At 40.8% G+C, this 119,627-nt stretch overlaps 1 protein-coding gene and 1 long non-coding RNA gene across 8 annotated transcripts; both read right to left on the bottom strand.

Moving 5' to 3' along the window:
• Positions 1 to 23,245: 23,245 nt before the first annotated feature.
• On the bottom strand, positions 23,246 to 27,093 carry LOC122466410. The gene is made up of 2 exons (XR_006291856.1): positions 26,426 to 27,093; positions 23,246 to 26,316 (listed from the first exon to the last, which is right to left on the bottom strand). It is a non-coding gene; the product is annotated as an uncharacterized LOC122466410 (long non-coding RNA).
• A 7,195-nt stretch (positions 27,094 to 34,288) lies between these two features.
• On the bottom strand, positions 34,289 to 114,502 carry ARHGAP5 (Rho GTPase activating protein 5). Of its 7 annotated transcripts, XM_043548396.1 has the most exons (9): positions 114,113 to 114,463; positions 110,911 to 110,982; positions 108,937 to 109,027; positions 100,975 to 104,874; positions 88,710 to 88,857; positions 56,189 to 56,266; positions 55,535 to 55,666; positions 52,223 to 52,328; positions 34,289 to 38,115 (listed from the first exon to the last, which is right to left on the bottom strand). In XM_043548396.1, the coding sequence occupies exons 4-9, from the start codon at positions 104,698 to 104,700 to the stop codon at positions 37,785 to 37,787; spliced, it is 4,521 nt and encodes a 1,506-aa protein (XP_043404331.1). In that variant the 5' UTR covers positions 104,701 to 104,874; positions 108,937 to 109,027; positions 110,911 to 110,982; positions 114,113 to 114,463; the 3' UTR covers positions 34,289 to 37,784. The 7 variants fall into 7 exon arrangements, 6 of the variants coding, with proteins under 6 accessions (XP_043404331.1, XP_037756503.1, XP_037756504.1 ...); XM_037900575.2 differs by lacking the exon at positions 110,911 to 110,982 and having other exon boundaries at positions 114,113 to 114,502; XM_037900576.2 differs by lacking the exon at positions 110,911 to 110,982 and having other exon boundaries at positions 88,710 to 88,854.
• Between the last annotated feature and the right edge of the window lie 5,125 nt (positions 114,503 to 119,627).

Here is a 119,627-nt window from a genome sequence, read left to right as displayed (position 1 = left end):
GAATCCTCAGCATCCTCTGAATGCAGGTTTAAGAATCTTGGTACCCCTTCCCTCATATATCACATCCTTCCCTCTCTCTTTCCTGTCCTGCTGTTTGTGCTTTGTCTAATCAATTCCAAGCTGGCTTTATTAAGAAGAGAGAGCAAATAATATACAACTTCTTACAGTGCTAGTATATAAATTGATGCTATTGACTGGATGCTGAATTCAGTTTTGGTCACAGTCTGACAAAGAAATACAGAAACAGAAAAGGTTCAAAGAAAGTTCAAGAATAAACAAGTATGAATGGGCATGGGGCATATGAGGAGGAATTAAAAACCAGGATTATTTAATTTGGAAAGGAAATGGGCAATATGACATCACAGAAATACACAAAATAATAAAAGGTACAAAAAGTTCTAAGTGAACGATCCTACTTGTCCTATTTAAAGAAACCAAGGGACACTATGTAATTAAAAGGAAACATTTAATCTGGGCAATTTATAATTAACCTCTGCCACAGAATTCAGAAGCAAAGATCCTTATGACTATGAACAGCAGCTGTATTTACACTACTAGGATAAATGGTAATGTAATGTTTCTATGGTGCTTTGAGATCTTGTGATGAAAGGAGCTATATAAAGTAATATCATTAAGAAAAATACAAGAAATATAAATCCTCATGCTTTGTAACAAACAACTGTGTGCTCATATCAGGAACATGTTTCTACTGAGGTAGAGTATTGCACAATTGACTGAGTGCATAATGGAGATTTTCAGAGTCTAATAAAATTGGAGAGTAAAGCCTGGATTAAACTATTGTTCTGGTCCAGTATGACAGTTCCTGTTTGCACTTATGAAAACTGAAGGCATTTAGTTTTTCAGAAGATGGGAGTTTAGTTTAGATTTCACTGTTTCACATTCTCTGTTTACTGTTTTGGATTGTTATTGGCAAGACTCTGAAATAGCCGTCTGCTTCAAAACAAATTAAGTCCTAAGGAGTTTTAAAGCTCTTTAAAAATAAACAGGGACAGGGGAAAATGGTTGAGGCAGGATTAAGTGGAGAGAAATCCTGTGTAAAACATAACTGTCCCAGAAGAAAGGTAGATGAGTTGGAGGTGAGAAAGAGAGAGAAATTAACACACATTCAGAAAAAGAGAGTGATGTTAAAAGGATATAAAGCCATGTAATATGTGGAAAGATTAAAGTACAGGATGAGGGTCAGGAGATCTGGGTTCTATTTCTAGCTTTCCTATACATTTCTTTTATTATCTTCAAAAGGTAATACAAATTCTCTGTGCCACTGATTCATCATCTGTAAAATGGGCATGTCAGTAGTGCCAAACCTCCGAGTGATGCTGAAAGACTTAATTTGTTAGTGTTTTTAAGCATCTGGAGTTCCTTGGATGCAGAGTTCCATACAGAAATGCAAGATATTATCGATAGTCTGCTTTAGTTAATACACACCAAAATTGGATTGTTTATAATGAAAATACAGAGAAGTGTGATATCGCTTTAAAGATAATATCCTGGCAACCAGGGATCAGCTGGAAAAGTCTGGTATGTTAAACAATATGTCTGAAACCCTCAAGTAGAGAGATTCTTCTGAAGAAAGAATTCAAGGTGGTTTCTTCTGACCATGTTCTTACCCCAATCAGGTATGAGGATCTAAATTTACTGTTTGTTGATTTGGTTTTTCTATTGTTTAATAAAAATTTAAAACTTAAACTGACAACGTGGGGTCCAGTTGAATTTCTGCCATGAGCACCATAAATCCACTTCACGCACATCTCAAATCAAAGACCCATCTGTCTTTGGCTGTTAAGTACAATTTGAAAAACTGAATCAGACAGCTCAGGTTGGTCATATAGAAATCAATTACGCAACTTGCGTGAAGAATTAAAAACTAACCAGATATTCTCCCAAGCTGTCCAATACCACCACAGCAGACTCTCAGGACTAGACTCTCCCACATATACTCAGATTGAGTAGTATTTTCTTCTGTAAGAAATCCCATTGATTTCCAAGGATGAAAGGATCTGCTCTTCACACAGCAGGTCTGATTGCAACTTCTTTTCCAGGATAAGCAGTTAAAATACCCACAAACTTTATCTACTATCAGTACTCAGCAACTAAAAATATTTTAAAGGATCATTTCCAAGTGCTTCATTTCCAGAAATACTACACTACAGTGCTTAAAGTAGTAGTAGCTGGGGGAATTCACTTAATGCTGCAGAATAAGTCTGATCTCGAGAGCTGAAAGGGGAAGTAGTAAAATGCAGCTAATCCCTTTATGTAATGACTTCTAAGATATGCTCTTCAGGAAACGTACCTTTACCGAGCCATGGTCCACATGTGGGACCAAGGCAAGCAAATAAAACAGCAGAAGGATCCAAGGTTAATTGCTTTCAGATTATACACATTTCTAGAAAGAAGAAATATATTAGATCATCTGGTCCCTGACCCTGCCAGTGGTCTCTGCAATATGTTAACTAGTTTTACATCCAGTGTCTCAAATGAATGAGGTTCCACCACTTTCCTTGGAAGACTATTCCAGAGTCCTCTAGATCTCAGTTGCACTGTCTCACTTTATCAGATAAGAATAGCCATACTGGGTCAGAACAATGGTCCATCTAGCCCAGTGTCCTGTCTCAGAGAGTGGCCAGTGCCAGATGCTTCCGAGAGAATAAACAGAATAGGCCAAACTTGGGTGATCCATACCCAGTCATCCAGTTCCAGCTTCTGGCAAGTGGAGGTTTAGGGACGCCTGAAGCAAGGGGTTGCCTTACTGACCATCTTGGCAAATAACCATTGATGGACCTATCCTCCATGAATTTATTTCTCTTCTAAACCCACTTATACTTTTGGCCTTCACAACGTCTCAAGGCAACGAGTTCCACAGGCTGCCTGTGAGTTGTGTGAAGAATTCCTTACATCTGTTTTAAACTTGCTGCCTATTAATTTCATTGTGTGACTCCTAGTTCTTGTGTTTATGTGAAGGGGTGAATAACACTTCCCTATGCACTTTCTTCATATCATTCATGATTTTATAGACCTCTATCACATATCCCCTTAGTTGTCTCTTTTCTAAACTGAACAGTCCCAGTTATTTTAACTTCTCCTCATATGAAAGCTGTTCCATACACCTAATCATTTTAGTTGCTCTTCCCTGTACCTTTTCCAATTCTAATGTCTTTTTTGATGTGAGGCAACTGGAACTGCACACAGTATTCAAGGTGTGAGCATACCATGGATTTATTTTTTATACACACACACACAAAAAAGATATATAGTGGTATTACGATATTTTTCTGTTTTATTATGGCTTTCCAAATAATTCCAAACTTTGTTATCTTTTTTGACTCCCACCGCACATTGAGCAGATGCTTTCAGGGAACAATCCAGGATTATTCCAAAGTCTTTTTCTTGAGTGGTAACACCTAATTTAGACCTATCTCCTCTGTAAAAATGGTTCATCATTTTGTAGGGATTATTTATCCCAATTTGCATTACTTTGCACTTATCAATATAGAATGTCATCTGCCATTTTGTCATGTAGTCACCCAGTTTAGTGAGATCCCTTTGTAACTCTTCACAGTCTGCTTTTGACATAACTATCTTGACAAATTTTTGTAATGTCTGCAAGTTTTGCCACCTCACTATTCACCACTTTTTCCAGATCTTTTATGAATATGTTGAACACCATATGTCCCAATACCAACCCTTGGGGGACACTGCTATTTGCCTATCTCCACTGTAAAAACTGATCATTTATTCCTACCCTTTGATTCCTATCTTTTCACCAGTTACTGACTCATGAGAGGACCTTCCCTCTTATCCCATGACTCCTTACTTTGCTTACGAGCCTTTGGCGAGCGACCTTGTCAAAGGCTTTCTGTAAGTCCACATACACCATAACCACTGGTTCACCCTTGTACACATGTTTGTTGACACCCTCAAAGGATTCTAATAGATTGGTGAGGCATGGTTTCCCTTTATAAAAGCCATGCAGACACTTCCCCAACACATCATCTTTATCTATTGTGACAAAGTTCCTGCTCTACCTTGATGGGTCTTGTGCTTATTGGCGGATTTGCTCACCTTGGAGCTTCACGGCAGCCCTCAGCTTGACTGTGAATTCACAGTCCAGGTCGACTCCTCCTGTGTCTGACCAGGAGTTGGGAGGATTTGGGGGGAACCCGGGACCGCCCTCTACTCCGGGTTCCAGCCCAGGGCCCTGTGGAATGCAGCTGTCTAGAGTGCCTTCTGGAACAGCTGTGCGACAGCTACAACTCCCTGGGCCACTTCCCCATGGCCTCCTCCCAACACCTTCTTTATCCTCGCCATAGGACCTTCTTCCTGGTGTCTGATAATGCTTGTACATCTCAGTCCTCCAACAGTCCGCGTTCTCACTCTCAGCTCCAAGTGCCTCTTGCTCCCAGCTCCTCACACGGACACCACAAACTGAAGTGAGCTCCTTTTTAAAACCCAGGTGCCCTGATTAGCCTTCCTTAATTGATTCTAGCAGCTTCTTGATTGGCTGCAGGTGTTCTAATCAGCCTATCTTAATTGTCTCCAGAAGGTTCCTGATTGTTCTGGAACCTTCCCTGTTACCTTACCCAGGGAAAAGGGACCTACTTAGCCTGGGGCTAATATATCTGCCTTCTATTACTCTTCTATAGCCATCTGGCCTGATCCTGTCACACTATGCGTCTGATAATTCAGTTCTTTCCTATAGTTTTGAACAATTTGCCTGGTACTGACGTTAGGTTCACTAACCTGTAATTGCCAGGATCACCTCTGCACCTGTTTTTTAAAAAATCAGCATTACATTAGCTATCTGTCAGTCATCTGGTACAGAGGATGATTTAAGCAATAGGTAGTATACCACAATTAGTAGTTCTGCAATTTCATATTTAAGTTCCTTCAGAACTGTTGGGTCAACACCATCTGGTCCTGGAGACTTATTACATTTTAATTTATCAATTTGTTCCAAAACCTCCTCTACAGACACTTCAATCTGGGACAATTCCTCAGCTCTGTCACCTAAAAACAATGGCTTGGGTGTGGAGATCTCTGCAGTCAAGATGTCAAGTTTCCTTCCCCACTCTGAACTCTAGGGTACAGATGTGGGGACCTGCGTGAAAGACCCCCTAAGCTTATTCTTACCAGCTTAGGTTAAAAACTTCCTCCAGGTACAAACTTTGCCTTGTCCTTGAACCGTATGCTGCCACCACCAAGAATTTAAACAAAGAACAGGGAAAGAGCCCACTTGGAGACATCTTCCCTCAAAATATCCCCCCAAGCCCTACACCTCCTTTCCTGGGGAGGGCTTGATAAGAATCTTCACCAATTTGTACAGGTGAACACAGACCCAAAACCTTGGATCTTAAGAACAATGAAAAATCAATCAGGTTCTTAAAAGAAGAATTTTAATTAAACAAAAGGTAAAAGAATCACCTCTGTAAAATCAGGATGGTAAATACCTTACAGGGTAATCAGATTCGAAACACAGAGAATCCCTCCAGGCAAAACCTTAAGTTACAAAAAGACACAAACAGGAATATACGTTCCATCCAGCACAGCTTATTTTACCAGCCATTAAACAAAAGGAAATCTAACGCATTTGTAGCTAGATTACTTACTAATTTAACAGGAGTTGTGAGGCTACATTCCTGATCTGTTCCCGGCAAAAGCAACACACAGACAGATGAAACCCTTTGTCCCCGCCACTCCAGATCTGAAAGAATCTTGTCCCCTCATTGGTCATTTTGGGTCAGGTGCCAGTGGGGTTACTTTAGCTTCTTAATCCTTTACAGGTGAAAGGATTTTGCCTCTGGCCAGGAGGGATTTTATAGCACTGTATACAGAAAGGTGGTTACCCTTCCCTTTATATTTATGACACAAGACACAGATGCAAAAAATTAATTTAGTTTCTCCACAACAGCCTTGTCTTCTTTGAGTGCTCCTTTAGCACCTTGATCATCCAGTAGCTCCACTGACTGTTCAACAGAGTCTCTGCTTCTGAGGTACTTAAAAAAATAGCTGTTCGTTTTTGTGGCCTCAGCTAGTTGCTCTTCAAATGCTTTCTTGACCTGCCTTCTTATACTTTTACACTTGACTTGCCAGAGTTTATGTTCCCTTCTATTTTCCTGGCTTTGACTTCCAAATTTTAAGGGATGCTTTTTTGACTTTAATTCCCTTTTTTACTCTGCGGTTTAGCCATAGTGGCATTTTTTTTAATCCTCTTACTGTTTTCTTTTTATTTGGAGTATAAATTTAGTTTGAGCCTCTATGCAGTTTGCAGGCATTGCACACTTGTAACTGTTTCTTTTAATTTCTGTTTAACTAGCTACCTCATTTTTGAATAGGTCCCCTTTTTGAAGTTAAATGTTATTGTGGTGGGTTTCTGTCATAAATATAAAGGGAAGGGTAACCACCTTTCTGTATACAGTGCTATAAAATCCCTCCTGGCCAGAAGCAAAGTCCTTTTACCTGTAAAGGGTTAAGAAGCTCAGGTAACCTGGTTGGCACTAGACCCAAAATGACCAATGAGGGGACAAGATACTTTCAAATCTGGAGGGCGGGGGGGAGAAAGGTTTTTGTCTGTCTGTGTGATACCTTTCCCAGGAACAGATCAAGGATGCAAGCCCTCCAACTCCTGTAAAGTTAGTAAGTAATCTAGCTAGAAAATGCGTTAGGTTTTCTTTGTTTTGGCTTCTGAAATTCGCTCTGCTGGAAGAAATGTGTATTCCTGTTTTTGTGTCTTTTTGTATCTTAAGGTTTTGACTAGAGGGATTCTCTATGTTTTGAATCTGACTGCCTGAGATGAAGTTTCTTGACACCTTAAATAACTGCTTCTTGGAGCAGCTAGTCCTGGAACCCACAAGAGGAAAGGCAATTCTTGATTTAGTCCTAAGCGGAGCACAGGATCTGGTCCAAGAAGTGATTATAGCTGGACTGTTTGGTAATAGTGATCATAATGTAATTAAATTTAACATCTCTGTGGCAGGGAAAACACCACAGCAGCCCAACACTGTAGCATTTAATTTCAGAAAGAGGGACTACACAAAAATGAGGAAGTTACTTAGTCAGAAATTAAAAGGTACAGTGCCAAAAGTGAAATCCCTGCAAGCTGCATGGAAGCTTTTTAAAGACACCATAATAGAAGCTCGATTTAAATGTATACCCCAAATTTAAAAACATACTAAGCGAACAAAAGAGTGCCACCATGGCTAAACAACAAAATAAAAGAAGCAGTGAGAGGCAAAAAGGCATCCTATCAAAAGTGGAAGTTAAATCCTAGTGAGGAAAATAGAAAGGAGCATAAACTCTGGCAAATGAAGTGTAAAAATATAATTAGAAGGGCCAAAAAAGGATTTGAAAAACAGCTAGGCAAAGACTCAAAAAGTAATAGCAAAAAAAATGTTCAGTACATCAGAAGCAGGAAGCCTGCTAAACAACCAGTGGGGCCATTGGACGATCAAGATGCTAAAGGCAAACACAAGGATAATAAGGCCATCGCGGAGAAACTAAATGAATTATTTGCATCAGTCTTCATGGCTGAGGACGACAGGGAGATTCCCAGACCTGAGCCATTCTTTGTAGGTGACAAATCTGAGGAACTGTCCCAGACTGATGTGTCATTAGAGGAAGTTTTGGAACAAATTGATAAACACCAATAAGTCACTAAACACCAATAAGTCCCCAGGACCAGATGGTATTCACCCAAGAATTCTGAAGGAACTCAAAAGAGAAATTGCAGAACTACTAACTGTAGTCCGTAACCTGTCATTTAAATCAGCTTCTGTACCAAATGACTGGAGGATAGCTAATGTGACACCAATTTTTAAAAAGGGCTCCAGAGATGATCCCGGCAATTACAGGCCGCTAAGCGTGACTTCAGTACAGGGCAAACTGGTTGAAACTATAGTAAAGAATAAATTGTTGGACACATAGATGAACATAATTTGTTAGGGAAGAGTCCACATGGCTTTCGTAAAGAGAAATCATGCCTCACCAATCTAACAGAATTCTTTGAGGGAGGTCAATAAGCATGTGGACAAGGGGGATCTAGTGGATATAGTGTACTTAGATTTTCAGAAAGCCTTTGACAAGGTCCCTCACCAAAGACTCTTAAGCAAAGTAAGCTATCATGAGGAAAGAGGAAAGGTCCGCTCATGGATGGGTAACTGGTTAAATGATAGAAAACAAGAGGAGGAATAAATGGTCAGTTTTCAGAATGGAGAGAGGTAAATAGTGGTGTCCCCCGGGGGTCTGTACTGGGACCAGTCCTATTCAACATATTCATAAAAGATCTAGAAATGGGGATGAACAATGAGGTGGCAAAATTTGCAGATGATACAAAACTACTCAAGATAATTAAGGCCCAGGCAGACTGTGAAGAGCTATAAAATGATCTCACAAAACTGGGTGACTGGGCAACAAAATGGCAGATGAAATTCAATGCTGATAAATGCAAAGTAATGCACATTGGAAAATATAATCCCAATTATACATATAAAATGACGGGGTCTAACTTAGCTGTTGCCACTCAAGAAAGAGATCTTAGAATCACAGAAGATTAGGGTTGGAAGAGACCTCAGGAGGTCATCTAGTCCAACCCCCGGCTCAAAGCAGGACCAACCCCAACTAAACCATCCCAGCCAAGGCTTTGTCAAGATGGGCCTTAAATACATCTATGGATGGAGATTCCACCACCTCCGCAGGTAGCCCATTCCCGTGCTTCACCACCCTCTAGTGAAATAGTTTTTTCTAATATCCAACCTAGACCTCCCCCACTGCAACTTGAGACCATTTTTCCTCATTCTGTCATCTGTCACCACTGAGAACAGCCTAGCTCCATCCTCATTGGAACCCCCCTTCAGGTAGGGGAAGGCTGCTATCAAATCTCCCATCACTCTTCTCTTCTGCAGAGTAAACAAGCCCAGTTCCCTCAGCCTCTCCTCATAAGTCATGTGCCCCAGCCCCCTAATCATTTTCGTTGCCCTCCGCTGGACTCTCTCCAATTTGTCCACATCCTTCCTGTAGTAGGGGGGCCCAAAACTGGACACAATATTCCAGATGTGGCCTCACCAGTGCCTAATAGAGGGGAATATTCACTTCCCTCAATCTGCTGGCAATGCTCCTACTAATGAAGCCCAATATGCCATTAGTCTTCTTGTCAACAAGGGTACACTGTGGAATAGGAAAACTAGGCTTCATAAAGTTTAAACTAGTTCAACTGACTCTTTGAATCAATCTCTGCTGGTGATTTAATTTCCCAAAATTATTTGGGTAGAAATTGAGTTCCTCTCATACTGACACATCTAAGCTATTCTCTTTACACAATAAGAAATCAACTTTGCCACTTTTTTTTGGTTGAATGAGATCTTGTCTGGGTCTTGATTGGGATATTGGGAGGAAGCGCGAGCAGGAGAGCACGAAAGGGGAGGACTCCTGCGTCATACTAAGAAAGTAGGACAAACAGCAAGTTATCTCAAGTGCCTATACACAAATGCAAGAAGCCTGTGAAACAAGCAGGGAGAACTGGAAGTCCTGGCACAGTCAAAGAATTATGATGTGATTGGACTAACAGAGACTTGGTGGGATAACTCACATGACTGGAGTACTGTCATGGATGGATATAAACTATTCAGGAAGGACAGGCAGGGCAGAAAAAGTGGGGGAGTTGCATTGTATGTAAGAGAGTAGTATGACTGCTCAGAGCTCCAGTATGAAACCGCAGAAAAACCCGAGTGTTTCTGGATTAAGTTTAGAAGCATGAGCAACAAGGGTGATGTTGTGGTGGGAGTCTGCTATAGACCACCGGACCAGGGGGATGAGGTGGACGAGGCTTTCTTCCGGCAACTAACGGAAGTTACTAGATTGCGGGCCCTGGTTCTCATGGGAGACTTCAACCACCCTGATATCTGCTGGGAGAGCAATACAGCGGTGCACAGACAATCCAGGAAGTTTTTGGAAAGGGTAGGGGACAATCTTCTGGTGCAAGTGCTGGGGGAACCAATTAGGGGCAGAGCTCTTCTTGACCTGCTGCTCACAAACCGGGAAGAATTAGTAGGGGAAGCAAAAGTGGATGGGAACCTGGGAGGCAGTGACCATGAGATGGTTGAGTTCAGGATCCTGACACAGGGAAAAAAGGAGAGCAGCAGAATACAGACCCTGGACTTCAGAAAAGCAGACTTTGACAACCTCAGGGAACTGATGGGCAGGATCTCCTGGGAGAATAACATGAGGGGGAAAGGAGTCCAGGAGAGCTGGCTGTATTTTAAAGAATCCTTATTGAGGTTACAGGGACAAACCATCCCAATGTGTAGAAAGAATAGTAAATATGGCAGGCAACCAGCTTGGCTTAACAGTGAAATCCTTGCTGATCTTGAACACAAAAAAGAAGCTTACAAGAAGTGGAAGATTGGACAAATGACCAGGGAAGAGTAGAAAAATATTGCTCAGGCATGCAGGAATGAAATCAGGAAGGCCAAACCACACCTGGAGTTGCAGCTAGCAAGAGATCTTAAGAGTAACAAGAAGGGTTTCTTCAGGTATGTTAGCAACAAGAAGAAAGTCAAGCAAAGTGTGGGCCCCTTACTGAATGAGGAGGCAATCTAGTGACAGAGGATGTGGAAAAAGCTAATGTACTCAATGCTTTTTTTGCCTCTGTCTTCACGAACAAGGTCAGCTCCCAGACTGCTGCACTGGGCAGCACAGCACGGGGAGGAGGTGACCAGCCCTCTGTGAAGAAAAAAGTGGTTTGGGACTATTTAGAAAAGCTGGACGTGCACAAGCCCATGGGGCCGGATGCGTTGAATCCGAGAGTGCTAAAGGAATTGGCGGATGTGATTACAGAGCCATTGGCCATTATCTTTGAAAACTCATGGCGATCGGGGGAAGTCCCGGAAGACTGGAAAAAGGCTAATGTAGTGCCAATCTTTAAAAAAGGGAAGAAGGAGGATCCTGGGAACTACAGGCCAGTCAGCCTCACCTCTGTCCCCGGAAAAATCATGGAGCATGTCCTCAAGGAATCAATTCTGAAGCACTTAGAGGAGAGGAAAGTGATCAGTAACAGTCAGCATGGATTCACCAAGGGAAAGTCATGCCTGACTAATCTAATTGCCTTCTGTGATGAGATAACTGGATCTGTGGATGAAGGGAAAGCAGTGGACGTGTTATTCCTTGACTTTAGCAAAGCTTTTGACATGGTCTACCACAGTATTCTTGCCAGCAAGTTAAAGAAGTATGGGTGGGATGGATGCACTACAAGTTGGGTAGAAAGTTGGCTAGATTGTCGGGCTCAACGGGTAGGGATCAATGGCTCCATGTCTAGTTGGCAGCCGGTATCTAGCAGAGTGCCCCAAGAGTCGGTCCTGGGGCCGGTTTTGTTCAATATCTTCATTAATGATCTGGAGGATGGTGTGGATTGCACCCTCAGCAAGTTTGCAGATGACACTAAACTGGGAGGAGAGGTAGATACGCTGGAGGGTAGGGATAGGATCAGAGGGCCCTAGATAAATTGGAGGATTGGGCCAAAAGAAATCTGATGAGGTTCAACAAGGACAAGTGCAGAGTCCTGCACTTAGGACGGAAGAATCCCATGCACTGCTACAGACTAGGGACCGAATGGCTAGGCAGCAGTTCTGCAGAGAAGGACCTAGGGGTGACAGTGGACGAGAAGCTGGATATGAGTCAACAGTGTGCCCTTGCTGCCAAGAAGGCCAATGGCATTTTGGGGTGTATAAGTAGGGGCATTGCCAGCAGATCGAGGGACGTGATCGTTCCTGTTTATTCGACAGTGGTGAGGCCTCATCGGAAGACTGTGTCCAGTTTTGGGCCCCACACTACAAGAAGGATGTGGAAAAATTGGAAAACGTCCAGCGGAGGGCAACAAAAATGATTAGGGGATTGGAACACATGACTTATGAGGAGAGGCTGAGGGAACTGGGATTGTTTAGTTTGCGGAAGAGAAGAATGAGGGGGGATTTGATAGCTGCTTTCAACTACCTGAAAGGGGGTTCCAAAGAGGAGGGATCTAGACTGTTCTCAGTGGTAGCAGATGACAGAACGAGGAGTAATGGTCTCAAGTTGCAGTGGGGGAGGTTTAGGTTGGATATTAGGAAAAACTTTTTCACTAGGAGGGTGGTGAAACACTGGAATGCGTTAGCTAGGGAGGTGGTGGAATCTCCTTCCTTAGAAGTTTTTAAGGTCAAGCTTGACAAAGCCCTGTCTGGGATGATTTAGTTGGGGATTGGTCCTGCTTTGAGCAGGGGTTTGGACTAGATGACCTCCTGAAGTCCCTTCCAACCCTGATATTCTATGATTCTATGATTGTTGTATACCCTTTTGTGCCACATATACTGTATGAACATGTCTGTTCAGTTTTGCTCATTCTGATCTAACAATGCTCAATCTTTTGGAATATGTAATAAAGAACTGGATGACTCATAATGGCAACAACATTTATCTTTTGTAAGAGCAGTGATATGACTGTAGGAGGAGCAGATGTGTGTGTCTATTAATAGCTAACAAATATGGGTCAAATCCTGCGTTAGTTAGATCTTACACAGAGAAAATTACCACTGACTTTAATGGAAAATTCAACCAAACAAAGACTGAAGGATTTGTTCCTATTTAAAATCTTATAATAAAGAATTGGATATGAAAACAAATTGAAGTGAATGTATTGTGTTCACAATATTGCGAGTAAAGCTACTGGAGTCCAGAAAACCCTTTATTATCTGTATATAAAAGTAATTAAACATTAAAACATTAACAAATATTAAAAATAAGACCTTTAGTAAACCCCTACAGAATACAAATTAAGTCTACCAGTATGCTTACCTAAACTCAGTATTATAAATATAAATGCAATAGAATCGTGCACAAAAGAACGATAAAAGAGAGTAACTACCTTAAAAAAAGAATTGGACAGAGGTGCAAACAGCAGAGTAAGATATACATGCACGTAAATGCAACATAGTAAGTTATCTAATATAAATAAGAACTGAAGCCCATTGGATCTGCATGCAGACAGCAAGCCAATTAGATAAATTTTGCCATACCTCCACCACAATGTTTTATCTTCTACTGCCAGCTCCAAGTCACAAAATCAAGACCAGGACAATAAAATTAAATTAACTTTTGATAAAATATAGGGTAAACACTACAGAGTCTTAATAAAATTCCAATATACTACTTTTTACCAGCTCACAATTCAGTATACAGTAAATAGCAGTTTTCCCTGCAGTCCATCTCTCCTAACATTTTAATTGCACAAAACTTGTCAGCTTGCAATTATCTGACAGAATTATCTGAGCATTATCTGACAGAAGTCCTCTAAACCCATCTTACCAATATTTCTTAAACACACACCCAGCTCAAAAACTTAAGTGAGCTAGACAAACTTCCATAAAACATGCAGAGCTTTCTTTCTTTCTTGACATTTGTCATAAAGATAAAGGGAAGGGTAACCACCTTTCTGTATACAGTGCTATAAAATCCCTCCTGGCCAGAGGCAAAATCCTTTCACCTGTAAAGGGTTAAGAAGCTAAGGTAACCTCGCTGGCACCTGACCCAAAATAACCAATGAGGGGACAAGATACTTTCAAATCTGGAGGGAGTGGGGAAGGTTTTTGTCTGTCTGTGTGATACCTTTGCTGGGAACAGATCAAGGATGCAAGCCCTCCAACTCCTGTAAAGTTAGTAAATAATCTAGCTAGAAAATGCGTTAGGTTTTTTTTGTTTTGGCTTGTAAATTCTGTGCTGGAGAGAATGTGTATTCCTGTTTTTGTGTCTTTTTGTAACTTAAGGTTTTGCCTAGAGGGATTCTCTGTGTTTTGAATCTGACTGCCTGTAAGATTATCTTCCATTCTGATCTTACAGAGTTGTTCTCTTATCTTTTTTTTTGTGTGTGTTCTTCTAATAAAGTTCTGATTTTTAAGAATCTGATTGGGTTTTTTGGGTCTTACAAATCCAAGGCTGGTTTGTGCTCATCTTGTTTATTCTCAAGCCTCCCCAGGAAAGGGGGTGTAAGGGCTTGGGGCGATACTTTGGGGAAATAGGAACTCTAAGTGGTCCTTTTCCCTGGTTCATTGTTAAAGCACTTGGTAGTGGCAGCGTTTTACCTAATCCAAGGGCAAAGACTTTGTGCCTTAGGTTAAAAACTTCCCCAAGCTGGTAGAAATAAACTTAGGGGGTCTTTCATGCGGGTCCCCACACCTGTACCCTAGAGTTCAGAGTGGGTAAGGAACCTTGACAGCATTAGATTGACCTATATTTTTAAGTGTAAATTTTGTTTGGGTTTTTTGGGGATGCTTATTTTTTCTTAAGTAAATTGGGCAGTTTTTCAAGTGGCAAGTTATATCTTAGGTATTTATACTTTCTTCCTGAAATTCTATTCCTGGCTCAGCTGTATCATTCTAAACTTCATCAGGTTTATTTTATATTGAAATAGCCTGTATGGCCAGTCCTGGGATAAAACAGTTTCTCAGATAATTGATAGACAATAAGTCACTTTGTTTGACAACCATTCTGAAACGTTCCACTGAAATCAACAAAGCCTATGTGCAAGTTGCATATTGTCTTATGACTTTCTCTAGGAGAGTTTTCTATAAAACTGGCTTAATATTATTAATAGCCACCATCATCTCTATTATTACAGCACCTAGAAGCCTCACTTATGGATTAGGACCCCACTGTGCTTGTCACCATACAAACACAGAACAAAAATATAGACCCTGCTCCAAAGAGCTGACAACCTTAACCAGCTCCAAATAAGATCAAAACGTGCAAATTTGATCGGTTTTCAGTTTTACTGTAACCTGAAAGCAAACATTGTGAAACTTTGTTCTTCTTGCCAGCTTTTGAACCACAGGCCTCTTCTTTAGGTCTATGTGGCTTCAAAGCTTGTCTCTCTCTCACCAACAGAAGTTGGGCCAAAAAAAGATATTACCTCTCCCACCTTGTCTCTCTAGAGATTAGCTTAAGCATTTTGGATGGCCCTACAAAATCATTTTTCAGGTCCCAGCCAGCCCTATCTCACTCCTATCCATTATAATCATAACTCTATCCACGGAGTTTGTTTTTCAGATTTTCTAGAGAATAAGAGAGGATTGTATGGGACACCTCCAATACTACTCATGGGGGAATTCTGCACCAAAATATTAAAAAAATTTGGAGTACAATATTTTAAAATTCTGCATATTTTATTTGTCAAAATAAAGCAATATAATCATGCTGGTTTCAATTATTTTGGTAATTTATTTAAACTACAATCCAATGGATGGAGAATGGGAGTGGGGAGCATTGGAGGAAATCCCCAAAGCCCCTTTGTCTAATAGAATGTAGCTAGGTTTGACCCTTTATTTCTAGTTATTAGTCAACAAATATATGCAACCATATGCTCAGTGTTACATTATAGGCAACTGAAAAGCAAGTGAGTGTTGGGGAATCAAACTCACAATTTATATTGGCTATTGACCATCTCCAGAAAGGAAACAAACAGTTCACGGAGCACATTTTGATAAGAATTTTTTTCAGTCCAAAAATTTAGACCAGTTCTAATCACTAAAGCACCATAAGCATTTATAAGCCTGTACTGTCCTTTACACCACTCTGGCAATGTAAAGGAGCCTTAAAACTTTTACACCCGTTTTATACTTCTGAGGGAATTCACAAAGACAACAGGAACAATTCACTAAGCAGGCAGGCTACTACATTCTGCTCTGCCTGAGGAGACAGATCCTGCCCCACACCTACCCCCTCAGAAACACCCTAAAACCCTGCCCCTCCATGCCGAACAAAAGGGACAGAAAATCTCACATACACACACCAGCCCAGCCCCCTTCTGGGGTGATTTACGTCTCTACCAGCTGCTCCGGGCACCTGAACCGACCTGCCTGAGCTGCTGGGGAGGAGTGCATGACTGCTCTTGTGGCTTCCCTTTGCTTTCCTATCAGAAGTTATTTTTCTGCGGGGAAGCAAAGACATGAATTCTGTGCATGCGCAGTGATGCGGAATTCCCCCAGGACAATTCAATACTTATCAGTTTCTTGTTATATAAAAAGAAGGGCTCTGTACCCAGCCTCCAGTAACAGACGAAGTGGAGCCCAATTACTTATACCAGTTTTTCAGTGGACAATTCTTCAAATAAGCCAGGGGGACATGACTCACTATCCCCCATCTACCAAAGCTTTGTATTTGCTTTCTGGTAAGTCTTTAGCTACATTAATTAATCACTATCCCCTTGAGGTGAGGTAAGTATTATCCCTCAGCAGAAAGGTGACTTGAATAAGGTTACAGGGAGAGTCAGTTTTAGAATTTAAGAGTCCATTGTTCTCAGTGTGATGCTTAGTTTGCTCAGTCAGGTTGGCTCTCACTATTTGGCTATATTCCTTGTGGTCAAAGTCACACTGGTTGTCCAGCAGAGGAGCTGGCACAGCAGTTGGGGGGGAACTTGCAATGAGCTAGCATAGTAAGCAGGACCCTCTCACCCACAACCACCACAGATTGCTCTGTGCTCCCTTATGGGGTGGGGGGAAATCAAATGATGGCCATGGCTCGGTAGTTTGTACCTTTACATATTTTAGCATGTTGGAAGACAAAATATTCTAAACATGTAAACATTTAATAAAGTTTGATATATAAACACAAATCAGCACCAGCACCAAGTCAAAGACTGTGACAACATCATCAAAAACATGAATTAACTGAAATTCATAGTATCTGTTATCCATTGTACTTTGGTAGTACCAAAAATCTTGTTCTAACGGGATATTCCATACTCAGAACTATCAGTAATGCTTTTCTTTACAATGAATTTTCTATAATATTTACTTTCATCAACATCAGCCTGTCTACTTATACTTTTTGAATCACTTCAGGTTCCTGAAGCGTAAGAGCTTTACCAAAGAAACAGAACAAATGGATTTCTAATTCACAAGGTTAGCCCCAAGCATATACAGCCATTATTTTTGCCATAATACAACTCCTCGGGTTAAAGGAAGATTTAATGCGTTGAGATACTGTGTCCATCATACAGGATTGGTGCATTGAAGTCTATATTTATATGCTCACTATCGATTTGCTATGCTCTAGAGTTTTGAAGTTAACTCAGACGCCTTAGGATGGCTTATTGTATCTTTAACTGAGGGATCAAAATATTATACAAACCCTAGAAAGAAAAATCTCCTTATCATGAAGAATAACATTTAATAAGGATTGTTGGTTTGTCATGAACAACGTCTAACTGCATTCCCAGAGACTCACCTAGTCACCACTGTAAACAGATATAAAAAGCCAGAGATATTTTGGTCAGCTAGGTGCCCTGTTCCCTAAAGAGTAGCCAAATAAAACAGTAGCGATAAACAAACGCTCTATTTCACAGGAACAATTATCTTTAACTACAAATATCAAGCCTCCCAAAACGTCTGAGGTGCTAGCAGAGGATAAAGTAGCTTTATTCCCATTTATATAGGGGAAATTGGCATGAAAAGGTTATGTAAATTATCTGGGGCGATAACGCCGAATATTGGAATAGATTTGGATGCTAGGAATTCTGGCTTCTGTGTTCTACCCACTAGACATGCTCTTGCCATGACTATGAATGTACCATCATTTTTTCTTTTAAAGTATCATTTTGGGGAAGGGGGGAAGAGAGGCCCCGATCAGATGCAAAAACCCACAAACAAACAAAAAAATGAAGATTAAAAGAATAATACTTGCCGGAATCTCAAGCTGAGATTTATGTTTGCCAATACTATTAACAATAAGGCAAACCTAGGGAGGGGATAAATTTGGAGTTTGGGATGTGTGTGCTCTCCTTCTCCACCCCCGCCCCTCCAGTTTACAAGCAGATAAGTGAATGAACCATACCAAGAGCAATTACCCTGTTCATTTAAGGGCTTGATCTTGTCCTATTTATTTCTACAGTTTATTACAGTGGGAGCAGGATTGAGTACTGGTGACTGAACCCTACCACTGATCATCTCATTAATTTGAATGAGTTCATTTTAAAGCCTAGATGGGACTATTAATCTTAAACAGCTAAAGGAGACTTCACAAGAACATACAAATCTGATTAAATACTAATCATTTACTCTAAAAAAACTAATGAAATGTCAGTATTTAAAAATAACACCTCCAAAAGTCCAAGAACATATTTTTTGGGGGGAAAAAACATCAGAAATTTATGTGGCTCTCTAGGGCGAGATCCAACTCCAGTTAAAGTTTATGAGAAAATGCCCACTGAATGAAATGGGAGGGGATCTGACCAGTAATGAATAAATCACATAAATTATGCCACACAAAACAATTTTTTTAGTCTAAGAATCAAAGTGGATGAATGGAATGCAGGGTATATAATAGTACATATTACATATCTATCTATCTATCTAGCATGCAGTAATTTTCAAGAATCCATACTTGAGAAATGTATTCAAATTGGCTTAAGTATGCATCTCATATCAGTTGAAAACTGGCTGCCTAACCATAAACAAAGGATAATGATAAATGGCACAGCACCAAACTGCAATAAGGGATCTGCTGTGGTATCATAGGGATGTGTATTAGCACAGTTTTATTCAACAGCTTTATTAATGAACTGAAAGGATGATGCAGGAAGAGAGCAGAATGCTGGTCAAATTCACAGGTGGTGCTAAATCTCATGAGCACCATTGAAAACAGAGAAAGGGATTTAGAGATGTTGAAATATTGGCAGAAAGGGGATTTTTAGCATGAAGAAACACAAGCTAATGCATTTGGGGGAAAGTAATCCAAAACAGAGAGCTTTAGTATGAGAGAGATATTTGGTAAACTCTTATAACCAAGGGAGATTTTGGGGAAGGTGAAAAAAAGAGTTGGCATGTGAACCCTGCAGGGTTCGATTCTCAAAGGTTTTTACACTGAACTCTCCAGGTTTGCTCACAGGGGTTGGCAGCAAGCCCACTCCCAGATAGTCACTGGGAGATCTGAATGATGAACTTGAACCTCCTAGGGGGAATATCTCATCATCCTCCCTACACAACACTTACACGTGGGGTTATGTTACCTGGCTGGCCCTCAGCTGACTAAAGTAGGTGTTTGCTGGCTCACTGCACATTTGTTGCAGTGGGAAAAGGACACAGACACATCCCATCCACCAGCAAGCCCTTTATGGACTGATGATAGCAGTCCAGCCCCCAGAAGAGTTAGCAAGGAGGAATTAAAAAAATAAGAGTACATACAAATACCTGACACTCACCCCTAGGCCCATGATGGAGTGGGTGAGGAGAGAAAACAAGGTAGACCTGGTGTACAAGTAGATCAAATGAATAAAGCGAGGGTCCTCCAAGATTTGTTGAATGGAGAAGAGTGGCTCCGCAAACCTGTTGTGACCAGGGCTAGGGGCAGAAGTTTGCTGTGTGCTCCACAGTCTCTGTGAGCGTAAGGGGTAGATGTTTATGGCAGGGTGGGAGGCTGAAGCAAATCGCCTGGCCGCTGAATACGCACAGCCAGACACCAGGGCGGTTAGAAGAGCACAGCAGGAAGCGCTGCGCATCAGAGAAGCTTTGAAAACCAGTTTCATGGCTGGCCAGGGTACCGTGTGACACTTCTGTTTGTTTCTCCTTGATGAAAACCCACCCCCTTGGTTGACTCTAATTCCCTGTAAGCCACCCGCCCTCCCTCCCTTCGATCACAGCTTGCTTGCAAAGGAAATAAAGTCACTATAGTTTAAAAAACATGTATTCTTTATTAATTGATTATAAAAATAGGGAGATAACTCACAAGGTAGCCCGGGTGGGATGTGGGAGGAGGGTAGGAGGGAAGGAAAAGGCCACTTTAAAACTTGTTGAATGCCAGCCTTCTGTTGCTTGGGCTGTCCACTGGGGTGGAGTGGTTGGGTGCCTGGAGCCTCCCCCTCCCGGTGTTCTTGGGCATCTGGGTGAGGAGGCTATGGAACTTGGGGAGGAGGGAGGGCGGTTAAGTAGGGGCTGCAGTGGCAGTCTGTGATCCTGCTGCCGTTGCTGAACCTCCACCAGACGCCGGAGCATGTCCGTTTGATCCCACAGTAGCCCCAGCGTTGCATCCTGCCTCCTCTGATCTTCCTGCCGCCACCTCTTATCTCGATCGTCCCTCCTGTCCTCACGTTCATTGGCTGCTTTCCTGTACTGTGCTACTGTGTCCCTCCATATATTCTGCTGAGCTCCGTCAGTGCTGGACAACTGCATGAGCTCAGAGAACATTTCATTGTGTGTGCGTTTTTTTTGCCACCTCATCTGAGATAGCCTTTAGGACGGAGGATGGAAAGATTTGCAGCTGCAGGACAAAAAAAAGGGAGTGAAGTATTTAAAAAGATACATTTTACAGAACAATGGCTATACTCTTTCACAGTGAACAACACTATTCACATTACATAGCACATGTGATTTCAGTATAAGGTTGCATTTTGCATCTTATATTGAGTGCCTGCGGCTTTGGTGTTAGAGATCACACACGCAGTGCAGGGCAACAGAATTCGGCTTGCAGGCGGCCATGGTAAGCCATAGTCTTTCAGCTTCTGCAACCTTCATAACAGCAGCACCCTCCTTTCCCATACCAAGCAAAGCCCATTGAGTTGGCCATTTAGTGCTGTGGTTTTTGTGTTAACGTGCAGCAGCAGAAACCAAACTAACTCCCCCACATCCAATTCTCTGGGATGATCACTTTCCCCCTCCCCCCACCACGTGGCTGTTATCAGGGAAGTTCACTGCTAGCCAAACGCGAACAGTTCAGTGCCATTGGCCCCACCACCACCGCTTGGCTAACTGCGGGGAGGATTTCTTTTCAGCCACAGGCGAACAGCCCAGTAGGAACGGCCACCTCTGAATGTCCCCTTAATAAAATTCCCGTATTTCAACCAGGTTACCATGAATGATATCACTCTCCTGAGGATAACACAGAGAGCTAAAGAACGGATATTGCTTGAATGCCAGCAAACACCGGGACCATACACTGCCAGGCTTTGTCATGCAATGATACCAGATTACTTGCAACTAGCATGGCGTGGTAAAGTGTCCTACCACGGAGGACGGAATAAGGCTGCTCTCCCCAGAAACCTTCTGCAAAGGCTTTTAGAGTGCCTCCAGGAGAGCTTCATAGAGATGTCCCAGGAGGATTTCCGTTCCATCCCCAGACACGTTAACAGACTTTTCCAGTAGCTGTACTGGCCACGAATGCATCCCAAGTCCTCAGGGCAAATTAATCATTAAAAAACACTTGCTTTTAAAACATGTATTATATTTAAAAAGGTACACTCACCAGAGGTCCCTTCTCCAGCTTGATTGGGTTGGGAGGGTATTTCAGTCAGGATGATAAAAAGATCCTGGCTGTCGGGGAGAATGGTGTGCTGTGTGCTCTCCTCAAGCTCGTCATCGTCGTCCTCCTCATCTTCCCTGTCTGCAAAATCCTCAGGCATGGCAGAGAGTACCCCATCGTCGGAGTCCACAGACAAGGGTGGGGTAATGGTGGTGGCCCCCCTAGAATTGCATGCAGCTCAGTGTAGGAGCGGCATGTCTGGGGCTCTGTCCCGGAGTGTCCGTTTGATTTTTTGGTACGCTTGTCTGAGCTCCTTAATTTTTACACGGCCCTGTGTTGCGTCCCTGCTGTAGCCTCTCTTTATCATTGCCTTGGAGATTTTTTGAAATGTTTTGGCATTTCGTCTTTTGGAACGTAGTTCTGATAGCACGGATTCGTCTCCCCATACAGCGATCAGATCCAGTACCTCCAATTCGGTCCATGCTGGAGCTTTTTCGATTCTGGGATTGCATGGTCACCTGTGCTGATGAGCGCGCCTGGCCAAACAGGAAATGAGATTCAAAAGTTCCCAGGGCTTTTCCTGTACACCTGGCCAGTGCATCGGAGTTCAGAGTGCTGTCCAGAGTGGTCACAATGATGCACTGTGGGATAGCTCCCGGAGGCCAATACCGTCGAATTGCGTCCACACTAACCCTAATTCGAAACAGCGATGTCAATTTCAGCGCTAATCCCCTCGTTGGGGAGGAGTACAGAAATCCATTTTAAGAACCCTTTATGTCGACAAAAATGGCTTTGTTGTGTGGACGGGTGTAGGGTTAATTTGATTTAACACTGCTAAATTCAACAAACTCGTAGTGTAGACCAGGCCTAAGAGGTAGGAGACCTAGGTTCAAGGCAGAGAGGGGATTTAAACCCAGAACTCTCACATCCTGAGTTACTGCTCTAACAACTAGCTTTTAAGGATGGGGTGGCAACAGCACCACCATTAGCCTTGTATGTGAGGTTAGGCATGCCTACCAGATCAGGCCTCACGGGTGAGCTAAGCAGGGTAACACCTAGTTTGAGGATCTCACTGGGGTTCAGCCTTGAGCTAGGTAGCTGAGTACATGCCCAGCAGCAGAAATTTAGGGACCTACAGTTCTTAGGTATCAACAGGATAGGCAGCAGCTGAGTGTTTGAGGATCTAAATTTTGGATTGAGGCACTTAAACTGGCAGATAGGCACCAAAATCCTTTTGTGAAAGCAGCACACAGTGCCTTATCTGTACCCTCCCCTCAGCATGGCTTCTCCATCCAACGTGATGGGCATGGAGACTTCTGTGTGTACAATGTAGTGAAAGAGTTCAAACTTGGAATCATTATGAGTTACTGGATGTCAGCTGAAAGGCACAACCAGCCAATCAGAATGTGGCTTTGAACAATCAGTACCTAGCCCTGCACCAATGAATTATTGGTTCATCTTAATATTCATGATATATTTTAGTTAAACATTTTCTTTCCAGTAGGTTCATTGTTTTTTAAAACAACAATAATATACCTAAGTATACAAGAATGGGGAAAACAAATCTGGTATTAGCTCATATTTCCAAGATGTAAAATGTAGAGTATATCATTTGTATAAGGAGAGTTTTTAATAAGAAAGACACTGTGTTGTATTGTGTAAACAAGCCTATTTCATTACAGAGGGATATTGCATGATACTAGAATTATAAATATATTAGTGTATTATAGGGGAAGCGTGTAGCAACTCCTGTCAAAGTTTTTATATAGACATCACAGTACATCTATACAATGGCTTTACCACTCAGGAGTAATGTGGCTTTTCCGAACTCATGTTAATAAAACCCTTAGTGTCACTCCACTCAATATTGCATAATATATTTATATCTAGATTATATTTTGAGCTGTATACACACACACACACTTTATACATTATTAAATGTTTTATACAAAAATCTAAATAACCAACCATTGCAAAAAGATGGTTCACATGTTATTTTTATGCATAAAGTGTTTCCACCTTTTAAAGATTTACTAAAAGTTAATTACTCTGTCATTTAAAGAATTACTCTTTCATGTATTTTGTAACATATCAACAATAAAGACTGAAGGAAGGAATATTGGCATTGCAGTTTGAAATCAGTACAACTATCAATGGCTACTCTTGATAAGAATTGCAATGAAGAAATCCATTGTAGTAGTGAGGACTCAGCTCCCTACAAACGTAAATGAGGGCTGTGGTGGAGAAAAGAAAAGAGAGGAAAAGAACCACGTGTTTAAAAAAAGCAAATCACGCACACTTTCAGACACTAGCATTTCTTTCATCAGTTGAAAAATTTGTTTTTTCTATGCCTAAAACTAAGGAAGGGTAATGTAATGTTTCCATAAGGAACTCAACAAACTTTATGGCAACATTACATTAAAACTTGAATTAGCACATACTAAATGCAGTCTTTATGATGGGATTCTTCAGAGAAGCAGCTTGCATTATTTATACCATAGCACTAATTTCATTACATACAAAACTAGAATGCTACAAGAAAAACTTCATCTTTTCATTTTAGAAGCAGAAGTTTTAAGGAGATGATTATATACTCTGGAAGGGATATTAAATTGACATTCTGTGCATATCCAAGTAGTGCAGAACAAGTAGTCAGTCAAGACATCTAACTTATTAACCTATCTAATGATGCATGTTCTTTTAAGTATTTGAATCATTTTGAAAGAAAATAAAATACTCTTTTTACTATGGAATTCATACCAGAAGGATGCAATATTTTAAAGAGAAGTATTACAGGATAATTGAGGACAATAGTATTGCTGCATTCAGCATGTGTCCATTGAATATGAACAGCATATTGTATTCTGCATCACTTAATTCAACAACAGTTTTGAAGAAATGCACTCTCCTTTGTTCAAGTTCACCCTGCCATTAATAGCTTCTTCATCATCTCTACCCAGTGAGACTGTGTCATCATACAACCCTGGCATGGTTAAGTAGCAGTATCTCAGGAACCACTAAAAGTAGAAATTAATGATTTTCTAGCTATTTGAAAGGTAGAATTCCAAACTTTCCGAAGTGTAAGTACTGATTCTAACTCTAGCAGTTCTTGTCAAAGCAGCTGTAAAATAAGATAGGACTCAAGGTGGAGGAGAGGGGAGGTGGATAAGATAGGAGTCAGAGTGATGTGAACTTACAGTCTGGTTTTTTGTAAGCTATAATTCTGGAATTTAACCACCTCTTTTTAATAGTAACCAGGATGGTATTTATAGCCCTGGTGGCTTTCAATATAATTGATCTTAAAGATGGCATGGATAGACTTGGTCGATAGCAAAGGTAGACCTAAAAGTTCAATCCAGGGGCATCTGGATAAAACTTTTCTATCAAAGCACATGGCATGCTCAGAGATGGCCCACTGATTCGATACAAAGGGGAGTAGTTGAGGACATGACTTTCATGGAACTTCCTCTCATTTTAGCTGCAGTGACAAAATTACGGGGTGCAGTCTGCAAACAAAAGAGTGAGATTCTGGAGTGAAAACCTGGCGGTAGTGCATGTTATTAACAGCTAGTTATTCAAATCACTAAGCATGTTGGGGCTGGTGAGAGTATTTATCCTGTAATGTTTAAACCTGTAACAGCTGTTTTACCACTAAACACATCCCTGGGATTAAAGGTGACATAGCCAACATTTGTCTCAATTACAGGTGAATAGATTTCAAGACTTGGTACTGGGAGCCAACAAGGACCCCAAACAGATGCCTCAGACACTTCAGAACCTTGACTATCACTGCTCTTAGGATAGCGCAGAGATCTGTAGGGGGGTGAGGGAATTTATTCAAGTTCAGGCCATAGTGGGCCTGCCGAAACTTTGGCCAATATCAGAAGATCAGATACTGATAAACTGCAGTCTGACATCGTCAATGATCTCCAGTTGTTTATCCGACATCATATTTTGCAGCAGATTATCAGGTTATCCAGATTCTTGTGGTGAGTCTTTAGTTAGGAGCCTATTAAGCAGGTGGTTTCGAACCACAGGCCCTAGGGAAGATCCCTGATAAATCCATCACTATTCAGGTCCTGCATTTGATGCAGGATGAGAAAGGGTGCAAAACTGTGGCCTTCTATGGTAACAACACTTCTTCCAGGTTTTGACCTGTAGGTGGAGGTAGTCACATACTTTTGATTGATCAGAAAAATGGAATGCCTTTTCTGGGATCTGAAACTTTATTTTCATAGTCACCTTTCACGGATCCCTGAGACATAGCCTGCGGATGCCCAGGGGTCTGCAGACCACAGGTTGAAAACCACTGCCATAGAGTATGTCTACATTACAAGCACTACAGTGGCACAGCTGCAGCTCCACTGCTGTAGTATAGACACTTGCTACAGTGATGGAAGGGGTTTTGTTGTAGCTGTAGTACATCCACCCACCCTCCTCAGAGACAGAATTCTTTCATTGACCTAGTGGTAGCTACACTGGGGCTTAGTTTGGCTTAACTATGTCTTTCAGGGATGCGAATTTTTCACACTCTGAGCAACGTAGCTAGGACGACCAAAGTTTTAGGTGTAGACCAGGCCTTAGTCTTGTCTCTGTGGTGGGTATGAAAGCTTGGAGGAGTGGTTGCTGGAAGACTAGCATCCATACTAGGGCAAAGTTAAGGGTGTATGACGATTGCTCCAATGGTGAGGTGTCTCTCTCTCTAAATGGAATAGAGGGTACGATGTCTTAACTATTGCTTTTGTGTTAGGTATGTTGTGTATAGACCAGTCTTAATTGACACACAATGTAGTATTTTGTGATTTAATATTATAGACTTGCAAACAAATCCTGTCTCTGGAGGAGAACTAAAAATGTCAGTTGCAGCTGAAAGGAAACATCAGTTAACTCAGGTGGAGAAAAATACAACATACTAGATGCCATGAAGGAAACATGTTCACGTCTGTGTATTTCCAGTAAGGAGTACTTGCCTCCAACACAGGATGGCAGTGTACAAGCTTCTTAGGAGTCACCAAAAGTCATGGATCCAGAGTTTTCTGTTAGCACCCACAACTGGAGAGAACAGAGAAGCAGAAACAAAGTATTTCAGCAGTAAATTCAAGCATAGCTTTCAAAAAAAAAGACAAAGACATTGATACACTTTAGAATAAAACGTGCTTACCCAAAGTCCCCATCTTCTCTGCAGCTCAAGTCTCATATTGTGGAGGGAAGCTGGAGCAGACTGTCTCCTATTTCTTCTCATCAAGAACATTCTCTGATGGCACTTAGAGTGGTAAAGCTATAAATAGTAAATAATGTTGACAGTTAATGTAGTAAGTGCCCCTAGCATTTCATTAGGCCAGGCAGACTAGATAAGCAGGGTGGTTTGCATTCTATGTCTGCTCAGCCATACTAGAAAGATTAAAGACCCATCTACCATATCTCCCTCCAGCTGATCATCTGTTGTTAAAAAATGGTTTGAATAAGTAGTCAAAACTCCCATTCCCTCTTAAATGGTTGTTTCCTTACTGATAATTCAACAAGCTTTTGATGTGATCCACAAAGCGACTTAAATACCTAAACTCCAGAGTTAGGTGCCTAAGTCCCCATATGCATCACTGAGATCCATAAAACTCCTGCTTGGCTGTCACCTAACCCTGTAAGCACCTAAATTCACTTGGTGCCTACCTTTCCACTGTAAAAGTTCCCTAGGTAGCTAAATTGTAGACCCTGGGGCAAGTAGACGAAGGTTTCTAACCATCAGAGGAGTGAAGTTTTGGAATAGCCTTCCAAGGGAAGCAGTGGGGGCAAAAGATCTATCTGGTTTTAAGATTAAACTTGATAAGTTTATGGAGGAGATGGTATGATGGGGTAACATGGTTTTGGTAATTAAATATTCATGGTAAATAGGCCCAATGGCCTGTGATGGGATATTAGATGGGGTGGGATCTGAGTCCCAGGAAAGAATTTTCTGTAGTATCTGGCTGGTGAATCTTGCCCATATGCTCAGGGTTTAGCTGATCACCATATTTGGGGTCAGGAAGGAATTTTCCTCCAGGGCAGATTGGAAGAGGCCCTGGAGGTTTTTCGCCTTCCTCTGTAGCATGGGGCACGGGTCACTTGCTGGAGGATTCTCTGCTCCTTGAAGTCTTTATACCACGATTTGAGGACTTCAATAGCTCAGACATAGGTGAGAGGTTTTTCGCAGGAGTGGGTGGGTGAAATTCTGTGGCCTGCGTTATGCAGGAGGTAAGACTAGATGATCATAATGGTCCCTTCTGACCTTAGTATCTATGAATCTAAGTACACTGCTGCCACCCTCTAGCTGTCCATCTCCTGCCTAAGCCCTATGCCCCAGAGCAATTCACAAACCAGGGAAAGATACATCTTCATCCACCTAGGTTGTATGCAGAGCCTGATCCACTTGGCGGCCCGTGAGCATGCCTAGCAGATCACGTCCTGTCCTATCACTTAAGTCACATGCAGGGCCCGATCCACTAGGCAGCCTTTGAGCACATCTACTGGAGTGGGTCCCAAAGGCACTCTCACTCTCTCTCCGACGCAAAGACTGTTGCGTGGGAGGGAGCACATGAGACAGAATGGTTCTGTAATCCAGTGGTAAGAGCATCCACCTGGGGAGGTGGGAGGCTGCAGGTCCAGTCCCCCTGCTCCAACCATTCTTTCATTATTTATCCACCGTGGAACAGTTTCAACAGGAGAAATTGAGGGAAGCCCACATCGGAATAGCTCAGTGGTTAGATCATTCCCCTGAGAGGTGGCAGACCCCTAATCAAATCCTCTCTACCTCTGGCAGAGAGAGGGGGAATTTAACCTCAGTTTCTCACATCCCAGGTGAGTGCCCTAACTACTAGGCTAAAAGTTATGAGGGGGAAGGCCCTCATCACCACCTCCTCCTCCAACCATCTGTGTAGTGTGAGGCAAGCATTGAACTCATTCCTGCAAGAAGTGACTTAGGCGCCGATCCATCTGACTCCAGGTGGGTGGTTCTGAGCAGACAGGCACCTCCCTGCAGCCTGGACTTAGGCACCCATCTCAGAGCGAAGAGGGGTTTAACACCCTCCCGCCCATCATCAGCATTTCCCATTGGCTAGGTTAGGTGGCACCCTTTCTAGCATGCTGGCTTTTGTGGATCCCATTTTTAGGCACCTATCTCTCCCTATTCATTGTATAAGGAGCTTAAGTGCCAAACTTGGATTTGTGGATGGCAGAATTGTTCCTGTGATTTTCTAGGCACTGTGACACTCAGCATTGTAATGCCTAATGCCAAAATCCCTTTGCGGATCCCACCCTTTGAGCTTATTTCTTAGGATATGTCTACACCGCAATGTAAGCCCAGGCTTAACAGAACTCAAGTTAGTAGACTCTGGGTTTGTTAACCTAGGGCTTGAGCGTCTACACTCATTTGTAACCCCAGGTTAGGGATTGTTGACGCCTGGGTCCCAACCTGGGGCTTCGGTGTCTACGCTATATTATGCGGGCTTGCATCCAGCCACGCATATCTGAAACTTCTAGTGCCCTCCCAAAATGTGGCCACTCCAGCCCTTTGCTGGTGGTGCAGTGAGAAAACTTGACTGTCCAGACAAAAAGTTTACTAGGAGGCTTGTGGAATGTTTTTAGTGGACTCCCAGAGCATGAGTCTAGTGCTGCTGTATTTACACTGTAAAGCAATAAGGCTTGAACCCTGAGTCCTGGCTTGGCTCAGGCTTGGACCTTCCCTCCCCATGGAGTCCTGCAGCACTGGGTTAGTGCAATTTGTGTTTAGACAGAAGTGCGGTTTAGGCTTGAGTCTGATTTGACCCCTGGGCTTACCTTGCAGTGTACACATACCCTTTGATGCTTATGTGATTACATATTCAACACATCTCATAGAAGACCTTCCTCCCCACCTACAATTTTGGTATTACATGGCATACCCTTCTTCAGACAAGTGACAGCTTGCATATATACTTTATCTAAATTAGTCAGGACCACCTTTGGTATCAATGGTTAGTAGAAGAAAATTAAACATTCCAGTGTAGATTCCTTAACCGTTGCAACAACAGAAGAATCAAACTCTCTTGTAGAAACCATTAGCTATTCATTTCTTTTAAGTTTCTAAAATAAAAGTTAACACCCAGGACTCTGCACAATTATCGCATAATTTTAAAGCTAACACATTATAACTATGAGCATTCAGCAAGAATTTATTCATATTTTCTAATCAGTTAAATAACAGAAACAAGGAAAGGATTGCCTATAGAGTCACCCGAGCCCAGCACCTTCTCAACAACCTTAGAAAAGAGAGAGAGAGAGAGAGAGAGAGTGTGTGTGTGTGTGTGTGGGGGAAATATAGCCTTCTGGGCACACTGCAAAGCCTAACAAACATATGTTCTGGCAATCCAAGCGTGCGGACCCTGTTTCAAAACTGAATCCTCCTCCTCGGAGCATGTCCTGACAGCAGATCCCTCTCATCCATAGAATGGCAGCTCCAGCTCAAGCATCTTTGCTGTGGCAGTATGAGGAGACGACAAGATATCGCAGGTATATCAGGTCCCAACCCATTTAGGGCTCTATAGGTTAAACACCTTTCATTTCCACCAGAATTTTTCTGGAAGCCAGTGCAGAACACTGGTCTACTGTGCTTCCCAGCATCCTGCAGTAGGCTCAGCTTCTAAATGGTCCTGAGTGCATTACAGCGATCTAATATTGAGTTGACAAAGAATTCATTGGAAAGAAAAGGTTACACTACTCTGGTCAAGAGTTGGTAGAAAAAGTACTCTTGGCCACAGCCCTATCTGAGCATCCAAGAGTAGCACAGAATCTAAAAGCACCCTGTGATTTTGAAAGTGCTGTTGTACTCTCTCATTAAGCTCAATATCATCAGTGCACTAAATACACGGCAACCCATGTCTCCTCGCTAACAATCTCATATACCCTATGAACAAGAAAGGTGATAGTACAGACCCCTTCAGCAGCTACAAAAGAGCACTCTTGGGACAGAGAAACCATTGACCACAACTCCCCTTTGGGGTCCTCAGAAAGATAATAGCCACTCAAAAGCAGTGCCATCCATCCCTGCTCCTGTCTGTAAATGAGTCGACAAAATCTCATAGCCAACTGTATCAAAAGCTGCTGACAAATTTATAAGAATCATACACACTTAATCTTTGTTCAATGCTTGGATATAATAAACTAATGCAACCAGGGGGGTTTCTACCCCCTGTTCGGGCCTATGACCTGTTTGACTCCAAGGAAATCTCAATGACCTTCCTTAAAAATGGGAGATGGGACATAGGCTGGTAGCCAGAATGTGAACATCAAGAGTTGGTTTCATGAGCATGAATCTCTCAATAGCTTATTTAAGAGGTGCTGGGATCCTGTTCTCATCCACCCACAGAAAAACATTCACAATCTTGACAAATAATGGACCCATTACTTCTTCACTGGCCTTCACTAGCCAGAAAGGATAAGACTGCAACTCACACATTGTCAGAAAGCAGCAGAAAGCAGAGTAATACTGGCTGCAACTCAAGCAAAGAGGACGAGCTCATGTCCTTCTCCACATATGGTTGAGTTTCCATAGCAATGGGTACCTCAGTCCAAATCTGAACTTCGTCTGCAAAGTAACATGAAAGCTCTCCACAAGGGAAAATTCTATCTGCAACCAAGTGGACACAGCGAGGATTCAATCACTCAGCACAGTTCTGCTGTGCGAGATGTTTGAGAAGCTATAGCAGAATTGAAGAAAGGCAGTTTTTCACTATCTTTAAATATTCCATATACTGCAATCAAATTAAGGATAAGATAGGGTTAGTGTAAGCATGTAGGTTGCCCCACACTAATACAAAAGAGCCTTCTGGGTTGATTAGGTTCCTTATTACACTGGTGCTGGAATCACCAAGACTGACTGGTAACTTAGAATTCCATGGCTGCCATGATCATCATTCTACTGTCCCAGGTAGTTGTAAGCTCCATTCATGAGGCTGGATATGCTTTGGATCAAGTGTTTGGACTTGGGGTGGAAGGCAGAGGAATTGATATTACCACCTTTCTATCCAGGACTGCCCATTATCTTTGAAGTTAGGGCACATCAGTCCCAATGGGATGACTGATGTTTTGACATTTTGCCCTCAGAAGTTGATGACCCATTTGAGTTTCTGAGCAGCTAAAAGGGATAAAGTTGTTCTTCTGTGTTTTCTCTACTGATAATTTGGTAGGAATTTACAACAATCTCTTGTCTTCCACTATTGATACGAAGGCTCCTCACTACCAGCTTTGTCCTCACAGGTCACCTTGATTATAGATTACCTGAGACAGATGAAGTAAGAGGGAAAATGGCTAGCGAATGTGGGGCAGAAGTCCATGCTCATGTTGGTCTTTGGGAAGGCCAAGCTGTCACTGTTGGGGGCTCAGATAAACTCCAAGAACAGACCTGCTTTCCCTCATGGAGGACTCTTCCTCACAGTGCCCTACTTTTTCACCAATTCATCTCCCTCCACAAAACCAGTCCAATCACACCTTCAAAACACAAGATATAGCTCCACAAATTTAAAAAGCAAAACTCCCTGCAGATAAATTTCACTAATGCCTCACAATCCTGAGGGATGAAGGCAGTCGTGGTTGATATATGCCTTCCCTTCAGTTCCCCATCTGTAAAATGGGGACAATGGTGCTTTCCACCATCATAGAGGTGTTACGAGGATTAACACTGCAGATTGTGAGGTGCTCAGATGCTATGGTGATGGGAGTCATAAGTACCTAAGGGTATTGCTACACAGAAGACAGGAGGGTGCTTCCCAGCAAGAGTACCTAGAGACACGCTAGCTCTCCTTGAGCTAGCACATTAAAAATAGCCATGTGGCAGAAGCAGCACAAGCTAGCCGTTTTGAGTACAATCCCACCCAACACAAGTACCTGTTCAAGCAGTTCACCTGAGCCACTGCGCTCAAACTGCTAATTTTAGCACACTAGCTCAAGGAGAGGTAGTGCATGGCTGTCTAGCAGTACTAGGAAGCATCCTCCCAGCTGCTCTGTAGACATAACCCTAAAACAGATTCCTTCTTGGTAGGACTGGATTTAGGGTCAAGCTGCAAGTAGAAAAGTAACACTAGCCCTAATCTCAATCTGTCCTAATTTGAAAGCTAATACATTATCACTATAGGCATTCAGTAAGAATTTAAATTCATCATATTTTCTAATCATCGTTACTGAAAAAAACAGTAATGGATCTAGCTATTATGCAATATAATCAGGCAGTATTTAAAAGCCTGTTGTGTACAGTCCAAAGGAACTATAATGGTGGAAAAATGTCAATGAACCTCAATTCAACACCAAAAAGATCAAAGTATATATGCAGTACATCCATCTAGGAATGAAGACAGGTAACAAGGATTAGCTGTAGTAAAGCTCCTATACATTTCTGAAAAGAGCTTGTGGATAAGGAAAGGTAGCATTCACTTTGACAAACAAGGTAGTGGACCAAATTCATCCTTGCTATAGTCCACTGAAGCCCAATGGAGTTACCAACAGGGATAAATTGACCCCAAGTGAGCACAAATTTTACCCCTAAAGTCCGAACACTTTATTATAGTTAAGTTTCAGCACAGGAAATGATGAAGCTAAAGGGAAGTGTACAGAATCTAGTGAATCACTTAAATAACCTAGTGAAAATCTTGAGAATCTTGCATATGGCAAAATATAATGAAAGATTAAAATATGATGCAGGCAAAGGACATTCATCTTTGACAGAATAATGTTCAGATAACATTTGCTGATCTAAGAAAACATATAGGGTTAATCTGGATTTGAAGGCAGCCAGAAAGTTTTCGTAGTGATTACTAATCATAATCCATCCATAATCCATACATCATAAACCAGTGGTTTTCAACTGGGGGTCTGCAGACTATATCTAAGGGGTCCGTGAAAAGTGACTATGAAATTAAAGTTTCAGATCCCAGAAAAGGCCTTCCATTTTTCTGATCAATCAAAATTATGTGAATGCCCCCATCTACAGGTCAAAACCTGGAAGCACTGTCATTATCATAGAAGCCCACAGTTTAGCACCCTTTCTCGCACTGTATCAAATGCCGTGCTGAACACATGCAACATTCATAGCTCAATTCTGTTCAGTCAGTTTTCAGTCTAAGACTTTTATGGTAGGTGTTCACAGACCACAGGTTGAATTTCCAAAGGGGTTTGCACCTCCATTCCAAATTTTTTAGGGGTCTGCAGATGAAAACGGGTTGAAAACCACTGTCATAAGCTATATTGCTCATTGCACTCTGACAGACATTGAAATAGCAAATACCTCCTGAACGGCCACATGTGCAAGAATTAAAACAGTGTAAGTATCAAGTTTGAAAATTAGAGGATGTATTCCTGTCTAGGAATAGCAGAACAGCAATCCATGGAAAATTGACCAATATTATATAAATTAGAGAATCTAAAAATAGCCTCAAAATATGCATAGATAATTTTAGTTGAGGATTAGTGTTCCAAGCAAGGATAAAAAAAATATAATTCTTCATTTTTAAACAGTTTCTCGGCACGCCAATATCAAGAAAAATGTTTTCATAATCATAACCAATTTCCTGTTGAACAGCTCAAATCAGGTTAAAAAAAAATCGAGACACTATCTGAGACACGGAATTTAACGTCTGTTGAACAAAGTCCTCCGTTCGTAAAGGATAAAAATATTTTACAGGTTTTGTCATTTTCAGGGGGTCTATGCTTCTTCAGTGTATGTGTATATACATCTTCATGGAGCAATATATTCCTAAAGATGACTCAATTATTGCATGCATCAATACAAGGGGAGAAGTTATCCCTTATTGGAATGCTTTTATACTTAAATATTCAAGAAACCAAACAGCTTTTCAAGTTTTATAAGAAATGTAAGAGATAGAAGAAAACTACTGAATTATAAAACATTTGGCGTAGTCAGTTTGTAAAGACGGACTGCTAAATTTCACCTTGGCATTTAATTGAAAGATATTGGGTGATTTTGCCTTTAAAATTTTAATAGGCAACTAAACTGAACATTGTACACAGTAAGCATCTTAATGTTTTATTCATTGAATTCTTTATACAGAATAAGTTTCACTGATATTTAATTCACTGCAGTATTCTGTTGGTGGTGCAACACAGGATTACATTAATTATAAACAAAGAACAAAGATCTGACTTTTTAAAATTATAATTTTTATATATATATATAAAAATTATAATATATATATATTCATTCCAGTTGACAAATAGCATCACAAATACCGTATAAAAACTGAAATCACCATGGAAGCTAAGGCCTACATTTTTTTTAAATCTCCAGTTAAGTTTCCCTCTGTATATATTTACCAGAGATATTAGGAACAAAATTCCAGTACCTTGAAAATAAACAAGTCTATGGTAATTTCTAGCAACCACTATTCAAGAAATGCAGAAAACATACAAGAAAAAAATGTTTCTCTTCATTGAAGTCAGAAATATGTCACTTATACACACTACGTATGCTCAAAATCCATAAAGTTGTATATATAATGAATTTTAAAATAATCTGTAAAACATTAATTAACAAAATGCCACTTTTCAAACTCAATGTGTGGGATTTAAAAAATATTCAAAGAATAATCTACTGAAAGAACACATTTAAAAGCAATACATTTTAGTAGCAAAATTTGCCTATAACAAAATACATAAAATACTAATCCGAGTTAAAGTGTCAATGTGAGATGCTCAAGACAACATAACATGTTTTCATGTTTATCAAGATACTGCTCTTATGATTATTGTAAAAATGCTCAATTTAAAAAAATTTAAAGCAATGCTTTTCATGGTTTGAACTTTCATTAGAACAATTATAAGACAATTCCATTAGCCAAACTACGGAGAATCAGTATGGAATGACATTATTCCTTGCTTTATAGCAGTACTAAAGATTACCTATAAACTTCACTTTAAAATAGCAATGGTATAATTTTCTAGTATCTTTATTTTCAGTTACTATATATATAGCCATATAGTATTTTAATATTAATCTAAAGACTACACAAAAAATACTGACAATGTCAGCAAGTAGGAGTGTCATACCAAGCTTTTTTTTTTAAATGAACCTTTCAGTAAGAGCTAAAGACAATTTCTAACCAGGCCAAATATAAGAGCAGCATCTTAACAACTCATTATGGAATAAGTGATGCAGTCATAATAGAATACATAAAAACAGATGATACTGCAAATATTTTTGGATCTATAATAAGCTTAACTTGAAATGGAGTTGTGGAAATGTATTTGTAACATAAAAAATACATAATTTTGTAATCAAAGATGAATTTAACATCATGGCCAACTAAACTTATACTTCCACACAGGAAGCAGAAAGTTAAAAATGAAATTCACAACACAAAGACTGAAAATTGTTTTACCAGCTAGAACTTTTAAATATAGTTTTCTTTTTAGCCTACTTCCATTAGAAATAGCCAGGTTTGTTTCCTGTACAGTTTGATGCTTTGTCTATACCATATATAGTAGAAAAATAAATTCTTTAGCAACCTAGAAACAGTTTATAAAACTCTTGAAGTTTAATTTTTCTTTGCTAAACATGCCAATGTTAGACTGACACCTATAAATAAAAGCTATGTAGACAACAGATGTAATGTAGAACAAGTTAAGAATACTACAATTTACAGGACAGACTTTATTATTGTACTTTATCAATTCCTGTGTGCTTTGCAACAGGAATAGGGCTTTTCGTTCTTGTTTTCTTAGAAAAGATAATTACTTGCAAGAATATAACACAAATATCAAGATAATTTATCATATGTATGTACTTCAACAGCAGCCTTGTTTATGGTATCATCTTAATCTAGAATGATAATCCAAGTCATAATTAGAAGTACAATACCTAGGACATAATTGGGAAAGGCAATTTTTATTTTAGGAAAATGGAGTAAATCAAAAACTCTTAAGAGCCTTAATTCTCAAAATCATCTATTTACTATAATACATAGAAGACGATTGCAAAATCTCATTATGAATGAAGATTACAACGGTGACCACCATAAAGCTTTTTTAAACTACACATAACATATCCTAGCAGCTGAGTGAACCAAATTTATTTTTTTTCCCCTTTCCAGACCCCCCCCCCCAAAAGCTATAATTTGAGCACGAAAGAAAAAAACTGTTAAAAGTCTCACAAATATTTTTTACTTATGGCCTCCTCTCAATTCTGCTACAATGTGTAGTCTTCTAAAACGGTTACCACCAATTAAATGTTTAAAAAAAATAAAAATTAAAAAAAGCAGCACTCTTTTAAAGCAAAATTGGTACCAACATGAAAGAAAAAAAAGTTATAATTAAAAATGGTGCAAAATGTCAGTAATTTTGAATTTTTAGTACAACATACCACAGAAAAAATATGAATACAAATTTGTGATTTTATATATACACTCCAAAGAGGTTAATTGTCAGTACCCAAAGTATTTATTGCTATATATTAGCAATGCATTTTTGTATATCTTTCAAGGGCCACATAAAAATAGATTTAAAGAACAGATTAAATTGAAGTCCTAGATTAAAACATTGTTTGGTTTACAGAATTTTACTACAACAAATTTCATGTTTATGTATGAAAAGTTAATAACCTTATATGAAAATGTCATGAACTATTTTCTACACACTAGATGTGTTCCCAAGTGGGAAAAATTAAAATATCTAAAATATATTAGATTAAGTTTACAAGACCATCAATGATCTTTTAAACATGCAGCTGTTTACAGAATTAACAGTATTACAAAATGTTTAATTCAGTAATGGAACATAAGGAAATAACTAGGAGACATCAAAATTTTTGCACAATATTTGAAATTCACTTTTACAACAAGCATGTCCTTGGCATTGTGCTGTAAGAAATAATAAGCAAGTTTACCCACCCCTCAACAAACTGTTCCACAGGTTTACCTAGAAGTAAAGATGGAAGGTGCAGGATTGTAATATTTTCAACAGTGCATTTTGCATTTTTTCAAAAACCATCCCAAGCATACTATAGCATAAGTAGCCAGGAGGTTACGAAATAAACTACAGCTGGGCCTCAGTTGTCTACACAGAATGCTTGAATGTGAATAACGCTGACAAAAATAGCACATTAAATAACAAAAACAGCCATAAAGCAGGCTGTAAGCACTGAATGTCTCAAAAATGTGATATTTTAAATCATTAAATTTCTATAGAAAAATTTTATTCACAATATATTGTGACAAACTGCCACAGGAATGATATAGTGATTGCAATAAGGTTTCATGCAGCAGCAGCTTTGTACTTTATAGCTATTTTTGTTTTTAAAAATTAAATCTCTCCAGTCATGCTTATCCCATGGTTTTGATCTGCAGTGTGTATGAATGAGGAAATACAGTATGGGTTATAACAAAAATGTCCCATCAGTTTGGATGTGAATTATTTTTCATAAATATGAAGTACATTACTGAATCCTGAAACATGCATGTCTAGCTTTATTTTCTGTCCAACGCCAGGCTGCCTGTGTCTTCTTCTATTTATATAATACCAAGAGGATCTGCTTGTAATTGTGGTTGTATCAGCTGAGGTTGCAATGGTGGTGGTAACTGAAGTGGTACCATGGGTTCCACCATCTGCACTGTGTTGGATGGTGGTGGCTGACATGCCACAGGGTTGGAGGTTTCTACTATCTCTCCATTGTAAAAGAAAAACTGGCACTGTTGAATGAAGGTCTCTATAACCGACTGGTGAATCTTGGTGGTAGACAGGAACTCTCGGTTTTCAAAATCAGGTCTCATCAGAGTTGGCCAGAAACAAATTGATAAATTATCAGCTGTCATAAGATTGGTTCTATTTTGCTGGCTAACCCTGAAATGAGAATACATTTTCAGAACACGTTCACAAAGAACAATTAAAAATTATATACAAACAGGTCTGATTTTAAATATTTTCATAAACATGATGTTAATTCAAAATAATATTTTTACAAATATCTATTAAAACAATAGCCCATATTCTTAGATTAGTTACACTGTTGCAAATCCAGAAATGAATAAATTATTTCAGACTTACACAGCTAACACATAAGACTTTGACTCAGTGTTTTACTATTCAAATTTGAATCATGGTGAAATTAAAATGCAAAAAGTTTTAAAACATTTTAAAGTAGTGACAATGAACCTATAGGTAGAGCCCAGCAACTCTCAGGGGATTTCCTGCCCTGCAAGATAAAATCCATTACTTCTGCATAATGTTTGACCTTTGCACTGGGGGGGGGGGGGGGGGCCTACGGCAAATTTTGGAGTGGCTATAGGCCATAAAAGACCTCCCCTAGCACCACCCCTGCCTATATGTCTGACTTTTAAATTATAAATTACTTTTTTTTGCCGATCTCAGTGTTCGGATTGGTCTTTGGTTTAATGCAGCTCTATAGCTGCTGAACAATCAAGCCCTCTAATGTTGTCTCAGTCCTAGGGATAGCCTTAGGGAAAATGCACCCCCGAGCAAACTTCTATTTTGGAGGCAGAGTAGGGCTGGACGGGCTCAGGCTGTCAGCCCCAACATGTGCGGGGCTAGGGCTTACAAGTGGAGCCCTGCCATGTGTGGGGGCTTACAGCTCATGAGCTCCACCTAAGAACCTTGCGACTCCCAGTTTGGGGACACCTATTCTAGAAGAAAAAGAAGACAGCATGCCTATAAAAAGAGGAACATATATTTAGTGATGTCTGGATATCAAAAGAAAAAAGCAAGTAAAGATTGAAATATTTCACTTGATTATATGCTTTTCATATTGGCCAGTGATAAAACAGTGTCTGAAATTAAGCTGTGCTATTAAGCAAATTCCCACTGTTATCAGTAGGTGTTCTGCTCACAACAAGATACACAGGTTGAAGTGCAACATGTCTCCCCGCACAGTTACTTTGAGGAATACACTGTTGAAAGCTAGATGATTCTGCCATGTCAACACTAGCTAATGTCAAAAGAAGAGTATAAATAGCAGTAAGATTAACTTTTATTTTTTAAAATGTTTAAATTTAATATAGCTGGGCAAAGCTGGATAAAATGAATTTTGCGAAATTCAATAGAAAAGTTTTCACCTATTCATTTTGAATGGTTTGAGCCCTCCCAATTTTATTTTTCACAGAATTTCGAAGTCCCATTTTTTTTTAAAAGTTTCTCTTGAGAAATCACCTCCCAATTTGATGTTTCAGTTTTATATTGTTGACAGCTTGCGCAAAAGCACCACAGCAGCTTGAGTTCCAGCTGACTTCATTTTTTAGGTCTGGTACTCAAGTTCAAGATGCTAAAAAGGTATTTTTAGCTTGGGTGGGGAATAGGGGAAATCTAAAATACAAACAGTTGAGGCCAGGTCATGCATTTTTCTTTTTGTTCTGCAAGATGGAAGCTGTTGAATGAAGGGACATAAATTAAGCTGGAAAGAATAAAAAGGTACCAATATGCTGCTTCAGTGATTATCCGGAGACTCAGAGTAATCCTCCACACTGAGGGAAAAAATTAACTGTATTGTACATTTCAGATATTTGTATAGATTGATAGTTATTGTACACCAGTGGCCTCCAACCTTTTTATGCCAAAGATCATTTTTTGAATTTAAGGGCAACCCAGGATCTACTCCGTCCCTTCCCCAAAGCTCAGGGGGAGGGGTGCAGGCTCTGGGCTGGGGCGGAGGAGTTCGCAATGTGGGAGGGGGCTCTGGGCTGAGCCTGGGGCAGTGGGTTGGGGTGTAGGAGGCGGTGAGGGGTGCAAGCTCTGGGAGGGTGTTTGGGTGCAGGAGGGGGCTCTGGGCTAGGGCAAAGTGTGGGGGTGCAGGAGGTGGTGCAGGGTGCTGGCTCTGGGAGGGGGTCAGGGCTGGGGCAGGGACTTGGGGTGCAGGTGGGCGTATGGAGTGCTGGCCCTGGGAGGGGACTCAAGGTTGAGATACGGCCTCCCAGCGGTCCCCGGTCGGCAGCACAGTGAGGCTAAGGCAGGCTCCCTGCTTGCCCCGGCCCCACGCCGCTCCCGGAAGTTCCCCGTTCCCCGCCAATGGGAGCTGCGGGAGCGGTGCTTGCAGGCAGGAACAGCATGCCGAGACCCCTGCCCCCTCCTCCCCCCTGGGGCCGTGGGGGCATGCTGGCCACTTCCGGGAGCGGTGTGGGGCCATGGCAGGCAGGGAGCCTGCCTTTGCAGCAGCCCTGGTGCGCTGCCAGAGCCAGAGATCGTGATCCACTGGGAGAGTCCCTAGGATCAACCAGTCGATTGCAATTGACGGGTTGGTGATCACTGTTGTACACTGTTGAATCATTATCCTGAAATCAAGGCTGTCTCCACAAAACAGGTCTATGTTAAGAGACTGTCCCTGTTGACACACAAACCTTCTATACAGGGGGGCAAAAATGAAGACTTTCTCTCCTACGAAGGGCCTTGTTTAACCTGCAACTTTGGAACAGCTCTCACTCACTTTCCATTGCTGATTTCCCTGACCATCACCTTTTCTCCTTCAACATAGCTCCCCTGCCTCCTTTTAGTCCCTGCCATATCCAACCCTTCTGAGATTGCCAGTCTACCCACATCAGTGACTTCTCTAAGTCCTCAGCCTCTCCTCTGTTATCTCAGTAGATAACACTACACTTCCCTTGACTCCCCCCATTGCAAGGTTTGCCTAATCAAGCACAAGCCATGGCTCAGCCCCTGTCCGATAGCTGTTGCTTATTTTAATAAGCATGATTGTTTCACTGTTAACTTGTCCTCCCCTTCCTCACTGGTCTGCTTTATTCACCTGTTGTCTTTCACCATATGTAAGGTCTTTGGGAGTTTTTTAAAATTACACACATATAGCACCTGGCACAATACAGGCCAGATCCCTGATTGTTAATCTGTGCATATATAACCAACATGAATTTGTAGTGACAGGGCAAGAAATAGGCAGTTTTTAACAACTTTTGTCGGTATTTTATTGATTAGGTTAACTATTGATATTGCTCTGTATATCCTACTGTCTTTTGGATCTTTATACATTTTTTTCAAAAACATATGGTTATACACGCTTCCAAACAGGAATAGGGGATTTTGCCCTTTCAGGGGAGTGACAGAATTTGTAAGCACTCAAGGTATAAAAAAGTCCAAAAAAGATGCATAGGTATTAAAACGGTAAAGTAACAAAGAACAGTACCATAACTAATGCCAATCAATATGGTTTTCTTAAAAAGTTATCTAGTTAAATAAATATGTGTGGTTTTTGTTTTTTAAAGAGATTATACATTTGGTTGACAAAGGCAACTGTGTTGACATAATAGACTTCTGTAAGGCATCTGACTTAATATCACATGATATTTGGATTAACCAATCAGCACTATACAAAAATCAACATAGTACACATTATGTGGACTAAACACTGGGACATCCCAAAAAAGAACTGTAAATAGGGAATCATCACACAACATATTTTCTAGGGTCCTGCATGGATCTGTTCTTGGCCCAATGATATTCAATATCTTTATCAATGATCTGGAAGAAAATATAACATTGCTAGTAAAGTTTTCACATGACAAAATAGATGGAGTGGTAAATTTTAAGGAGAAGTCAGTTCTACTGAGTAATCAGAATTGCTTGGTAAGTTGGACTCATTTGAACCATTTTAATATACTCAGAAATACAAGGTCATACATCTATGAACAACGAACTTACAGAACGGGGAGGGGAGCCCTGAATTTTGGAAAGGAGTGCAACGCTATGCATAAGAGAGCTAATCCCATTACTGGATGTATAAGCAGGGGAATATCAAACAGGACTAGGGAGAAGGTATTATCTCTGCATAAAGCATTGATAAGACAAATACTGTGTCCAGTTCTGGTGTTCACAATTTTAAAAAAATGTTGACAAACTGAAAAGACTTCAGAAAAGAGGTACAAGAATGATCTGAGGTCTGGGAAACCTGTCTTCCTGTGAGAAAGTTAAGTGATGACGACTTCACAGTCTGCATGTATCTACATGGGAAGAATATGTCTTACAGTAGAGGGGTCTTTAATTTAACAGTCAAAGACAGAATTTCCAATTACTGGAAACTGAAACTAGAGATTCAGACTAGAAATATGGTGTAGAATTTTAACAGTGAGGGTAATAAACCATTGAAACAGTTTACCTAGGAACTATTTACCTATGCTGGATTCTCTGTTATTAGAATTCTTTCAATTCAGTTTAGCTCTCTTTCTACAAGATATGCTCTAGCTCAACCAGAAGTTATGTGCTTGATGCAAGAACTACTGATAAAATGTTATGGCCTCTGTTATTCAGGAGGTCAGATTATGTGAACATAATGGTCCTTTCTGGCCTTACAATCTATGAAACTCACTGGCAAGCTTGTCCCTTGTACCCTGTACTTTATCCAGCAGCAGCAATTTGTTTTATAACAGAAGTTCCTGAGAATGAATTAAGCGTTATATAAAATTTTAAATGATTTTAATGCTTTATCATCAGCTCTTGAGTGGAAACGTTAATGAAATGACATTTTTAAAGTAACAGCTGGCTTTGTAGCCAATACACACACACACTCACACACGGTTTGAAATGAGAGTTCCTTGTGATTTAGATGTGATCACGAGAGAGCTCTTGCTTCTTTAAAGTTTTCAAGTTGCAACTGAATTTCTGCTGTGCCTTTGTTTCTTCAGTTTAAATGTTCCTAAGAAAATGTAGGATTCTGTCCTACTTTGAAATACAGCTGCGTATATTTATTAACAAGAACAACAACTGTTTTCTTGTTTTCAACATATAAAATGAGAATTTCCATCTTGGTGCCAGATCTTTGATATCCTGCACTCCTGCCAGGTGTGTGATCTGAGGTAAGTAGAACACCTATTTACTAGGCTAAATATTTCACTACTGTTTCAGCTTTACTGAAAATCAAACTGGTTTTAGATAAGGAATCTTTACCTTTAAAATAGAAAAAAACCACCTGCATTTAGCTGCCTCCAGACATAAGTCTGCATCTTGTGCCGCAATTACAGATTTCAAGGTTTTAGATTTGTTGTTTATCTGGAAATGTGCGTAGTTTTATCTATTTTGGTTTTTAATATATGATTAAGGTTCACCAAGTTCATGATTTGTAGTGTGAAAATAATTGGTTAATAAATCTGATAGACAACTGGGACATTAATCAGGACTCAATGTATATACCAAATATTAAGACCATTGTACAAGAAAATATTTTCCCATTTGCAGTGGAAGAAGTAATTGCAAAGGGGAATATTTTGTGTTAATAAATGTAGTACCTTTATCAAGTAGTATAGGATGTATCAAATATTGTCTGTTTTGAACGTATTATGTCCAGAGATATTTACATACTCTTCCTGAATTAGGGCAATATACACATTCTCTTTCTTAAGAACAACTTCTTACATTTCAATGAGTAGTTAATGCTATCAATATTCCATGTACAGAATTTTAAAGAATTCAAAAGACAACAGGGAAGAGGTTGCATTTTGTTAAATGCTTGTATTCAAGGATTTTTTTAAAAAAAATTGGCTCTTCTACATATAATTGTTTCCTAGGCTACATCTCAGAGGAAAAGTAATAAATCAGTCTGTTGCCAACTGAATAATTAAATTAAACTTTTAAGAACACTTAAATGTAAACAGGCTAAAATGGTACACAATACCCTGCTGAGAGGAGTAGACTAGTTATTAAAAGGTCATGTTTTACGATAGAACAAATGCTCAGCCTTTAAAGTTATCACAGAACCTTCTCCCTTTTCTCCCTGAAGTAATTCAACATGCTGCCTAGACCTACTATCTGGAGCTCTGTCTTAAACTCCATCCTTGACCCTCTCCAGTGAGACTCCCAACTCTATATAATTCTCTGAAACTGCTCTCACTTATGTTGCTAATAACGTCTTCAGTGCTAAGTCTCAGAAACAGTATTCTATCCCCACCTCCTGTCAGGCTGCCTTTTACCCTGTTGACCATGCTCTCCCTGAAATCTTGTCTCCCTCAGCTTCCATGACTATTCTCTCTTAGCTCTTCTACCTCTCCAATTGCTACTTCAGTGTTTGGTTTGGAAGATTCTTCTCACTCCAAATAATGAGAGTTCTACTGGGCTTCTTCCTTAGCCCTCAACTCCTCTCTCTGTATGCAAAAGTGATCATATAGAGATAGGTTTGTTCTATCATCTATCTTCTCTGTGCTGACAACACTCAGATCTACTTCTCTACTCTGAACTTGTTCTGCTCCTGGTCCCAGCTAAAATCTCAGCCTGTCTTTTTGATATCCACGGGTCATCTTAAAGTCAACATGATCTTTTAATCATTGCTTCTAAATCCTCCTCATCCCTTCCTTTCTCAGTCACCATGACAAAACCTGCACTGTACCCTGACATGAGAAAGAACTTGAGAGTACCTTTAATTACCCAGCCTAGTCAAGGTATAAGATATCAATAGCTGGAAATATATGGACAATAAGGAAAAAGAATTTTCAGGGGCATGGTGTCTATCTCCATGAAAAAGATAAGTCATATTTCGTATAGACCCCCTTAATCAGTACACTCTCTGTAACTGATATGGAAAGTGTAGACTGCCCCACATTAAGATCATGACAGGTTAGATTGTGATAAATCATAGGAGATAGTCCATTTAACACAATTATTGAAGCTAAGCACATACCAGGGAACTAAAAAGGAAATTTTTAAAAATATCTTTTTTAACAAACAGTAACTGCCATTTTCATTCCCACATTAGTTTAAACACAAGGTAGCCTAGGAGTCTTTACATTTTCTACTCAGGAGCCTTTGAAGAAGTTTTGAAAATTGCAGAGTTTTTAAATAGAATGTTTGTTTCTTTAAAGCTCTTATGCTGCCAGTCTATTCCACTGGTTTCAGATGACCAGATGACCCATCGAGGTCCCTTCCAGTCCTACAGGTCTATGATTTTCAAATCCTTTTACCATCCATTACTGTGATCAAATTTAAGGCAATCTCTTGCAAGAGTTTGGTTCTGTATACTGCATTTTGATTTGGTTCCACTCTTTTAGAGCTGTTAACTTTAATATCCAACTTAGCAGGACTTTCTTTCCTAGTGCTCAGAAAGGTTTCTCTAGGGAGATACAGAAAGCTATTTTTGTGGTTTAATTAGTCGGGGAGCCAAATAGTTTTTTGAATGAATATCTTAAAAGGATTCAGCTGGGAGCTCAAAGAGCTGCAACATGTGACCTCTTATTTAGCATTTTATTTTTCAACATGTTACTGTTACAGTGAACTAAACATAATACTACCCTGTAATGTATTTTACTATAAAATACATTCCCAAATAAATCAATTATATAACTACATTAGAAGTCCACGAGAATGCAACATTAAAATTGTATAGCTAGCCATAATTAAGTCCAGAAATGCAATTATGGTTGAATATTCAACTGTACCTATGTCACCTTGAGCCTATGTATTATAAAATCTTTATACTATATTGTGTTATTTAAGAAATATTAGTCATTATGAGATTTTTCTGCTCTAGATGAAGTTAAGAAGAAGAATATATACAATAATCTAAGAATCAGGGTGTTTCTTAATAATCACTTGAAACAGCCTCATCCATTGCACAGATTTTTTAAAATTGGACAAAAAGTCACTATAATGCACTCTATAGTCACACCAGTTTAGTTTCAGTTGAGTTAATTCTAATTTATACCAGTGTAACTGTGATCACAATCAGACCCAAGGCTTTTCAGGGCATACTCTTGCATTGATGGGGTGAGAAATCAGATGACAAAACTGGTCTTTTCACTCTTCTTTCCATTATTCTGAACATTACATATTCGTACATACACACGAAGTCATAGTATGGGGAGTGCCCATCTGCTAGTCTAAAGATTAAAAACAATTCCTTATTTGTTAAAATCAAGGAAAAACCTTGACAGCATCAAATGCTCATGTAGACCAGATTTGAGGAGACAAATATAAGATTTCACTCCATAAGAAATATTTGTTTTCAAGCAGTTTTATTAAACAACACTTAAAGATGTTATGAAAAACCAGGAGCAAAATAGACATGATCCTAAGTACCCCAGTATTCACACCTTACAGGCTACTGCAATGTTTGTACAAAATATGTCTTGTAATGATTTCCCTCTGTATAACATTACTAGAATATATTTAAAGACAAAGACAGCCTACCCTAGGTAAAAGAGATAAACAGGTCTGTCCTAGACAAAGGAATATGATTTTAACTCAATTTACATATGAGCCATTGTGACAGGGCAGCGGTACAACCCCTTGAATGCCCTGCCAAAATGCTGGTTAAGCCCTGCTTTCTGGTAGGGAAGCCAGGTGCAGGGGCCCAGGCAGCCAGCAGAGAGCCCAGATGCAGGCCCTAACGAGGGTCAAGGACTTGAGCTAAGTAGCGGCAGCTGGGCTGAGGAAGGGAAGGGCTATAAAAGCCCTAGAGAAAGCTCAGTAAGGAAGCTAGCCTGGGAGGGGACAGGAGGCTACAGCTGTCTCCTCACCACAGGAAGGGAGCCTCATGGGCCAGGAGACCCTAGAACGGGTTAGAAAGGGGATAACTGTTGGGGGATAAAGAGGACTACACTGTAGCACTGTAAATAAAAGCACAAGGTTGAAACACTGGAACAAGGCATGAGAATTCTTATTTTGTCAGCCTAAGCACAGGGTACAGGGGAAAGGAGGAGGAAACCTGTGAGGACCCTGTGACAGCCATAAACAAAACTATCAAGCTAAACCTGCAGAGGCTGTCTTAAGCCTGAACTCTAGAGAGAATTAAAGTGGCTCCTGCCATGAAAGAGACAGGAGACTGAATCCCCAGGTGGCTTTCCTAACTTTATATTCCCAAAAAATTGGCTTTGTTCTCAAAGGACAGAGAAACTCCATCTCTATCTTTCACCTGTGAAGACAAGGGAAGTCAGCACCTTGAATTTCTGTAGAAGGTCCTAACTGAGAGACAGTCAGTCATGCTAGACAAAGAATAATTGGTGAGAGAAACCATCTTAGAGACCGTACCTTGCTAGATTAAGTTATAGACTTTTACGTTCATATCTTCACTTCTATTACTAACCATCTTTACCTTTATTTATTTTACTTAGCATTACTTAAACTATGTTCTTTTGTTAATAAACTTGTTTTATTTTTCATCTAACCCAACCCAGTGCTGTGTTTGAACTGAACTGTTAACTCCAGTTAAATTGGTAGGCTGCTGGGTATTGTCTCTTTAAAGGAGCAAACGTACCTTCTGATTTCTCTGAGTAGTCCAGGGGAGCACTGCAGACTTCAGGGCAGACAGTTCTGGGCAAATTTGAGATTGTAGGTGTGTTGGGGTCATCTTGCCAGGTGTAACCAAAACTTGTAGAAACCAGGGATGGAGCTATTGTGTTGTAAAGAGGCTGCTATGGTCAGAGAGCTGAACAAACGGTTACTTACCTGTAACTTGTTCTTATAAATGTGATGCAGACATGTATTCTACTTAGGTGTGTGTGCATGCACCCAGCACACTGGAGCTGGAAAACACTGCCTAGCAGTATTCATAGGGGCAGTGCTCATGTCCTGTGCCCTAGCCCCTCCCCATGCCATATAAAGGTGGTACCGCCCCAATCTCCTCAGTTCTTTCACACAGAACATCAGAAGTACAGACTCTGATGCAGACAGCATGGAGCAGGAGTCATGGAATACACATTTGCATCACATTTCAAGGAAAAACAGTTACAGGTAGGTAACCAACTTCAGCCACCTCTGAAGAGGACATTGGCACATACTTGCATATTGGACGACATGTGTGCATGCAACAATATGGCCTAGCAACTGCACACATATTCAGGCTGTAGTTGAGGGTTGAGACTGCAGCTCCAGACATAGGTGGGGAATTGCCTGGAATCACTCAGCTGGTGGAAATGCTCTTGAACTTGTAGAGTCCATCAGTATCCCAATGAACTTGATTCTTTGAGTTGGAACCAATGTTGACTTTCCACTGTTTAGGAGGAGACTGAGAAGACCAGGTAGGCATAGTGTAAAGTGAACCTGACAGAGAACTTCCTCTCTGGACTTCACCCTTAGTAACCAATCAGCCAGATATGGAAAGATATGAATACCCCTCTTCTTGAAGCATTCTGTTACCACAATCATGTATTTGGGAAATCCCAGGAAGCAGAAGATAGGCTGAAAGGCAGCAGACTGTACTGGTAGTGTTGGACAGCTACCACAAACATGAGGAACCTCCCATGGCTCGGAACAATTGATATGTGGAAATAAGCATCCCACAGGTCCACAGCAGCAAACCAGAAATTGTGATTTAAGGCGGAGAGGATAGTTGCTAGGGTGACCATACAGAATCTCACATATATTTGTTGAGATTGAAGAGGTCAAGGACAGATCTCTTCCCTCCCTTGGGTTTGGAAACCAGGAAGTATTAGGAGGAAAGCCCCCATCCCCAATGCTGCCGGGGAACGTCCTCTATAGTCCCCAGGGCCAACCGAGACTGAACCAGCTTGAGGGGCACATTCTCATGAGAGAAGTCCCTGAAAAGGCAATGGGTCGGGAGGAGGGATGGAAAGAAACGGTATGGCATAACCCAATCTGATGGTGCTTAGGACCCAGCTTTCCATGGTAATCGAGTCCAAGATATGATAAAAACAAGCTAGCCTGTGCCCAAAACAGATGGAAAGGAGAAAGAGAGATCATCACTGGGTTAGTCCTGGACACTAGAGTCAAAACAGGCGCTTGCTGGATGCTGGGGAGAAAGGGAAATGGGGGAATGGGAGAGCTGGCAGGTTAAACCCAGACCCAGAGAACCCTCTCTTCTGGGATCTGTGGCCCTTCCAGGAGTAGTCCTTCTTCCTTACAGGAAGGGAGAATTGTCCGAAAAAACGTTGCTGTGTTGACCGCAATAGTGGCATCTCTTTATGGCCAGAGTATATACTCCCAAAGAACAGGACTTAGCTATGGAGTTTTTAAAAAAGAGTGCAGGGTTTCATCATTTTTTTTCTGAAAATAAATCCCAACCATCGAATGGTAAGTCTCCAATGGTCTGCTACACCTCATGTGCAATGCCCAAATTCTGCAGCCATAAGGCCCTCCTCATGGTCACAGCCAATGCTGTAACTCTGGTTGCGGCATCTACCATCTCCAGAGCTAACTGCAACAGTCTTGGTCACCATACGGCCTTCTGCAATGAGTGCTATAAACTATTCCCTGGGAGGATTCTGGCAACTTATCCACAAACTATATACATGGCTGCCCAATTGACAAGAGTCATATTTAGAGACCAACACCAAATGTGAGATGGTTCCCAATGCACATTTGCATGGAAGAGAAAGTACAAATCTTCCTCCCCATTAAGTCCATCCTTTTGGACTCTTTGTCCTTAGGGATGGACTTATATCTTCCTTGCCATGCCCTGTAATTTGCTGCAGTTTCCACCAGAGAGTTAGGAGCCAGATGGGAGTAGAAACCCTCAAAACCTGGCATGCGAATGAAGTACCGCTTCTCTGAATGCTTTGCCATGGGAGGCAATGAAGCTGCAGTATTCCAGAGGGCTTCTACAGGCTCCAAAAGAGCCTCATTCATCAGAAGGGACAGTCTCCCTGAAGCTAATGATTGGAGAATACCCAAGGTAGTGGCCATATGCCTTAGGAGGTCCTGATAAGACTTAAAATCCTTAGGTCACTGAGGGAGAGAAAGGTTCCGGTACAGGACAGTCATCCAGGGAGGAGGTTTGGTGCATCAGCGACGGATCCTGTTCTTGCACCATAGGATCTAATCGCAATAACTCCGGAGGTCCAGGGGGAAACAAGCTCAGCAGTTGCTTGCAGCCGAGATGGCCTAGTAGTGGGAGCCATCAGTGGGACCAGGTATCTTGCTCTGATGTAGGTCAAGGAGTGGGACCTCAGGAGCAAAGAAGCATCCGAGGGCTTCCAAGGAGGCCACTGGGCATACAGTTGAGGCATTGTTGGCCAATAGGCACTGGGCCAAGAGCCCCTGTCCCAACTGCAGAACAGATGCCCATCTCCGTACTGATGGTGATCGAGGGGGATCTGTGATGCCAATCTGATGACGAAGGGTAGGATGACACAGACCTGGGGCTTCAGGAGTCCTGGAGCTTCTCTGGTGACAATGGAGCAAACAGACTCATCTAAAGTCCAATATGGGGGTGGCATCGGTGCTGAAGAGGAATGGGTGATCAGCAATGGCAGTACTGAATGAGAGAGAGAGTCCCATCCGGTACTAGGAGACGCACCAGTATCAATACTAAGGGCAGCACTGAAATTGACAAAGGAATCTGCTGCCATGATGATGGTGCTGAAGGATGCACCAACATCAGGGGCCATTCAGTACTGGGCCCAATGTTGGCCTCAACTCCACAGTCTGAGGCCCAGATGGTGCTCTGGTGATGACGAACCCAGGAGCTCTGCAACATGGCCACAAGATACCAAAGGCACAAGAAAGGACAAGGCTGTAGAGGCCATATCACCAGCCAACTCTTGAACCAGTGGAGAGTCTGGAACTGAGAGGCAAAGCAGGTCGATGCTGTTTGTTATGTTGCCAGCATTGAGACAGTTGCGTGGTGCCAACATCATTGGTACCAGACTCAATGAATGCCCCATGACCAGAACCAGAGTCAACAGCACAGGCTCTCTTAGTGGTACCAGGGAGCAGTTAGACGATACTGCTCCATCCTGTGTGCTGGTGGGAGTACACTGCTCCTTTCAGAATATCAGGAGAAGCCTCCTCAAGCCCTGGAATGGTCCAGATTCATTTTATGGGATCTCTTCCTCACCATACCAGAGGAGGAAAAACAACAACTGCTTTTTCTTCTTGGGGAAATGCCAGAGCCCAAGCATGGAGCAGAATCACTTGCCAGATCTGAAGGTGACTACCAATCTGGCACTGAAGCCCTCATCTAAGTGGACCTCCTTCAGGTGCTTGTCTCTCACCACCCGAGTCCTCACTGTGAATGACTTGCAGATGGTGCACCACTCTTTAATGTGTCCTTAATCAAGACACAAGCACCTTACGTGGGGATCACTGTTGGGGATGCCCCCCGCACCCACCCCACGACAGACAATGCTTAAACACACAGGGCAGCCAACAATTCGAACTAATACTATACTAACACTAAACTTAAACTAAGTGGTACTATATTCAAGAAAAAATTCTTAGAAACTGAGACCGAAAGCGGAAGGTGAAAAATACCACATGGAACTCCGACACTATCCACAAGTGGTCAGAACGTACGGAGGGAGTCGGGACAGCATTGCCCTTATATGGCCTGGGGAGAGGCTAAAAAGTCACGGAATATGAGTGTGCTCATAACAGGTACCGCTAGGCAAAGTTCTCTAGCTCCTGTGAATTGGGTATGCACACATTAAGTAAAATACACAGCTGCATCTACTTGGAGAACCAGGGCTCCACAGCACACAGACACTCATGATACTGCATGCTTGTCTGCAGACTGTAAGCCACAGCAACAGAGCATGTAAGGCACCAGGGTTACAAAGCAGGCAGTGACACAACCCTTTACTGATCTAGACTGCAGAACATGACAGTAGATTAAATATTTATTGCATTCTTATGTTATTTAGTTCATTGTATGGTTTTGTGCTGAATTTTAATTAAATAACTCCCAAATCTACAAGTGTTGCATGCAACTGTCTCTTCAACAGAGACATTTACTCAAGGTAGAGCAAGATTTCTTATATCCCACAAAATAGTGATAGTGTCAGATTATCCTACTTCAATAAATCACAGTTTATTTTTCAATTAATCACAAATTAATAAGATAGAGTAAGGCAAACCTATTACACAAACCATGAACTCTTTTCATTTCAAATTAACTTACGTTTCAAATCCACTTTCTTGCATTCCTTTTTTTTTGCCCTTAGTATCAGTTTGGTCATGCATTCAATATTTTTATTGACAGATGAGTGATAAGACCATATAAAATATTCAGTAATTATTAAATAGATTTTTAGTAGTGATAACAATACTAAACCTGTTTAGATGAGTTATTACAAATTTGAAGACATCGTAGTTCACAGGATGGAATTTCTTCACAATTTCTTTTAACTCATGCAGTCGTTCTGTCTTATCCAAGATCTCTGTAGAGATAATAGCAAAACACCAATTTTCCCTATATATTTAAAAGGAAACCTTTACAAATGGTGCTGCCAATTCGTCTCATGAGTTTGTATGGACAGAAAGCATCCATACTGGAAAGGAATGCCAAGGTGAGAAACAGTATTTGATAGTTACATGAAGAATTGTATCTAGACGAACTATTATATAGTTCTACTTCTCTATCATAGGTAGAACACAGTCGGTGCCTGATAAAATTATTTATCTGTGTTTAATGTTGGAAAATCATTTTAATAGCTCATTGTTGGCTTGTGAGATGATCATCAGTAACTCACTTATGAGTCAGATTTCCTGTCAGATTCCTCTCTGTTTTCACTGTTACTACCCAAAATATTTTATAAGACTTTTATTCAGAGACAGAAGATTCCCAAAATTTGGGGGAGAGGTTGTTCTAATACATGATTTATGCCCATGAACTGAAAATATGTTAAGCCCATCAACTAGTCCAACTGGTGAAATAACATGATTGAGCCTGGGACAGAGAATTTAAAAACCACTCAGTTTAAAAGAGAAAAAGGTAGAAACTAGCAAAAGCAGGCAAACATACAAATTTTAAAGAGCAAGTACGGACAACAGTCTAGAGAGTAAATTAACAGAGAAGCCTTCCACACACTATTAAAAGTGCAATGTACATAGGCTAATTTTTCTGTATGGATAGCAATCACAAGTTTATCCAAACCTTTGCAAACAGCAGCTGCAGAAATTATTTGAAATAAATTTGTAATTTTAGGGTGCGTTCTTGGTGTTTAGATATAAGGACTGGCACATAAGGAAAGATCATTCAATATAAAATAAAAGAAGTTTAAGGTAGCAGTAATAGAAAGAGGAATGGACCTAATCTCTCTCAGAGTAACAGCCGTGTTAGTCTGTATTCGCAAAAAGAAAAGGAGTACTTGTGGCACCTTAGAGACTAACCAATTTATTTGAGCATAAGCGAGCTGAAGTGAGCTGTAGCTCACGAAAGCTTATGCTCAAATAAATTGGTTAGTCTCTAAGGTGCCACAAGTACTCCTTTTCTTTTTGCTAATCTCTCTCGGAAGTGATATGACTAAGGTACCCTCTTTGTCTGATATTTGGGAAATATTTTGTGGCTCCCAGTGGAGCAACAGGACTGGCAGTTTCAGTACTGCTGCAAGTTGCAATTGCAGCAAAAGGACTGAAGCTCCATCTTGATTCTCTAGAAGACAGTTGGTTAGACAAAAATAATTACCCATAATTTCTTCAAAGGCTGATTGAATAAAAGTTTAAAGAACTGGAACATAAAGGATGCCATCATGCATTTCTCTGGGTAGCCCACCAAGATGTATATGTGAAAATTTCTTGAGTTTTAAAAATTGAGAGAGGGGTGGGGTCAACTGGCCAAATGATATTGCTAAAGGAAGTGATGCTGTTTTACAGCTTAAAAAGGACTGAAATGGAATTGTGTTTAGGGCCAGGAACTCAGTGTTTGTCATATGGAGGAAGAGACTTCTAGTATGTTTTCCTATTTAGATGGTGTTAGGATTATTACTTTCTTTAAAAAACAAAAAAAACAAAAAAAAACAACCAGTTCTTTTGATCCATCAATTTTACTGTTAGTGTACATACTATTTTTACCTTATTCTTCTGACTGGTAATGCTTTATTAAAAACAGGGAACAAATAGTCTCTAACCCAGCCTCAAAATAATGCTACAATTAAACAATATGTAGGCATCAGGTTTCCACTCTGTCCTGAACATGCAAACACTTTCTGTGGAGTTAATGCCATTTGGCATCTAGTTCATTAAAATGTTATCTACATGATTTTATTACTAAAAACAAATTTGAAATGCAGGGCCATACAACACAGCATTAAATCTGTTCCCAAATTGGGATTATTATTCTGCAACAATAAAATTTAATTTATAAACAGTCTTTACTTTTTTTTTTTTTAAACTGAAAAAGAAAATAATTATGAGTCTACTAGATGCCTGTGGGCGGGTGAGGGGGGAGAATGCCCCCAGACAGGAAAGGAAAGTGAAGTTCTTTTCCTTTTTCTCTTTTCTTTTTAAACCAAAGGAATAAAATAGAATAAAATACAATAAAATACTAGCCTGAGTTCTTTTAGGGAGAACAAAGGTAACAAAACAAACACTACTTATGCTAATGACACAGATAAGGAAGGGACAACTGCTCGTTCTGTCAGAGGCCAAAGGCAGTAGAGAAGGAAGTGAGGGGGGTTTGCCCATGCAGTGCTAAATAGCCTCAAGGCAGACCAAGAGGGAGGGAGAGCACATACGTGGGCTCAACGGGACACTGCTACCAAAAATTTCCCATTAGAGGTGCAGGGGCACACAGACACCTAAAGTGGAGCACCCATAGGAACACTACTCGAAGAAGAACAGCTTTTCCTGTAAATAAAGTATTTATGGATATCAACTAGATAAAACCAAAACATACAAAGATACATGTGTTAAAAGGTAGGTTAATCAAGCTGGTCTTCCGTACCAAGTTTCCAGATTTAGTGTGATGAATATACTGTCATGTTTTGGATAAGAAAACAATACTATTTCTGTCATAGTTCCACCCTGCAAAAATATGTAACATTGGCTTACGTTTATGGAATAGTTTGCTGCAATCCAATTCCCTGACCTAATCTGATTCAAAGAAAGAAGGCCTTCAAATGGGGGAGATCCATAAAAGTTATGCTTTTCAGCTGTAAGTGTATGAAACATACATGAAAGGTAAACAGATTTAACACTGTATAGTTTTTGGGTTTTTTTAATAAACGAATTTGGGAACATTCCCAAGTAAAATGAATATTAAATATTTTTAACTTATAAACCTTTTTGAACAAAGTATTTATTTCATGCATGCTTCTATTACTATTCTATAAATTTCATCTTCAACTTTACTACAGACTGGCACAAAGCTAATTCTTTCAATTAAATGACTTATCCAAATAAGACAAAGAATAAAATCACAATTTGGTCTGAGATATTAATTAAAGGTTTTACTTCTTTATGTAATAGTGCTCATTCATTTTAAAGAGTGTCATTTTAAAACTGCACAGACACACCAGAGAGCACCAATTTATTTTAAAAAATTCAGTTTCACAAGAGCTAGTCATGTCAAAATATAATGAAATTAAAACCTACAATAAGATAACCCACAGAACATAATCAAAGAGAGACTAGATTTACTACTTACTTGATGCTTCTACCAACTCTGGATGTAGAGAATATGGTATTAAAGGATCTGGCAGATCTGCAAAGAAAGCTTTAAGAGCCCCTGCCACAGCATTTACTGTCACTTCCATAGATTCTAGGTTGATATTGTGATCTGTGAGACACAATGAAACAGCAATTTATTAGTGTAAGCAAAACCAACAGCTGTCACTGCACATACCTTATTTTTAAAAAGTATCTATAATATAAAAAAGGGATATGTCTATGTGGGAACACTCAGGCAAATTAATCCAAATTAACTAAAGGTATCAATTTACAGTGGATTAGTTAAACTGCATTAAACCCATGTGGACAAACATTCAGAACTGAAGTGGGTTTAATTCAGTTTATCTTAATTCACTTCCAAAATCAGTGTTCCGCTTTAGGAGTGGTAAAGGGGATATGTTAAAATATACTGTTAGAAGTAGAAGAACTCAAGAACTAACGACATTCATTTGAGCAATCTAAAAGAAATTAGAAAACAAAGTACCTGAGCTCTTATGAATAATATTTAATTTATAACAGCAGGATGCTAGAGTGACCAATACTGAACCCCAATTCCCTTCCAAAAATAGCTATTAAGAATAATTCTGGAGAAAAGACTTATTGCTGTACCAGGAAAACCAGCTACAATTACCTTGATCAAACTGTTTCTGAATGTTGTCTTGATCAGTTTTATTCCCACTAACACGGTAAAGGCCTTCAGTGCATAGTCCTGGTTGGGGAAAGAAAAAAACTTTTTTAAACATAAAAATATATTTTACAGAGTAACAATGAGATGGACATACTGTACATAAGTATTCATTCATACATGAAAAGTAGAAATTAATGTGTTCTGCACATAAATTGATTCAAAATAATTTGCTGGATATTACATTTATATAGGAATTACCATATTGTTTCAGAACAACAGTCTATCTAGTCCAGTTTCTTGTCTCTGACAATGGCTACGTTTTAGTCACGGGTATTTTTAGTAAAAGTCATGGACAGGTCACAGGCAGTAAACAAAAATGCACAACCCATGACCTGTCCATGCATGACTTGGGTGCTCTGGAGGGTGGTGGCCTGGGGGCACCATGGGTGTTCAGGGGAGGGGTGTGGCCAAGGACCTTCACTGGCGCTGGGGAGGTCTAAGGGGCTGGCAGGCTCCCTACCCAGCTCCACACGGCTCCCCGGAAACGACATATCCCTCAGCTCCTAGGTGGAGGCATGGCCGGGGGGCTCTGCAGCTCCACCGCTCCCACTGGCTGGGAACCATAGCCCATGGGAGCCTGAGCAGCTCTGGCAGCCCCTGGGCCAACCACACCAGCCACCGCAGAAGTCACGGAGGTCACAGAATCTGTGATCTCTGTGACAGACTCGCAGCCTTAGCCATAATACATACCTGCATTAGACACGTGGAATAATCTCCCCACCATGAAAGAGATAAGGATTAGAGCTAATCATCAGAGATTTGCTTAAATCATGAAGTCCAAGGTTTAATATAATTTCTAAATGCACTGTCATTAACAAAAAACTTTGGATATTGATATGTAAATACATAACCCTTTTTTGAATCCTAATAAATTCTTTGGATCAACAACTTCCTGTGGCAATTACTTCCACAATTTAATCACATGCTGAGTGAAAAAAACTAGTTCCTTTTATTGGTTTTGAATTTTCTACCTTTTAATTTCAGTGAACATGCCCTGTTCTTAGTTAAAAAAGAGAACAGATGACTTTGAGATCTACCTTCTTTATATCATTTATTATTTTATATACTTTTATCATGCCCCCTCTTATTCATCTCCTTTCCAAGGCAAACAATCCCAATCTTTTGAGAGTTTTCCAGGCCTTTGATTATTCTCATCAATCTTCTCTGAACCTCTTCCAGCTCGGCCATACCCTTTTGAGTTGGGGTGACAAGTATTACAAAAGTATTCCAGCTGAGGCCGAAGCATTGATTGTATAAAAAGGACTATGTTTTCAATATTATCCTCCATTCCTTGGCTACCCTAACATCTTGTTGGCTTTCTGGCACACTGCACATTTCCATTGAGCTGTCACCAGTGATACCAAAGTTGCTTTCTTGGGTTGATAAACTTAATTTAAAATCCTCTAAGATGTAAAAGTAGTTTAATTTTTTTCCCTCTAATGTGCATAACTTTGCATTTGTTGATGGGAAATTTTGTTTGTCATCATATTGACTATTCACCTAGCTTTAGGTCTGTCTGTAGTTCCTTACAGTCTTCTCTGGCCCTGACTAATCTAAATAATTGTGTGTCATATGCAAGTTTTGCTATCTCACTACTCACTTCCCCCACCACCTTTCCCAGACCATTAATAAATATATTAAACCAACACCAGACCTTGTATGGAGAGACCTAGCTGTTAACCTTTTACCATGTTGAAAATTGATCGTTTAATCCTACTCTGCTTTGTCTCCTAGCCACTTTTTGATCCAAGACAGTACTTTGCCTTTCACCCTGTGCCTACTTAGTTTCTTCAGTAGCCTCTTGCACAGGACTTTGTCAAAGACTTTTTGGAATTCTACATATATATTATATTATGTCATCTAGTTTTTCTTCATCCACTGCTTTACTGATACATTCAAAGAATGAGATATGATTTTCCTTTGCAGAATCCATACTGATTAGACTTAGCAGATCAAGAGCTTCCAAACATTATTTTATTTTTAATTGTCAAATCACCAACCTACCACGTATAGATGTAAGGTTAACCATTCTATAATTCCTTGGATCACTACAATGGCCTTTTTATGGATGCAACATTTGCTACCTTTCAATCCACTAGAACAGTAAATGGTTTAATAAAAATGTATTGTTAGCAGCTCAGCTACCTCCTACTTGAGTGCCTTTAGAATTCCTGGATGTACCACCTGGGCTCGGTGCCGGATTCTATTTTAAATTACCATTTTGCTCCAGCACCTCTTCTCAGAGTATATAATCTTTGTTATCATGAAAAAGCATGCTCAGGCTAGGAATCTTCCCAACATTGTGGGTAGTGAATATTGATAAAAGGAAGTCACTTGGCTTCTCAGCAACATCCTTATCTTCCTTAATTACTCCCTTTAATCAGTGGTGATCCAGCAGATGCACAGATTCTTTCACAGGCTTCCTACTTTTGATACATTTAAAAAAAAAACAAACAAACTCCTGCTTGTTTTTGTACCTTTAGCTATTTGCTTTTCACACTCCACTTCAGCCTCTCTCATTTTCTTCCTTCTTAATGCCTGCTGTAATTTATGTTACTGTTCATTGACTTCACTATGGTCAGATAAATACATTTTGAATAATTTCTGTTTGGCTCAAATAGCCTCTCGAACTTTGCCAGTTAGCCATAACGGTTTCCTCCTTGCTTTCCTGGTTCCCTTTTTATTCAGCAGTATTCACATCTTTTGTGACTATTATTGTTCTTCTTAGTAGCATCCAAGTCACATCCAATGATTTTACTTCCTTTACTTTTAAATTTAGGGCCTTTTTGGCTACCCATCTCATTTTATTGAAATCTCTTTCTCTATAGTGTAGTGTCACTGTGACTTTTTGGTATGCTACCTGCTCTTCAGATACTGGACCTAATTAGATTACAGTCATTGTTATTTAGTGGGTCAGTTATGATCACCTCTTGAATTAACCTCTATGTTGCTTAAGACTAAGCCAAGAATAACCTCTGCTCCTGTGTGATCTAGAACAAGCTGTCTCAAGAAGCAATCACTTAAGCACTGAGAAATTGTTTCTCTGAAGACTGTTCCATTGTGCCATTTGACCAATTTGTATGTTATCATTAGATTTCACTGCCTCATTGATCTTTCAACATTATGCATTCAATTTCCTTTTCTTCATCTGGAGATCACTAGTACTGCCCAACTAATATATTTATAATTTTTTCAGATTGAAATTTGTGGCCATATAAGATTCAACTGTGTGGCCACTCAGAATTTTTATCTTGTTAGATTCTCTGAAATCCCTTATATACAACCTTACTCTCCCAACACTTCAGTCTAGCCGTCTTTCCTGTGCAGGTATTATCATATCCCCACTGGCTTTTATCCTCCCACCACATTTCTGTAATGCATGTTATATCAAGGTCCTCATCCATTACAAGGCATTCCGGTTTGCTTATTTTAGTATTTAATCTTCTTGAATTTGTATACAGACATTTACAGTTTTTATTCTGGATGAAGTGCCTGTCTTTATTTAACACCTTAATCTAACACCTTGCTGAGTTTGCAGAATTTACCTCTGTGTCCTTATTCTGTCTGCTCTAGTTCAGTTGTAATTTGCACCCTATCCTTTACTGGATTCGCAGATACCACTGTATTACCATCTTTATCAGATGACTCTGACTTGTGTGCTCCTCAGCTACGGTCGGCTTTCCCCATTTATAAGTTTAAATATTCCTCCAACATATTATTTATTTTACGTACCAAACTCTCCTGTGCTCATTCCACCTTCTGAGTCTGGGGCTTCTCCTCACTGGAGACAGGACTTTCTCTGCCTAGCTCTGTAGATAAAGCTATCCCAAACAAGGATCAAAGACTTCAACTCCTCCCACCCACTTGATTATTGATGATTAGTGTCCTCAAGCTGGCATTAAAGAACTTAGTACAATGCGTAACTCAAAAAGTCTAGGGGTATGTCTACACTACAGATGCTAGAGCGGTACAGCTACAACACTGCTGCTGAAGCACTGTAGCGTAGACACTTCCTACATTGAGGAAAGGAGTTTTTCCAATCTGTGTAGTTAATCCACCTCTCTGAGAGGTGTTAGCTAGACTGACAGAAGAATTTTTCTGTCAACATAGCCGTGTCAACACTAAGTCCATCCCAATACAGCATTGTATTGGGTTGGACTTAGTGTAGACACAGTTATGTTGACAGAAAAATTCTTCTGTCAGTCTAGCTAACATGGAGCACCATTTTTCAGGGAGCACAATTTTTCACAACCCTGAGCAATGTAGGTTGATATAATTTTTAAGCATATACCAGGACTAGCGATAGTTATACTGTTGGAAGAGTTGCTGTATGCGAGATCCTCTTTAAAAAAATAAATGAAGGAAGTCAGAAAGATATTTATAGATCAGTAATGTAAAACTGCATCTTCTTAATATGATTAACACAGTTCTAGTTAGTTACTACTGACATCTCTCAATCCATTCTCTCTTCCACACCATAAAATCAGGTATTTTCTGTAGACTGAAATCTTACACTGAACTGTGTAACTTGGCCTTTATTATAACCTAGTGGGAATCAGAGGCAATGAGGAGCAGACTATGAAGTAAAGAGCCTGAAGGCTTGGGGCAGGGACTGGAAGAGGCAGGAGAGCCTAAGGCAGCCTCCCCTCTTCTTCCTCCCACACATCCCTTATTTCCCTTCTACTCCAGCCTGTCCCCTTCTGTTCCTGTCCCCTAGCACCTCCCTCTTTTTCATTCTGCTCCTATCACTCAGTCTCCCTCTGTTTCTAGCTCCCCCAACTCTGCACCTCCTAGCCTGTCCTCCTCCTCTAATCTGTTCTCCCCTGCTCCTATTCCATTCCCCTCCAAGCATGAACACCATCTGATCCCATCCTTCTAAGTCTGCACCTGCACCAATTTCTTGTCCCCCCATCTCTGATCCTCAGGCCTCTGCTTTTGAGTTATGTTGTTCCTCCTCCTCCACACTCCCTGAACACCAGCAGGGGGAGTGCTGAGAGCACAGGAGAGTCTCTCCCTGTTCTCGTCACTGGCACCGCATCAATCCTCAGCTGTCAAGGGAAACAACTGAAAGAGAAGTTCATCTCAGCCCAGCGAGAATGTTTTGAGATTTTAGCTGCTTACAAATCTCTAAGGAACATGTGTTACAGTGATTTTCATAGATTTATAATTGGGGCAAATCTGAGTAGATTTTCTCAGTGATAGCACAAAGCACATCTGATGTCAGGGCTCATAGGTTCTGACTTTCTAAAGTGCAAGGGGATGCTCGACCCTGTCTCTGCCCCAGGCCCTACCCCTTCCCCAAGGCCCATTTCCCCACCCCGGCTTTTCCCACCAAGTTCCACCCCCTCCCCTGAGCCTGCCGTGTCTTTGCTCCTCCCCACTTCCTCCCAGCCTCCTGCACACCACAGAACAGCTGACTGCGGTGGGCAGGAGGGAAAGGCGCTGCTCCGCAGGCCTGCTGGTGGGCGGGAGGCATTGGGGGGGTTTGAGGGAGAGCTGAAAGGGGCTGCTGGTAGGTGCTCAGCACCCACCATTTTTTCCCCCATGGATGCTCCAGCCCCGGAGCACCCACAGAGTCAGCATCTATGTCGGGGCTAGTCCCACCAAATTTCAAGTTCCTACTTCAAAACATGGAGGATGGGATTTTCAAAAGCACCTAAGCGAGTTAGAAGCACAGCTACATTTGACTTTTGGTTTTGAAAATCTCACACAAAGGCACTGAAGCTTTTCCTTGAAACAGCTGTAAGAATTTAACATTGGCAAAACAACCTATTTTTCCCGAAACTTCTTCCAAGAAATGGCTGTACAGTTTTTGTTGAAACTTTAAAAACAAAATATGGCTCAAAGCAGCCACCTGGCATGGAAAATTTCAGATCAAAGAATTAAAGTTTGGCAAAGCAAATAAAAACAGGACCTGACAGAGAAAAGTGTTAGGCCACCTTGAAGTGAAAAGGGGAGTGATTAGGATGAGGAGTCTGGGGACTGGGACTTGGATGAGAAGACTGGAGGAAGACACTTGGACAAGGTGGGAAAGCAGGGTGGCGGAGACAAGATCCATGATGGAAGAGGTCAGCCAAGGACTGAGAATGGAGAATGGGATTGATTAGGCAAGGAGATGGACTGGGATACAAAGGAGGGCGGAGGGGGGGGAAATAGAGAGAACTGGCACAACAGGCTGCACGAGACATGAACAGAGAAGCCTGTGCCCAGTAGAGTACACTGTTCCAAGACATGGAATGGAACCCAGAATTCTTGAGTCACTCCCTTCATCTACTGTCAGCAAATATTTCCAAAAACCACTGGCAAAGTGCATGTTTTATGCCCTACAGGTGGATGGCCCTGTGGATGGAGGGGGGTACTATCAGTTATACAGTTGGCTCAAGTGGTAGAGGCCTGTGCTATGGACATGAAAGTTCCAGCCCTGATGATGACTCAGGTAATGGTCAATATGAGTCCCCAAAATGATGAAATTTGTTTTTCTGATTTGTTTTTTAAAAAGTTAGGAATTTACACACAAAAAGCTACGTTAAAAGAATGTTATGATTGCAAAGTCAATCTTTCAAGTGTTAGGAAAAGAATTAGATTAATTTGTCATTTGAGTGTGTATGCATGATACAATCCTTAATTATGTGATCAGAGCTTTTCCAGTATTTTCCAGACTATTTTAGTGCTGTACAAACATATAACCAAAAGGTAACCTCTGCTCCAAAGAGTTCACTATGCAAGTAATTTTTAGTAATCTAAGGTTGTTCTATAATTGCATACGACAGGTTTTCTTGAGTCTTTCCCGAAGCATCAGATATGTTGTCAGACCATACTGAACTAAATGAATCATTGGTCTCATCCTGTATGGCAATTCCTACATAAATGAAATAATTTGTGGGGAAAGAATCTAACCCATTTTATTTTTAAAGGGGAAAAAGAATAAAGCAAATCACTTATTCAAGTATGTTAAAGTTTCACATGAAATTAACCTATACAAATGATAAATTTAGAAGAGCAGACATCCTTAATCTAATCTTTTTAATTTGTAGAAAGGGTGGGATTTACAAACTACTAAAACGAGGTACCATTCATAAGTTTAAAAAAAACAAACCAGAACCAGACAACTTCAACGTTAAAGTGATCTAACTGCGCTAATGAAACAATTTATAGTGAACATTAAGAACTTTCAGTAGGCAGTAGTGTGTTTATTTAAAGTTGAAACTTTTCAAAAGTAAAAAACATGGAGAGCTTCATCTGATGTTGAATTAACAGTTCTACATTTGCAAATACTAAAAATTTTTATATTAACCAATCTCTAACAAGCCCTCTGGCACTACAGCAAGCATGGCTATTCACAGTCTTGTGTCCTAAAGTGTGTTCACACTGCTGACAACCGAATAAGATTTCTACTCATATGACACTACAAGCAGCAATTCACTTTCCCTGCAGATGTCCTAGATGAGGTGCCTATGCATTTATTTTATTAAAGGATGAGTAACTCAGATGTGAAGATTATTTAATTTGACTGCACCCAACTGTATCAGGTGTTTCCTGCTTCTGGGGGGGGGGGGGGCAGTATATCAGTCACGACAGTGAAAACAGATATTGACACCCACGTTTAGATTTATGCTCACATGATTTATATCTTCTTTACATAATTTCCACTCTGTTGACTCAGAAAAGATATCTTAATTAGTAGGTAGTTGAAATGTACAACATTATTGTATATTTCAAAACATGTGACATTTCAAGATCTTCTATGATACATAAAAAATTAATTTATTTCTTACTTGTTTTCTGTGATGCCCCACACTAGTACAAACTACTGATATGTTTCTGTCCTCTGTAACGCACATGTGGTATCCAATCAGGATACATGATTTTTCATGCTGGCCTCTGCCCCCTTCTGTATTTGTTCAGGCAGACTTCTCACTTTATTATTTCCAAACTCACATAATACAAGTTAATCTGTGATGTCTTTCCTAACCTTGTCACTCAGCCCAGGCCCCAAGTCCAATGAGGTGGGCATTTATAAATACATGGTCACTCCATGACAAACAATTAACAGGTAAGAAATCTCTATCACATAATGTTACTAGCGGTACCCCTAACCTATGGAGGGAAAGCTAAAGCCCAGGTAAAGTGACAAAGTCAGAAGCGGATAAAGGAGTGACAAATTGATCCTCTCCCCCGTGAACGGTAGCCTAGGTCGAACAAGAGACTACAGCTCAAAGCACTTACTGTCTTATGCCATAGCTGAAAAGGATCAAACGTATACAGAAAAATTGGAGAAGGTTCATGGAGTACCAAACAGCAGTCTGATACAATTTGTCCTCTGAGGTTTCTCCCTCTTCTTCCCAGGAGATGGGAATTATCTCAGCAGAGTGAGTCTGGAGTTAGGGCTCTAATCCACTGAGGACAAATTTAGAGGCTTGGTTTCCCTTCTTAAAATCCACATATAAGAAAGGGATTGGAATTCCCTAAATTCCTTGGTGAAATCAAGATAAATCTTAGTCCCCACCACACATCTAAGGAATGTGACAAAATTTCTATCTGTGTTTTGGGAGAGGAGCAGAGAAAGAAGTCTGCTTAAAGAAAAACTTGACACTATTTGGGGGGGAAAATGAGAGATAGGAGTAACCATTTTTCTTGATCAAAAATCTGGTAGGCTAAATCGCAAACAAGGACAGCAAGTTCACCCCTCTGCAGACAAAGGGGCTAGCCACCTAAATGGAAACTATCCAAGACTGAAGAGAGAGAGGCACTCCAAGTATTCAGAGGTATCTAAAAATAGGTATTTTTTGCTACACTAATCTGAGATTCCAGAGGGTCTGAAAACTAAAATGGGATGGGGATATCTTAGGTAAAATAAGTCACTGAGAAATCCACACATGGCCAGATGAAATCCATTATGAATCCTATCTACCTGACCCTGGAAGAAACAAAGGGAAGAGGCCTGGACCTGGAAGAAGCTAACTGTCAGACTGTTACCAACACTAGCCCATATGAAACCTAAAATTACCAGCAGTACAGTTTTCTGTTGGAGAATTTGAGAAATTCACATTAAGTGCATGGCTCAAACCATGTAGCAGGCAAACAAGGGCTGTTCTTCCAGTGGGACTGAAGAAGAATTATTAGGACTCTGACATGCTTGATCTATTTAGAATGCTTTGTTTACAAGGTGGGCCACTAGCCTTTAAATTGCACGACTGTGATGCAGAACAGATTTATCAAGCAAGGTTGGGTCTTCTGGGAAATGGAAGATTGAGACCTTGAGACAACTAGTGCACATCTGCAAATCACATTCTTGGCCAATCCAGAGCCACTAGGTCAGTGGGCCTATGCTGTTACTTGCCTTTTTGAGAAACTTCCAAATTAAAAGTGGGAGTAAACTAAAAAATTCCCATGTGTACATAAACACAGAAAATACATCTTAGCCCACACCTTGGATTCTGTATACTGGCTATAGCACTGTGGTATCCAGTTGAAGATTAACTCAACGACCTCTCAGTGTTGGCTGTTAAACAATAACACTTCCTTGCACAGCAACCATTCCTTCCTTGGATGGATCTATATTCTGTCAAACCAGTCATATTGGGTGTTCAACTGGGCAGGGAATATGGAGCACTTTTAAAGAGACTCCACATGCTTCTCTGCCCTTTAACAGAAGAGAGAGGACTCTCAGTAGATCTCTACTCCTGGCTTCCCCAGTCTCCTCAGTGGTTTGGGATGCTCTCCTTGACATCATGAGCCTGGGTTCTCTTTATAACCTTGGTCAACATGTCTAGGAATAGTGCCAACCCTCCTCCTCCACAGCTCCTTTTTCCCCTGCACAAAGGCTTGGATACCAAGGGAGCAAAGGACTAATCAAGGCTGCCTTCTACTGGATTTTTCCCATTTGGGAAAAAATTGAGTTTTTGTGTCAGATTTCTGAGACGAATGAGCCCAGTATGGGTGGATCTTGGGCTGGTATGGTCAGTACTTAACTGAGGACTTGCAGATATAGAGATCTGGGTCAGCCCAGATCTCTATATCTAGAATAAAAGGGAAAAAATGTCTCCGTGATTCCAAGATGGAGAAGACATGTATAAAGCAGGGAGGTTTTTCTCCTACCAGGTCTCTTAGAGAGCTGAGTACTGGACTTCACAAAAGAATTTTGAGAAATCAGAAGATCTGAGCTTTGAAAATAGAAACTTCCCCTGTGCCAAACTTCTGGGGCTCTGCTTGCTAAGATGAAAGCCTCCACAAAAACCAATAGCCTCAAGATAATTATAGACCTGAGCCTTGATGTTGAGACTATTCAGAGCTAGCAGACACCTAGTTAGATTTCTGCAATCTAGTTTGTGAAGCCGGGAACAGAGTATTCTGTCCAAATGGACCTCCATTAGCCTTCAGATGGCAGCTGTAGTTGTACAAGGGACAACAGGCTTATCTCCTCAGATGAGTATCTGTCTGATCAGTCCTTCATTCATGCAGTCATTGCCTCCAGTCACAGACTAGAAATCCTGAAATAAGGGGCCACTGCCGATTCCAAATTGGGGTGGGGCAGCCAGAGATCCTGAAACACTCAAACTGCATTTGTAAATCTTAGTGGTGATTCATAGGAAAAGAAAAGGCCTTGTCTAGAGTGAAGTAACCCACCTCTAACATTTTGATGCAGGGATGCACAGCGAGGACCTTTTCGTGATTTAGCCCTTGAAGGAATACTGAAAAGCTAAACCTCAACCTCCTGTCATTGTGAAGCATGCTGGTGTAAAGGAAGTGACATCCATGATGGCAAGGATGGTTGTTCTGAAAGTTAACATGCTGTGGAGTTTCTGGAGAAAGTTGCCTGTGTCATGGAGGAAACTGGCCCTGTGTGTAGTGAATGACTTGAGGATAGTTTCTATAAAATCTGATATTCCTTTAGTAAGAGTGTTGTAGCCAGATATGATGCATCTCGTAGTGTTCCCTTTTTTATCTTGGGAAGCATGTAGAAGTCCCTGGGGCAGGTTCATGGGGGATTAGGTTATAGTTTCTCTTGTAGTTGTTTGGCTTGATATCATTGATGTATCTCAATTATATTACTGATTTTGTGGTACATTTGTCCAGAAATTTTTCCTGAAGGTGGCCCATGAAGAGACTGGCATATTGTTTGGGAGAAGTATTTGAAGATATATTTAAATTCCTGTGTGAAGTGTGGTGTGGGGTCTTCTGAGTTTTATAAAGTACATTGTGTCAGTGAACTGTCGGTTGGTCTCATCGACGTACTCATCACGGTTGAGGACTACAATGGCACCCCCTTTGTCTGCTGGTTTGATCTCTGTCATAGCTGAATGTCAGGGACTGAGTAACTACCCTCTCAGTCGAGGAGAAATTGTGGTGGATATAATGTTTGTTAAGGATTTCACAGTCAATATTTTTTCTGATACAATCGATGTAATGATTCATTGTGTGGTCTTGTCCACTTGGGGGTGTCCAGCCAGAGGATTCCTTTTGCCTATGATTGTCCAGGATGTGGTAGTTCTGCGTAGTATCATCTTTGTTGTGAAAGAATTTTCTGAGGCAGAGTCAGTGAAACAATTCTTTTTGTTCACCACATTAGTATGATACCAGTTTCTGCAGTGGTGCAGGAGTTCAGTCCCTTGTCATGGTTACTCTAGAGCAGTGGTTCTCAAACTGTGGGGTGCATTGGAGGTGGGGTGCAACTGTGGTAAAACGTTGGGGGGGGGGCAGCCACACTTCCAGCCCCACTCCACCCCCACCTCCAACCCCAATCAGCCCCCAGTCCTGCTCCACCACCAGGCCCAGTTTCTACCTCCACTCCCTCTCCATCCCCAGACCAGCTCTGCCTCTATCCCCAGCTCCTTCCCCTTCCCCAGTTCTGCCCCCAGCTCTGCCTTCAACCTAATTTCCACTGCTGAGGAAGCGTTGGCTGTGCAGTAACGGAGGGGAGGCGCAGACAGATTCCATTACTGGGAAGAGGAGGCACAACTGAAAAAGTTTGAGAACCACTGCTCTAGAGGTGTTGTTCTGTTTGTGGAGTTATATTTGGTTCCACTTTTTGTTTTTGTGTTGGATGGCTTGTTACCCAGGGTTTTCAGAACCCTAAGCAGTGGTAACTTAACTGTTTCTCTCCAGGGAGTAACAAACAAATCAATGGGAACACTGTGCTTCCATCTCATAAATGATTGATACAAGCAAGCATGCTTTTATCTAAAACTACTATTGATTAGATATTAAGCACACACCTGCAACAGGCTGAGAATATCCCAGGTATAGTTACCCATAGTCTGAGATGAAAAGGAGTACTTGTGGCACCTTAGAGACTAACCAGTTTATTTGAGCATGAGCTTTCGTGAGCCACAGCTCACTTCATCGGATGCATAGCATATCGTGGAAACTGCAGAAGACATTATATACACACAGAGACCATGAAACAAAACTTCCTCCCACCTCACTCCCCCGCTGGCAACAGCTTATCTAAAGTGATCCTCAAGTAGAGCCATTTCCAGCACAAATCCAGGTTTTCTCACCCTTCTCCCCCCCCCCCCCCCCCCCCCCACACACACACATACAAATTCACTCTCCTGCTGGCAACAGCCCATCCCCCTTTGAAACCCCTCTTTATAATGCGCATGATAATCAAGGTGGGTCACCTCCAGCACTAATCCAGGTTTTCTCACCCCCCCCCAACACCCCCCCCTTTTTTTTCCAAAAACCACACACACAAACTCATTCTCCTGCTGGCAACAGCTCATCTTACAATGTGCACAGCAATAATCCAAGTTTAACCAGAGCGTCTTGGGGGGGGTTTTGCAGGAAAAAAAACAAGGGGAGACAGGCTACCTTGCATAATGACTTAGCCACTCCCACTCACGAAAGCTCATGCTCAAATAAACTGGTTAGTCTCTAAGGTGCCACAAGTACTCCTTTTCTTTTTACGAATACAGACTAACACGGCTGTTACTCTGAAATAGTCTGAGATGGTTTCAAGTAATCTCCAGCAGGGCTTCCAGGGACCCTCCTTCCATTGAGTTGATGGGGAGTTTAGAGGTCAGCTCCTTGCCCTGTGAAAAGCTCCCTCGAACTGCTCTGAGGTATTTACTTTTACCTAATCTTTTAGAGCTAATTATAACAAAGCATAAAATCTATAGCGACTCCTAGTGGGTCATCATCATAATCTCTACTGGATCACCAATTCTCCTAATTTCAACAAACTACTCACTATCTCAAAATATTTGTAGCTGTAAAAACAATATGTCAGGGGCAGCTAAAAACAAGGTCTCTATTCACTCACTCTCTTCCATAGCTGGTGTGTCACATTCTCCCATTCTGATTAGCAAACTGCAAGTATGCAGTTGTCTGACCTTGCCTCACAAAGGCCTAAAAGTATTCCTCGCTATGTGGCATTTGGTTTTCAGCTGGCAATGGCTGAACATACAAAATAACTGACTGCAGTACCATCAAGTTCTGGGGTGCAGGAATGTTGAATTCCAGGGTAACAGGCTGTCACCATGTTCTTTCGATAGTTGTTTTGGGGTTCCTGCATGATTTCCAGTAACTTACGTGATTATTTTTTCTTCCAGTGTGCGGGACAATGTATTGGATTTCGTTTGACATGATCCCTTCTGGAGTATGTGAGGTGCAGAAGATGGTTCCTCAGTTTTTCCAAAATACGTCTGCAGAGCTGTTCAGCGTATGTGGACATTTATGCAGCGTCTGTGGTAGTCAGAAGGTTGTAAAAGGTGAGTCCTCTGGGGATGATATTTTGTTTCTTGCCTTTGCTCAGGAATTAGATGTCACTGTTAAGTTTGGTTTCCTTCTTGTTGTCGTTGTGGAGTTTCCATTCAATAGGAGCAGGCAGATTATCAAGATCTCCTAGCCAAAAATCTCAAAAGACAAGGAGGAAGAACTGGTGTTCAGACTAAGTGATAAGAATTGGTTGATTGTACAGCAGATACCTGGCCTTTATTGTAATAGAGGCTCAGGCCTTTTGAAAAACAGGTAACAGGAACCAGTACATTTTTTTTACTAGTGGCCTGCAAGAGATGTGTTGCTTTTGCACACTAGAAAAACCCATCCTCTTGCATGTTCTTTTATTCTTCCTCAGTGTGCCTTTATTAATTTAAGGAGTCTGAAGTCTGTCTGAAGTATCTGTGCTACATAAGACAACAACTGGAGTTTCAGGAGGTCTGAATAATGAAAAGCACCTTGATGAATTAAGCATCTCATGAGAAAAAGTAGCTATTAGTCTGATGTAGATAAGAGAACCATGGTCTGCGAGGCCAAAATTGGAAAATTAGAATCAAAAAGGCATAATCCCTATATAACTTCCAAGCTACTTTTACCAACAAATAGAAGGCAACAAGTCAAGCACTCCTCAACTGGAAGGAAAAAAGAGTATCTTCCAAGACTCCACAATGAAACTTCTGTATAGGTAATTTGCAAACAAGGTTATCTTGTAGAAAGAATTATTTTGGGCTAGAAGCACAAGAATATCCTAGCTCATTTTACTTTATTTCTGTGAAGAGAGCTCTCAGCCTCATGTGGGCTGCTTCCACTAGATGTAAGTGGTCCAAAATGGAGGTCTAGATGTTACATACATTGGCAGGATTTCTGAGTTTCTGGATCTGTTTGTTTCTAGTGCCTCCTTTCCTACTGATGTGCACAGTGGTGGTGTGGTTGTTGCTTTCTATAAGCAGAACTTCTAACAGCATTCATGGAAGGACAATTTTATTGCACTTTCCAAATGATCTCATTGCCAAAACGCTTATGCTGAAACAAGAATCTTCAAGATCACTTCGGACTAAGGGAAGGCTTGGCTACACATTGAGTTGTTCCCGATTAATTTTTCTTGATTAACTCCATGTGTAGACACGTATTCCTGAATAACGTTAGAGAATTAAGTAGAATAAATCAGTGTGTGGACTAAGGGCTTGGCTACACTTGAGAGTTACAGCGCAATAAAGGAGCCCCAGGCGCACTAGCTCACTACCCGTCCACACTGGCAAGGCACATAGAGCGCTCTGACTCCGCGGCAACAGCACTGCTGGGACTCCACCTCGGTGAGTGGAATAACATTTGCTGCGCCCTCATTGGAGCACTGCGGCGCCAGTGTGAACGAGGTGTTGCTTTACTGCGCTCTGATCAGCCTCCGGAAATCCCCATAATCCCCTTAAGTCAAGTGGCCACTCTTGTCACTGTTTGGAATCACCTGTAGGAATGCGGAAATGCCCTTTGAAAGCGCTGTTTCTGACAGCCGGCTGCTTATCTGCTCCAAGACAAAGCAACCTTTAGTGTGAAATGCTGTTTGACAGAGAGGCGGGGGAGAGGGAGATCTGCTGCTGTCTGAACTTACAAGACAGCATGCTCACATGCTCTCCCCCCCCCCCCACATACACACAACACACTCCCTGTCACACTCCACTCCACCCCCCTCCATTTGAAAAGCACGTTGCAGCCACTTGCATGCTGGGATACCTGCCCATAATGCATCGCTCCCAATGCAGCTGAAAGTGCCGCAAATGTACCACGCCAGTGCACTTGAAGCTGTCAGTGTGGAGAGACTGCAGCGCTTTCCCTACTGCATTCTACAGAGGTTGGTTTAACTCAAAGCGCTCTACATCTGCAAGTGTAGCCATGCCCTAAGTGTTTTTCCATCTGAGCATCTCACAGAGAAATAGAGAAAACTACATACTGCACAAGGGGTATTTAGCCCTCAATCACCACTGAGAGGAGATTAGTCACAAAGCAAAGTCCTGAATAATAAAACAAAATGGGAGTCTTACAACTGGAGGTGAGGAATGAGAAAGGTGAAAGATTAAGCCTCAAATCTGAGGCTTACTTGTCTTGTTCTTTGAAACGATTGCTAAGAAAACTGGCGCTGAAAGTAAAATAATTCTGAATGTATATAATTGAATTATTTTGTAATTTTCTCCTTTTTCTATTTCTGCCATCAAAATTACCACTTCAGAGCAGTCCACGTGATTTCTGTACAATATGTCAATGCCTGCAACGGAAGAGAAAAGAAAATTGCCAGACCCTGACATATCAAGACAGCAAGCGTTCCTTACAAATTCAGAAAGGACCTGGAAGGAATGCTAAGAACCACTATACTAAGTCACTGGAAAAATCAACAGCAGTTTAGAACTCTAAGGAAAGCTTCATGTAATGTTGGTGTCAAACATCAAGAGTAAAATCTTGCTTGGGGGATGGGGGAAGAAACTGGCAAAATCCAACCACTCTACTTTAAAAACTTTGGATATCACACTGCTCTGAAAACAGATTTGCTTTAACATTTATTTTTGCTTACCTGTCATAAAACAGAAGCTTTAGTAAATGGAGTAAATGCTTGTTTTACGGCATGTTTTAAATATCAGTATCTTTGCAGAAGTTCCGGTTGTTTATTCTTACAGCAATTACTCACTGAATATACAACCTTAAGGAGGGAGTACAAATGGAAAGGGTGGATGGTGAAGCTATTTTCAGGGTGGATAAAAATCAATTATTTAAAAAAAAAACTGATTTTTTTTATTTAAATCTGATTTTTTAAATAATTTTTTCTGCAAAAAGCATTTTATCTAAAGATAGTTTTAAGATACATCATAGCTCAAAGATACCTCATCATGGAATAGGGATTATAAATTCTAATTCTGTAGTATTAGACAATATATTCATGTAATGTTTAAGAAAAAATTGGAAAATGAGTTCATATAGCTTATGGATTAGGGACCCAATCTTACGGGGTTCGAGGGGCTTCTGCAGAGATTAACCTAAATAATCTTTCTATCTACCCAATGAGACGCAGTGCTCAGTCTAGAAGATACCATAAGAGATGCTTCGTTTTGCAGTTCTCAAACTGTGGATTTGTGTCTCCAGAGATAACAGCAAAAATGTTTTAAAATAATTAAATAATATATAGAGGTGAGAAATAACAGACCTCAACCCTATTGTCCCTCTGCAAATTTGTGTACGCAGAGTCAATCCCTTACCTCTCTCTAAAAGTGCAAAGTTTCAAAAAGTTGGGGGCAGAATAGATCTGGACAAGGAGAAGAAGTCTGGAGATAAATGTGAGAAGGGAGGGATAGGCAGCAGAAACAAAAAAGTGAAACTGTTTGAGCAGCATATTCCAGAAGTCTTGAGGTCTTTCTGAGTGTAGCCTTCATTGATTTGAGATCTACCATACCATTCTCCCACTAGCAGGGAAAACCTATAATGGCAGCAGGCCATAAAACAGACCCAGTTTGGGAATATTTTAATGAAGTTCCTCTACCTGTGGGTAAGACAGGCATGCGTGCAAAATGCAAACAGTGCAACAAAGAAATGCAAGGCCATCCTTGCCTGAATGAAACATCATCATGAGAAGTGTTCCTTCTCAGGAGGAAGCTGCACTGATGAGGATGAAAGGAACATGTCTGAACATGCAGGATCTTCAGGTTGGTAAACTCTTTTATTTCATACTTCTTTCTTAAGGACTGCCTGTCTTCCTTCTGGACTATTCTAATTCTCATGTTTGAGCAAAAAAATATAGTTGTTATTCTATGGTACTATAATTTTAGATGCAGTTGTGATAAAAAAATAAATAGCTGAAATAGGCAGATCTTCCTTTTACAATTTCACCTTTAAAGGAGGACTGAGTGTCAGTGAATGCAATGAGTAATACTAAATGAGCAGTGTGGTAATAATACTTAAATAACTGCGTTGACTTATTTTGTTTAGGAGAATCCATCCTCAACATACAGAATTCTGAAGACTATCCACCTTCAAGATCACCATCATTTTCTATAGTTTCAGAGTTATCTGCCAATGATAATGTTTCAGTCACATCATGTATGTCACATAACCACAGTATATCACCTGTAGCAAAAAGGAAAAAAAAAAATCTCCATCATCCAGAAACAACCATAGATAAGTTTGTGATAAGAACCAGCAGACTACAAAAAGTGGTAATTGATGAAAAAATTGCCCTGTTTCTTTATGCAACAAACTCTCCTTTCCGTATAATTGAGAACCCACACTTCATTAACATGGCTCAGTCATCAAGACCAGAATACAGTCCACCCAACAGAGCAGATGTCACAGGTAAATTGCTGGATAAAGTGTATGAAAGAGAAACTGAGCAGTGTGCAAAAGGTCTAGAGCAGTGGTTCCCAAACTTTAACAGCCTGCAAACAAACCCCTTTCACTAAATTGTGAAATCTCATAAGCCCCCTCCTAAAAATGAGTATTTCCAGGGATTTACGTTTAAATTTCCTCCGCACTCCATGGGGCTCCTGCTGCTGGACCCCGCTGATCACCCCAGTCAACTGAGCTCCATTGAGCTTGGGCTGCAGGTCCCACTGACCGCCAGGGCTCGGACTGCCAGCCCCAACTGCCCGGCCCCACTCTCCTTGGGCTTGGGCTGCCAGCCCCGTGCAGAGCGCTGGGGTTCAGGCTGCCGGCTCCTCCGCTGACAGGGGTAGGGCTCGAGCTGCCAGCCCAAACTGCCCGGCCCCACTCTCCCTGGGGCTCAGGCTGTCTGCCCGGTAACCGGGTCCCACCTGATGCCTCCAATGCCCGGGGGCCTCTGGCCGCCATTAGTGAAATTATTCTGGCGAACCCCCTGTAACGTTCTGCGAACCCCCAGGGGTTCACGAACTCCAGTTTGGGAACCACTGGTCTAGAGGGTAAAATTGTTAACCTGAGTCTTGATGGGTAGAGCAATGTCCACAATGATCCTGTTGTACGTGCTTGTGTGACAACAGAAAAAGGGAATGTCTTCCTTACAGAAACAACTGATACATCAGGAAATGCACACACAGCAGCAGAATACTTACAAGAAGTAGCAGTAAAAGCTATAACAAACTGTGAAAAAAAATTCAAATGTCCAGTACACAGCTTGGTCACAGACAATGCTGCAAATGTATCCAAGATGAGATGAAATTATTTAGAAGAGAGTCCCAAACTAATAACATAGGTTGCAGTGCTCATTTGATGCACACTTCCTAGCCAAAGACTTCAGTGTTCCAGAAATAAAGGCTAATGTTGTTGAAAATGCAAAATACTTCTGTAACAACCACTTTGCAGCAGCTGCTCTGAAAAAAGTGGGAGGAACCAAGCTAACTCTCCCACAAGACGTGCGATGGAACTCAGTAGTGGACTGTTTTGAGCACTACAGCAAGAACTAGCTTAATCGGATGAGTTTGTGAACAAAATTGTGAAAAAATAGATGGCACTGTCACAGCCAAAGTTCTCAACACTCGGCTTAAGAGATGTGTTTAACACATGCTGAGTACCCCGAAGCCTGTTTATGTAGCCTTGAACAAAATGCAGGGAAATAGCTGTTTTATTGCTGATGCTGTTAAAATTTGGAAGAAACTGAGTGAGATCTTAAAAACAGAAATATGCAACGACAGAGTTAAATTACAAGCATTAAAAAAACAAATGGGATAAGCACTATCTCCAGCTCATTTTCTTGCAAATATTCTCAATACTCGGTACCAGGATCAAACCTTAACTGCTGAAGAAGAGGAGTTGGCTATGACATGGACATCCAGCAATCACCCCTCCATAATGCCAAGTATAATAAACTTCAGAGCTAAGGGTGAACCATTCAAGAAATATATGTTTGCTGATGACGTTTTAAAGAAAGTCACATTAGTGAACTGGTGGAAGTCACTTAAGCACTTGGATTCAGAGACTGTTGAAGTGATAATCTCACTTAACAGCAGTAGCTTCTTCTGCCAGTATAGAAAGAATATTTTCTTCTTTTGGACTAATTCATTCCAAATTGAGAAATCCTTTGGGACCTGAAAAAGCAGGAAAGCTTGTTTTTCTTTTCCAGATTATGAACAAACAGGAAAATGAAGTGAAGATGACTGAGTTAGCTGCAGAAGCCAATATTTTAAGTTTCTCATGTTGACGTGGCTGACGTAGTCTATTTAATTTTTGCTGTTTTTTTTTAAATATTTCATTTAACTATTTTAGTTAAAAACAAGTTTAACAAAAACAAATCTGATTTTAAAAAACTTAAATGTTTAACTAAATTCAAAAATTCATATGCTTGTTTTGATAAAATATTATATGTTTGCGGTTGAAGAAAAAAATCCAGAATACTTAACGTTGTTGTTTTAGTTAAATAAAGCAATGTAAATGGCTGTCTGGTGATGTTTGCCTCCTAATACAGCATGGCAAGAAAATCCTCCAAATAGTAAATGATTAACCTGTTGAATTAGAGATCACCTCCCAGTGACTCCATAAATATCTGCTTCAGTTACCTTTGGTAAATGAAATAAGCAAACAATCATTCATTTTCTGATACAGCTGTAAAACTAATCTGAAAAGTTTTCAAAATCAATCACTTTAAAAATGTATAATCTGTACCTTCTAAAAATGAAACCTACATCTATCTTTGAGTTGTGAAGAATATGTATTAAGATTATAACCACCAACAAGAATGCACTTTTATGTAGAAATCCATGATTAAATCGAGTCTTCCTGACTAGTGATTTAAACCATGATTTAAATCAACTTAATTTAAATCAAATCCACCCTGCCTATTTTCAATCTCTCTTCAGTCATTTCAAAAGCTCAGTGCTATACTAGGACTCCTCAACGCTAATACTAAATACGTTCTGTACTTGGAAGTTTGAACCTAAAGAGAGGAAGGAGGAAAACAGAATTAAACAAGAATAACGTATAATAGCTGACAACTATTGGTTAGTGGTATGCTAAACAGTGGGGTGGGGGGGGGGAGGAAAAGGTCATGGGCGTGCTCCCACACCTCTGAAAATGAAAGAAAGGCAGTTTTCCTACTAATGACAATTAGATTCACATATGGCCAAATGGCTTTCAGTATCTTAGCCTTCAGTTGTATGTATTTATATTATTTTAGTTCAATTATATAACTAAAACATGAAAGCCATGCAGCATGGGACCACTGAGACTGCCTCATAGGTAGATATGCCCATGACTCCTAATACTGTTACAGCTATGAAACCCAACAATTGTATAACACCTGCTGAATCAGACAAATCTTTTCCTTCCTCAACAATGAGAGAAATGATACAGCCTTGTGAGGGAGGGATAGCTCAGTGGTTTGAGCATTGGCCTGCTAAACCCAGAGCTGTGAGTTCAATCTTTGAAGAGGCTATTTAGGGATCTGGGAAAAAATTGGGGATTGGTCCTGCTTTGAGCAGGGAGTTGGACTAGATGACCTCCTAAGGTCCCTTCCAACCCTGATATTCCAGGATTAAAAGCACTGGACTGTTACTCAGAAAATTCTTGGTTAATTTTCCATGTCCACTGCAGATTTCCTGCGACCTTCAACACGTCAATCTCTCTACACCTAAAGACAGGTTTCAGAGTAGCAGCCATGTTAGTCCAGATTCACAAAAAGAAAAGGAGTACTAGTGGCACCTAAGAGACTAACCAATGTATTTGAGCATAAGCTTTCGTGAGCTACATCTGATGAAGTGAGCTGTAGCTCACGAAAGCTTATGCTCAAATACATTGGTTAGTCTCTAAGGTGCCACTAGTACTCCTTTTCTTTCTACACCTAAAAACTCACAATCTGTAAAATGGGTTAATCATACTTTTCTCCCACTCTTTGTCTTGTCTATATAAACAGTTAAGTTTCCTGGTCCAGAGGTTACATCTAGTGTAACCCAATGCCAATTAGGGCTGCTAGGCACTGATGTAATACAAAGAATATATAATAGTGTCATGATCCACACAGGAAGACTGGTGTATCCTGATACATCTGGGGCAGGAAGTCTTTCAGTTGGGGTGTGACAAGCGGGACTCTTAAGCAATGCCCAAGGTACAATGAAGCAAAATCACTTGCTTTCTGGCACATTTGGAGCAGTACATTGGAAATTCTGGATCAGCCTCAAACACGTTTAAAATAAAGATTTTAACTAAATACACAAAGGAGTATAATCCAAATAGTACTTGTTTTGTTAATATGCTTTTCCTAAATTTTTCAATGTTCCACCTACTTTTGTATTGACAATATAAAACTGCATTGCAGAATTTATGTGGGAGAAAATCTAACCAATTCTTGTAATTCTGTATTAGGAATGAAGTCCCATGCAGAGATTCAGAACAGACCACCCTGCCTGCTCAGAAACACAGACTGCCAGGAATATATTACCTCACCTTGCCATTTTCTGCACTGACTCCCCAGTGACACACAGACTGGTTCAAGACTATTGTCAAGATTTTCAGAGTCCTACGTGACAGAATGCTTCTCTGTCCACGACAACCTCCCATGACAGCGACACTGGTACAATGAAACTGTTGATCTATATGGCAAACTTATGACTGCAAGAACAGAACTTTCATGGGAGCCAAATCAAGACAATGGAACTCACTGCCAGATGAAATAAGAATAACCAGCATTAGCAGAATTCAGAGCTAAGTGCAAAACTCACTTAATCCAAGCTTTCCTGCAATAGTACTGTCAACTTTTAGCAACTACAAATGTTACGAAAATTTATTCATTTTTATGTAAAAGCTTCCTTTTAGTAGGAAGGTCTACTAAACCTTGCAGTCAATCTTCAGCCTACGTGCTGATCTGAGGAGAGAATCAGACCTGTCAGCCACTGGCAGTAAAGAAGTGGTCCTTTTCCTGGATAGGCCAATGGTTTGAAAACTTTCACATCTAAGAATACTGTAATTATAACTAGAAGTCAACGTGAACATTTGTAACAGTGAACTCTAACAGAGAAACTATGAATTTGCAGTTCTCTAATGAAGATCTTAAGAATTTTCTCCTCCACTTTAACAGCTACCAGTTTGTATAATAACAATGTTTTAGCCCAGGATAAACTAGATCTGATGAGATTCTCATATAAACACATAAGTTTTCCTATACAAAGGAAGGTTAATAAGTAGAGCATAATTTTAGCACACTGTGTAGTCAGACTGGGAGATAAAAATGTTAAGAACCGTACATACAATTTACCTATCTGTTTCCACCTTACAGAGATACTACAGTAGACTATACTTTTCTGCTAAATGCAGTTTCAGTTAAGCTAACATGCCCACTTTCCAGAACTTTGAGAGAGTGGGACGTCCTTGATTTTTCACCTATGTAGATAAAACTGCAGGATCCTAACATGTTAAGTCCCTTCCTTACCTCAGTAGAAGTGTGGCAATTATCCAAAAAGGGCCATATTTTTGGAATTTAATATACCCACCATATACACACCCACATCATATAGGATTTGAAAGTTTATTTTCTGTATGTTTAGATGAGATCTGATGTGGAGCTGCCAAGTGGTGCCAATAGGCGAGGTGAAACAATGGTACCCATAATAAGAAAGGGTCTTTTTTTTTCCACACAGTTCCAGAAACATTGCAACATGACTACTGACTATAGTTATTACCGATTACATTAATCTCAACACCTTAATGTGGTATTTATTGGTCAAAGCTCCCAAATGACAGCATATTAAGAGATTTTTAGTGGTTTTGAATGGTCAAGGGTTTCCCTCCCTGTCCCCCGAAAAAGATTAAACTGTTTAGCATGTGTCAAAAATAACAAATAACATTTTGCAACATATTAACATGAAATATTTGCACATTGCATATTCTTAATTGTTGAAGTATTTCACAAGTGATTATAACAGTTTTCTATATTTGCAACTGAACATTGCTGACCAGATCAGCCTCAAACTAAAGGTTATGCACCAGGAGCATGCGTTCTCATAGCTCGCATAGCATAGCTGGCAGATATAAATGTATGTAAATTCCGAACGTAATGCTTCTCGATTTGTAAGCTTTTGTTCATAAATGCATCCTCTAGTCTTCTTAAGGCATGCCTACACTACGGCAGGGATCGACACAATGAGATCGATCCACAGGCGGTCCACATAGCGGGCCTACTAAAACCCGCCAAATCGACTGCATATCACTCTCCAGTTGACCCCGTTCTCTACCCCTGACGAGAAGAGTAAGTTAAGTCGAGGGGAGATTTTCTCCTGTTGACCCCCTGCGGTGTAGACTCCGCGGTAACTCGACCTAAGGTACGTCAACTCCAGCTACGTTATTCATGTACCTGGAGTTGCGTAGCGTACGTTGACTTACTGCAGTAGTGCAGACATAGCCTTAGTACAAGGTTTTAATTTGTAACAGCCTGTGCATGCACTACTAGGATTTTGAAATATTCTAGAGACTAGCTCTTTAATTCTGTGTCACTTATGCACAGGTCAGTATTAGTGTTATGCATGACAATACACAGCTTCATAGTATGAATATGCAAAAGCTATTCATAATAGAGAAAGAAGTGGCCCAACAAGAAGTAGTGAAGACAAAGTTCACAAATGTTCACGATGTGATGGAGAGACTGCCGAGACTCATCAAGCCCTCGGATCGCTACCCCTTCCTGCTTCTCCACGTGGGCACCAATGATACTGCCAAGAATGACCTTAAGCGGATCACTGCAGACTACGTAGCTCTGGGAAAAAGAATAAAGGAGTTTGAGGCGCAAGTGGTGTTCTTGTCCATCCTCCCAGTGGAAGGAAAAGGCCTGTGTAGAGACCGTCGAATTGTGAAAGTCAACGAATGGCTACACAGGTGGTGTCGGAGAGAAGGCTTTGGATTCTTTGACCATGGGATGGTGTTCCAAGAAGGAGGAGTGCTAGGCTCCACCTAACAAAGAGAGGGAAGAGCATCTTCGCAAGCAGGCTGACTAACCTAGTGAGGAAGGCTTTAAACTAGGTTCACCGGGGGAAGGAGACCAAAGCCCTGAGGTAAGTGGGGACATGGGAGGAAGCACGAGCAGGAGAGTGCGAGAGGGCTCCTGCCTCATACTAAGAAAGCAGGACAAACAGCAAGTTATCTCAAGTGCCTATACACAAATGGAAGAAGCCTGTGAAACAAGCATGGAGAACTGGAAGTTCTGGCACAGTCAAGGAATTATGATGTCACTGGAAAAACAGAGACTTGGTGGGATAATTCACATGACTGGAGTACTGTCATGGATGGATATAAACTGTTCAGGAAGGACAGGCAGGGCAGAAAAGGTGGGGGAGTTGCATTGTATGTAAGGGAGCAGTATGACTGCTCAGAGCTCAAGTATGAAACTGCAGAAAAACCTGACAGTCTCTGGATTAAGTTTACAAGCGTGAGCAACAAGGGTGATGTCGTGGTGGGAGTCTGCTACAGACCACCAGACCAGGGGGATGAGGTGGACGAGGCTTTCTTCCGGCAACTCACAGAAGTTACTAGATGGCAGGCCCTGGTTCTCCTGGGAGACTTCAATCACCCTGATATCTGCTGGGAGAGCAATACAGCAGTGCACAGACAATCCAGGAAGTTTTTGGAAAGTGTAGGGGACAATTTCCTGGTGCAAGAGCTGGAGGAACCAACTAGGGGCAGAGCTCTTCTTGACCTGCTGCTCACAAACTGGGAAGAATTAGTAGGGGAAGCAAAAGTGGATGGGAACCTGGGCGGCAGTGACCATGAGATGGTCGAGTTCAGGATCCTGACACAGAGAAAAAAGGAGAGCAGCAGAATACGGACCCTGGACTTCAGAAAGGCAGACTTTGACTCCCTCAGGGAACTGCTGGGCAGGATCCCCTGGGAGAATAACATGAGGGGGAAAGGAGTCCAGTAGAGCTGGCTGTATTTTAAAGAATCCTTATTGAGGTTACAGGGACAAACCATCCCGATGTGTAGAAAGAATAGTAAACATGGCAGGCAACCAGCTTGCCTTAACACTGAAATCCTTGCTGATCTTAAACACAAAAAAGAAGCTTACAAGAAGTGGAAGATTGGACAAATGACCAGGGAAGAGTATAAAAATATTGCTTGGGGATGCAGGAGTGAAATCAAGAAAGCCAACTCACACCTGGAGTTTCAGCAAGCAAGAGATGTTAAGAGTAACAAGAAGGGTTTCTTCAGGTATGTTAGCAACAAGAAGAGAGTCAAGGAAAGTGTGGGCCCCTTACTGAATGAGGGAGGCAACCTAGTGACAGAGGATGTGGAAAAAGCTAATGTACTCAATGCTTTTTTTCCCTCTGTCTTCAAGAACAAGGTCAGCTCCCAGATTACTGCACTGGGCAGCACAGCAAGGGGAGGAGGTGACCAGCCCTCTGTGGAGAAAGAAGTGGTTCGAGACTATTTAGAAAAGCTGGACAAGCACAAGTCCACGGGGCCGGATGCGCTGCATCCGAGAGTGCTAAAGGAGTTGGCGGATGTGATCGCAGAGCCATTGGCCATTACCTTTGAAAACTCATGACGATCGGGGGAGGTCCCGGTCGACTGGAAAAAGGCTAATGTAGTGCCCATCTTTTAAAGAGGGAAGAAGGAGGATCCTGGGAACTACAGGTCAGTCAACCTCACCTCATACCCTGGAAAAATCATGGAGCAGGTCCTCAAGTAATCAATTCTGAAGCACTTAGAGGAGAGGAAAGTGATCACGAACAGTCAGAATGGATTCACCAAGGGCAAGTCATGCCTGACTAATCTAATTGCCTTCTATGATGACATAACTGGCTCTGTGGATGAGGGGAAAGCAGTGGATGTGTTGTTCCTTGACTTTAGCAAAGCTTTTGACACGGTTTCCCATAGTATTCTTGCCAGCAAGTTAAAGTAGTATGGATTGGATGAATGGCCTGTAAAGTGGATAGAAAGCTGGCTAGATCGTCTGGCTCAACATGTAGTGATCAATGGCTCAGTGTCTGACTGGCAGCCGGTATCAAGTGGAGTGCTCCAAGGGTCGGTCCTGGGGCCGGTTTTGTTCAATATCCTCATTAACGATCTGGAGGATGGCGTGGATTGCACGCTCAGCAAGTTTGCAGATGACACTAAGCTGGGAGGAGAGGTAGATACGCTGGAGGATAGGGATAGGATAGAGAGGGCCCTAGACAAAATTAGAGGATTGGGCCAAAAGAAATCTGTTGAGGTTCAACAAGGACAAGTGCAGAATCCTGCACTTAGGACGGAAGAATCCCATGCACCGCTACAGACTAAGGAACGAATGGCTAGGCAGCAGTTCAGCAGAAAAGGACCTAGGGGTTACAGTGAACAAGAAGCTGGATATGAGTCAACAGTGTGCCATTGTTGCCAAAAAGGCCAATGGCATTTTGGGATGTACATGTAGGGGCATTGCCAGCAGATCGAGGGATATGATCGTTCCCCTCTATTCAACATAGGTGAGGCCTCATCTGGAGGACTGTGTCCAGTTTTGGGCCCCACACTACAAGAAGGATGTGGAAAAATTGGAAAGAGTCCAGCGGAGAGCAATAAAAACGATTAGGGGATTGGAACACATGACTTATGAGGAGAGGCTGAGGGAACTGGGATTGTTTAGTCTGCAGAAAAGAAGAAAGAGGAGGGATTTGATATGTGCTTTCAACTACCTGAAAGGGGGTTCCAAAGAGGATGGATCTAGACTGTTCTCAGTGGTAGCAGATAACAGAACGAGGAGTAATGGTCTCAAGTTGCAGTGGGCGAGGTTTAGTTGGATATTAGGAAAAACCTTTTCACAAGGAGGGTGGTGAAGCACTGGAATGCGTTACCTAGGGAGGTGGTGGAATCTTCTTCCTTAGAAGTTTTTAAGGTCAGGCTTGACAAAGCCCTGGCTGGGATGATTTAGTTGGGGATTGGTCCTGCTTTGAGCAGGGGGTTGGACTAGATGACCTCCTGAGGTCCCTTCCAACCCTGATATTCTATGATTCTATAGTTCTCTGAACTGAAGAGGGATGCAAAGCATGTTACAGCTCTTACCAACCATGTCATTAACAATCTGACAAACCCATTGATCCTGAATCACATCTAGAAGTGAATATCAGCATATCTACCAGACTGCATGTAACATCAGATATACAAGAGACTCTACTAACAACAGCAGATGTTGGTGAAGAACAAGTGGAGAGATTGGTGAGAAGTACACTTGATTCTGATGGGACATCTAGCTTCTTCAGCTCAGTCAAGAAAATCTGTCATCAAAACATCTGCTGACGTGGCCAAGAAGACCAAATTTGAAGTCTGGCAAGGGAAGGAGAATCACAGTAGCTATCAGTCCAGAAATTGCTTCCAAAGAGCCCTGTCCTTAGCAAGACAAAGATGTTTCAATGGGAACTGTTCTTAGGCACATAATCCTGTTGGGTGATTATGTCAGACAGAGCTAAATTAGGGCATCAACTAGGAGTTTAAGCTGAAAGAATCCATGAGCTAAAAACCCACAAGAAAATAATCCACAGTGTACATAAGCGATGCCATGGCCATCATACCAATGATGGCTGGAGACAAACTCCACAATTTCGATGAATTGGCTGCTGAGCATTTTATGCGTGTCCTAAAAGGATTAATTCTGTAATCCAAGTCTTTGAAAGATATGACAATAGTATCTCTAAAAAATGCAGAAAGACAGCACAAGACAGGATATAAGGTTAAGCTGCAAGCAATAGCAAGTGATTGGTGGATGCTCTGTGCCTCCATGGACACCCTTTGACATTCAACAAGCAGTCACCTGTAAAATTCCCCAGTTAATATAGGGTTCCAAATGCACCTGAGAGTGAAGGAGCACACCCAATACAAAACCACTCCTTCCTGATGGACACTTTCCCTGTTATTAAGTAGCAAAGTCCACCACCAGCAAAAGTGCTGAAGAAGCCCAAGACTTATACAGTACAGTAACTCCTCACTTAATGTTGTAGTTATGTTCCTGAAAAATGTGACTAAGTGAAACAACGTTAAGCGAATCCAATTTCCCCATAAGAAGGAATGTAAATGGGGGGATTAGGTTCCAGTGAAATTTTTTTTGGCCATACAGTACAGTACTATAGTTGGGTGATGCCCCCGCCTTACCCCACACAGGCACAGCCCACTGGCACTGGAGACAATGAGGCAAGCAAGGAGGCTGAAGGTGCTGTAGGCTAGGAGAAGCACGTTGCGCAGCAGCAGCTTCCCTGACTCTGCAAGCACCAGGGGCAGGGGGCTCAACCCTCAGCCCGCCCACTCTACCCCTTTCCCCAAGCCCCCAACCTTAACCCGCCTCTTCTCCCCCGCACCTTCCCCCTTTACTCCACATGTTGCATCCTCACTCCTCCCCCCTCCCTCCTGCCTGCAGCAATCAGTTGGCTCGCGACAGTCAGGGGGCAGGAGGGTGGGGGAAGGAGCAAGGACTCAGCACGCAGCCTCCCCCCTTCCTCCTGCCCGCGGCAATCAGCTAGTTTGCAGCATTTGGGAGGCAAGGAAGGGAGGGGGAGCCTGCGCGCTGAGTCCTCGCTCCTCCCCCCTCCCTCCTGAATGCCACAAGCCAGCCGATTGCCATGGGCAGGAGGAGGGGGGAGGCGTTGATCCACAGGGTCTGCCGGAGGGCAGGAGGCACTGTGGGGACGCGGGGGGCGTAGGGGAGTGGATAGGGGGGCTGTCAGCTGTGGACAAAGTAGGCAGCCAAATGATGTTCTAGTGAAGCATTGCACAACTCTAAATGGAACATGTTCTGTAACTGAGCAGCGATGTAAGATTGAAACAACATTAAGCTAGAGGATGTTAAGTGGGGAGTTACTGTACTTAAGAGGAAGCAGACAGAAGGATGTTTCTGCATGCTGTATATGCCAATATGGGTTTTGGGCCTCTTGGTGTCAAAGGAACCGTAGTAATTAGGTCACATGACAGATGTTTTACTCCTTGCTGTTCATTCTTTTAAAAAATTGAACACAGATATATGGACTGTAACAGTCACCACTATCAGCACAACTGACAAGCTTCATTTCATATCTGTGCATGCAATTTGTGATGCACTCACTCCTGACTTCTGCAACGTACTTCCTGCTGTACACGCATTAACAGGATGTGACTGTCATCCCTATTTGGTATGGGGGGGCGGGGGGGAAGGGATCTGTGTTTAATGCTGTTAAAACAAATGTAGCTTATCACTTCAGAGTCCTGCCAAGCTGGGAAAGACTGACAGACAAGCTGCAATTTCTGCAGCAAGGAAGTTGGTAGGAGTGCTGTATGACCAGAGCGAAAAAGAAAAGGAGACCCACAGAGATCTGAATTGCTCGTGCCTCAATCTAGTCATCAAAAAGGACAAGTCACTGGCCAAACTCCCACTACGTGAGGACAGTTTTGAAAAGCATGTCAAAAGAGCACCATGGCAAACAAAGATTTGGATGTCTCTGTGCACTGGAGCCCCCTCCCACACTCCGAACCCCGCAACCCCAGCCCAGAGCCTGCGCCTACTCCCAAACCCAACCCCCTATCCCAGCCCAGATCTAGAACAAAGATCTGCTCCAGGGTCTGTAAGAGGAATGACAAAAGGAAGGACTATTGCCTGAGTGGGGAAAGGATAGATATTCCCCCCCCCCTTTTTTTTTTTTTACTGGGAGGAAATAGCTTTTGATCCAGGACATCCCCAAACACATTTCCTTTCAAAGCGGGTGGCAGTGAGACAGAACTAAGCCTTCTGGAACCCAATCCATAACATACTTCTGAAATTTAGGATGCTATCAGTAGAACAGATATGGCCAAATCAAATGCTGCTTCCTGTAGAATATCTGCAACCAACTGAATGCCCAATCCACATCAGCACTTTCTGAGTCTCCTCTTTTGAGAGGCCACCACAAGCCCAGAGACTGACTAAAATATATGATCCCTTCAAAGGCAGAAAAGGGATTGGTTAGTGAGGGCAGGTTACTGGCTGAGAACATAAAGATGGCAAGTCTTTTCCAGCTGATTGAAAGTGAGCTGTAGCTCACGAAAGCTTATGCTCAAATAAATTTCTTAGTCTCTAAGGCGCCACAAGTCCTCCTTTTCTTTTTGCGGATACAGACTAACACGGCTGCTACTCTGAAACCTGTCATAAAAGGAAGAGTAACCCACTTTCCAAATCATTAGAGCTTTCCCTTCCCTCCCCTCCCCGCCCAAAGCAGAAGTCATATTTTCATCCCCTATGTTTGATAACAATTATAGTTTGAATACTCCAGGTATTAGGATGTTATTTTTATCAATTTTTTTAAATTAACTTTTCTCAGAGAATTGAAAGTGCTCTCACAAAATTAAGCGTCCAATTTCTCATTTGACAGCTGAAAGACCTATGAATATGCAAGAGTTTATTTAGATAAGATTGCATATTACCTATCTGTAGACTTTCTAAAAATTAATTTTTCTAAAATATCTGTTGATAAAAAAGTTATTTTAATTTCAAAAAAGGAGTACTTGTGGCACCTTAGAGTAACAAATTAGGTGCCACAAGTACTCCTTTTCTTTTTGCAGATACAGACTAACACGGCTGCTACTCTGAAACCTTATTTTAACTTAGAACATTTTATTCCCATTTTTAAGAGAACATTTTTGATTTGGGCAATGGATTCACCACCACCAAACATATTCATTTGCCATACTCTGGTAACATTTGCAAGCCAACATCAAGTAGACTACTGTTATACAGTGCCTTCTCTCTCTCTCTTTTTTGGGGTGGGGGTCAAACACCAGCTCTTGCCTTCAGGCATGGAAGCCATGAAAGAAAAGTGTTAGAGACAGACAATTCAGTTTCTTAATTCTCTGATGCTACAAAAGGTCAAAGGCTGATCAGTTCATCTAATGTATGTACATCATAACAATGCCACGTATAACAGATGGAACTTCTCCATGGTGATGACTATTAGTCATATCACCTGTAGTAGCTCTCTTAGAAACATTACAATAGCACATACTAAACAGCATTTGTATTACTGATAAAAATATCCAGTTTCATTTTACTAGCAATAGATATACTTTGTCACCCTACGATCAATGGGATGCTACAGGGGGATAAGAATGCTGGCCAATATGAATCAGTAACATCTTAGTATGATACTTCCACCGGCCTAAAAAAAAATACAAAACAGATTAAGTATGTGTGTTATGTTGTATTACAGAATGTGCATGCATATACTGTCTTCAAATATTTTTCACTATTAGAGAATTCTCAGAAGTGTTAAACTGGACTACACAATCAAATTATTTTTCTTTCAATGTACTGCATGAACAGTAATTTCTACATGAAAAATGTTAAATATCATAAGAGAACTACTAAGAAGAGCATTATTTTGTCAATTTAAAAAGAAAATTTAAGTTGGTAGAAAGGATTTTATTGAACAAATTGCACTCATTAAAATCAAGAAATTGTTTTCGCCACCTGAAAAATGTGGACTGAGTTTTTTTAATATATGATTATGCAAAATATATTAGCGACAATCATGGTGCCATTGTGTTAAAGTTCTAAATAATTCTACTGACATTAAAAATGAAGCTAGCCACTTATTTAAAGAGCTGCAGTGGCTATATTTAAAAATTGTGTGTGTAAATACCCATAAAACCAGTCATTTTAAGCATATGATCTAAACATACTTGATATTCCTGAAGTGTATTTTTATCTTACAGTAAACAATCTTAAAATTATACTAATATGTACTTGTATGTCAACGTCAAATTATAAAACCAATTTCACAACTAAAGGAAAGACACACATTCCTCGCTGAAAAGGGTAAAAATCTTTCTTCCAACAATACTTCTATCCTACCTGTATCTTCAATAAATTCCACACATTTTTCAACAAACAGTGGTATAGGCTTCTCAGGTGTAACCAGATCCTGTAGGGGCATCCCAAAGTAATTACTTTCCCAGTTTCTACGGGTTGGAGGATTGAATGCCTTAGTTTTCTTTTTCTGCTACAACAAAACATACCACAGTTACTCCAAAAATATTATTAAGCAGTGTAATAAAACATTCACAATACAAACCCTCAATTAAGATCACATCTACAGTATGTGAGTTTTCCTTAACAGCAAAACTTAAGTAAAAAGATATTTAAAATAGTGTGCTTTAAGTAAAAAGCATTCAATCATTTCCATTCTGTTAGGTCATATCTGCACCAGAAAGCAAACAGGATGATTTAAAAAAAAAAGACAAGAACAAATATGAAGCCCCAGGAATCATAATATACTATTTGTCTAGAGTTGCAATGATGCTTTTTCTTCTGTATTTAAACTAATTAACATGTTAACATGAAACACCATTCAGAGTGAAATTATAATGATGCCATCTTTCACAACAAAACTACAGAAGTCAGTTATGATTATGCATACACAAAAAACAGATGTAATAAAGATTCACACTGACAACAAAAGAGGAAAGAATATTTCTGCCTCTTTTGAGAACCAAGTTGCTAGAACTCTGAATGACTCTTCAGTATGTTTTATACTAAGGATACTGCATTCTGCGCACCAGTTATTTCACAGACACACACACGCAGAATATCCCACAACAAATGTAAAATAAAAGTATAATGTAGCATCAGTTTGACATCTAGGACCCATTCATTGGTACTTATCATTAAAAGTTTTGCCATTCGGCTTGTGATTTTGGCTAAAAAAAAAAGTTTGTTCTGGGTGAAAACTAAAGAGAAAATGGCTGAATTTCACATCCAAGTCTTTTACTATTAGCATGTGCAGGAGCTTTCCACAATGAAATTCATGTTTCAGCTACTAAACTGATGAAAATAATCCTGATATCAAACATTTTATCTGTCAAAAATGTAGTACTACTGGACTGTTTGCAGCTACATATCCACTTATTTTTACATTTCACTTGTAAAATCAGCACCTAAATGTGGAAATTAAACTAGCAACCAGAAATAAAATTTTACATTTCATTTACAAGTTACAGACATACAAAAATGTCAAACTAAACTAAGATCAGGGTCAAGTATGTGTCAACACAAAAATGCAATTATGAGTCAACACTTATAAAATAGTGCAAGAGTAGTGAGTTGGGTGCCATCTAAAAACCACAAAAGCTTTTAAATTTGTTAAGCAACTTTTCAATAAAACATTATTTAAACTGCTAACCATAATTACAGTTCTGCTGATATGTCCACAAGATTATCACCTTAATTAATATTTAGAGTACAGCATATAATCCAAGATTTTATATTAGGAAAAAATTCCATACCAACTTATCATCTTGCAAGACACAAGGACCTATTAGGATATATGAAGACAGAATTTTTTGGAAGTTATTTCTTCTGAAATTTCACATAATTTCTTCAATCTCATGTTTACAAGAGGGTATTTTCCTTGGCGTGAAAGTAATTAAAAATGTATCTGTTTCCAGTCAAAGCAAACTGAAGTTGCACAGGATAAAACACTGCAGCATCCTCCCCAATAATGTGAAAAAAACAGACTTTAATAGAAACGTCTACTTTCTAAACTGGGTTGCATATAACAGATTATTAAAAGTGACTGCTTCCCCCCAAAGCTATTTGTAAGTTATTTATTACCCCTTTGCCTACTGCAATGCTGCTCCTTCTAAGGAGTCTTAGACCAACGTACACAAGAATAACATCCTCCCCACCTCACATGAGTGTTGTGAGGGATAAAATTAATTAATGATGGAGAAGCACTCACATACTACAGTGAGGATGGATACATGTGTTAAGTTCTTCTCTTGGTGTTTTCTTGAGGAGGCAAGGAGAAGGCCAGAAGCGGTGCTGGTGCATCTTCCCATTGGAGCAATTTGAGCAGGACAGGTAAGGCAACTGAGGCAAAGCCATGCCTGCACATGAGCACCATATTCTGTGCACAGCCACACCAGAGGCCTGTTGGCAGTGGGATAGGGCAAGAGAACAAAAAGCTAAGAGGGATAAAAAGCGTGCTTTTCCCAGGGTCAGTTCTCACCCTCATCAACTCCTTTCTTCAGAGATCCCTCTAAGTATGTGCTTCACTCATAGTTCAGACATAAGGGACTTAGGATGTTTGGCTTTGAAAAGACTTGACAGTGTGGGTACTTCCTGACCTTGAAGCTCCTGCAGGAGAAAGATCATGCTGCACTCAAATGAAAGCTGACCCACTGCCAATAAGATTAAAAGCTGCAGACACAGCAGTGTGAACCTCAACACTGAAATTTCCTTGTTTTTGAGTACCTGACTTTGCAACTGTAATATTTTCTTAAGGTATTTTTAAAGGTAACTTCCTAATTTTTTTTAAAAGCCTATTGAAAACAAAAAAACCCACAGGAATTACATGTGGAACCATGACTACCAGACAGCTCATTAGAAGAGTTGGAATCATGACAGCCAGAGCACAGATCACCCGAACTACTTGAGTTAACTGAGTAACTGATAGCGGTTAGCCACTGAGCAGAATAGAAACTATAAAGGGAAAAGACATTTTGCCAGTGCGTTTCACAGCTATTTGGAAGACAGCACAAGACTATTGAGATTCCAAGACCCTGGATTCAATTGAAAGTTCTGGAGGAGAACGTTTTCTAGGAGTTAAGACACACTTCTGCACTTCCCCTTCACAGATACTCCCTGCCCTTATCTGCCCAATTTCCCCTGTCAGACTCCTGCCCCACCCACTCCACCTTCCAAGCTCCTATCCACATGAACACTGCTCCTGTCCCTTCCCCGTTCCTATCCACATGCACTTGCCTCCTGCCCTCTTACCACCTGTTTTTAGCCTGTTCCTGTCTATTCCAGCTTGTCCCTGCCCTCCCTCTCTGCATTCATCAAGCAAGTTAAATTATTTCCTCCACTACTGCATGGTGCCTGGGTAAAATGGGTTTGTTCGGGGTGGGAGAGAGGGGTATTTAGTACACATGAAAGTTTTCCTGCTCCCCGTTTTTGTGCTCAGCAATACATAGCCAGCCCTGGGTAGCCAGGACAAGCTACTGCAGGAAAAGTCCTCAGTTTTGCCAACCCCCAAAAGTTCTAAAATCAGGAGTCAGACCCCAAAATAATCATGATTGGCCCAAAAAACAAATATTTTTTAAATACACCAAAAAGTACAAGAAAATTTTTTCATTTTTGAACTCCCCCTGGCGATCCTGAATGCGTGTATGGCAAAACAGTGTGGCCAACTCTCCCAATTCGTAAAGTAAGGTGATTTTGGCTCCTGCTGCAGGAACTCTCGAGGCTGCCTGATGATGTGGATCTTCCAACTTCTCTCCAAATCCCAAAATTTTAATGAATTCTGTGCTGTCCCCGGCATCATCTTGACCTGTCCCCCAGCCGATCAATGTATGCACCTCCCAGCCTTACATCTTCCTCTTGCTCATCAATGTACCTCTGCTCCTCCTGAGGTTCTTCACCCTTCCTCCTCGGGGGGATCCAGCTCTATCAATTTTTTCTCTCTCTCTCTCTCACACACACACACACGAAAGAGGGGAGGGGAGGTTGAAGGAGTAGAGAGGAGCAAATCCATTTGTCACGTATTCAAAAATATAAGGTTTTGGACTTTGGGTGACAAAAGTCCCCTGAAAAATACGTTTGCAGAAGACAAAAAACTGGTGGTGATATTAAAAGGTCCCCCCACCAAGTAGATTCATGGGTAGGAATACGACACACATATATTGTTTGTGACTTATAATACTGAAATATAAATATGAAATAGCTAAATGGTAAGATTAAGAGTTATATTTTAATAATTTATATTTATGAATAATTAATTAACTTAGATAAGGTAACACTTAAGTCAAGGCCTTATTGGCATGCGTGTGGTTTTGCCAATTCTCCTCCTCTCATATAGATTTGCTTAAAATGATGTTATTATTGACATGATAAAGGTGTCATGTTGTGCTGGAAGTTCTGAGATAAAAATACACAAACCTGTAATAATGAGAACCCCCTTCTCATGGGAAAATCCAGGGGAAGGATGACACTGAAACATGACGACATGGAAAATAAACAGCAAAAGTTGTGTAAACTGAAGCGTGTGCATGCGTATTACCTAAAACGCTTGCTTAATGTGCTTAAAATTGACTGAAGGTTAAAAAATATGTAATGAGGAAATGTATAAAAGGACCGAAATAAACAAGGCCCAAACTGGAGAAATAGCAGACCAGAGACTGAAGGAACAGACTGAGTGATTAGAGGAGTTGACAACCATCATGGAGTATAGGAGAACTTCTAGGTGCCCCAGAATATGGTAATTTGGGACCCATAACAATTCTGTCTTATTGTTTATTGGCTGTCAGAAATATATGTTCAGACAGTATAAGTGACAAGTCTGTCTGAAATTGTATAAATAAAGGCAGAAATTAAGCAAGCCTAAATTGGGTGGACTCAGTTTCCCACCTTAAATCCCAACAGGGTCCATTTAATATTTAGTTTCAAAATGGGCAAAAATCTTCAGCCACATTTACAGAAATATTTAAAAATAATGCTATTAGGTTTCAATCATGATTGAAGAAAGGGAAATTTAAGTGAATTATAAACAAGACATTTTAAACAAGTATTTGAATGTAAATGTTTTCCTGAAACATATGCCCCAAAGAGAGATCTGCCCTTCTGCTTACTACAATTTTAACTTCAACATCATCACTTACAGTAGTTTTCCGTAGATTTTGTCGCATGGAAGGATTGAGACATGCATGAATATCCTCCTGTAGCAGCCTGGTTTATAAATATCGTCATCCGCAACTCACTGGCAGCCGAAAAAAAACTTACTTTCAAGCTTTTTAGCCTTTGGGCAATTGTTATATATGCTTTCTATAAAAAGATTTAATTCTTGCAGATTCATAAAGGTTGAACTAATAGGGATATTCAAAATCCAACATCTATGGTCGTCCTGGAAGCACTATTAGGTGTTTTTCCATTTGCCACAATTTTAAATTCTGTGGACAAGTAAGTCATTGCTTGTCCTTTAGCTCATTGTCTCCAAATTATCCTATTCAATGTTCGCACACATGCAGTTATTGTGGCTTGGAAAGTGTCAATATATAATCAGGCTAGACATGCATCATGTAACTTTTGGGTCATCTTCTCTTTCATTTCCAAGCAATTCACTGTATACCTGTAGTTAAAAAGTTAAACTATACAGATTCTTTATTTTCATACTTTGCATCTCCACCAAATTCCTCCACATGCCCAGTGTATGCTCAGTCACAATACAGCTTCTCCAATTTCTTGATCAGGAAAAGCAAAAACCACTTTTCCCCATTCATAAAATAGCAATGTGCTCCTTTAGCAGTGTATTATATCCTAAACTGACCTTACTTTGGATCACCAACCTATTTGTACATGTCCTGGAGTTCAAAAGACCATAATTTTATAAAAGAACATGAGCGCTAACACATTTCTAAGTCTTTAACAGAAGATTTTCTCGATTTATGTATCACAATGCAATTTTTCCCAAATATTAGGTGGTAAACTTTAGAGAAGGTTACCTAGGCTACTTTGATTATGACTTCTTAGCAATACTTGTAGAACAGGCTGACTGCTGCAACATGAATCATTGTGTATTTAGCCTATAAAGGTAAGAGGCTGTGGTACTAGTGTCAAGTCTAAGGGGAATACACTGAACACCTCGAGATGATTAATAGTACCTGGATCAAGAACCAGGTGAAGAAAAACAAACCATCTTCAACATTTTACTTCTGAAATCAGTATTACAATTTACGAGCAGAACCTAAAGACCTTGTCTGGAATTAATTTCCATTTCAGGCATGAGTGTAGCTGCAACAGCGCAAACCCTTAGTACAGATGAGGAAAATGTCAGTTCACACTTGTGAAGTTTACCTGAATTTCCAGCAGGTGTGCGCCACCACTGGAAATTGTGACTGTCTACAGAAAGAGTCTACATCAGTGCAGCTACACTAGTGGTTAAAAATGGGGCTAATTCCTGGTACAAAGAAATTCAAAGATCTAACAACTCCACATTGAACCCCAGTCCCATTCTAGGTATAACTAAGGGTACATCTACACTACAGCTAGAGATATAATTTCCAATTCAGATAGACTACATGTGCTAGCTTTGACTCATCTAGCATGCTAGAAAATACCTCTGTAGAAATGGCAGTGTAAGCAGCAGCATAGACTAGCCGCCTGAGTTCAATCCCATCTGAAACCTAGGTAAGTACTCGGGCAGCTAGCCCACACCACTGCTGCCACTTCGCTACTATTTTTAGTGCACTAGCTCAATTAAACACTAGTGCATGTACATCTACCCGAGCTTGAAATTACACCTTGGGTCTAAGGGTTATGTCTAATTTCCAAGGTAATTCCTGGAACCTTTTGGATTCAAGCCTCTGAAGTCAAGTCATACATTGTCCCAGGAAAGGATGTGACAGGCCTGAGAGATCATGAATTAGTCAGACTTTAGGGAGAAAAGGATAATCTTCCATTGCTCTGAAGAGAAGGGATCACAAATTACTGTCACCCCAAGCTCCCCTTTAGAACCGACAACATTCTGATCCAAAGGACTCCAAAAGGTAAGAGAGAAGACAGACTGTCAAGAATCACATCTGAGGGGCCCAGAATTCAGACAGTCAGGATTCCACACCCCTTCTGACTCCAAGACCCTTCCAAACCCAATGAATGCTACTGCCTGTACACTAAACTCTTATCACTGGCTCTTCATACTGGGCTCAAAACAGTGCTCAGATTCTTCCCTTCTTTTTCTGATGGTCAGAGACAAAGGCATTAAGAATTCTCTCAGGCTTTGTCTACACTGGACTTTCATCAGTGAAACTTTTGTCGTTGAGGGGTGTGAAAAAAACCACACAGCCCGAACAACAAAAATTTTACCAACAAAAAACACCATCACGAAGAGCGCTTTGTTGGCAGGAGAGCTGCCGACAAAGCTATCACCGCTCACCGGTGGACATATTTTTTTTTTTTTTTTTTTTTTTTTGTCGGCGGGAGAGCTCTCTCCTACCAACAAAGAGCGGCTACACTGTGCACCTTTTAGGGTTCAGAGGAAAAAGGCCACAGGGGGAGGGGAAGGGACGAGAAGGGACTTCTGCATAACTACTTAAACACAGCCTCCAGTCAAGGCTAGAATCTTTGGATTTTGTGGACTGTTTCACTCTGAAGCAGCCCTGCATCCTGAGGGATTTAGGAGTCTCTGAAACAACAGGAATGAAAGAAACGGAAATAGTCCTATTAAGCTCAGCACTCTAGATTCTCTGTGTTAATGGTAGCTCCAGCCAATGCTCCTGCTTAACTTAATCCACAAAGCCAATACACTGATTGCAGAATCCTTTAGCAAAAGAACTTCTGAGGAACTTTCAGCATTTGGAGTACTGTTTTCTCTTGGATACTTTGTCTGAATACAATATCTGAGATCACTTGAATCCAGAGTTCTATGCAGAGCTGTTGCATTTGAGCAAATAAAAGGAGCAATGATAAACTTGTCCTAAACAAGGAAACATTTACATAATTTTACTTCTTCCTAAGTTAGAAATGTTAAATAGTACTGAGCACTTAAAGAGAAATGATGGTTCAGAGGCCTGCTCCCTTCAATAACAGGAAAGGAACACAGAACAGGAGCCACAGCCCCTTTCAGATACATGTGAAGGCATGTATACCAGCCCCACATACTGATTTCCAGATGGTTCTGTGACTAATAGGCACTCTTAAAAGTGGGGATCTGCAATGGCAATACTTGACAGAAAAGCAACCAAAAATCTAGCAACTCAAATAAAAAATAATAATAAAAAAAAGTGTTTTAATCTATAATCATTAGCCATGTACAAATCTGGACTCATTAACTATTTACACAGTTCCATGACATGCTGACCAAGACCATCTTAATCAAAGACATCAGCGATTTACAAAGACTCTTCTATTAGGACAAACATACACAGTACCAAGGAAAGGCCTGAAAAGTGCTTCCTTTAATTAAAACAAGCTGTTCTGGTCTCATCCTAAGCAAAAAAGCATCCATCTCCTAGCACAAATTAAATATAAAAGCCCCTCAACCTGACCAGCTTATTGGATTTTTATTTTCTCAACAAAACTCAGCTATATGCCTAGTTTCAACTATTAGAGAAAATCAAAATACTTACATTATACACCAATAACCCTAACTTTAAAGCAATAACATGGCAGCAGGGGTAGTTATAGATGTAGCTTTTTGCATTCAAATGTTTTCTGATTTCTTTATATACATATACATATATAAAGAAATATAAAAATATCTTACTGGCAAATAACTAGAGCAAGATTTTCTTTGCTAAAGACATTTCTAAATAGAGAAACAGCAGCCACACAAATGCTGACGCAATATACTTTTATCCTCTCATCCAATTTGTATACTCTACAGAAAAGTACTTTTATTTTTGGCACAGCACAAGAAAAAATTAGTTTGCATAAGTTTTGTTTATTGTCTGGGTATTTTGTTTTAAATACTTACTTCTACTTCCAATAATATATCAAGCTTTTTACATTAGACAAAAGAAAAGATGTGTATACATTGTCTTGGTTAGAGACTATGGAACAAAGAGCCAACTCTAAGTGTAAAAGTCTATACTGGAAAATTCTGCCTTCAGGTACATAATTACTTTGCTTCATAGCAGACAGAAGATTAAAAACTTAAAGATTTTCCACAACCTTCTACGTGAAGAGTCCTCTGCAGTTCTATACAAGAGACCCAGATTAAATACCAAGTCTTTCACTCCCTTAGCCAGAAAAGAAAGGAGAGTGTGTTTCAACAACAATCATTTAAACTGAGTAGCCAGAAGTTTCTAAGGGCATTTTATCTGGAATTTCTCAGTAACTATAGAATGGTAGGTGTTCATGGCACCAACAGAGAAAGAGAGGACAGCAGTCCATGCATGTTTGTTTCTTTAACATTCATTTTCTTTACATACTTATTGCAATCAAGCCAGGAGTTTCAATACAGTTTTATGAATATATGGGCCATAAATCTATCTGAAACATACCAGTACATTCCACAAAGTATTTCTTGCCTAATGATAACATAAAAATAATGAATTTTGTACCATATGTCATAGATGAAATAGTCACTAGCTGGGAAAGGTAGCCAACCGTCTTGTACCACCACCTACAGCTGAACAATTGAAACTGATTAACAAATTTAAGAAGCCTGTATATACACCCTTCTAACCATGAATCTATAACAGCAGTCCTTTCATGGTTGAAGGGGGAAAAACTAAAAAGCCTCAAAACAGAAGTCAATAACAGTTTTATATTGTTGGTACTAGGAGAAACTGGATGTTTGTCATATGTGCAACATATCTCTTCTATTCAGTGAGGAATAGATGTAGTATAAGAGTCTCATTCTGCAATTAAAAAATTCACTAAGTGCCAAAAGACTACATCTTTCTCCTGAGGACATTCTGCACCAAAAATTTAAAAATTCTGTGCACAATTTTAAAATTCTGCAAATTTTGTCAAAAAACGTGGAAGCGCCAGCATGGCATTAGGGAGCACAGGCCATTGGCTGACGGAGGTGGGAGATCACTGTGCAGCTCCCTCCACCCCCCCGGGACAGCAGTGAGGCTGCACCCAACCCAAACAGCGCAAGGACTGGGCCTGCCCCAGAAACATCCCAGGACCCTGTCCCTTCATGCCAGGTGCACCAGCTGTGGGCAGGCAGGCTCAGCAAGGCAGGATCCAAGTGTGGAGGGGCCTAGTGTGGGGGGATCCAGGTGTGGGCTGAGAGGATTCTGTGTGGGGCAATCTGGGTGCAAACAACTCAGTGGGAGACCCAGGTGCGGGGGGACATCTAATTGCACAGGTGCTTGTTGGGGGGGTTCTGGGTGCAATTGTAATGGGACTCTGCAGGGGGGGGCCTAGGTGAAGGTGATTGGGGATCAGCAGGGGGTCAGCGTGAGGGCAATAGAGCTCAGCACAGGGGCCTGGGTGTGGGGGACCTAGATGCTGGAGGAGTAGAGCTCAGTGGGGTGGGGATCCAGGTGCATCTGGTTGGGGCTTGTTGGGGTGGGGATCCAGGTGCAGGTGGCTCATTGTGGTGGTCCAGGTGCAGGGGGAATGGGGCTCATCAGGGGGGTTCGGGAGATAAGGGACCTGTACAGGGATCCCTCCTCCTGCAGCTGAGGAGCCATGGGTGCAAGGAGCGGGGGAAGGAGGGATGCGGCAAAGGGAAGGGAGTTTGCAAAGATTCCTGCAGCTGGGGGAAGAAATCTGGAGGGGGCTGGGAGGTTGACCCAGCCCCAGATGCTGTGCAGGGGAAGGGGAAGTTCTGTCCTCCACACCCTAGCCAGGACTAGCAGCTGAGCCCAGCGCAGGGTAGGAACCACCAGCTGGATATTCCCCAGTCCCACCTCCTGCCTCATAGTGATTTACCTCTCTGCCAGCTGCTCTGGGCACCCAAAACATACAGCTGGGGAGGGTCGCATGACTGCTCTTGTGGCTTCCCTTGACATTCTGATGGGGAAACAATTTTTCTGCAGGGAAGCAAAGAAATCTACAGGGGACAAATTCTGCGCATGCACACTGTTGCAGAATTCCCACAGGAATAATGACATCTAAAAAGTGTAGGAAAACAGAAAGGACTACACCCTTCCAAACTGAACTTCCACTCTGCCAGAGAATCCTCCAACACTTAGGTGATCCTGCTGGAGCTATATATGCCAGCTTCAGAGCAATTTTGTGCCAGTAACGCAGTACAGCAAAGGACATTTTCAACTCTACACAGCAAGACTGTTTGCACCCAAAGTAATAGGCACCCCTCAATTAGGTTTATTACAAAATTATTTAAAAGTTACTGAAGTTAGTTAAATAGCATAACTTCAAAGTGAGTATTTTTGTAACTACACAACTTTGTTGAAGATATTTCATGAATATGAAGGCTTTGTTTGTGCTAGTTTGGGAACCTCAAGAAATTGGCAGTGACTTCGTACTGAATACTGTATTTCAGAAAGTAGTCCATTTATAAAATGTGGATTTTAATTTTACATGAAAAAAATTTGTAAATGTTATTCAAGAACAGCAAATAAACCTTAAATTAATGGGAAATTCCGAGATTCTGCAAAAGGCAACATCCATAAGATCTACCAATTATATAGTGACCAAAACGACAACTAATTGACCAAATGTGTTTCTGATATCATACTAAGTGAAAACCAGGAGTACAATGACCAAAGCATTCCTGTGAGACTAAAGTGTGGCACAACTACCTTAGACACCGTAAGTTAAAAAAGTAGAGGTCATACAAGTACCACAAAGTTTTCATTCTTTTTATATAATTAGATATTTTAAACGAAGAAACTTAACCTACCAGAGAACAAAAATTAGAAAAGGGATCCTGAAAAATAGAAACCCTTCATGTGGTTGCACATGTGAAACAATCACACCATTGCTCTTACTAGTATTTTTTTTTTAAACAAAGATGCAATATCTGCACACAGATCTATTTAGCCTTGTGTGCAGAGTAACTGTGTATGTTTCTGAACATTGCAAATAAATATTAAAAAATTTTAAGTGCAGTTCTATGTAGAATGTATCTAAAAATAGTATTGTAGAATTCTATGTTTAGAGTCCCAGTTTCCACGCAAAATGTATATAATTTACAAGTAAAAAATTATTTTTCCTAAATGCTAACTCTGCAAACTCTACCTAGGATCCAAAATTCTAGCTGGTTTTATTCCCCCCTTTTCTTGCATTATCACTAAAAATAAAGGATCTGAGGACAAATGATGCCTTTTGGGACAACGTGCAACCCCACTGCCTTCCATGTGTTCGCAAAGGTGAACCTGTCTAGGACTTTGTAAACAACTGATGCATAAGGAGAAAAAACCCAGCTCATTCCCTCATATTAAACTGGCTGTTCAGTGCTAACGAGTAAAAACTTGCACAAAAGAAAGCAAATACAACTCTGAATACATACAAAGAGCAGATCTATTCATAAATAAAGTGCCACTTTTTAATCATAGAAATGAATTTTAATGCTTTATAAGTTAGGGCAGCCAAAGAACTGTTTCAAAAAAAAAAAAAAAAAAAAAAAAAGGGGGGGGGGGGAGTCTTAGCTTCATGGAACTCATCTATACACCATTTAACAAAATGGATTGAGTTAACTTACCTTCTTATCTTCTTTTATTTTGTGAGTTTTCTTCTTCATTTTTTTGTCATCTAACTCTTGATCTGAAGTGATAGCGGGGTTATCGATTCCACCTTTCCAGGTTTCAACTGGAGACAGAAGTGGATCTTCTTCACTTCCACGATGTCTTCCTTTTCTTTTTGTTTTAGATGTGGTAAAAGCCTCATCATCACTTGCATCTGAATGTGTTCTCCTGTAGTAAGATTTTGCTTTACTAAACAGTGTCTTGGATTTATATTTGTATTTTGATGGCCTTCTTTCCCCATGACTCTTTGATATTCTATCAGAAAATCCATTTTCTTCATCTCCTTGCGCATTTATAACAAATGAGTTTCGAATTTTAATAATACGATTCTGACTATCATCTGGAACTGCATAGATATCATCAGTGAAACCTCTGTGTTTAAAAACAGTGTCAATAGGTTCTGCATAATTATCGGATTGGTCTGAATCTTCTGGTGGTGCCAAAGGCACTCGAGAGGATTGTTTCCTTGGGTTTTTACCAATGCCAGCCTCAATTGTTTTTAGAAGGTTTGGATCCAGTTTTTTCACATTTGCCTTAGGTACAAGCGGCTTGGGTTTTATAGGAGGAGGTACTTTGTGGTTGCGTTCATGGTCATGACAGTTGAGTGGTGTGCTATGAACAGGATACTCATTTCCTTCCAAGTCTAATCGATATTTTGAACGATCGCTAGGTGTTGGGAGCAACTGCACATCATCTCCAATTGGGCTGTAGGGGGGTGGTGCTTCCGTATCATCTTCTGAATCTGGGTAGTAATTATACGCAAGAGAATTTCCTCTGGGAGACTGCAGGAAAACATCTTCACTCGTATGTGTTGATTCTCTGGTGCTATCAGACATATAGGAATTTTCAATCATGTTTTTCTTCTCTAATACATCACTGAAGAACAAGGTGAAAACCTCAGTCTGACGATGATACTGAGATAAAGAATATAAAGCTGTAAATTTAGCAGTAATCTCTGTTGCTATATGTTCTCCTTCAGTCATTAATTCCTTGATAGCTTCATTCTCAAAAAAATCTGCCTGGCTATCAGTTACAGCCACCAACTGGACAGGAATAGTGTCCTGTACTTCTGAAAGAAATGCCCGAAGCATTCCCATAGATGCCTTCCTTTTAGCAGAATAAACTAGTATATACCCATGAACTAGTTCATCTTTCCTTACACCAATTGAAGAATGGTATGATAATATGGTTATCTGTATCCGCCTCCTTTTTTCACCTATAATTTTATCAAGCATTAAAGAGTTATTCTGGCCAGCCTGAGCAGCACTACACGAGTGAGAGTCAAGGAAGGGTGAAAGAATAAGATCCACACTAAATGGATCTCCACACATGGCACACATCACAATTCTCAAGTCAGCTTCTGACAGATCTTTAATGGTGGGAACTGGGCTTACAACATCCAAATTGTGTTTAACTGCTTCCAGCACTCCCCTTAGAGCTTGCTTTATTTGAGCCTCATTAAATTTACGTGGATATGTACCAGCAGGCACATCTACAAAAGGACACTGCAACTTATTGGCTAATTGCTGACCTTGGTGTCTCAGAATAGGTAGGTTTTTGCTAATGCTGTCTCTCTGATTAGCCAATATTAACGTAAATGGAAGACTAGCCATATACTTGTCTCTCCTTATCTGAGATGCTTCAGCCCTTATTTTTCCAATGCATTCTCCAATAAAATTGAGGGATTCAATAGAGTTAAACACACAGAAAAATCCATGCGGTTTAAAGGCAGAGGTCCATAACTGACTTAAAAGGTAAGGTGACTTTGCATCAACTGGCCTAAGATCTAGTTCATATATTTTTCCATCTAAGGCATATTCATCATCAGTGGATTGTGTCCGAATCTCATTTGCCAACTCTTGCGCAAGACCATCTTTACCCAAAATGAAAAGATTAACTTTATCAATATTGGCTCTATCATGGTACAAATTTAAGCGACCATGGTCAAGCTGCAAAAGACTATTGGCAAGTAACTGCTCTACTTTAATGTCCATGCAATTTTGGCCACTGAGACAAGTTTCTTTTGTGGGATGATAAACAAATCCTATGTGTTTAAGAAGAAGAGATTCTCTATCAGGTGCAAGTTTCTGTAAAGCTTTGTATCTCGGCTCTTCACTCAGAACTGCATGAATTTCACTCATTTTATCTGAACTGGGTGTTGCATTAAGATCTAGGTCATAGAACAGTTCCGAATGTTCAAAAAGCATTTCCTGAAACTCCTCTTTGGCTTTTTCAACTATTTCCCTCTGATGCCTGCTATATACTTCTTTACTGTCTGCATCAGTGATATATTTGAACGCTTCATCCTCCATAACAAAGCACATAACTTCTTCCCATGGCTGCCCAGGTGAAATGAACTGTATTTTCTCAAGAGTTTTTTTGAACTTCTCCTTCATTTCAACCCTCCTCTTCTCAGATATAAGATGCTGTACATGGTTTTGATAGACTTTTTCAGCTTCTAATGTACTGAGAAGGTCAAATGGAATCCTCCTATCATTCACTTTGTCTATATGGTCGGTTTCATCCCAGGGTGTTTTTTCTAATACAATAAAACAAAGTTGGAAGTCTGGCCTTTTCTCCATTAACTTCAAGGCTTCTGACCAGTTCAGGTGTTCAATCTCATCAAGGTTTGACAGCAATGTGTTAAAAGCTCTTGGTAGTGTATTAATATATTCTTCTCTTCTTTTTCTTATATGTTCCTGTTTAAGCTGCTCTATGTGTTTTGAAAATGTATTTTTGGCCTTTTTTGTTCCTTCCAAATGTATGTACTCCTCGTAATCAGGATGATTTTTCAGTTTATTACTAACAGTTTTCCAAGTTGCATGATAGTCTCTCACAGTTTGCACAAGTTTTTCAAATTTATCTGTTGCAGTAACAACAAGTTGTCTCTGTGTCTTATAGGCATCCAGATACGGAATTATTTTAGGTTTGCCACGAGTTTTATCCATCATTTGTACCAGTGCAGTAAAACATGTCTCAACGTTGATATTGAATCTTGCTGATGTTTCCACTACCACAAGGTTCTTTTTATTTGAAGCAAACGCCTGAACCTCTCTTAGATAATGATCCACACATTCATCACATTTAGTTGCTGCTATTATTATAGGTTTTTTAGATTTTGAGAGCTGGATATAGAGATTATTCACAAATTTAAGTTGATCATCGAATTTCCTATTGCATCCTTGGCTAACATCAATGCATAATAAAAAGCCATCTATGCTCAGTTTCCCTTCAGGCATTTGTTTTTGCTCAAAGTCTTGCTCCAAGCCTAGCTGATCTGTGCAAATGTACATTAATTTTTCTGCTGACTGCAATTTGGAGGCAGCTGCCCGTTTTATATATGGTTGTAAATTCGTACTCCGATGAGGCAAGAAAGTCTGATCATCAATGAACTCAGTCTGTTCAATTACATGAATTTTGCATTCCGTTCCGTCCTCACCACTTTGTGTTACGTCACCCCAGTACAAAAAGTGATCATTATTAACAACTCGTCCTCCAAAGTCAATTGTGCTAAGCACAGAGGTATGCTCAGGATAATATTCATCTGCTTTCGAACGCACAAACCTATTGCACAAACATGACTTTCCAACTCCACAATTACCTTTGTCTTTTTCAGTTCCAGATAGTCCAACCACACTAATAGCATAGGATGGGGGACGAGGCTCTTTGTTTTTAGCCATCATAACTTTCTTCTCATCCTTCTGCACTCATCAAGATAACTGAATGTGATTTTCATTCTGAAAAAAACTCTTCAAATTAAAATTGTATATCCTCGTCTCCAGGATTAGTTTTCAGTTTTCCTTGTTTCCCCCATCACCATGAGAGCTTATATATTCAGGATTAGGTGAATCATCATCCTATAAGAGAAAAAAGTCATTTTTAAAAATGTTGACTATGGTTTCACTGAATATTTAAGATACAAAATCAATAAGCAAAAGTGAATCAATTTCAATTTACAAATATCATATTACAAATGCCCTTTTCAAGTTAGGAAGAAATTTTATAAATACTTTAAATAAAACATTTGTAGTTCAGACTGCACCCTTTTATATTATTTAAAGCACCAAAACTTAAACTTGCATCTGAAAAATTTGCAACTACTGTTGCTAAATTAACACTTTAAACTACTCTAAAAGATGAGAGAAAAATATATTTTGTGGGGTATTTTTCAGGTTGTTGGCTCTGTGCATTTGGCAGCACTTTACACATAATCAGTTCCATTGTTTCCTTTGTTTGTTTTGGTCTTTCACATACCACAAGGCAATGAAGTGAGCTGTAGCTCACGAAAGCTTATGCTCAAATAAATTGGTTAGTCTCTAAGGTGCCACAAGTACTCCTTTTCTTTTTGCGAATACAGACTAACACGGCTGCTACTCTGAAACCTAAAAAAAAAAACACTGAATTCTCACCTAGATAAAAACAATACAAAATATACTCCCTATGGAACTGATGCTGTACAAACTTATGCATCTCTCTAAACAGGTGAGTAGTTCAACTGAAGTTAATGGGACTATTCATATGAATAAAGTTACACGGATGGGTTTGGGTCTTATGTTTGTAAAATCCAAGTCCTACTAAACATAGGAGGAATCTGCATGATAGTCCTTGAATACTTATTTCAGTAAAGAAATGCTTAAAAACAGAGTATAAAAACAAAAGACTTGGTAGAGTAACTAAGGAGTACACACACACACACACTAAAAACTAATATTTGGTATTTTTTTTTTAAATGGACTAGATTTCATAGTTGACAGCAACCCATTTGAGCAGAACAAATCACTAAAAGTGTAGAAGAAAACAAAATGTTATCATCCAGAATTGGGATTTACAAAATAACCTTAATACTGAAATACACACAATCTTTATTTTTTACTTGGTACCACTCACGTTGCTTTCAAGAAAATTAAAGGTTTAGAATTTGTTGTAAACAGCAACAAAAACATTTTAAACAAACACCAAATATAATGGAGTTACTCCAGGTTCACAATGGTATCTCTGAAATAATAATATGGCACAAAGACTACCACTAACTTTTAGCTTTCTTAACAGATCATCTATTTAGTTTAGAAACTATGAAGTTATGGGGAGAGGGGAAAGAGTAGAGTACATTTCGATAGATAGTCTATCTAATTATGATCCGTTTTGACAGACTTCTGGGAAAATAAGGAGTATCAGATGACACTGAAGACTTGGTAGGACTACTGCTAGATTAGAGTACCACCCATACATTTGTACAGATGTATGGGCTCATAAAACAAACATGCAATTGTGCATGTATAAGCAACCAAAACACAAAGAAAAATTTTTAGGTGGGCTATATAGACCGAAATTCCAATTTTGTATCTCAATTTTGTAATCAGACTTAAATTATAATTTAGTCTTTATTTTTATTACCCTAAGAAATCCATCAACTACAGTGGATATGAATGATATGATTCCAAGAAAGCTTCTTTAGGGCTTGTTTACACAGGATGTTAGTACACTGCAAATTAATGTGCTGCAGATTTGCACCATGGCTTGCTGCACACTAATGTCTCATATAGACAAGCTCTTAGTTTTAACAAAAACAAAAACAAAAAAAGGTTGGCATAATACATTTCCAAAACCTGACAAAGTTTAGGTCAAGACTTAAAACGGATAGGCAAATATTAAAATGTATCTATATTTGAAGTCCTAAATTAAGATGAGGCAAATAAGAATGTATTGTAAATAGACCAAACTGATGTTAAATATTCAAGAAATTATTTTTCATGGCTTTATCTTGTAAAACAAATGTAACACTTCAACACAGCTTTCCATTTGACATCTAGATTAGAAAGAACTAAAACTGAGCTTCAAACTGATCAGAAGCAAAATGCTTTCATGTACCATCCGTTGTCATGATACTCACTTACTTAAAATTTAACAGTTTTCACCTACAGTGTTATCTCAGCTATGCTGCTATTACTAAAATGGGTAATTTTAAAACCAAATACATTTCATTAAAAACAAGGAATTTAAACTCAGCTTGATTTCTACATCACAGTGAGTTTTTTGGTCACAAGAGGCAAAACTATTATGCATTTTATTATGCTTGATATTATTTGCCAACAGTCTCTGACAGAAACATGTTCAAAAAGAGTAAAACAATGTAAGATATTTTAAGTTCCTTCTTCCTAGGTTTTTCCCTGTTCTTACAACCCGGAGAATGCAGGGCTAAAAACAAAATGGCTCTCTCAGCAAAACCATTTAGCAAAAATAAATTGGAACATTGTTTATAGATAATACTAGGTTTACTTGTCTTTTAAAGTAAAACACATTATAGTGGCATCATTCACAAGATAAGACTTAGACGCTGAGTCAACATTTTCATTATAAACTACTTTCTGTTCCTCACAGTCCAGTAAAAATTTGCTGTGGACTGAAAGTTGGAATGTAAAGTCTTGGCCAAGGAGGTCTGATTCATTTCAAAAGACACTATCATTTGAAATCCAGTTAGTTGAAAAAAATAGTAAACAATAATTTCAGTTACTATATCTACAAATTTAAGGTTTTATTTTCACATTCTCCTTTTCGATTTTTAAAAGTTTTATTTCCCTTGTGGCTGTGAGATGGCATAAACAGGACGAAATGAATGACAACACCAAAGACTGATACCAGCTGCAGACAGAATACTGTCAAATGAGAGGTAAACAAACATCATAGAAAAAAAAAATCTTCTAAGCTTTCAGTTATAACAAACTTGGAGTTACTCATAATTCTAGCATATAAATGTTTTCAGACATAATTGATTTTTCATTTAATGTATCCCCTTTAATATATAAACTGCACACTAAGTCTTTCCTTCTCCTCTCCTTTTAAGGAATCTGGGTTCAGAACATAATACCAACTTTCAAGTTGTACAACTGAGAAGACAGATAAGGAAGTTATTCTAAAAGATTAAAGACCTAAGAACAAGAGGAATTAAGAGCTATTTCAACTGGGAATAACAGAATGAAATTAAGGAAAGAAAAATAGTTTTGCTGAGTAGCGGTGAAAAGTTCCTGACAGGTGTATCAGACTGATGAAGATCTTTCATGGAAAGTGGTAAAAGATTGCATCAGTTGGAGCGTTGTAGCATTAACAAGATGGACAAAGGAAAAAATTGTAAGGAGGGTTGGCATTAGTAGGAACATGAACTACGTGACCCAGCAAGTCTTTTTCCATCTCATTCATATACAGATATAGCTATAGATATATAGATAGATATCGAACTAGAAAATAACACAAATAGACAATGAAATGCCTTTTAAATAAATACATGAGAAAGTAATAAACCTGTTAAAGAAATAAGCTGACTATACATTATGATTAGGCGTTTTACAGACCATTACTACCATATTGTTCCCTAAAGGGAAGGAAGATTTTCTTCTAAGTACACCAATATAACCCTACCTCTAAATGTTCCATGTTTACAAATTTTGTAAACTTACAAATGTGCATTTTCTATAAATTCATGGTAAGATATGAGTTATAAAGTCTTATTCTATTCAACATAAAATAATTACACTGATGTATCATTAAAGATCTGATTAAAAGATGAATTTCTAGAAACTTTCCCTAGGGTTTTTGATTGCTGTGAGTTCAGACCTTTGTTTTGTTTCATTTCTAAAATCCCCTACCTTCCAAGATTTTGGGGTTACTAAAGGATCACAGAGTTTCTATTTTTGGGTCCCTAAAAGAAGGGCTTTGTGAATTAAAGCATACTGAGGAAATGCATGACATCATTGCAAAAAGAGTTGCTTTGAATTGCCTATGTCTTGCCATGGGACTGAACGGGTTTTTAAATTTCAGAATGTAGTTATTAAGAAAAAAACAACCCATAACATATGTTGTGATCAGTATCTATTCACTTCTACTAATTTTTCAGAACATCATGAAGATCAAAAGCCTAAACTTACCCTGATAGAAGATGGTTAACTTCCAGAGATTTCCCTGCAGTGATGTCACACATTTAAACTATCTCCTTCAATGAGTCCTTCCTTGAGGGATCTGAAAATGAACATATGATCCATTAATACTTTCAAAGTTATAAAGACATAAGAAAACCAGCATTGGGATAAGGTACAAAACTTTATTTTATTCATCAGAAAGATTTACTTTAGTTTAAATCTATAAATACATGAATTACATTTGTTTCCGCATATATGTACCTTAAAAATACTTACAAGAAATATATGTTTAAAATACAGTTATATATTACATTACAAGCTACTAGGTATGTTTGTCATTAGGAAGTTACAGTGGGTTATAACAATTGGAGCAGAAAAATAAAAGCATCGCTATGGCTCAAGATGAAAAACCCTCAGCTTTTGGATATAAGTTTTTTTATTTTAATCCTCCCCAAAAATTGAATTTATACCAAGGGATGCTGCAATAAAGTAATAAGAGAGGAAAGGGTGTTACACTTTTACTGTGCTGTCCTTTGAAAAAAGGACATGAACAAAGGTTCATTTTTTCCTGTCTCTGGTGGTGGTTCAGTTCTTAATTAAATATTAGACTGGTTTTATTTTATTTTATTTTGGGGGTGGGGGAGGGTATACAATGAAACCTTGAGTCCTGGGAAACATTCACTAGGTTTTAGTGTTCAAGGCTGGGTATGAACTATATTGATGATGCATATACCAGAGCCATTGAACCACCAGTATTCATTTCATTACTTTCAGACATCTCAAGATGTTCCAGGATGTTAGTTACCAAGAGTTACCCTTAGGTGTTACTTATGACAGCCTTTGTAAAGTGAGTTGATAGTCTCAGTCCATTGCCTAGTGGACAAGGGTGCACACACCTCACTTCAAATCAACATTCATGCACATTAAACAAAGCTGTTTAGGAATGCTTGCACTACCTCTGACCATATTTAATCTTAAGTATCCAAGACTGCCAATTGGGCACCTTTCATAAGCATTAAAAAATTTAGTAAGAGTGACTATAATCAAACTGAATTATTTATTTAAAAAATTGAAAATGTGTAAATAACTTCAATAAATTATTTTAAACGGTAAAAACCCAGAAACACTGAACCAAGGAAGAAAACATTCAGGCTACATTTCAGGAAATAAGTGCAACACAGGAATAACTAACAAGAATAAATACAGAAACAAACTACCAAGAGAGGTGGCTTGCGCACTAACATTGCAGGTATTTCAAGATCAGAGAAGATATTAGGTTGAATGGAACAGTAAGTAGTAAAGCGAAATAGATAGCGGATGAGACTGGATGATCCAAATTTTTATTTGTTTCTGTTTTCTTTATTATATGAATTCTAAATATATCACATTACATTTTTAAAGAGCAATACAACCTAATTAATCCTATAAAGAAACTGCTATCCTCATTTTACAAACTGGGATGGACAGAAAAATTAAGTGCTTTGCCCAAAGTGGAACCCCCCCCCCCCCCAAAAGGCAAAACTCGGCTTAAAAAACAGGTGTTCCAAGTTCTCAGTCCCTTTCTCAATCCACTAGATTTTCCATTTCATCTCTGACTGACTAATATTACATTCAGTTTGAAAATCCCTAATTCTCTTAAGATTTAACATAACCTACAAATTATTTCCACTTTTAAAAACAAAACACCCCACAGAGCTCTCAGGATGGGACCTTGTATTCCAATTGTTCTAAGAGTAACTATATTTTGACTGTTAGCAATTTCACATAGTGCTCACCAAATAAATTTACCATTTGCTATTTTTAAATTTCTTTCTAAAATCCTAGGAAGCATTTTTATGACTATTACATTACTGTATTCAGATAAAAAGTTAACTACAAGTGGATGTTACATTCAGGAACCACCACAACATGTGTTGTCTTGAAATCTCAAACAACTGTTTTATGAAGACACACATGTTGGCAAACAGTAATGGTTCAAATTACCATCATTATGGAAGTCTGAACTTTTTTTCTCTAAATTAGGCTATTGGTCTTCTACAGAAGATTTTCAAATATCTGAAAGACAACTGTTAAATTTAGATACAATACCATTATTTAAACAGAAGCAAAAAGTAAAACAGTAACACAAAATTAGACTAGGCCTGATCTTGTAGTCATTGTGCAGGAGCAACTCCCACTAAAGATATTCATGCTGTTCAACAAAAGTTTCTCAGTGCAAAGACTGCAGGATCAGGCTCTCCATTTACAGATAACATTATAGTTACTCAAAGACCACAAAAGTGTTGCTGGAAGGAAGATTACCAAAGGGAATTATGGGGAATTCAAGACAGAACCTGCAAGATAATGGGATAAAGGAAGTGATAAAGAGGGAAAAAAAGAAAAGTCATAATTAAAGGAAGAAACTGTGAAACTGAACTAAAACCAGTTTGGCATGTGGAAGAAAAGAGAATAAATCCAGTCACTAAAAGGACAGAGAAAATAGTGGAGCAGAACTCAGCAACCCATATTTATTGTGCCACGTAAATCAAGTGTCCTTTTTGTTTAAGGAGGAATTATGATGGATGGCCTAGGCCACAGTAACTAAAAGTCAGGAGATCTGGGTTCTATTTCTAGTTCTGCCACTGGCTTTTATGACCTTGGGCAAATCAAACATCTTTGTCTCAGTTTCCCTCTCTGTAAAATGAAAATAATGCTTACTCACATTTGTAAAGTGTTTAGAGATCTATGCATAAAAAGCACTCTCCAAGTACCAAATATTATTAACTATTATAAAGAGATACTTAAGGCCAAATTTTACCTTTGAAAACATTTTGCAGTGCCTGGGATTTCTAAAAGTGTATCATCAGTAACAAATGTTATCTTCCAGCGCTAAAATAATTGCTCACTATAGTAGTAGTATAAAATTATTGTAGATTTACTCAGCATTTTCTCTAGTAACTGCCCATTTACAGTAGAACATCTCTATGCACCCCTCTATGTGACTAAATTCTGAAGTCACAAATTACTCATTCATTCCAGACATCCACTTAGACAAACTTTTATTCCTTCAATAAAGGTAAATTCACATTTAGAATCAACTCTGGAAGCTGCTTTCTAGAAAATTTAAAGAATATCCCACATATTAGTCTATTAAAAATAATAAATCTTTTAAAATTATATGTAAGGCATCCTCCAGGAGTGCCACTATATTTACCTTTAGTTAAGGAAGTACTTTTTGGTGGTCTGATAAGATTGCCAGCATCCTTTAATACCTTTATTAAAAGGAATGGAATTATTTTTAGTAGCATTATTCTTTAATAAAGATGCTCAGAAAACCCAAATATATTAATATGGTTATGTAAACTTCATAGAGAAATTTTTCTTGAAAGTAAAGACCTATGGGACAAAAAAATTTTTTTAGCTTTAACCTCAAAAAACAAATTCTGTTTGTTTATACCTGTGCTAACAATAGGATTTTAAGACCATTTGTTCTGAGCATAAAATATTTAATTGGATTAATTATGTTACCCATGCCACACCTTAGAAAAAATAAAGCCTAACACCACCAAAAGAAGAAACTTGGCTGTAAGTTTTTCATTTTATTGCGTTGTTCACAATTGCACTATTAAACCTATTTACATTCCAATCAAGCTTATAAAAGGTGTTTTAATAATTTGCATATTCAGTGTTTAGAATGTTATTTCCCCAGATTAAAAGCAACAAGCTAGTGATAACGTAACAAACTCTTAAAGTAGTGTTCTGACACTGTATGATGTACTATATGGCCGCTAAAAATATCACCACTATATTAACTGCACACTTACTATGTTATAGTAAAATTACTATATTTAAGTTGTAGCATATTACCATAAACAAAACCAATAGTTGCAGGAAAAGAATATAAGCGCCCATGTCAAAAATGTACCTGGATGCTCATTTATAAACCAACAAGTTTTAAATATGCACTGTTAATTCTTTTTTTTTTTTTAAAGCATAATTCTGGGATTATGGTAACTGTTGTCACAGCTGAAAACAGTTTTCATACCACAGAACCTTATAAGGTAGGACACCGTGACATCAACACAATAAAAAAATACCACCTATTAACTCCGCATTCATTTATGACATGGGTATTCCAGTATCAGTGCTGTAATTCATTTCAATAGTAGTGAAAGCCTTCCAAAGACACACAGTTAAAATGGACGTTCGATTGATCAGCAAATGCAGTGATCCATTTCAGTTTTATTCTGCAGTGCACACTTTTAAAAAAAATTCTGTCAATCTCTACTACCTAAGCAAAAAAAAATTAATTATCTGTGTGAATCTCAACTTAAGGACACACACACACACACACCTCTACGACTATTTTGTTTTAGACTTAAAATGTTTGACTCCCACTTATTAGGTAAATCCTTAGCACTGGATATACCAAAAGCCTCATATCCAGAGGGGGCAAAAAAGGGGGTTAGCTTCCCATTTTTTCTGTTCTTGATCCTAAATTTTTTAACAGATCCAGTGTTTCACCCTCCCTATATCATGCATCTGCAGCACCGTACTGTTATTTCTATATGTATCTCTGGAGCTTTCCTTGGGTGGAGAAAGTCTAAAGGTTACACCGGTGGAAGGGATATAAATGCTGTAAATTGCAACATCTTATCCTGGATCCCCTATTTCAAAGACTTAAAACCCACCTGGTGGAAAAACAGAAACGCACACACATCATTAAGGGAGCGAAGTTTGCTGAGATTTAATTTCAAGGAATTTTTGAGGCGTGAGAGAAGGGGGCGAGGGTGGGAGAACTGAGAACAGTTGAAATCCATTAGAGAAGAGGAAAAAAGAGAAAGGAAGAATTAGGAGGAGGAGGAAGGAAGGCGAGAGGACGAGGAAAGCTCCCCCCACAACCGTGACCAGCTGGCAGCCTCGTACGGCAGGCTCAGACCCTCCCATTGCTCAGGCCTTGCCCTTCACCTGTCTGGGACCAGGCAAGCTCACTCCTCTCCCGCCCTCCCCCGCGCGTAGGTGCCGGGCGGCGCTGGGGCAGCCGGCTCCGGTTCCGCCGCTCCCAGCGGGCAGCCGTCCCGGCTCTCCGAACTGGTTACACCCAGCGGCGGCGCCAGCTCCCCCTTCTCCGCCGGCCGGCCGCGGCCCCCGCAGCCCGGGGTGGGGAGCCGGGTGAGATCCCAGGGGGACGGATTCTTTCCCCTACCTCGCGCGGTCGGGATCCGGCTCCTCCGCGGCGGCGGGGGTAGCAGCATTCCCGGGACGCGCTCTCCTCGCCAGCGGCTTCTCCTCCCCGCCGGGCTTCCTGGACTCGCCGGCCCTCAGCGCTCTCAGCCGCCGCGGCCCCGTCCCACCTCCCCGGCGCTCTCGGCTCAGTAATGGCGGCCGCTGAGCCTCCCCGGCTCTCGCTTCGCTGACGGAGTCTCTCTCTCTCTCTCTCTCTCCCCCTAACTTTACCTCAGCAGCTTCCCTCCCGCTCCCGCCGCCGCGCGCTCCCGAGGCCCGGCTGCGCGTGCGCGGGAAGAAGCTCTGCTGCTCCCGCGAATTTCCTGGGAAGCTGGGCGGACGCGCGCCTTCCCGCACTCCCAGTGCGCGCATCCGTACGGGCGCGAGCTGCCGAGGCTGATTTACTCCCTCTTGGCTAAATGGCTAGTCCAGGGAACTGGCAGAGGTTGAGCCTCCGGTTCTAATCCCACCTCAAACCCTAATTAAGGGCTACGTGTGCGGCCCTGGACACCAGACACTTAAGCCCAGCTTTTTGAAAGTAGCTGTCCAAAACATTGAGCAGATGAAGATGGTCTTTTACAACAGGGGAACGCAACCTTTGCCCACACACCCCATACTCCCCTCTATAAAATGGGGTACTGACACTTGCCTACCTAGTAACATAGTTTGGGAAATTTAATTCACACAGGAAAAAAAGCAAGAATTAAAAGCGTGAGGGCACAACAATCAGTATTACAGCCTATGAAATTTCCTTAACACTTCCCCTTCTGAGACTGTTTTCAAGTGCTTATAACTTTGCCAAACTATAACTGTTTGGACTGAGAATTCCAGCCAACACCTGCTGCTCCTCAAAGTCATCTAAGAAGTCAGTGGACACACCGCCCCGAAGAACTCTGCCCAGAGACGTGATCTACAGCTGTGGGTCCTTTTTCGTCCTTGCCCGAACTTTCTCCTCTCTGCCCCCTTCTCCACTTTCCTTCTCCTGCTGTGATGGATGGCTGTCTTAGCCAGCATCAGGAGCAAGCTGACAAGGAAATCTTGCAACTTTCTGAGGCTACAGCTTGGGGGTGAGTGAATCAGGAGGTGCAGGGAGAAGTGTAGCTAGAACCTCACTGGGAGGTTCTGGAGGAAGGGCTGCAACCTGATGCATTCTGTGTAGATGTGCACCAGGTACACAAAAAGGACAGTTGTTAGGGGAGTTTGTGTCTGTGAGCCACACCAGGTACACAGCTGTGCTCAGGGTTCTATGAAGGAACTGCCAACCATAGGCAATGTATGGGGGATGCTGGGGCATGCAAGGTCAAGTACACCTCCCCCAGATTTGTGCTTGGCCTCCCAGGGGGAAGGAAAAGGGCTCTGTCCTTGTCTCGCTGCACCTGCCCCCTGGCACACTCAGGTCCTGTCACTGGCAACCAGGCCTGGTTGGGGACCAGCCACTTCTCACGTCCGCTGCTCCTGGTTGCTGCTCTGCGAGAGCCAGGGTGCAAAGGCACATTTCCGGATCCCTCAGCCCCTGTCCCCAGCAGGCGGGCCTGGGCAGTGGGCAACCTACTGCCTCTGCAGTTTGGCTCATGCAGGCAACCACTGCGCTTCATAGAGCAGTGACCCAGAGCAGCCAGCTTTAGCCGACATGAGAAGTGGCTCCTTCCTGGGCCCGGCTGCCAGGGAGAATGGTCAAATGTGCCAGGAGGCAGTGGGAGGAGGACAGAGCCTCCCTCTCCCCTGCAGCTAATTCTGGTGGGGCAGCGAAAGCATGGGGGCCTAGACTGGGCGCAGAGCAGGGAGGTCATTGGGCAGAGGAGATATGTGGGATGGTCACATGTCCTTCCCTTTAGATTGTGCCCCCCCAGCATAAGGAGGCACAAGTTGTCTATGCCATTGACTAATATCCCTGGCAAGCTGTGGGACCAGAATGGAGTGCAGACTGGCCCACTGAGGCTCCTCGCCCTCCTTCGGTGGCAACAAGTCCCACTACTCGGTGTTGGGGCAGGACACAAGGGCAAGGAAGTGGATGGTGTGAAGCACAAGTAATACAGATGTTTCCTGGGCCCAGTTCAGAGGCAAACCAGCTGAATATTGTGCATTCGGCTCTGGTTGCACGTTTGGGTCAGTCAGGGAGGCTCACAGGACAGGGACCCATTGATGAGTTCCAGAGGGCCAGGGTGGACAGCCTCATGCAGTGGTTAAAGACCATAGGGTCCTCTCAGACCCTCCTATTATCGTCCAGGAGGTCTCAGACTGGTGGTACCAGCCAGGACCAACCTCTAGTGCACCAAGGGAGATTCTACCACCTGCACACACAGATGGGGGTTATGTAGCAGGGGTTCTGAGAGGAGATCCTCCCCTTAGGTGGCTGCCACTTTCCTTGGTTGCAGAGACTAGCTTCCAGGTCCTGGTGGAAGACTGGCAGCTCAGAGGTCTGAGGGGGGACACTGGTCATACTGGAGTCCTCAGAGGTGGTGGAGGAAAGTATGCACCAGTGTGCTCCACCCTAGACTACCTGCACTGTAAAGGAGACTCTGCAGGACATGGAAATGGAAGGCAGGGACCTGGCTGCAGTTGCAGACCAAGCCCTGCCTTCCCTACCCCAGGGGGAGACTCAGCACATCCACAAAGACCTAGTGCAGCCTTGGTCAGAAAAACTGCAGGATTATCTTCTGGGGACCATCCAGGGTTCCCAGCAGCAGGCTCAGTGTGGTAAATTAGTTCCAGAGCATCTGATTGAGCACCAGTGCCCTCCCCCAAAAGGGAAAGGTACCGGAGCAGCCCTGTCCATCTCTGCAACCGGTGACCAACCTGGCCTTGTTATTGACCCAATTCTCCAGGGCAGTGATGAGCTGCCAAAATGTTAACAACCAGTTCCCTCCTCACCCCCCAAGGGGGTCATGGCCCACCCCTGCCCCCCCGGGACTCCTACCCCATCCACCCCCCTCCCCTGTCCCCAGAACCGGGCAGGAAGGTCTCGTGGGCCACCGTAGTTGGTGCCCACCATGCCCTACCCCTAAGAGCCAGAGGGACCTGCCGGGGGACGAAGTGGGTGCTTACCTGGGGCGGCTCCCAGGAAGCATCCAGCAGGTCCCTCTGGCTCCTGGAGGCGGGATAGCGTAGCTAGGAGGGGAGCAGTGGGAGCAGCTGCTCCCCCCACCGGTCACATCAAAAGTGGCGCCTTAGGCACCAACTCCCTGGGTGCTCTGGGACTGGAGCACCCATGGGGAAAATTTGGTGGATGCAGAGCACCCACTGGCAGCTCCCCGCCCCACGTCCAGCCCCAGCTCACCTCTGCTCCACCTCCACCTCCTCCCCTGAACACGCTGCCCCGCTCTGCTTCTTCGCCCCACCCCCCCAGGTTTCCCGCAAATCAGCTGTTCATGCCACAAGCCTGGGAGGGCTGAGAAGCAGGCGGCGGCTTCGCGCTCAGGCCCAGGGAGGTGGAGGCGAGCTGGGGCAGGGAGCGGTTCCCCTGCGCATCCCCCGAGTTACCTGCTGCAGCGCGGGCAGCCCTCCTCACGCCCCCCCGCCCCAGCTCACCTCCGCTCCCCCTCCGCCTCCCTGGGCCTGAGCGCGAAGCTGCCGCTTGCTTCTCAGCCCTCCCAGGCTTTCCGCACAAACAGCTGATTCGTGGGAAGCCGGGGGGTGGGGCGGAGAAGCAGAGCGGGGTGGTGCATTCAGGGGAGGAGGCAGAGCAGAGGTGAGGTGAGGTGGTGCCGGGCAGGGAGCTGCAGGTGGGTGCTCTGCACCCACCAAAATTTTCCCCATGGGTGCTCCAGCCCCAGAGCACCCAGAGAGTCGGTGCCCAAGGCGCCACTTTTGGCCGGTTGTTAAATTTAGAAGCCCTTTTAGAACTGGTTGTCCCTCGCGGGAGAACCAGTTCTAAAAGGGCTTCTAAATTTAACAAGCGGTTCCCAGCGAACCGGTGCAAACCAGCTCCAGCTCACCACTGCTCCAGGGGGAAGGGATCAGTGGCAGAATGGTAGATGCCCAGATAGAGTAGCAGACCTGTACCCCAGCAGATGGCACAGAGAGCAGATTGGAGGGCGCCCACCTGCCACATATCACTGAGATATGTGGGAGGGGATGAAGCAGAAGGGGTCAAGCTTGGGAGAGGACAGACAGAGCCTGTCCCCTTTAGATCCTGCAATGGAACCCAAAATTCCTGAGTCTCAACATACCACTGCTGCCAGCAAACATCTCTGAAACCCACTGACAAAGTGTATCATCCCCTTTTAATGCTGGTCTGCATAAAGAACCACCCTACTGCTGCTATCAGTCACTCTATTAGCTCAAGCAGTAGAAGCCTTTTGGGAGTGTAAAGGTTCCAGCCCTGTCGATGATCCACGTGGGTGTCCATACAATGCCAAAAAATTGAATTTGTTTGGGTTTTTTCAATTTGCCTTTTTAAAATCATAGGAAATTAACAGAAACAAAAACCACCAAACATTAAGCCTGAGAAATCAGGCATTCCCTAATTCCAGCATTTCTTAACTTTCGAGTCCTTAACTTGGCAGACTTAATAACGTTCTTTTGTGCATAATTATATATACACATATTATAAAATTCTGGAAAGAAAACAGGAAATTAGACAGCTAGTTCAACAATCTTCTAATCCCTTCTGAAGACCCGCTTCTTCTCTACATGAGAAAGTTACACCAATTTAACATCATTGGTTTAGAAACCAATTTCGTAAATTGGTAAAAACTACTTGTGTGAACACTTTCAGTATAAGAATACCCATACCAATTTAGCTTACATCAATTCCTCACTGGTTTAAGTTAAATCAATATGATCCACTTTAAAACTGAAATGAAAGAGAGTGTCCACACAAGAGGCCTGAACCAATTTAGGGTTTTTTAAACTCACCACTACAGCATCCTACTTTTCTGACTTTTGAATTTTTAATCTTAACTTTGAATTGCCTGACTTTCAAGTGCTTGGGGTATTTTTCTTTTTCTGTTTTGTTTAAAGTTTACAACTTGAGCATTATAATTACATTTTACATTACTGCATATCAAGTTACAGTTTAAATTCTATCTGAAAGCTTTTGCCTCATATTTTAAGAAAACTTATTTGTATAGCTTTCTAAAAGCATTGAAATATTGTTTATCTGAACATTTTAAAGTAATGTAATTTAAAGTAATTTTTAAAAAATGTTTTATCCCATATATTTGTGTATAAGGCAACTCACATATGAACCACCCATTTTGCCTGCAATCTGAATGTTAAAGTCATTCAGGGAGTAAAATTAACACAATATGAGTAGGTTTATATTTTTATATAAACCATAGTACTAAGTGGGACCAGGAAATATCAGGATAACCTGTCCAGCAAGCCCATACCTTAAGAATATGAAGATGAGGCAGGCTGTCTGAATTAGGAGCATATGAAATCATCATTAGAAGTTGCAGTCCTTCAGAGCTTCAGTAGGATTGTCCCTTCTGCTTACAGGTCTTTGGGGAATCTCCTCACTCACATATGGAAGCAGAGTGAGTTAACTGCCT

The sequence above is a fragment of the Chelonia mydas genome, chromosome 6 (assembly GCF_015237465.2).
Source record: "Chelonia mydas isolate rCheMyd1 chromosome 6, rCheMyd1.pri.v2, whole genome shotgun sequence".
NCBI classification, from domain to species: domain Eukaryota; kingdom Metazoa; phylum Chordata; order Testudines; family Cheloniidae; genus Chelonia; species Chelonia mydas.
This window is presented reverse-complemented; position numbering and strand designations above follow the sequence as displayed.

Bases quoted from the DNA above. Each gene is read 5' to 3' on its own strand.
- ARHGAP5 (XM_037900575.2), bottom strand. From the start codon at position 104,700: ATGATGGCTAAAAACAAAGAGCCTCGTCCCCCATCCTATGCTATTAGT. The intron at 56,267-88,709 runs GTAGGATAGAAG...TTCCCCAACCAG, and splicing joins GGAATTTATTGAAGATACAG to GACTATGCACTGAAGGCCTT. The intron at 55,667-56,188 runs GTAATTGTAGCT...TGTGTCTCACAG, and splicing joins TCAGAAACAGTTTGATCAAG to ATCACAATATCAACCTAGAA.